At 45.3% G+C, this 144,179-nt stretch overlaps 7 protein-coding genes, 4 non-coding genes and 1 pseudogene across 11 annotated transcripts in view; 8 read left to right on the forward strand and 4 right to left on the reverse strand.

Annotated features, from left to right (window-relative positions):
- Positions 1-4,312: 4,312 nt before the first annotated feature.
- On the forward strand, positions 4,313-80,403 carry LOC128712306 (receptor-type tyrosine-protein phosphatase mu). Its single transcript, XM_053807202.1, has 15 exons — positions 4,313-4,359; positions 69,146-69,270; positions 69,951-69,974; positions 70,127-70,407; positions 70,529-70,663; positions 75,373-75,513; positions 76,399-76,565; positions 76,850-76,985; positions 78,054-78,303; positions 78,603-78,679; positions 78,872-79,003; positions 79,087-79,308; positions 79,417-79,511; positions 80,119-80,254; positions 80,323-80,403. Exons 1-15 carry the CDS (start codon positions 4,313-4,315, stop codon positions 80,401-80,403), a joined length of 2,049 nt encoding a protein of 682 aa, XP_053663177.1.
- A 444-nt stretch (positions 80,404-80,847) lies between these two features.
- On the forward strand, positions 80,848-84,828 carry LOC128711160 (uncharacterized). Its single transcript, XM_053806025.1, has one exon. It carries the CDS (start codon positions 80,848-80,850, stop codon positions 84,826-84,828), a length of 3,981 nt encoding a protein of 1,326 aa, XP_053662000.1.
- Positions 84,829-92,597: 7,769 nt separating this feature from the next.
- LOC128711615 (CCHC-type zinc finger nucleic acid binding protein-like) lies at positions 92,598-95,566 on the forward strand. The gene is made up of 2 exons (XM_053806495.1): positions 92,598-92,818; positions 95,222-95,566. The coding sequence occupies exons 1-2, from the start codon at positions 92,608-92,610 to the stop codon at positions 95,470-95,472; spliced, it is 462 nt and encodes a 153-aa protein (XP_053662470.1). The 5' UTR covers positions 92,598-92,607; the 3' UTR covers positions 95,473-95,566.
- Positions 95,567-95,667: 101 nt separating this feature from the next.
- Positions 95,668-96,216, forward strand: LOC128712308 (forkhead box protein B2-like). The gene has a single exon (XM_053807203.1). It carries the CDS (start codon positions 95,668-95,670, stop codon positions 96,214-96,216), a length of 549 nt encoding a protein of 182 aa, XP_053663178.1.
- Positions 96,217-102,023: 5,807 nt separating this feature from the next.
- Positions 102,024-103,780, reverse strand: LOC128713742 (phosphatidylinositol glycan anchor biosynthesis class U protein). The gene is made up of 5 exons (XM_053808608.1): positions 103,657-103,780; positions 102,925-103,579; positions 102,429-102,700; positions 102,206-102,348; positions 102,024-102,137 (listed from the first exon to the last, which is right to left on the reverse strand). Exons 1-5 carry the CDS (start codon positions 103,778-103,780, stop codon positions 102,024-102,026), a joined length of 1,308 nt encoding a protein of 435 aa, XP_053664583.1.
- A 506-nt stretch (positions 103,781-104,286) lies between these two features.
- On the forward strand, positions 104,287-104,649 carry LOC128713766 (uncharacterized). The gene has a single exon (XM_053808633.1). It carries the CDS (start codon positions 104,287-104,289, stop codon positions 104,647-104,649), a length of 363 nt encoding a protein of 120 aa, XP_053664608.1.
- Positions 104,650-105,332: 683 nt separating this feature from the next.
- LOC128716342 (uncharacterized) overlaps positions 105,333-144,179 on the reverse strand; it is a 64,651-nt gene continuing 25,804 nt past the window's right edge. The window contains exons 2-15 of the mRNA XM_053811261.1: positions 137,981-138,075; positions 123,902-124,013; positions 123,708-123,805; positions 117,802-117,922; positions 117,614-117,679; positions 117,410-117,494; positions 116,191-116,276; positions 110,077-110,201; positions 109,780-109,997; positions 109,430-109,618; positions 107,735-107,928; positions 107,443-107,564; positions 106,423-107,358; positions 105,333-106,341 (exon numbers count right to left, since the gene is read on the reverse strand). Of these exons, the coding sequence (XP_053667236.1) occupies positions 105,333-106,341; positions 106,423-107,358; positions 107,443-107,564; positions 107,735-107,928; positions 109,430-109,618; positions 109,780-109,997; positions 110,077-110,201; positions 116,191-116,276; positions 117,410-117,494; positions 117,614-117,679; positions 117,802-117,922; positions 123,708-123,805; positions 123,902-124,013; positions 137,981-138,075 (3,456 nt within the window). The remainder of the gene's footprint in view (positions 106,342-106,422; positions 107,359-107,442; positions 107,565-107,734; positions 107,929-109,429; positions 109,619-109,779; positions 109,998-110,076; positions 110,202-116,190; positions 116,277-117,409; positions 117,495-117,613; positions 117,680-117,801; positions 117,923-123,707; positions 123,806-123,901; positions 124,014-137,980; positions 138,076-144,179) is intronic.
- LOC128716556 (U2 spliceosomal RNA) lies at positions 111,948-112,142 on the forward strand. Its single transcript, XR_008410040.1, has one exon. It is a non-coding gene; the product is annotated as a U2 spliceosomal RNA (small nuclear RNA).
- Positions 113,107-113,301, forward strand: LOC128716554 (U2 spliceosomal RNA). The gene has a single exon (XR_008410038.1). It is a non-coding gene; the product is annotated as a U2 spliceosomal RNA (small nuclear RNA).
- LOC128716343 (carboxypeptidase B-like) lies at positions 125,089-126,208 on the reverse strand (annotated as a pseudogene).
- Positions 139,764-139,837, reverse strand: Trnat-agu (transfer RNA threonine (anticodon AGU)). Its single transcript has one exon. It is a non-coding gene; the product is annotated as a tRNA-Thr (tRNA).
- Trnat-cgu (transfer RNA threonine (anticodon CGU)) lies at positions 140,394-140,465 on the forward strand. The gene has a single exon. It is a non-coding gene; the product is annotated as a tRNA-Thr (tRNA).

Below are 144,179 nucleotides of genomic sequence, written 5' to 3' on the forward strand. Positions count from 1 at the left end.
GTGCTGTCACTATTGCTGTAGGTTGTACTGTTGTCAACGTGAAAACAGCGATGTAGGACGAAGACCAGTTACTGCTACTTCATCGCTTTCCAACCCACCCGGTCACGGAACATACGGATTGCCCTCGCGTCCCTCGTTCTCGTTTGCAGCTTCCTTTCGCTTCACCAGCATCGGCACCAGTTAGTGGTCGGAAGGTGTGAAAAAGGACTCCTAGCGGAACATGACCTCCCACCGCTTTCCCACAAGCCAACGGTTGGGCGCGGAAGCGAACCCGCCGGGATGCGTCGACGGGGCCTGCGGGTGGTGGGTAAATTGTTGTTTCCATCTCAGCATGACTTTGCCTGTAAGCTGGTGACCGGTTTTTGGATAAATTATGAGCACCGCAACAAACTATGTTACCCTGTTTGTTTTCGGTCGTAATCAGTTTGGGTGGGCGAGTGCTTTTATTTCGGGTGAGGAATTACACAAGAGATTTATGGGGTTGATGTAATTGTACCGCGCACCGTAACAGAAATCCAATTCCGAATCGATTGTTTCTACATTTAAATATGAAATAAATGCTTTCAGTCTAATAGGGTGAATGTTTTTAAGGTTAATTTTGCTAGTATAAACAATATCTTAATTTAAATCTGAGTCTTTTTTTCATTTAAAACCCAATTCTAAAGCTCTTTAGATGGAGATCCTTTTCTCTCACCCGCACATCCCGCAACTTAGATACGTCGACGAAGTTCATCCACTAATATTTCTTTTCGCAAGAAAAAAGGTACCCCAAGGGACATTTTAAAAGGAGTGAATAGCTCACGGCACGCGGAGACTTGCCATAAATTTTGCAATGCTGCAGCTCGAAAACAACCGAAGCAAAATCACGAAACATCGCTTACGTTCCGTTTAGTTTTATGTCGGCGAAATTTGGCGAACAGGGCTCGAGGTGCAGTGTGGTAGCAGCGTGAATGGCGATGCAATATTCAGGGGGTGGAAAGTTTTATTTATTTTTTGGTTTCGGCCGAATCCTGGCTGAAAACACTGTAGACAAATTAGCACCGGCATGTTTCGACTCGGCAAGCGTGGGACTCATTTCAATGATTTAGTGTGCATGGCAGCATGGCCGGTTCGTTGTAAGGAAACGGTTTCAATATTGAACGACTTTAGTAAGTAATGAGGGTTTTCCCTGTCTAGGATAATTTGGCGATATTTATTTATTGGAAAAGATGCTTAACGGCTACGATGAGCTGTTGAAGGGCAACTTTTTGCTGATGTGGGATTATTTCAAGGGAATATGGCTTAAAGATGAGCTGAAACGCTTTCGGAGAGTTCTTTACCAACAAGTTTGGAACCACTTCTGAATGCTTTTCAAGTTTAAGTGGCATTTGATAATAGAAGATCTCGAACCTTTACAACTTTCCGGAAAATTTACAAGCTGACATCAATTTTGTTTCTCTTTCTTACTTACTTATCTGACACTACAATCGCTTCGCGATCTTAGCCTGCTTAGCAGAAGTTCACTAAATCCACAACGTCATCGTTCCATATCAATGTGGGAATGCCACGCCTCCTCTGTCTATGTCCATGACGACCTAAAAGGATTTTACGGGTTGGGCTGTCCGGTGTCATTCTCATGACGTGACCAGCCTATTGTAGCGGCTCCTTCATAGTTATTCCACACATACGGAGTCAAAAATCCTTCAAAGCATCTTTCTCTCGCTCGCAACTCTACTCAACTCTTTCTGTTTTTTTTTGAGAAAGGCTTTGACCAGAATCTATTTAACCTTGCAAAAGCTCAACTTCAGCATCAATTCCAGATAAACTTGCAAAGATTCCGGAATTGCCCTTTAATTTTGTCATTTGAACTCTAAAACCTTCTAAATACATGCATATCTTTCCAAGTTATTTGGGAGACATTTTCATTCGCTTCCCATTACATAAACCTTGTTTCAAAACCCCTCGGGGAATGCTATGGATGACTAGATTTTCTGTTGTTAATAATTTTTAAACTTGTGCAAAGCTAACAAAACTTTTATTCAACATTTATACAACCATCGAGGGAAGGTTCCTACAAGCGGTGAAAGTTTTTAACCTGAACAGCCCAATGCTCACCGTAGGAGCACCATGCACGTTTGAGCACTATTTTTGAAGGGTCATTGTAGCAATTATAAACCAACACTTGGAAGCATACATAACTTTAGAGAGTTCAGCCGAAATTCGTTGAGCGAGAAGTGTAATGGATTTGAAATGCCTTACCTTAAATGCGGTAAAATGTAATGGTGTTTCAGGGGAAACCGAAAGTGCTTGTTTCAGGAACTGAATGTAGCCGTTGGCTGTTTATGTGTGGAATAAAAACAAATCTTAAAACAAGGGAAAACCCCATCCATTAAAAAATTCGGATCGGTGCACTGGTTACGGTATTCCGGTGACAGGAAAGTGGAAGGCATGAGTAATCACATGAGGCATATAATCGGATTAAGATTTGTCGTAAGTGTATTGAAAGCATTAAACGAATGAGGGCAACTTTAAAAGGATCATTTTCTTTGCTTCCAAAAGTTTCAATGTTAGATGAATGTTGATCTTAACGAAACGATCATGAATTATCATTCCATTGTTTTAAAAGAACACACACAACATGGGTGCATGAGTGAATGTGAGACTTGGCGCTACCAAGGCTAGCGCTACAGCAAATGCTGGCATGTTTATGTTCACTTTACGGTGCGGTGAGCAAGAATAAATTCAATAGAACTTGTATTTGCTCAATTTCACGATCCATTTCGTAAAAATAGCACAACCCATCCTGGCTAGCGTATCACCAGGCCACTCACCAGGGATGATTCACTTGACGCATGTGTACACCGGCACGCCGTATCGATTGTAGTTTCGTTTGAATGAAGATATGAATAGCAGATTACGACTCCCAAGGTGCCAAGTGAGCGGGGGGATGGGGGCGTTTTGGGGTACCGGGGAATGATGAGCGACTGAAGAATTGGCGAAGATTTTCAAGAACCACTGAGCGGTGAAAACGCTGCAAACGCTGTCTTTGCTCGTGATTTATTCGTACAGCACAACCGATTTGACTGTGTACTTACACACGCGCGAAAAAGCACATATAAAAAGCACACACGAAAAAGCACACAAGCAGGCACACTTATTGGCAAAACAAGCAAACGATCGAATGTGTATTGTTTTACCTCTGCTCATGTGGAAACCGTTTCCGGAGATTCTTTTTTTCCAGCATTCAAGTTTTATGGTCGTATTTGGTCGGTATCTTTCCCCTTTTCTTCTATTGCGCGTCTTTTCCTCTCGTATGTTCTCGTCGTTATCGTAAAAAGAAACAATTAGTCGAAAGGAATAGTTTTGGTTGAGCAATACTTTTGTTTCCTGCAAGCACAATAACAATTTAAATGTTGGTTAAATAAGGAAAACAAACTTCAAACAGCTCGTTTGCAGGCAAGGAGTAGTAGTATCTACTAGATATGTATTAATTGTTGCCGCTAACAAACGTTTTCGCTCGGTGTGGTAGTAGTATAACAATGTAGACGACTAGAACGACTGCGGAGAACCCGGTCCCGGTTGGCCGACGTTCAGGCTAGACCAGCGTCGTAATAGTGTTAGTAACGATAGTTATTAACCGATTGTCCTAATTTTTCGTCCCATTCTTCTCGTTCCCTCATCAACCATTAGCGCGCGCGTAACGAGCCAACCACGTGCGGCAGTGAGCGCAAATACCGGCACGGGACGAGTAGTGCAAACGATACGGCTAGGAGTTGACTCGTTGACCTCTTTGCCCCCAACACCCAACGAACGCACGTGGGGCAGGGATGAGGGGTGGTTATATCGTCATGCCAGCGCACTAACGGGCCACCGGGAAACGATTGCACAAACACGCAAGCACCAGGAATCGTATCCTTTCCCCCTTCGCGTTGCTGATAGTGGCAGCGGACAAAAGCATACCACTGCCTGACAGTAAACGTAACAGCAAGAAAACAAAACGAAATAATCCAATACCAATCGGTAATCTGTGTCTGTGCACTAGATGATATAGGCGACCGGAAAGCGAAAGAGAGAGAGAGAGAACGAAGAGGTGAGAGAAAGATAAAAGAACGAGGAAAAGCACATACATTGGATAACTTTTTGAAACAAAAGCTCTTTGATAGAATAAACGGCCCCCTTCGGAAGGGAGGTTGCAGTGATCCAACTTCACCCAGCGTGTGCACTCCGTTCGCTACAGCGCCACACACAATCGCACACATCCCCAAAACACACACCACACACACATATATAAGCGCCCGTGAACCTTCCCCACACATACCATCGCGGTTTCAAAATGTCCCGCTCGACGGCATCCAATCAACAGCGACGGCAAAGATCAAGGTAAAGGAATGATTCTTGTTACTACTCAGTCATATCGTTTGGTTGTATCTTTTTTCTTGTATATCTTTTCTAATTCTTTATTAACCTATTTCGAAGTCTTTGCTAACATTTCTTTTTCTATGTTTTTAACGTCTTTTTAAATGTTTCTTTTGTAATTTGATGTACGTTTTCTACTGTTTTAAAGATATTTCTGTATCGAAGTTGTCGCACTTTTGCACTTTCAACGTGTTGTGCACAGTTTTTTTTTAACATCTCTAACTACGCCGTCTCCTGGTGCCTTAATTAAACCTTTTAAAGACTACCGATTAGGATCGATTAGACGTGCAGCTCATGGTTGCGGGATAAAGATACGGATCTTGTTGCCGTTCCTCTACATACTCGGGTCGCTAATCGTTTTTTGTCCGCTCACCGGTTCCAGCCCTTCCGGAAGGCTATCGTGTTCGAGGTTGCGGAATGGTTCAACAATTTTCATCTCGCTCTTGGGCATGGTACTTCCACCAGTAAAAAAGCGGCACCATCAAACGAACGGTAGCGAAATCGAGAGCCACAACGATGAAAGCAAAGCGAAACATCATTAGACAAGTTTTGCTTTCCTTCCTGGTGTTTTTGGTTCCCAGGAATCAAACGAATCGCGCGGCTCGGGACCGATTGTATCATTTTTTTGTGTGTGGGGGGTATGGCGTTTAGTTCCGTGCGGTCAAGAAAGAGGGTGCTGATCGAATTTCTGCTTTATACGGATAACAGTTTTAGGGATTTTCCGTGGGCAGGCTGTAGGAACAGAAAAAAAAATCCTGGATACAAAACCCAGTCCCGGTTCGAATTGGATGAAAAAAGTTCACTTTTTACCCTCATGTAGATGAGGCTGAAAACGGCAAACATTCGCTTCGGAGGCAATCCGACCTCCGGAGGAGGTCGAGAGTAGTAGTAGGGAAGACGACTCCACTAAAACCATCGTACCGGTTTGCAAGCGGAACACAGAATTTTCACTCCACCGGATATCGATTTCGATCGATGCCTCTTCACGGGAGTTAAACTTTCACTTTAGCCTACCCTATCGTGCACGGCTGGGGCCGGTCTCCGTTGGCTCCGGTCGATCGATGCTTCGATGCTTTCGATGTCCGCTCATCCATCCGAGGACCATTTCCGGTTCGACGGACATTTTGCTAGAGCGCAACCGGCAAACCGACTGGCGAGTCGGGGGCGGCGGGTCAAGCCGTGCCAATCCCGTGCCCTCGAACAAGACACATCCGAACGGGGTCCGGTCACCAGGCAGACGGTAATGGGGCAGCATTTCACGGTAATAATATTATTGTATCATTTTTCAACTCAAACAGTGCAAAAGCGTACGGGGATGGGTGGCTACGTTGAAACACCGAGACCCCATCACGGGCATTCGAGTGGTGGCATATATCTATAAAGTCCTTCTGCTGTCCATGCCTTCTTTTATGGCGCTTCCTTGCGTCAACAAATTCTTCTTGGTATTTTTTTTTCGTCTTGTGTGTGTGTGTATGTTGCCTCTACTCATCGCCCGGTTTCCATTTCGCTTCGCTTAGTGGCGATTTTCCGAGGCATTTTTCTCCGCCAGCTTTAACCACACTGGACCGTTGTGACGGTGAACGTTAGCCGCTCGATAGTCGATAGTGGGACCGTGGTTTGTGTTGGAGTAAGGCAAAAACTGGCGTTTAGTAATGAATTGGCTTGGAATTGAAGCGATACAAGCGCCTGAAACTGGTGGGCTTTAGTTTGCTCAAGATAAATACTGGCAAATAGTGTTGCCAATACCAAAGTGAGCCAAATGCACAAAAGAACAACGCGTTCCGCGTTCGGCGTTGGGTGTATGTTTATATATTTTGTTTCGATTTTGTTAGTTCTCCATCCATACTGGGCGCAACACATTCAACAAGAAAATCAAACACTCAGCGAGAGAAGCTTGTGTTTGTCTGCATCCATCGCGATAAACATGATCGATGAAGCGATTGGCTAACGCACCTTGCACATCACATCACGTTGGGGAGCTCAGTGTATCGGTTTCATTGATTTTTTGTTCACCAAGAGGAAGTTTTTTTTTTATATGAGTTCATCTTTGGAGGCTTAGAATTCTCAAGCTAAAGCTTTAAGAACTATCGGTAACCTTTTTGTTAAGTATTGGCTTACATGACACCATTGGAGCTGCAGTTGAAGAATTCTTTTCCAGTTAATTTGGTACACGTTGAGGTAGATCTGGAATCTTTCCAACTTTAGTGAGCTTTTGTAAGGTATTTAACACAAGGGAACTGTCAGTTGAGTAAGGTCTTCTGCTTCTTCCTTTTTTTTTATGCGAGTATGAACAATATCCTCCAATGGCAGCCTGATCTCCGTATTAATCGTCCATATTCATAGACTAACCTCACTCTATTTTGCCGCTCGAATTCTACAAGTTATACTGGCGTATTTTGCGGATGGCTAAAGAACTTGTTAGTTTTTATAATGAATTAATGATTGGTGGCTTGGAATTCTCAACCGAGCGCTTTAAATCCGGTCAGAGGTTCTGAACTTGATTTCCAATTTGGAGAATTGATTTCAAGTCGAACTGGAATACGTAGAGGAAGATCCATGAGGGAGATGTAAGGTGCTCCCAACTCAGACACTTACAAAGCTTTTTGAGGTGAAGAAAGAGGCAGTTGCGAAAGGTCTTTTTAATTTTCTTGTCTCTAGGAGTAAGCACAATATTATCCTGAGGATTACCTCACTTTATTTCGGCTCTCGAATTCTTGGAGTCATATTGGCGAACCTTGCGAAAGGTTAAAGTGCAAAGAACAAATATAATCATTTGTTGTTTTTGAGAAGATCTTGAAAGTAGAAAGAATTCCACAACTGTTCTGATCCCACTTCAATAACTTCTGAAATGACTTCAACTTTACTACTTTCGTCTGTAAAATGTCATGCTATACCTTTACAAGTTTTAATCACAAGAAAGATCAATATCTATCACCGCAATAGTTACAGCACATCGTAAGCTTTTCGGTATTTATTGGCGTCTTTTCTAGTGTGAGTTCACCGTTCCGAAAATCCTGGTGATTGTGTAATCTGTTTACCGTACCTTGAAACTCGTCTAACCCATCCATCTCCTGCAAGTCAACGAGTCGAAAGTATCAGCGCTAGAATTAATTGATGGGTAGCTTTCCCATATGACCTCCGCCGATGCTCCGTCACACACATAACCCAACCGCCCGCCCGCGCAACCTGACCCATGGTTGGAACTTTATTTCCACGCTGGCTGACTGAGACGCACCTACGGAATTACGAAATTAAGCCGCCAACCGTCTACGTGCACGATCGTGAGCGGTGCGGTGAGTTTTACGGTTAAGGTTCGAAGGTACGAAGCGCAATTTCACTGCTTCGTGTGTTCTTCGCCGCATCTTAGCAGCGGGTTTTCGGTGACAAACATGGCTCGGGGAACCGCACGAACCACCGAACCGAAAGATGATGTCATATGGCGTCGTTTGCAGCTTCGCAGAGCTGCACCCACACCATCCTGCCGGTGTTCTGCTGACTTAAAACGAATCCCATCCACGGCCACACACTGCCACACTAACACACTTTTGCTCCAAATTATCATCTTTATCCGTCTTCATTATTCATAGCACGGGAACAATCCAGAGCGACGTTCCACCAGGTAACGCTTTGTCGGGCTTTGTCAGGGTTTTGCGCAACCACAACCGGTGCAGCAGCACAAGGTCGATCCGAACAGGAACCACCATCATTTCATATCGATCGTAATTTAATATTTTCACTTCTGAAGATTGGAAAAGTTTCCTTTCCCGTAGGATGGTGTCTGTGTGTTTTGTTTTTGTGAGTGTGCTTTCGCGTTATGCTTCCTCCAGCACCACTATCTTGTGCTCCGTTAAGCGCCGGTTTTGTTTTGCCGTTTTTGCGTCGCCGGAACTCCGGAACAGTGATCAAAACAGTTTTCCCTTTTTTCGCCCTTACTACGGGTTGTTGTTATGTTGCAGTACCTGCGACCAGTACAGTCCACCGAGAATGGTCTTTGTTTTTATACGACAATGTTTTTTTCCCCTCTTTTTGCTACCGGCCTCTTGACGCTGCCGCGGTATGGTTTGAGCCAGCGATCCTTGAGTGCGTGCCACGTACAAGTCTTAAGTGCTTCACGCAAACTGCAGATCGTGGCACCGTCTTAACGGTCCTGCCTTGGCACTGCCGACCAAAGACCCCACAATGTGTGTGTGTGTTGCCACGTAATGGAAAATTGCGTCCCCCGGTAGCCGGCGGCGATGAAACGAGCGTTACTTTACGAGCATCACCGACGCATTACCCAGGGTGAACTCGCCAAGCCAAGCTGTCGGCAGATAGGCTGTCGTTTACTTCCACCGCTGGGCCGTTGGGTATTGTAATCGGTACAGTGTGCGGCGGAACAAAGCGGAACAATTCATTCGCACCTGAGTGGTGCACCGTAGGGGGTGAGTTAGAATTCAAGTCTCAAGGCCTTGAAAGTGCAGAGCGTGCACAGATGGCTAAAGCACACCGAGCTTTTCGCCGTGTGCAGGTGTGGCACAAACCGTTCTGAGTGCTTCAGCCTGCAACGGCCTTTAAGTGGGCCCCGATGTAGTAAAGAATGATATTTTTATAGTTACTATTATCGCAAGGGGAAGCTCAAGAGAACGATATAAAAAGCCTGTCCTAAACCAGCCCACACCAGCGAGCGCTGCAAACTAGTGAACGTTTAAATCAAAACTGTTCAGTTGTAGAAGCAAAAGCTCCCCGGAGATATTCGGCTTTCCACTGAAACAACAAATCCCAATATCAATCAAAAGGTTTTCTTGGCCTGCAGTTGTTTTGCTCGCAGGACTTGAACTGCACTGGAACATTATGTGTTGTCTCTTAAAAGCTTGGATAGGCATCACATTGCAAACACCCTGTTGTGCTCGGAAACGTTGGAACCACACATAAGCAGCTCTCCGTGCGCTTCTGTTTGTGTGTGTTTCTTGGTCCAGAAGTTTCCTCACGGTGACATGGTGAGCATGCCATACCCCATTAGCATCGGTACGCAAAGACGATGGAAAACCACCCATCCCCCCCACGATGGTTTTAAAAGGAAGAGGACGAGGGTCGCCAGTGTCATATTCATATGTTGCGCCAACATATGGCCCCGTTTGATGCAAAACAACAACAAGCTCCTTTACCTCCTTCGTGCACGATAGCACTTGGGAAAATGTTTCTTATGGCATGGCGGGCCCGCACTAGTGGGAGCCTCGCATTGCGCCTTCAGCAAGCGACCGAGGGAAAATCAAAACAACTACTCGGCGGACCGAGACGTGGGCCTCAATTTGCATGGTGGCATTCGGGATCTGTACCTCCGGCGCACGATATCCATTGGATTGGATGGACCGATTTTAGTGGTAAGAAAATACATCAAAAGGCACCTTGACGATGGTGGTTTTCCCGGTGGATGCCAATACTATCGCGACCTCTGTTTGTGTCTCTCAAGTATCAAATAATATCGCATGGCATGGTTGGGTGCTTCATCCATTATTAAACAGATGTTTGTTGGGGTCGTTCTATTGTTGATCGTGGGCAACTTGTTTTGCGGCAGTACCGTAGAAGGAAGGGGTTTGTTTTTAAATTATTATTCCCGGAATGACACACAGTTCCATGTTTCTTGAGTTCAAAAAACACCAGCACAAGGGTTGGGTGAAATGTCCGAGTAAGCAATATCTGCATCATAAAGCCCCACTTCATGTACTTTGGACGATAACAATTTGAATGATCTATAAACAAAAAGGGGGAGGGAACGTTGTCGAGTTGTGAGTTTTATGGCTCAATTCTTCCCTTTCGCAGCCAAGGGAATGATGGCTGTAAAAATTTAAATGAGTTCTATTTTTCTATCACGCTCTCTAACAACCTTGTTGACGTTTTTGGGGCACAGATTTACTTCAAGCTATTCGTCCCACTCCGAAAAAAAAAACCAAGCTACACTGCTTTCTACTAGATTAAGGTGGCTCAATTTTCATGACGCATTACCTCACGCTCCCGGGCAGTGCAAGCGCCTGCCAGATGCTATCCGGCTTCATTTATATCGCACCATCCTCCATAGCCCAAAACCCACCCAAAAATTTGGTACGGCGCATCCCGGAGCTTTCTCGGGTCCCGGGTGTACTTTGTCATTTTCATCCCGCTCATCAGTGACAACGGTGCGAACATTACTCGACAAAAACCAACAGACGCCCCATTACCGAAGTCGCGATGTGTGCGAGCCGTGGTGTTTTTTTTTTTTGGCAACCGTAAATCATTGCCCTCCACCGGATGGAGGAAGTTGTCACCGGGTTTTGGGATAAAAAATAAGCGCCTCATTACCTGTTCCTTCTGGCGTTCGAGTAAATAGTGATATACTTTTCATACACATCCAGCGAGGTTGATAAAATGACACCCCGGGCCACTCGTTGTACACTTGGGAACAATCGAGAGAGATGTTGTGAGTTTTTGTGTGATGATAATCGGTTAGAATATGTTGATTAAGTCGATTAGCTCAAGAACAACTTCCTTCACTAATCGGGGGAGAAGAGAAAAAAAAAACATTCCCCCAAAAACTCTGTCACACTCCAACAAGTCACCAATGGAAAAGAATGCCCGCTCGTCAATTTGCTGGTTTGCCAACCAACCAAAAGTTGATTTAGTGCCCGTCAAGAAAACAATAATACAGTTCCCGGGTAGTTCTTGTTTGTGTGCGGCGCGAAACCAACGGTTCCCGAAGGGGTTCTCGAGTGGCAAACCGAACGCCGATTTAATCGACGCGTTGAGGTTGATAGCGTGGTACGTGTCGGTGGAGTAATCCACTTATTTAGAAAGATATTTCGGCACTCGAGACACCGGCCTGCCCGTGTTTGCGGTGCTTTTGCGTTGACTCGTGACATTCGTCGAGTATCGAAGATCTGCCCGCGGTGGCACGGGTAAAAGTATACTCCAACAAGCGAAAGCCACGCAGAAAAAGCTTTCGGCGCCCTCGCTTTACCCTTCAGCAATCCCCCGGGGGAAATATCAGCGCTGCGCTGAATCCAAATGTAGACAATCAATAACAAAACCGCCACCCAACACGCCATACCACACAGTGGTCCAGCTTGGGCTACCGAGCGGACATCGCTTATATAGACTCAGCATTTACTTTTCTCCGATGCAATATTAAACAGCATATGAAAACTCTTTACTTCATCATATTAATGTTCGTTGGCTATCTAGATAACGCTAGAACAGGAATATGTTATATTATGCGGTAGTAATATTCATGATGTAATACACAACATCAAGCTGTTCCGCATATGCAAAAATTAAAATAATTAAAGAAAAAATGTTCCTGTAGCATAAGATTGCTGCTATTAGCTTCCGCAACCCATTCCTTCCTGAAATTTTCTCTCAAGATACAAAAGAGTTAAACTTTAGTACAAACAAAATGGCTTATGTAGGAAATGCTTATGTCACAGGAAAAAATAAGGTGTGATCTCGAAACACAAAACATACAAAAATTGCATGGTTACTTTGAACAATTTTGGTAATAGCTGTAGTAATATCGATAGGAACGTTTACTCAAACATGGTCATGAATGTTGACCAACGAGGTGCTGTTGTTGATAAATTGTCAAATTTTCATAATACATGCTTGGTTTTAATCGAGACATATAAAATTTTCTGCTAAATGTCCGCCTCTGAACCATAGTGCGCACCATTTCTTTATCGGGTAGTCCGGGCTTTCGCCGCTCGGAATAGGGAGTTGTTTATCTTTTTCCCGATTTCTTGCGTTGCACGTGGAATGTCACGAACCACGGGTGACACACCGAAAACTCCTCGCCGACGCCTTCGCGAAGGATTAGACTAAAACCGTCCAAAACGTGCCCTCATTGACCGATCGGTATTCGGTGGGCCAGGATGGTGGGTGGTGGTGGTCCTGAGGGCTGATGGAATCCTACACCCGTTAAATCCTTCGAAGAAAGCATCAAGTACCCCGGGATCTATGTTTACACTTCCATCCCCGGAATCCCGGACTGTTCTATCGCTCTTGCTCTCTGTTTCTCTCCGGGGAAACGCCACCGGCTTAATAAAAGGTACGTTAATATAAGCACGTTACCGGGCGACGCTGTTTGGTTTCCGGACAAACGGACACAAAAGAAATTGGCACTGTTTTCTTCGATTCCTGCTATAAATCGGACGCCCCAATTCCCCGCACAGGGCAAAAGGAGCCCGAGTTGCCGTTTCACGTTGCCCGGATTTCGCTTGAGGTTTCACCTCACGTAACACATTTCGTTTCGTTTACTCTTCACTTTCGGTATCTCGGGGTGGTTTTTTTCGTGTGCTACGTCTGTGACAATGAAACGCCTCCTGTCGTCAGACCGGTTTTGCTCACCAAACTCGTTGGGCGTGTGCGGTGAGGTGCAGCCGGAGTAGTGTGGGAGGTTTTGAGAACTTTCCAGAATCCAACCGGATACCTCCGGACACGGCAACGAGCCTAACCTGTCGACCACGCGCAAAATGAATGTTACATTTGGGGCATCTATTTAGTGAAGAAGCATCAGTGAGGTGAGCGAACTAATATCCTGTGCAGGTTCTGGTCGCAAAGAGTACAATCCGCATACAAACCCTACCCGAATCGAATGATTTCGGCTTTGCGGCATGGTTTCCAGCAGTGGATAGGTCAGCACACACGTCCATCTGATGGGGGCGGGCTTTTGAAACCGATTTTCCGACCTGCGCCAAGCTCAATGTTTGCAGTACAGTACAGGGAAAAGCACAAAAAGAGAGTGAGGGATGGAGAGAAAACCACTCAACCAACCGGGGTGGTGAGGTTGTTCCATTTCCGCCTTCTCGAAAATGCTCTTAAACATTTAAACAGTCCAATAGACATGTGTGTGGACGCAATATGAAAACGTGTGGTTGATTGCTTTGTGGTTTGTTGAATTTCGGTTCGTCAATCATTCAGCGATGAAACTGTACCGTTTTCCATACCGATAGAAGCGAGGCAGGAAGGGCTAGAATCCATCAGTCCCAGGCATGAACCTCGATTAGGTTCGACATTAGCTTGACTAACACTCAGTGCCGATGCGTACTGAGCACTTCGTTTAACCACTTTCGATAAGAAATTGATCGTTTCGGTAGACATTATTTAGAATGGTACATTATTTAACATCGAATAGGCAATTTTCTTGCCCAGAAATGTACTTCCCACTTACGACCGTACCGTACCGTAGAAGCGCACTTCAATTGCAATTTATCTTCCGTAATGGAATCGTGAGAAATCACTGCAGCTGTACCGTGATTGCACGTTGCTTCATATTATAATTATTATAATACAACGTGTTTGATAGCTTCTGACTACCCATCCACCGGGGTCGGTGGGTGCTTTTGACGTCAGTATTATGGTCGGTTCTGCAGGGTTTCTGCTTCACAAACCCCGGCAAGCGTGAGGAAAGCCAAACCGTAGTTTACATCTTGTAACCCCACACTCTCTCGAGCTTTCTTAGAATGAACCATTGCCCCCCCCCCTTTTCGGCGGTAAGTAAGAAAAACATACCTTGTGAGAAAGGTGCCTTGATCAGCAAGCGGTGCGAGAGTACGTTGCGTTCTACCAGTGCTTTGAACTACGGTGTAATGAAAATTTATTATCTTTATCTCGGATGCTTTCCGTTGCTTCGGTCCCCGTAGCAACAACCGCTCACCGTGGAAGGCAGATTGCACTGCTTCAATCGCAGCGCTGCGGCAACATCCCTCGCAGCCACGCTCGCCTCAAAACCCCCCAGCCTGCAGCACGGTTCGTATGGGTGCAAAATAATAGAAAAAAAGGGCAACACAACGCATGTGAGCGAAATCGCATCGCACCGTACAGTCAGACCACGTGCAAGGTACGCAACGTAAACCCATCGGAACGGATTTCGTGTGCAATGGTAAGCACACTCATGCCCACGTGCACTACAGTGGCGCGGCTTTGGTTCGTTATACCGTCTTCGAACGCTTGCTGGCGGAAGACACAAATCTTGATACGCTGGTACCGGTACCATAAAGAAGCATGAAAAAATGATCCGAAAGCGGTGGTTATCGTTGAAACCGCAACGCGCGCTGGTATTTTTGCTGATGTAATAGCTTATGCAAACGATGGACAACCAATGGCTCGGGAACGGGAAGCTTCAACCGTTGAGCTTACGGAGTTGGAATATTGGGTAGTGATGGAACGATTCGATTCAAAGTCGAGATTAAAACTAGCAACATAGGCATCAGGGCATTCACCACATACCGATTTGTTTCAGTGAGTGATATTTTTGTCCAGGAAAGTTGCTCTTAGAAACTTACTTTTCAGGAATATCTTCCATAAAGCAACATCTTGTACCAGACTGCTTAACTAGACGTTATGCCCTAATATTAGCTATGCTTCTTCAGTGGACATGTTCCGCCCCATAAATTGCTACCGAGAAAAGAAAAGCTCCGGCAGAAATGGTTGTTACGCTACCGGACGTCCAACGAGTTGAAGGTTGTGGGTCAGATAAAATTGACCCCAATTGGATTACAGCAAGTGAAGCAGCCCAGTTCCGTACCCATTGTCGTCGCTAACCACATTAACTAACTCGTTTATTGTAATGCCGGTTTGCCCGGTTTGTGGTGGCCGCTCGAAAGATGTAGTTATTGTTATTAAGATCATACCGGGCCTGGCCCCAATTCTTTGTAACGACTAGCAGGCAACTGGCTAAGGTATAATTCCCCATCGTGGTAACGTTCTGTGAAGATTACATACGCTACGTAAGGGAACTCTTTTGCCAGAATGGAGCCCATCTTGAGATGTTGAATTTCTCGGTATCCAAACGCTTCTTGACATTCTACAGTGCGTTTCATTTAGCACAGCGATAGGTTGCCCAAAATGCAAACGCTAAAGGAATCATGGTTACGCCCGCTCGTGTACGGATGGATGGCTTCGGTAAGGATGTCATAACGTTGTCGGGTGTGATTTTGAAGCCACCGAAATGATGAGGTAATAGGCATTTACTGACGTACGACTGGCACACAATGTGATACTGGGTGACATTCCGACAGGGATTGAAGCGACCTCGTGCTCCAGAAACATTGGTGACAATGGAGCGACAGCCAGCAGCAGGCTAATGGCACGCAAAAGCATTCACTTTCTTTCGCAGTGAGCGACGTCTAACGTCGCTTCAAACATTGCGAAGATTTGCAGACAACAATTTGCAACCAACGCCAAAAAAGGTGTCCGTGAGCTGGGATAGCAGTAGTGACAGGACTCCCCGAAAATTAACCAACACGACATCCACGTGGACTAATGCCGGTTTCACATCCGTTGAGCCGAATCGTAAGGACATTCACACTCTGTCTTCTTCCGCTGTTATCTAGCTGTGCCTGCTGCACCATCCACGAAACCGTCCGGCAAACATTATTCTGTCCCAGCTTTCTTTACGGATGATGTCAACTGCTTTGCCGGCAGGATGTAGCAAAGACACACACACACACACCACTGGGAAACGTCACTTTCAGCGTTGTCTCCTGGGACGGCAGGGTGAGACAGAGATCTAGAAGTCAAGAACAAATCCTCACCCGAATCAACGGGGAACGGGAAGAGAGGGGACCAGATGGGACGCTTGACGGACCGGTGAAGGCTGGGTACTGAATCCGTGTCCAAATTTAGCCAGATGAATTTATTCATTCGCTGCCTGCCCCCTGTACATATGTGCAGCCACGGATAGGATTCGAACCGGCAAGAAGACTAAAAGCAAAAACGGCAGTGTTGTGGGTAAATATAAATAAAAAGGTTCTGGGTGGAACAAAGTGCCAGCATAAGGATAATCACACAAATGAGCTGTCCCCTGCTTACGGATGTACATTTGCTCATCATGTGGAACGGCTCCGGGGAAGTCATTCCGCCTGGAGGATGTTTCATAAGCCTTCGGTGCGATAAAACCGAACCAAGCAGCGCTTTGAAGCACATAAATAGTAATCACGAAAAGAGAACATATTCAACTATAATAGAAGTTCGGAGAAGAAATATTGGAATGCAAATAGACGAACGGTTTGGACATTCGCAAAATTCCAATAAGTTTCGCTTCATCTTTCCACGTACATATAAATCAACATCAATTAAAACGCTAGCAGCAAGGTAGAAGTCCTACTGCGTAGCGCACGTTACCACTTCAAACGAATGTACGACACCGCATACAGCTTTGTGGCCAACATCTGGTATCGGCCAAACGACGGTTTGAGGCATAGCGCCTTGCCGGCCCACACACCGTACGGTGCGCTCCGTTGCGAATGACAGATCTACTAATTAGCTTGCTCCCTGTTTACAGTGTCGGGTTGGTGGCTTTTCGGTAAGCTCTCGTTTGAACACACAATCAATATTGATGTGCAAGGTAAGGCTGGTGGACGGTTTCGGGATGGGCAAACTAATCTGTGCTGCAGCTGGAACGGTTGGAACGATGTAACCAACTGATATTTATCATATTTGTTGACAAACAAACCATTCGCGTTCACGAGAAGTGGCTGTAAATTGAGTCACAAATTTCATGTTTTGCGTAACAACCAAACTGGTTGACATTTGCGTAATAACCGAAATAGACGAAGCGGATGTTCGTGCTCGGCAAATAAGCTATGCAGTAATTAATGTTTACACAGTCGGGTTGCAGTATCGAGTTCACATTTACTAACCGCTCGACACTCGGGAAAAATATTTGAAAATTGCTTGAAAATATTAAATAATCACTACACGCCCTGCTTTCTAGTCCGCTTCCGTGCATCCGTCATTCGACAACTGATAATTATCGTTTTCATTGAATCATGACGTTCTGTTGGGGTGTTTTTTTTTCTTCTTCGGTCGCTATGAAATGGTACAAGTTGTTTCCATAGCAACTCTACTGCCTCGAGGAGGGGAGGGAGTAGCAATAAAGAAAACCTTAAACCGAAACCGAGCAAAACACTTCCTGTGCGTCATTATGGCATCATTAACCATTTTCAACGATACCATACGATCATCACCGTCATTAATGTCGTCTGCGCTTGATCGTAATCAACACAGCCTCATTGCTCCTTCAAGCGCAGTTGTCTGTCAACGAGCCGAACTGAAAACGAGGGACGATGTGGATGATAACTTTACCCAATTTCCCACTCGTCATGGTTGACAGAGCTTGTGGCATAGGGTGACACATAAAAATACACACCACACATACTACATCGCATGCTGTGGACATCCTGTGTGTTGTTGTATTTGTTTTGCCGGGAACACAAACGAAATGTCACAAGAAATACCACTTAGGAATTGCGGTGAAACAGTATGTTTCGCCATTTTGCATGGGTTTTCGTCCCCGGCACGGGGACAGCGGGGGATTCTTACGAGCGGGAAATGCGAAACGATCCCACATCCGCTGGTGAGTGATGAAGGTGCACGAAATGATCGATGGAAAACTGTACAGTGCAAGCACGGTTACGCTTCCGAGCCGATGTCCACCAAGCGCACAGGAAGACGTCAGCAAAACCACACGACGTAGGTAAAAAACATTCCCCCTCCCTCCCTTCCCAACCAGAACCACCCGCTTGGGGATCCCCGGTGGACCGGTTTTGAGTGATGGAGGCTTGACTTGCGTTTTGAGCGACAATGAACATTCCGATGCGAAGGAAACGGAAATGCAAAAAAAAGGACGACGGCCATACATTTGCGAACGTTCTCTCCATCGGCGTTCTGGTGGCGGTGGCTAATAATAGAGTCCGACTATTTTTAGCGCACCTTCTTAGTATCCTCGTTGGACGATTTTTCTTTTGCGTTTTCCCCGGATTGCGAATTGATACCGAGGTTACTGTGGGTGTGAATGTGAAGAAATGTGTGTCTATCAGCAGGCAGCGGAAGATCTCTCCAGCACTGTAATGATTGTAAGTTATTCCAGGAAAAATGATCCCCATCGTGGGGTAGGGGTAGGGGTAGTACACGAATATTTGCTAGACAAGGAAAGCTTTCGTATGAGCTTTGGGAGAAAAAAAACTATGAATGTTGGGGAGGGGAAAAAAGGGAAGCGAAAATTTCGATCAACCAAAAAAAACCGAAAGAATATTGGCAACATCGAAAGGTTAGGAACATAGGGTCAGAGTGGAGGCTGAGGGTGGCATTCAGAAAAGAGAGTTCGGAAAAGCTTAAGCATCTATTTTTAGATCACCAATTCAGTTTGGCGTTTGCTTACATGAGCAGATTATTTGCTTTCGTGTTTGAAAAGCGCGAGCTGCCGAGCGGTAGGCTTTTACTATTTATTTTTTATTTTGCTAAGGTCGAGCGCACATCACCGAAGCTTTTATGGGCATCTTTTTTTTTTTTGTTTTGCTCCCTTTCTCCAAAAACACTCGACCCGACGAACCATTAATGGGGCTTATTTTCGGCATCGATAAATCGCCAGCTCGAAATGAAGCACTTGCCGGTATTCTCCTTCACACCGAGCGTATCAATGTTTGTTTTCGAATGGTGCATGGGGGTTTTTTTTTCTCCCTCACGTCTGCTTCTTTGCATGGCCGTAATTGTGATTTTAAGAGGATATAAATAGCTCACAACGTGTTTTATTGAATTGGGATTGATTCCATTTGCACAGTTATTTAATTTTCCCTCTGCCACTCGCCCTTCCTTGCCGGTTCCATTTCCTCATCACGCGCCGGCAGTCATGAAATGACTTGTGTGGTTATTGCCTACCATGAAAGCGTATGCTAGGATTGTTGCTTATTTTCTATTTGCCACCCAGTTTTATGGTTTTGGGTTTTATTACCACACGCACGCTTCCTTTCCGTGGGCAGCTTACGTGTCTGAAATACTGGGGCGGGCATTCCAGCCGAGATGGAATTTGCTTTGTTGGGTGTACCGAAAAGTGCCCTTAAATTTGGTGTTAAACGAGGCAACTGCTGCACTGTTTAAGGCTATTTACCGTTATGATTGCAATGATGTAATGTGATTGATTGTTACGTTCTTAATTATAGAAAATTTTATATTTCAAGGAAGATAGCCTCCCTAATAAGATTAACTTGATATTGCTGGAAATAATTAATTCCCTTCCCCAACATCATAGTCCATCGGTCTCAGGGTCACTGGTGGAGCCTTTTGATATTGTTAGTCCCTCTTCGTCTATCTTTGCTCCCTTGAAGTAGCGATAACAAAAAAAAAGCTCAACCACCAACCTCCAACATGTTTCCCTTTTGTGGTTTTCAGTGAGGGCGCGTGTGTCTTACTACTCGCTTTGCGCTAACCAAACTTCACCGGCGGACGCTTGTTGCTTCCCCTTGTCAAAGGTGGTTACGCACGAGTGAAGTGGAGCAAAGTCATAGTCGAAATTATATACCTTCAAACCTATTTTTTCCTTCCATTTGCTAAGCCCGCAAGCTGCTCGTCACGAACATTAGCGGAAAAATGTCCGGAAAATTGGAAGCAAACCCACCTGTCGGACGGTAAAAATGTTTCCCAGTTCGTGTGCTTTTCTTTTTTGTTTTTGTTCACCTTACATTTGCTACGATTTCACGGTTTTACCCGATTATGCTGGCGAGGGCACGTCTCGCTCACCTCGATGAGTACGATGGGTAAAAATTCAAATTATACACAATTAATGCCACAAGACAGGAGCAGAAAGCGCAGGCTTGGGGCACAGATAAAACGAGGGATCGTTTGTTCGGTTCGGTTGAAAGGAAAAGAATCGAATTGCCGCAAGAATGACGCAGAAATCGAAATGAGGTGAGATCTTACCATTGTAAAAGGATGGAAAAGATAAGGAGAGTTATAGGGATTTTAAAGGATTGCGTTGGTGGTTCATGCATAAAATAGATCGAAATTTTGTGTAATTGAAGTACCATATTAACGTCAAATATTGCAATACATCTATGAAGATATATTTCTTTAAAGATTTTACTCGTTGAGAAATTATTTCTCTTTTTATAACAGACGTTTCACTTTTCAAGTTATAAAAGTTCTTATTGATTGATGTTCACACAACTCCTTGCCACTTAAACTTGTTGCACATTCTCAATTTGAGCTTCTCAAATTATTGAATCACCTAGCTGATATACATACTTAAAATTCCGACCATCCAATGACATCCCCCGGCCTTCCGCTACATTCCTTTCGGGAGAGAAAAGTTTCCGCATCCATGACACCTAACAAGGATACGTCGCCTAATTAATCATACGGTATGGCAACTTTAATACCCGTCGCTTTCAGCGCACGAGTAAATTAGGAAAGCTCTCATCACCGTGCCCATTCCCATGAACGCTTCACTTAGCTTTCCGCTTTACTGCGTTCTAAGAAAGTTCAGCAACACTGGGCGCCTCCACCGCTCGGAGCAAACATAACCTACCAGGCGGCTCCATCAGGCAGTCCGAACACAAGCTACCAGGCGACCCCACCGCAGAATGGTAGCGACGAAATAACCGTTTTTTTCCCCATGCAGTGACACAATGCATTGAGAGTGAAAGTATGAAATGGCTTCAAAAAAATTAACAAAACAACCCCTTGCCACGAGTGATGGTTTATCGTAAAGAAAAGCAAGCAGACATTAATCTGTGCCATTGTTTAACCTTTAACGATTGTTTTCTTTTTGTGCTCCGTTTTTGGTTTCCATTTTCAGGCTTTTTTGTCTACTGTTTATACCCACAGTATCCATCTCGTTTGATCCGGTGTGATAAAATCTCTGGTCCGAAATTACTTTAACACGACGCTAGGAACTTCATTTATATTCGGCGATGTGAAGTCTGAGTCTGTGTGTGTGTGTTTTTAATGCTTTAAAGCCAGCCAACCCGAATGTTTATTTTCACAACGGTGAGAGGTGAAATAGGACATCCTTAATCGTAGAGGCACGGTTCTTTGTTTGCTGGGAGCCAAAAAGGACAACCCTTTTTTTTTCTTTCTTTCATTCTTTGCTGTGGGAAATTGAAGCATAAAACGGACAATGTTCAACAAGGCGCAGTTTGGGAGGAGGACTATGATGTATCGAGCGTTGTTGGTGTAAAATAATGACAGACATCAATCGACTCAATTGGGTTGGAGGGACGAATAGATGGAAAGTGAATCTGTGCTACGTTTTGTCCCTTTCCTTTTATGTTTCATTGCACTTTCCAAAACCACTCAGATGAGATGATAACATTTCGTCAAAGAAATATGGCGTTGAGCGTATTCATGCATTGGTTCGGTTTTTTTTGAAGAGATTTCCATCAGCGCTGCTTTATTTTGTGTTGAGCTATGAAGTGTGTCAATTGTTCCTTTCCTCGATGTAACTTAAATTCACAACAGAACAGATTGTTGCTGTTTATCTCAATATTGGTTTCTTACCTTTCCTAAGATCTATTTGCCCAAAACGCCATGTTGTGTAGCTGATCCCATGTCAGAGATCAAATGAGAAACGATCCTAGGTCTAAATTAGTAACTTGAATCGAGTCAAAATTCATGAACAGCACAGTGCACATAGAACGCCAAGCGCCAAGGACAGCATAAACAAGTCCAACCCGTTCCATGTAAACTGAAAGGTGACAATCTTGACATTGGGTAAAATGAGCTCCACCGGGAGCGATAATGATTTTTTTTTTGTAACCGAACCTCATCTTTTATACCATTTCGAACCCAAAACTTTATCCCAGCGCGAAGGTAGAGAACTCAACTTCAAGCAACCTTCCCGTGCGTCATTCTGCCGGTGCCAGCGTTGCCATGTAGGGTGAACAATAAAATCGCTTCAAAATACCAAACAGAGGAACAAAATGGTGCGAAATGTTACGAGTGAGAAGAAAAGAGAGGGGAAAGCAAAAAGTGACCGTGCGTCACAAACCCCGTTTACGGTCTGCTTCATCAACGGAAAACGATCATTAGCCGTTATCGGGGTGGTTGCCATCGGGCGAACAAATGGGAGCGAAAGGTCGTTCGCGCCGTCCGCCCATCGATGATAGTGTGACAAAAAATAAATAAACACATGCCGTTAAAAAATAAACCCCTTTCGGTGAGACCGGGGGTTGCCGGGTGAAAAATAAAAAAAAAAAAACGGTCGAGCCAATAAAGAAAATTTGTTCCCCGACGCTTTTGTCGATCGAACATGACCTTCCGTTGGTGCAGGAAGGTTCTGTGCCATGGTAAGTGCACGCACGAACACCCACGACGCACGCACGATCAGTGTCGTCCGATATCGGTGGTGTAATTGAAAAGGAATTAGAGAGTAAAATAGGCGTCCCTGCCCTTATCTCTTTGTAGGCGGCAGGGCGTGAGGGTTTTTATTTTGTCTAGACCCGACTAGGGTGTCGATCGGATGTCTTAGGAAGCCTTTTATCGATTGATGGTTGGATTCCACAGGTGAAGCCCTAATGGATGTTATGAAATAATGTTTTATTGATTCTTACATCATTAAGCGAGTTATTTGTTCATAAAAGCAGCTCTGCAAAGTTCACCAGCTTCGGATTTCTCTCGTTCTTTCTCGGAATGTAACAACACATATGTTTAGTAATCTGTTCATGTTACCAGCTTTATTAAATTACAGTCAGAAATGAAGTTTAAAGCACTTCACTCAAATGATCTCCTGTTTAGCTTTATTTTTTTGAACATCTATTTTCTGAGATGAACATCATTTTTCCGACTTTTTTTCCTTACTTCAAACCCGAAAATGGAAACATCATCTGTTGCCCCATGTTTTCCTATAGCACGAAACAAAGTCGCAAACCCTCATGTTGGTGGGCGTGGGCACAGGGAATGGTGTTCCGTCCAGCACACGACCGGGCCGTTGATGTCGATAATGATGAAAACAACGACTACGTGTCATGCTACCAATAATGGAAAATCATCCATTAGGAGAGGGTCCGAGATCTCCAAGAATCCCCACCCCAAACAGGGATGATGTTGCGGATACGGATAGTGTGGCTGGATTTTCGGTTTGTCGTACCGGAATTGTATTCTGTTTTTTTTTTTTTCCACCACTTTTCGCCTAGACAAGACAATATCAAGCATGACCACAGTTAGTTGGAAGTGGTGTGTTTAACCTGTGGAATCTCGGATTTGATGTTTATGAACGCTGAACACGTTTCTGCTGGTGCTTCGCTCATATTCGTATTCAACATCTCCTCGCAAAAGTGTTCCACGGCTAAGCTGTGGGCTGCACACAGCTGGTTTGAGTAAATTGAGTTGTCTTTGTAATGGAACGAGTGTCATTATTTGAAAAGTTTAACATCAATGCACAATCAGAAGTTCGTTATACAAATGGCTCTCGAATGCTACTGTCATACTAAATCCGCTACCTCATTAAAATGCGGTTTCGATCAGTTCACGGGAGAAAAATAGTACGGCTTGAACAAAGGAAGTACGGAAGCTTAAGTCTAAGTTATGCAAATTGTAAGCTGCCAGCGACCGTCGAAGTCAACTGAATATCATCCAACTTCCTGACGTGCCTTGTCGGTGAAATTTTTCACCCATGTGCATAGCATGTATGAGCATTCTTCGCCGAAACCGACAAAGAAAGTATTTTACATAACTAGCACCAACACTGCAGGAAGATCGATGAATGATTTCAATCCTTCTCTGACAAAACCGCGAAATGCAACGAAAAAAAAAGCGGTCTAAAACTATTTCCGCTGTGGGGAAGATATGGAATGAATCGAAACCCTCGCGCTCGGGGAAACATTTCTTACAATAAAACACATCTTACACATCAACCGTACAAGCTCGCCCGACACGACATGCGGTAGCCGGAAAGACCTTCGTTAGTTTAGCTTTCCTTTTACCTTTTTCCAACTCGTTCAGAGTGCTCCGGTCTCGGTACGAAGACAGGCACAGTGGCTCCGAAATGCATCGTGCCCGAAGCGGGAGCATTAATTTCCTGTTTCGTAACGGTGTTTTTCCGCGTGTCACGCTTCACGGTTGGTGTTGGTTGTGTACGTACGCGACAAGCATTTGGAAGAAGCTTCCTACTTACGCGGGTGGCGAATATAAAACTCAGTGTGTAGGTGGCAGAGCGGCTATAAAACATGCTGTCATACCTTCAAGCTTCAAAGGCGTCGAGTGGGAATGAAGAAAAACTGGCCGGGAAATAGAAAACTAAGCTTAGCACGGCTGTACGGATGGAATTTCGATGGCGGGGAAGCAACACTATCTCCTTAGCAGTGGTTCGCAAGGAATCTTTCCGGTGTGGTTCATTGTAGCATAGCGAAGCGATAGCACAATGGATGTGTGGGAACGCAGGGAATATCAAGAACTAACAAAACGATTGCATGTGATATCGCAATGGGGACAATTCCCGAGAATTCCCAAATCTTTTGCATTTGCCATCGTTGCTATGTGACGAGTCTTAAGCAATTCTCAGTGAAAATACTTGCTCGATTGCACAATAACAATCGTATCGGTGGGACACACTCATTCTGTACGGCAAAAAAATAAAATCTGCGTTAGATTCTCCCGATAAGTGTCAAGATTTTTCCTTCTTACCCGCAAAACGAAACCATGAAACATTAACATCCAGCGGCGTGCTCCGTAGGAGATCGCCATCGTGAAGTTATCGTGCCCATTATCTTCATTATGTCGATTATTAGCCCCGATCCATTGGGTTCAGTTTTGGTGAAAGAGCGAAAGCAAAAAAAAAAAAGTCGACCGATGAGCACCTCATCGTAACAGCAGATTGACGTCATAAGATGGCGAATGTGGCGAAGGATAGCCAGTGGGGGCAGACCAGAGGGTGGGCCCTTTGTTTCGGAATGCCGGTGCGATAGTCAAGTATCAAATTAACGCAAAAATGTCTCACGCAAGCCACGCCGAGTGGAAGAAATCGTTTGAAATGTTGCGAACCTTATCGACTATTATCGGACAGAATCAACTCTGACATTTTGTGGGGGGGCTTGTCCATTCGAACTGGGCGGATGGCAGGCATGCCTGCGAGACAATATTAGCATGGTCAAATTTTATGAGCAGCTCACAACGAAACAGGAAAATATAATGATGGCACCCAGGAAGGCAGGTCGTACTGTTTGTCATGTTTGGCTGTGGCCCTTCCGCTGTGACGTGGGGTGTTTTTGTTTTTGAGGAGTTGAACGCAGAAGGGCCAATTAATTTCCGTTCAAAGTAAGAAGCTACCATTTCATGCTCGATCGATATCATGTTGCATTGGTTTACAGGACTTTTAATCAAAAATTCCGTCTGTGGAGATAAACCTATATATGCATATAAAAAATTGTCCAACGGATTAGATAATTATTTTACTTACCTTACCGTCTCAACTTCTTCAAGATGGTCGAACCTGGGATACCATAAAGCTTGAACAGTGTTACTGCTCACATACATCTCAGAGAGACAAAGACGTTGTTAAATAAAACGGGCAAAGACCCTGTCAGCCGCGATCGAAAGTAAATTGCTCAGAAGATTTTTTATCCAGTATGGTCTTGACGAACTTCATGAGTTGTACAATAAACTCACTATCCCCCAGCAAATAAGGTACTCCAAGATCCGGAGGGTCTCCTGGACTTAGTCCACAAAAACTATTTAGACCATCCAATTGGATGTGGTAGGTTCCAACTGAGGTATAGTGAAAGCGTTGGATTCATAAACCTCTGAAGATGCACGAATCTCTGAGGGTTCTTAAATCTCAGGTCACCCAACACTATTTCAATATGTAAATTGTATACGAAAAGAATTATATTGACATCTTTGAAGTCAACCTGCATTGAATCTATCAGTCCATGCCTTCATCTATCATTTGTCAATGTTTCCTCGTCGTTACAAAGCAAATTCTCTAGAATATTTATTCATCACACATAAACCTTTCGGATATGTTGAATTTGACAACCTTGTAGTAATATCCTGAAAAAAAAGACTCTATGTTGCAACACAAGCGATGTCACAGATGTGGTTCAATTGCACCAATAAAATCATGGATTGCCAATAAAGATGTTCCGAACACAAAACCTGATCGGTTGGCGAAGTTGAGCGAACGATCCTTCTGAGTAGGATCCCGCAACGCATGGGAAGGTCTTTTTGATGCTGATTTCATCAACCAGAAGGTGTACTAATTGCACATGGCGCAGCCTCGAAATAGCTTTTCACGCTTAAACGAAGCGCACCAGGTTTGCCAGCTTCTTGGAAAGAGCTCACACAACCGTTTGACTGTACATACTGCGTATTTGCCTGGCCCGAAAGCTTTGATCACATAGTGCGGACGTCGTACTAAGAACGTATTCCGTAGATAGTTGGAAAACGGTACGATTGATTAAACCTTAGCCGGGAGGCAAGTGCAGCTGCATACCTTTGCACCGTTCCGAAGCATGATGCCGATTTCATTCCGCTGTAAATTCAATTTTTAATCCATAAACATCAATCAACGGCAGTTGCAGCGTTCGGCTAAGGGAAAGATCACAGTGCGTCGGTTGGTGTTTCATAACTTCTAGGTACCCTGTGTTTCCAATGCACCCGGCCCAGTGGAATGCGAAATTTATGGAAGAGTTTCGAAACCACTAGAGAATAACGCTGCAGATGTTGTCGAAGACGTGCCACGGTTTTGCGCACTGCTAGTTGACTTGGTAGAGAGCGCGGTTTGTCTGTTTCCTTGGGAACGATGGATGCGAAACTGGCACTAGAGTTCTTTTTTGTTGCTCTTTATAACCTTCTGCTTTCATTGCGTTTCGTGTATTTATTATCATTCCTTGTGATTTATCTGTTTGCTCTCGCTTTTGATTAGCCTCAATCTTGAAGAAATTAATCTAAGTTTCTGTTTACTCTCTCTTTCTCGCTCTCGTTTCAGGTACGTTACAACTTACTTACATCCTTGTGCTTGGGTTGATACAAATTGCTGGAATGTGACTTCCCTCAAGTATGTTGTAGAATAACAAAGCGAATTGGTTGAAGATGAAAAACTATCATTCTTTTAGTAGTTTCTTTTAGTTTTTGATGAAGTCACTGTATATACCTTTAAAATACAACGAGAAGATTTCTTACATTCCTACTTTAAAACAGGGAGTGATTAAATCCACGCCATGTTCAATCACTCTCACGTCGCATTAAGCTTAGCACGCAAAAAAAAAACTTCAATTCAACGCTTCGACTTTCGATTTCGATAATGTCGAATCTATTTATCCACCTTTTGCCGGTGGGGTGAATGGTTTTTTGACAGCTACCAGCACCAGCATTCTCCTCATATCAATCATATATCCGTTTTGCGCACTTTTTTTTATTTCGCCCCAAGAAACATTTTTATCCTCGCCACCAAGAACCATGTTCTTTCAGGAGTGAATCAAATCGATCGCCCATCTCGGTGTGCCTTCTTGGAATCGGTTCAATGGTTGGGAGAACGCCTTTCGTACGGTGCCAACGCTGGAGCGCTTTCACCAACGCACACATAAAAGCAAAAACGGCATACCTCAAAAGGTACCTTTTCTGGCTCGTTTCACGTCCATTTAGCAGCAGTTTAGTTCATAGTCTAATCTGACAGCTAGAGTGCGTTCGATAGCGAGGATCGACATCCGTGCCGAGCCATGCTTATCAGCCCATCGCGCTGCTATCGGTGTGTCGGGTCGGGGGTGGAAAAAATGGCTCCCCCGTTTAAATGCCGCTTAGGAATCTTCGGTTCGGTTTCAAACTGTGATTCTTCAAAATATCACATTTGATTTTTCACACTACGCTTCCACTCTTCACTTCTTGTTTTTGGTTGAAAAATGGCTAACGAAGGAATTGAATTTTCTCGTTTCCCACCGACTGGCAGCCAGGAAACCTGCTGTCCCCTTGCACGCACGACATTGCCTAACCATTTCTTTCGCCCTCCGGTGCGAAAAGCAAAGGATGGGTGAATTTCCACTTTCCCAAATTGAATTGAGCTGAGAACGATGACGACGACGACGACACAAACCGGAGTCCGAAGGTAAAACGCCGAGGAGTACTTTCGATTTCGGCACTCCGATCGAAAAAAAGAAGAGAAAGAAAAAGGATCACCACAGGAAAGCTCGAAAGGGCCGAATGTATGTGTTACCGCGCTGCACAGTAGATTCTCGGTCGGATAACAAGGAATAATTAAATGAATTTTTAAACTGCGTCCCACGTACTACCTTTGGTACTACCGCATGCGGCAAAGCGCACCGAAACAACAACCAAAAAAAAAGAAAGGTTAAAGCAAATGATGGAAAAGGTCCGCAGGAAAACGATTTTATACACACAAACAGTGCCACATGTACATAAACAAACACGACAAAAGGAAGGCGCCCGTTTCCTTCCAGCGGTGGAACTATTGTAAATTGCGATTATCTTTCTCACTGTGCTGCACCCTGACCACGGTGAGTAAGAAATGAAATCCATTCGCGAAAGGTTTGTCATATTAAATTGGCCACCTTCAAGATGGAAGTGACCTACTTTATGCACGGTGGCACGGTCCAACTGTCGACCCGTCCACCCGTCCTCCCGTTCCATTCCTAGAAATGTAATTCTAAATTGCAACCGATTTTAATAATTGGATCGTAAAACAATTTCGCCCACCACCGACAAGAATGATGCGTCCCATTGCGGTGTGCACCTTCACACAGCCGTCCCTGCCGGGTGCTGACACTCGGCATTTGGTTGTGGTAGTGTCAGCATGGTTGTGTGTGGTGGCAAAGCATTACAAATTTCGGAAATTGCATTTATCGGTGTTAGAAATGGGAGCGTATTTGAGAATGGTTGATTTATGTCCTTTAAATGTGCAACCGCATCGTAATGGGTGGGTGAATTATGTTGCTGGTGGATTGTATGCAGTGATCTGCTATCTTGTTGCTCGCAAACCAAGACATTTCATTACGGAGGTGAGTTCTGAGGGAAGACTGACATAATCATGAGGGTGTAAGATGGATAGGTTCTCAGTAAAATGAAGATGATATTCTTGGGTTCTCAAGATCAAATCAAGATCAAAAGTTTCGAGTACATGCTCAACAGTATATAAACAAAATAGTTTTTAAAGTTGTTTAACTAAATTAGCTGTGGCCTGTCCTATAATTTGAGGAATTTGAAATAAACATTTTAGAAACGTTTGTTTACTAATAATTTATTTTGGATAATCAAAACTTGTAGTACTAAATATTGTATGTTACGATCTTTTAAAAAAATTAGATTAAATCACAAGCTTTGTGTAGAACATAATAAATGACGAGCTTAATATTTGATCGATTGTTTGACAGATGCCGTTTTAAAACTTTACACTTCTAACTGAAACCATCATAGAGCATAGAAATAGTTTTAAAACAATGGAGATGACCAAAATTAAATAAAGATTCGAAACGAATTGCAAAAATAATTTAATAATTTCCAAGTTATTCGCAAGATCAAAGCCTCGCCCAAGGAAGTATGCATGGGTGCAGTTTTAATTACATCTGATTTTGTTTGTCCAAAACTTAGGACGACTCCATCTCCTACGAACTTTATGTCGTGTTGAATTTGCAAATAAACGCTGAAAACTCACCCACTCATCGTGCGAACCGCACCATCAGCAATACGGAACACACGCTGATGCCACATGCTGTGCATTTCGTCAGGTTTTTAGCAAGCATAAAATGTCACTGCCAACACCACAATAAATGTTCACCCATAGTTTGTTGTGTGTGTGTGCGTCGTACGTGTGTCGAGGCCGGAAAACCAATCCGTCCTTACTATCGGTTTGTCGGGAGGCTGTTCGGTGAGGAGATGGGGGGCTTTTTTGTGACCCCGGCACAACGACCATGTCAACATTCTTGGATGTCCTTCGGGGATATCGTTTCTCGCCCGTCCGCTCGTGATCTGTCCGGTGTCGGGCGCCGGTTTTTGGGTTTGGAGTTCCGGGTGTCCGGGGTTGGCCAAACGGCATAAAACGCAACCCGGACCAGGCGGACGGGGAACGTGCGTGGGATGTCGGCACACGGGCACGGCAAGCCCCGAGATAACTTGTGTAAGCTTTTGCGTTATGTAAATTACATCGTTGGCCCATAAAAGGAATGTGTACGATACCCCGGTCCCGGTCACCGCGGCCCACCCCTTTGACGCTCTATCGACGCTTCGCCCAGGAAAAATCTTCGCGAAAATGCTTCGAAAGCAATGCCACGAATCGATCGGACGTCTTCGCCTTTATTTTTCCTCCCCGCCGTGGGGGAATTTCATTCAATAAATTATATTGATATTGGTGGTGGAACCGGGCCAGACCCTTTTGCTTTGTTGGCATTTGTGGGGTTGTGTATGTGTGAACGTTTGTTTTCTTCTTGTTCTGCTGTCAGGCTGTTAGTTTGCTGTTGCCGATATCTTCGCTAGTTTCTTTAGCAGTGTACGGTGCGAAGTAAAGATAGTGTGCGTGGAACGGTGGTGCGATTTCGAGCGATCGTAAGGTTTCTTTTCCACCTTCGCCTTGAGCCGTGGAGCTGATAAAAAGCGTTTTACTGTTGTGCGAAACCCCGTTGGGATACCCCGTTCGACATCTTGCAGTGGCAGAATTACAGACGATGCGATTTGCCTCGCTGGTTTTGCGAATAAATCAAACTTTTCCTTTGCATTTTATCGCTGTTTATTAGAAGCGTTATGTGTAATCAGAAGCAAATGAACCCATTTTTTTTCTCTTCGTTTCGCCTTCATCTAAAGTTTTAATTTAAAAGTACACTGTTCATTGCTCGAACTATTCAACTCGTATTATTATACGTTGAGTTTTAAATTTGCTGTAAAACTCTCAAAAGTTCTTTCGCTTTGCTACAAAGTTCTGAGAAATAAATCTCATTAAAGTGTTTATGCTAGCAGCATAAACTTGCTATCGGCTTCAACATGCGGCCGCAAGGCAGCTTCCCGGCCTGGGTATTGCATAACACCACTGCACCAGATGAAAAAAGGCGATGCAATTTCGTGCCCTTCCAACTACCCTACCAAACGCACTTTGGCAACACATTTCCACATCCACTGCAAAGCTGTGACCAAATTTGACTAAAGTTTAGCCTTCATCGCAAAGAAAAAAAATCCCCTGCAACTCTACCACCGCTTCACTTCTATCAATTTCTTCCATTGATCATTAGATTTATAACGGTCAAAATTGTGTCGTTTGCAACCAAGGCGATCCAAGCTTAGGATGTGCATGGCACGTGGGAACGAGCAGAGAAAAAAAAAAATAAATTAAATCGTTCGTCCTTGCCCTTTGGCCAAGGCAAACGCTGGCGGGCAGTTCGGAATGAATTGCGAAACGGCAACGTTGCCACCGTCGGCATTGGCATAGGGAAAGTAGAAGGAAGAGAAAAAAGAAACACCTCATTTTAAATGGGCAATATTTTTCCCTTTTTATATGTACCCCTTCCATTTGTTTACTGTCCGAAAGCCGAATGGATGCTTAAAGTTGGTGCAATTATGGGATTTTCCCGGATGGAAATAAATAGTTCCGATGGGAGATTAGCACCAATGCGAGGTCTAATCTTTTATCTGCTGTCATTGTGAAAAGGGGTTTGAAAATGGTAAATGGAAAATGAAATGTATAGTTGTCTTAAGAAAAACGGTAACTATTTACAGTGTATTTTCAAAATCTTGCCCATTGCAACCTCTGGAAGATCAATTACAAAGTAACAAAAAAAAGGAATATTTATACAATGAGATCAAACGCAGCCACATTTATAAACAGTTTACATTTCATTCTTAGCTGAAATTTGACGAGCAACAGTCAGCCGGATTCGACATTGTACACAGCCATTTATAAACATCCCCAACGCTCGTACACTCACAACTAGCACAGGCCCCAACATATTACGGTCAAAACCCCCTGAAAATAAGATGCCAACCTGATGTCCGAACCCGAACCCCGGCTGGGAGGTACCATTTTTCGACAGTTGCTTTTTTCTATCCCTGTGTTTTTTTTTTGTTCATGCGGTTGTGTGCAAAATCCCAAACCCAAGAAACAATACATCCGGGACGGTTACACACGGTCGCGGACCGCGAGCTCGCATCATTGTTGCTAAAGTGCTAAAGATGTCTTGTCTGCGTTAGAAATTCCCAGCCCCTCGGCAGCACATTATTTTAACCCTTGTTTGTAAACGGATCCGACCTTACACTCCCTGCCCGGACCCCGGGTTTTAACCCCTTTTTTTCCCCCCGAAACATCCGTTGTTGCTCCACGGGGGTAGCTGTTGGATGTAGGGGAACGAGTCGGGATGTGGAGCGTGGAGTGCACATGTTTTAGGGGTGTGTGCACGCGAACGATGAGATGAGTGAGGGCACTATTTTTAAACATTTTTCACACGCAAGCTGAGTCGGAGGTCAAACGGAGCGAGAGAGTCAAAATCGCACAGCAACCGCACAACACAAAAACTTGTTCGCCACTCTAGCAGCATCCACCATAACCTCAATGCGGAAGAAGCAAACCAGAGCGAAAAAAAAAAACCCCGGGTGGAACGAAATTCTAAACCTACAGCTGGTGGGTTAAGCGGGAACCTCAGTCCCTTTTAAAGACACCAAGACAAACTGGCGCACGTGCAGGGTAGCCGATAGCCAACCTCGTAATGAAGTTATGACGCGCATAAGCTACCTGACAGCACCAGCTTCAGCTCCATCATTAGTCAGCGCTGTGAACGTACGTCATTTCCCGTCCAACGGTTTGAGTCTTGGCGAATTTCGGCGAAGGAATGCCACATCCATTGACGCCAGTGCGCGCACAAAACGCGTGCAGTCGGTGAATGCAACCCTGCAACCACTAGCGGCAACCGGACGTGTAAGGAATTCTGGAATTTGTGTGAAATTTACGCCACATACGCCCCTAGTTCCCGGCGAGTGGGTAACGGCGGCTGGAAATGTTAGATTACACATGTTCCCGGGACCGGAAGTTTCAATGCACGTCACCGGAGGGGGGTGGTGTGATCATCCCCGGGTGGGGATGAAACACACCACATTGTCTTGTGGGTGAACAAGTGCAATCGATGCACCTACCCTGTGGTGGATGCAATTTTCCCTGGTACCCGTGCAGGTGTAAGCTCGCATCGTCTGGCTGGTGTTTCTTTTCCGGTGCACAATGTAATCGCTGATGACAGGCGCATCGTTGAAGTTGCTGCAAACGAGTCGCCGCGGTAACGATTCCTTTCCATTCCCAGGTCTTCACGGTGGGTTAATTATAGCCACATCGACCACAACGGGATGGGTGTGTGTGTGTGTGCGATTTGTGACGGTCATTGTGTTGACTAATTCCGTCCTTTCCTCTAATTTGTGTCTATTTTACCTGTCCCATTTAAAACCAGGCTCTAGTGCTTGTTTGCAAAATAGCGCTTGAAGCTATCCCTTTTGTTAAAGTATTTCTTTCTAAACTAGAGCTCTTCAAAAATGTTTATGTAATTGTTGCTTTATTTATATAAATACCTGCTCATCCATACAACATCCTGGACTGATTGGGTACAATCAAAGTTTTACAATCATTCACAGTCGGCTAGCCATTTTGATCGAATGTTTACCATCGAACCATCACTCATACCTTTCGGGACCAATTTGTACGCTATTAAATTGGATACTAAGACGCCAAAGGCCACATAATTAGTGCGTAACCCGCGTCGTTTCCCCTCCGTTCGAGGCGCATTCCGGTGAAGTCATCGAGCAGCATATTGCAGAAACTCATCATTATTTCTGTTTATCTCATTTATCAGCTCGAATGCTTCACTTCCACAGCCAGATTGCATAAAAAAGCAAACAAAACACTAGCGCGCAAACGGAACAAAACCTGCCTGTTCGTGGAGGTTTTCCGTTCGCTAATTAGTGCTCGTTGTTTGATTGATTGCTTTCGTAGCGTAACGAGAGGAGACACGGATTTTTATTGCTTTCGAGCAGCGGAGGGTTTTGCTGTTCGACTCCAAGCCGGCGCGGCGAAACGACGGGCAACGGCATCCTTTATGGGGTCGTAAATAATACGCATGAAAAGTGTTCGTAGCGTGCTAAGCGGGGTTTAAAATTCATTCGATCCCTTATTTTTTTCTTCCATTTTCTTACCGTCCACCGGCTCTGAGTGATAGTTCACCATTTTTCGTTCATTAGGAAAAGCGTTATGGATTGGGGTATTATGTTTTGCAATCTATTAAATCGGAACTGTTTTGTTTGTGATGGGTCTCGGAGAATAAAAAAAAAATACCACTCACATCATGCTCTGCATCACACCAAACGCAGTGTAATCGTTCCGAGCAATAAAACAATGCCTTCATTTTGGGTAAGAAGACGAAAAAAAGCCCACTTCCAGCGTGTGGAACGTTTCTGCCACCACATTACAAGATTTAGCACTTACTGCAAATGCCTCCCTAATGCCACCGAAAAACCCGCTTTGCGGGAAGATTATTTCGCGCCGCACCGGTGGTATCGCCGTGCACTGATTTAATAACCGAACGCTTACCGTGTGTAATCCTTTCTGCCCGAAACCGTTTTGCGTTACAGCCAAATTTGGTAGCACATCTTTTGCGCGTTGACGAAACGCGGAAAAGGAATGGCAGTGCGTTTGCTTGGAATAAAAGTTCCAAACGGAAGAGTATGGTGAAGGCTGACTGCTGAAAGCAGGTGCGGGTAAATTAATTTGTGCAAAAATTTGTCTCGTAACGCTGCAATGGTGCAAAATTCTTGGTAATATGGATACGGAGGAGCTTTTGTGTAAGTTTTGTGCAATACAATTATGACAAGACAAGATGACAATGGTTCTTTAGGCACCTTTTGCCGTTTTTTTGCATAACTTAAGGCGCTACCGGTAGCAATTGCGGGGGATGATATTGTTATTAGAATCGCGTTACAGCGCATCAAATACAACAATGTAAGAATGAAAAGACATTATAAGACGCAGTTGATGAATGCTAATTTAGAATGATAAGCTTTCCACTTTTCATTCGAGTTCGGAGAATATTTTGTATGTTCAATACATGAACCAACGTTGCCTTCCGTCCGTAAATGTATTCCAAGCCAAAAATATGATACCATTCTGATGTTGTCAGAGTGTCATAAGATTTTTCTTTGAATTTTGATTTCTACAACAAAAAAACGCACACACACAATTTTCCCAATCCCCTAGAACGAACACCTCCAAAACACCGTAGCACCTTGGTAACTACATTTTCTAACCTCATTGTAGCACCATTTTCAACGAGCGGAAAATGACATTTTTACTTTTACCTGAATGTGATTTACAGGTCCCCATGCTTTACGGTACACATTTTCGCCGAAACCACTCCACCGGAGTGGTGGGAACCGGGAAGCAAATATAATAAATACAACACGCACACACACACACACAGCGAACGGTGCAGGTATAAACGAATCTCTCGAATTCGACGAAAATCGTCCCGCTAGAGCAGGTGCAAAGAAAATATGAATGTTTAATCCCTGGAGGTGCTCCTGGGTCTCTCACCCACATGCCGGTACGCCACCCACGGCTCACCGATCGGCAGCCACTTGTTGCCAGCACCGGTGCGGAGGCTTTAGCGCCCACTCACTAACACCACCACTAACACACACACACACACACTCGTAGCGAGCGGTTGCCCTTTTTTGTTCCGGTTCAGATTTCGCTTTGTCACTCCGTACGCGTCCGAGAGCGTCTTTGCAGACGTAGCTCTCACGTTCGGGAAGCACAAGCCCAAAAAAAACATAAGCACTTGCTTGTTTGTGATCCGTTTCGGTGCTTTTGTTTATATTCCACCCCCTCTCCCTTCGGTTCGGTGCGGCACTGTGTGTGGTTGAAATAAAAATACGACAGTCATGCGTCACGCACACAGCTGCACACCACAAAGTACCGTGACGCACAGCACCGTGACTCCGCTCCGGGTGGCATACGTAATCCGGTACGGTTTGCGAAAGCATTCGGTTGTAGATGCGTATCTATCGGAAGGAAGAAAATCGCAAAACTTCTGAAAGCTACCGGGCGTCTCCATCGACTACCATTTGTCTCCATCGCGGTACCAGGCGTCTCCATGGGGATACAAGCACAACACCGGCACCGTCTGTGCGGTACAAAGTGGTCGGGTCGATGATGAAGGGTCGCTTCCAGCATGGTACTTACTTCGTTTTTTTTTTGCAACCATGCTGACCCCGTCTCCACCGACCTATTATTTAGCGTGTTTTTATTATTCCACTTCCAGCTAGCAACAACCTTTCGCCCCAAAGGTCCAACCTCACAAGACACATCTTGACCTTGGTGTGTGTGTTTGAAGCTTTGTTTTGTTCTATTTACTTCGTTTCACCACCGGCAATGCATTAAACATTAACACTTGCGTTGCGCCCAACTGGGGCCCTTTTAGTACACGGTCGCGCCACGGAAATTCGGAAAAGCACTTGCATACATATTTTAGTGTGTCGCTGAAGTTTTGTTTTTTTTTACTGCTGCCTTCCCGTCACACAACAGCCACCAGAGTTTGGGCGATTTGGGGGTGATCAATTTCATTTTTCCCCGTAGTTTTTTTTTTCTTTTTTGCATCCCTCCGATAGACGGGGCTGGTACCAAAATCCGGAAGTTCGGTACGGTCAAGTGCGTCGTTCGTTCCCGTTGAGTGAAAGTAGGTCTGGCTCTGGTACGCAACACTGGCAATATTTCACTCCTTGACAGGGCTCACATATCCGCTGGGACTGGCCCGGTTAGTGTCGGCTCGTAGCGTTGCCGTTTTTATGACAGCAACTGATTGAACGATGTGGCGTATCATATGGCGAGGCGCCCACCAATTGGTGGAAATGAACGACTAATCGATGCAATGCGTACCCGGAAACTGAATTAAACCGTTCTGCACGGGTATGCACTGGCGAGGGTTAGACACTTTTTTTTTCTGTAGACACAGCGTTGGAAAAAAAACACACCTGTCAAAACTAAACGAACATTGCATATTCATTTCTTTGTGCCAAATAGATAAACGCGCGTACAGTCGTTCGTAAAACACACCCAAAATAACACAACCATTTTCCCGTACGACACGTGCAATCGTATCATTATCCAGTGTGAGAACAGTGCATCGGGATCGTTGCCGGATGAGGCAATGCACTTACCGTTAATTGAATGTTTTAAAGGTATTTTCTAACCAATTAAATAAGAATCTACGATAGCCTGCACACACTCACACACCCTCACTGCCTATTTTATCCACGTCAAACGTGAGAATATCTGTGCCTGCACGTACCGCTGTCCCAGACCTTTCCCCAGCCCGGAACGACCCACATGCCGTACTGCACAAAAGCACTCGCTTTCCATTTATTTTCCCACCCTTCCGGATTTCCCCGGTGTGGGAAGGAAATTGAAATTTGTACGTGAGCAACCCCAACCGGGGCCAGTGTGCAAGACGGACTCGTACTGGGCCGGCAGGATGCATTCGAGCTTCCTGTGGTTGTGCGGGAAAATTGAGCGTGTGTACACTTGACAGCAATCATCTCGAGCGACGGTCGTGCAACACGGAGGAAGTGTGTTTCATCTAGCGCACTTCCTAATGGAACGAGTATGGTGAATGGAAAACGAATAAATACACAGCCACACACGGGCGAACCGAACGTGAAGTAGTTGAAATGGAAGAAAATTGCAATTTCCTCATTACCGACTAAGAACATGGCATCGTTTGTTTTTTTTTTTTACAACCACGGCTACCGTCGGACAGGATGTAAGTAAAGCGATCTCGAGAAGGAGTGCATTTTAGTTGCGACTGAACTTACGACACTGCGCAAGTGTGTCCATCCATTCGAATTGCAATTCAACTTTCAAAAGGATTTTGACACCCGTTCACCGCTTGCTTGCGACATAGACGGGAGAAACTCGGGACGTCCGGTCAGCATGGTTAGCGTAGGGAGCCCGTTAACAAGCCTGCTAACAGTATTAGCTCAATTTCCTGCCATTTGCCGTTCCAATTTCAAAACTTCAAACGCATCGACGCGATGGTGGGTTGAGGCGGTGACTGCTTCTTCCATGTGCCATACGGAACTGGACCGTAAGCTGCCAGGCGCTCGTGTGTAAGGGGTGAGTTTAGAAGCCGTTCCATCCTTCCGGTCGAAAGACAATTCCAATTGACAATCGTTCTTGTGTTACGTAGCTGGGGCTCCGTTGTCCAATGTCACAAAGCTCAACCGTACTCCGAAGAAGAACGGGGTGTGTGTGTGTGAGTGTTATCGAAGGATTGTCCTCGGTATTCACTTCTTGAAACCTTTGAACTCCGAACCCTTTCATGCACCCTCTATGGCTAGGATGGAGTGCAGCTACACTTCGGCACGAAACACTCGATTGGATCGATGATATTAATTAAATTGTGTGAAACTTTCTTTCACTTTGTCACCTTTGCGTCCGACGTCGGTGTGTCTTCGTGTGTTGAGAACGCGTGTGTGGCGAGCGACAGAACCAGATGCACCGGTTTTTGCTACCCGCACGAATGGGGTTGTGGGGTCCCACGTGGAAAATTGATTGATACCCAGAGCAACGAACCGTCATCAAATTCAGGCTATGGAATCAACTTTTTACCATCACAAGGGTTCTCGGACGGTGTCCTTGCTGTTGACTTTATCAACCACCGGCAAATGGACGATGGTTCGATAGTAGAAGCAACAACAGCAAAAAAATCGATCCGTCTAGCATTATTTATTCAACGAGACACTTTCTCCCCCTTTCCCGGCGCTGATAAAAGATGAAGCTTGTTCGGGATGATATTCGACCGAAAGACGAAACCATATTTCGATGACCCGACCAAAAAGACAATAACGAACGCCTCGCCCCTCATCGTCACCTCCATGTTGGGTTGGACAATGCTAACAAAAACATAACCCACTCACTCTCCCGTCGGAGTCAGCAGCGCAAAAAAAAAGCTTCCTGTTCGCCTGTACATCAAGTTTGCTTTAGACTCCAACTGAGTTCTCCACATACTGGTGACATTTTGTAGCGCACGAGCAACACAGATGCAAGTCGTGGGCAGGAAAGTTTTCCCGAGAACTGCACACAAATATGTTGTCGGGTGGGGAAGGGCCGGGCGAGCCGAGTGGATGAATCCTTTGACAGGATCATATTGTACTTCACCATGCAGGAACATCCATCCATATCCATTGCGGGAACCAAACGAACCAGACGGATCCATTCCGGTGATGACATATAAAATATGAATCTTAATTAAGTGTACTCCAATGGTTACCCATGCTTTCCAGGGTTGGCTACCATTATCTCTTCGCCAATCTCCACCATCGGTAACCCTTTTCTACAGAAAGAGCTTTTCCGAATGGTTTTTTGTTGGAAATAAGCTGAGTGTTTTTTTTTTTGTTGTCATCAACTCACTGCTGTCTCAATCACTCATTTTTCCAACACATCTCCACTCGTACAAACCCTTGAATCGCTCTGCGAAGGCATCTCAAGCTGTGTGTCGTGTTTCGCGATGTTCAACTCCGGGGGTCCTTGGGCAAAATGATACCTTCGAGAAACGGTGAACGTAAATGAGCTAGCAAAACGAAAATGGTTTCGGTGCAATACATCCACTTATGGAAGATCAAGGTGACGGTTTGCCATGAGTAATGCAGGCGAAGTGTGCACCGTGAGAAGTAATTTATTGGATCACCTTTAATTAATGAGAAAATGCGGTTCGCTCCAGAATGGGGATGAGATGTTTCTATCAGATATTGAGGTGTTTCAATAAATTTATCAGTTAATATGTTATTTATTGGATTATATTAAATTGGAGACACATTTCCAGTGTGTGGTCTTAATCTATATTGTGTATTTGTATGATGTACAGTAAGTGCCAAACACTAAGCCATACGTTTAGCTCGCTTTAATAAACGACTTCTTCCGAAAAATGTCTGCAACAAAGTGACATTTAAACAGTTTACAATCACTGTTCGAATGCTTTGTGGTCGTTTTTTTACAACACGCTCCAACCAATGCACAGGGGCTTGGGAAAATATGAAGCAAAGCATTTCCAATCATTCACAGCAAATGTCTTTTCGGGCCCACACACTCGCACACACACAACCGAAGCGTTCATCCAGCGCTGAATGCAACCGTGCCTCGGGTAAGCACGCAAACGGCTAACCTCACTGTTGCACTCAATCGATGTGTCAAATGCACCCAGACAGTATCATCATGCCTGCCTGCCGTTTCTAGCTGTCGTTGTACGTTTCAATTATCGTGCCACGATGTCTGCGTGTGCCCGTGGCGCTTGTCGTCAGGAACGATCGATTAAACGAGCACCGGTCCTTCGTCATCCAAAGGGGCTTAGCAGTGATACGTAGTGCGCTAGTTGCGATTTGTGATAACCCAAGGGAGAGTCAAGTCAAGTCAAGCTTTTAAAATAGCGGGTGTGCTAATGTATTTTTGCCTGACGTTTACAGTCAGTTGCCGCTAAATTTTGCCTCGAAGTCATCAATTTTTGACAGTTTACATTGATTGTTGTCTTGTCTTGTTGTCTTGTGTCTTGTAGACCCCATTTTGTAACATCTTTGTATCTACTGCATCATTTGTTGTCTCTAAGTCACCATAATTTCTATGGAATCTCTAAATCTCTAAAGGAAAAAAACTAAATTTGGTAACTTACCTTCAGTTATTGATGTACACGGTCAACATTTGGTGACTTCTAGACAAAAGTTGATGGACGCTGCCAAAATTTGGTGACTTGGAGACAATAATCCATGCGTGAGAGACAAATTTTAGCAGAAACTACTGTAAACACTAGGTCACGGATTATCCTGGCAGCTGTGGATCGGCCACAAGCTGGTTGATCGATTTACAAGGATATGCGAACTTAGTACATTGGTTACACAATGAAACAACTTTCGTCTCGATGCCTACTAATCGAGTGTTGGGTTATCCGTGTTTTTGACAGTTTTAAATGGGAAATGACATTTTGAATGAAACATTAACGACTCTTCCGACAAACGGTGATATTTACCAGCAAAATCAGAAATTCCTTATGTTCGTTTGCTCTACTTAATCGGTCAAGGTCAAATCCAGGAGCACTTTGGCGGCGTTCCACTATGCTTCAATAATGCATGGAGTTGCAGATGGAATGTGAGCAATAAAATTATACATTGGTATTTTTGTGTACGAAGCTTTTATTCGTCATTATCATTACTAATTAGAATTGTTGATCTTAAAAGCTTTTCGTTTTCTAACCCCTATCAACTTCTTTACAAATATTGAACACGGATTTGGTGTAGCAATTTATTTTTCTGCATCAGGCCCCGGATAATCGAAATTCAACCATGTTTTCGTTATTTTAATTATGTTTCAATCGCAATGAGAAAAAAGTTCATTCACAGTTCAATTAACCTTTTTTATTGTTGGAAAAAGCGGTGAAAAGTTTTACCTAATACGCCCAAGAAAACCACAGCGAAAGCCCGAAACGTCATCGAAAGACGTCTTTTTATATTACTCTTTCGTTCTGGTTTCGCTTTCTCTTTCTCCCGCAAGTTGGGTCAATGAATTATGGCCACACCACGGTTAGCTGTAGTGTGTGAAACCTTGTGCGCATAAAATCCACCCCAGGGGAAAGGCCACCATCGGCCCACACCGGCCGATTATGAGCTGCGGCAGGAACTTACTTTCCTGGCGTCGAACGTTCGTTCAATCGTTAAATCACCTCCACCCGGCATCACATCCCGTGGGGCCATCGACCGGCACGGGGCGCAAGTGGCAAAATTGGGTTTTCGGTGATAATAAATGGTTTATGAATAAACGCAATCCCGCTCCCGATGGCGGAGGCACCGGGCGTACTCCACACGTGAAGCATAAATCATTGGGCTCGAATTGGAGCCCTTTCCGATGCGGGCCACATGTCTTCGGCGGTGGTTGCGTACATACCACCGCTGGGATGCGTTTTTATTGCGCACCGGAGGATTCAATCCGACAGGCGTTTGGCAGTTCGCGGCCACACGGTTGAATGATGCATACGCATACCGGATTTGAGTGGGATTTGCCATCGGAAGCTAGTGTCAAAGTCAAACCGGCACACGCACTCATCGCCGGGACGAAAATTTATGATCCACCCTATCAACTTCGCTGCAGGAAATCCCGCTGGACGATGGTCGTTTATCATCGAAATCGAACCCTTTGCGGCGTATGTGTGTGTGAGGAGAAGATGAAACAAAACACCGCAATCAAAACCTTTCGGTGGGCGATGAACTGCGTTAAACGGTGTGTGGTTCGAAATGGAGTGTCAAGCCTGTACGAAAGAGTGATTTAATTCCATTTTTTATTTAATTAATATTTTTTTTACAAATCGAAAAAGAGCTAGGCATTTTTTTTTTGCATTGTGAAGCGTCAAATGGCACTGCGTGTGTCTATAAATCACACTGTAAATGAGGATGATATTCATCACCAATAGCGAACGGTTGAAAGCTTTCATGAACACAGTTTTACTTCATCCATTCGTTAGCATCAGGCCATATTTTATCTTTCGCGCATTGAACACAAATCAAAGAGCGTCAACGCACGTCACATAATGTCAAAATAATTTCTAAATATATCAATTTGCCACTCCCCACCCAACGATACAGGTTCTGGAATAATCTTCTAGCAATCAGAATCTCATCAGTTGGGCTTAAGCAAATCGTATTTCATTCCACTACCCTCCGCTTCGATACGCCGCAAACCCCGATGATAACTGCTTTATTGAACCAATTTGGCGTTAATTTATTGACAGTTGATTGTGTTGATTGAACAGCGTTGCGTCTAACGTTTCTCAGCGCTGCTCGAAGAAAGAGACTTTCCCATTGTGACAGACTTTTTAACTGTGCTCGAACGAAAGCTGACAGGGTGAAGACAGGACCGCCCGAAGGTACGGATCGTAATAATGGTTCCCTAAGAAATACGACACGAATCGATTGTCCTCTTTTGAAAATGGGAAGCTAATGAACTCTGCCTGGTGCCGGCCGTACTTGTTTCGCTGCTGAAACAGCGCTTTGTTGCTCCGAAATCCTGACCGTCTCCAATGACAGCGGTGGCGCGGCGCACGGATGTCGCTTTATGTGATGGCCTCGGGCGCATTTGAAAATTGCCACCTGCGACTTTCGGTCGGAATCATCTGGCACGCATCCACGTGCGGACTGGCGCATCCCGGGTGCTTCGTAGCCGGCAAGGAAGCCGAACCGGAGAACTCCGGAAGACTCGATAATGCTATCTGCTTTAGGTGAAGCCAACACGCTCGCCACCGTTGAAGGCTGTGGCTTCCAGGGCGAGGGACGGACGGTTTTGGGATACCGACGTCAATTCCGAATGTGGCCGGCAGCTATTTTGCGACTTCATCGACGATGGCAAACGACGAAGGATGCAACGTAATTGATGGCTTGATCGAAGGTGATAACTTGCCAAAGCCAAACCCGGCAGTGTTTTGGGGATACAAAAGCCTGACGGAGCACTACCTCAGTTTTGTCGTGGTTTTTTGCAACGCAAGAAAATATCTTCAAACGATTTCATCTCCCCCCACCCCCCTCCCCCATTCCCCCGAAACTTCCGAACCAAGTCGGACACAACCGATCGGGCACATAATGGCGGATAAGCTGCCCCGCTACTACGGCAGCACGGTAAATGCTGAAGATATGCGAACTTTCGGAACCCGCCTCGTGAACGTGTGCAGCGGAAATCATCAGTTATAGAGAGGCCAATTTTATGTTCCAGCAACGCATTTAACGTGAACATTCACTGCAATGCATCGCCACGCCAGGGCGCTGACGATGCGCACTCGTTAATTTATGCTAACTAATGCCGGTTCGGTTCTGTCGGTTCCCGCCGGTCCTGTTCGGTAGGCTCGGTTTTAGTTGCCGCAGCAGAGCGGAATGCGTACGGTGGCTATCCTTGGAATTATGGCGCAGTAAACGTGAATCAGGATCAGGACCCTGAAGCGTGTGGATTAAATTCAAAATGCAAGCGATACGCTTAAAGAGATGGAATAAACAATGAAAAATGCTATAAAATATCCAATGTCCGTGTTTGTCCATGTATCGATTTTTAGTCTTCAAAGCTTGAACACAAAAAAGAGAAACTTCCTGGAACAAGATGAAGTAATGAAAACATGGAAGAAGGATGGTAACATTTGAAATAAGGATTAATTTCATCCGATTCTCAAAATTACTTTTAGACTTAATTACTTCCAAGAAACTCCTCACATTCCGAAATTTTTAAAGTTCCCACGTCCAAAGAACTCTCCAAACGTGCATATTATCAAACATACAAGAAATGTTTGCCTTACTAAACGCTTCTGCATGGCCTCGCTCACTCACTTCACCGGTGACCGTACGGAAACACTTCAATAAAGACCGAAAGACAGCCGGGCGCTAGACATCACACCCGGCCAACGATTACTCACGCTGACTTCTGGAGTTCGCCTGGCTCCGGTTGCATAATTCGTTGGGCGTGACTTCCGTCTACGTTGCGCTGATCTCGCTGACGGATGCACCGGGAATGGTTTGCGCGTCGAGATGGACTTTGGTAAAGAAATTCACATTCTCAAGGCGCGCTTACGTGATCACACCGGGCACCGGCACGGGTGTTTGCAATGTTCGCACCCCGCCCTTCCATATCCCGACCATCCATTTTTCACCAGGATTGATAAGAATTGTCATCCAGAAGGTTGGAGGGTTGGAATTGAAACGGGAAGAGGTCTCCATTCGCTGGCACGAGCAGCATCAGTACATTCGCGTGACTTCTAGACGAAGTTTTATTTTCCCCCACGACATCGTACCGTACTTTCGCTCGGCACCCCAAAACGCTCATCATTGCACAGCCGGAACAGATCCCGAATGTACGCGACTAACTTCTGACCTACAAATCGCACCCGTGCTGGGTTACGTATTTTCTCGGTCATACTGGCTGCCATTCGTACCGTGCGTGGCGCCTCGGGCTAAAGTGTGCAAACATTTTCTCCCTTGTTTCCAACTGCATCATCGCGTCGCTTTGGCACACCGTAGGAAGGTTGCATCCTTCGGTTGCAATCGAGACGCGGGATTGGCAGGAGCGCTACCAATCGCCAAACGGGAAAAACACCCAAAAAAAAAATAAACACGACCGCCTTGGGAAGGAAGATGATTGTGGTGGGTAAAACAGAGCGAACTTGCTTCATAATTCAGCATCGGAAACTTTCAGCAACCGAACACAGACCATTGGAAACCTCAACAATTTCCACGTTGATGCACAGCTGGTGTGTCTGGGTTTGATGGGGGAGTGGAGCGGTAGCACGAAACTCGGTCGAAAGTTGCTCCAACCTTGGGTGAAAAATCGTCCCAGTGAGATGAAGAGTCGCGGAACTGTGAAACTTTCCCATCGTGAAGCGATGGAGTTTGCAATGTTTTGTTGGGTATTCTTTTTGCCTCCCTCTGCCGTTTATACTTTACACACAATGAAACACCAAGTCCCTCGCAGTTGGTTCGATGTCGTATAGGTGTACTCGTTCTGTAGAATCCATATCCGGGTTTGCAGGAATATTAAATTAATTTTAAAAAATAAACCTTGCTTGAGAACTAGATTAAATATTTATCTCACATGATGTAGTTGCCGGATAAATCTCATGCCTCAGTGGGAACAAATCCAGCATAATTTGCTGCAATTGTGGAAGCAAATTTAAGTTTGGTCTAAATGTCACTGCCCGCGTGTGTGTGTGTGTGTGTAAAGTGTGCAAATGAAGGACACATTTACGCTGACGCTGATAAAGGTAAAGCCAGCTTTTGTTACCGTCTGGCATTGGTGCGATATTTAAGCAGCGTAATACCTGCCGGGATCAAAAGCATTCTGTCCACGCTCACACACACACACACATAGGACGAGCTTCAGTAGGAAGTGGTGGGATAAACACTTGCTCAAGCGTAAAACTGTCAGCTACAGATTGGTAGCACGGATGGATGTGCGATTTAAAGGGGAGAGAGAAAGAGCGCACGACGAGACGCGACGCGAACGTTGCAAAAGTCGGTCTGGATGGTGCGGTTACGCAATAAAACACTGCACAAAATGATACACGATGCTTCGGGGTGGTTGGTTATGATACATACCCCGCTGGGATCGTCCACCCTAGCCCACGCCATCCACAGATTTGGTGGTGAATGAAGGAAAAACGAGCCATTTTCCATCATTGCAATTTAATGGTGGCAGAACGGGAGCGTGAAACAGTTTATCACAAGCAGCGACAAGGGCAGCAACAGCGAAAAAAAAAAAAGATGGAAGTTGATGTTATCCACCATTAGCAGCATAATATGCGATACGTGTCCTTCCCTAGCCGGGTTGGAAAAGCACCGGAAAAGTTAAGTGGTTCGAGCACATAGAAATGGTTGTTTATGTTAGTGAAATGACGTATGCGATGGATGCGAAAGGTCGGCCGAACAAAACAGGACAGTGAAAGCTTTTTAGTGAGAAATTTTGCACGATTTCAATCTAAAAACTATCATATACAGTTGATAAAACTTAAAAAAAAAAACAAACTAATTAAAGCACACGCTTCGAAAGCTCAACATCAACACAGGAACGTCACAAAGCTCTTCGTCATCGGAGGGATTAAACCATCTGTAACGCGGCGTAAAATGAAAGCACCATTATTTTCACGCATATTTAACCGATCGATCGTACTGCTGGGTTGCAAAAAGGTGCTAACCAATTTCCCACCGGATTACATCACATGCCACGGTCGGCCATTTGCATGATCTGGGGTGTTGCGAAGCGACAGCAAAAAAACCAACCCTTCACCGAATCCGATAAAATACTGTTCCGGCCATTGCAACCGTCGCATCGGGCCGATGGTTTTAATAGATGCCACGTGAAACAATGGCAGAAAGAAAGCAAGTAAAATAGTGCTGCACGATAAAATGCAATGGATCGGGTGATAGTGATCATTGTATGCCCGTTGTTTATGCTATTTTCCGGGTGGACAGTTTTTCAAAGCTTCCCCCCACCACACACGCATTCGTTTTGTGATGAAATTAATTAATTTTTGTTTGCCATTGTGCCGGTGTGATTTGGTTGTGACCGGGGTTTTTTTTCCTCCGTGCAGTAAGTAAATTTTAATGTTGCTCTTAAAGCTAATGCAGCTGAATTGATTTACAACAATGTACCGAGCTGTTTATAAATCCCGGACCCGTTCCATTATTGACCGGCCGGTTCGACACGGCTTTGAGCATGCTGATGAAATTCCAACATGTTCAATTTCGGTAAACAAAACTCTAATTCCCTTCGGTTGGGAACGGCAGGGCCATTCGGTGCGTTACACGCTGAGGTGATTCGAAGCACACTTTCAGCGCAAAATGCTGAATATTGAATCCATCGGCTTCGTCGGCCGCGTGTGCGCGAGCGATCTACCGCGTGGAACACAAAGACCTTGGGTGTGCACTTTCGCGCTGGTCGATGCTCGATTTACGGCCTTTCGCGAGGCCGATGAATCGATGGGATGGGAACTTTCCACTAGCTGTGAGGTGCGAGATGGGAATTACATTTTCATTTTACACAAAACACGTGTCGCGGGTAACAAACCCTCCGCTCGTACAGCGATCGTGTGTGCAAATGAGTAGTGAAAAATCTCGCCACTCTATACATTGCTCCCTTTTTTTTGTTCCAGGGAGTCTGCAGAACCGAGCTACGGCGTAGAAAGGAGTGCGAGGTGGAGTTTTTCCCATCGTCAAACGATAGCATGTAAACAACGCATGGACCCGGATCTGATTGCGTTCTAAATATGTTTCTGCAACCGTGTCGATTCATATTCTCCGTTCTAGCGCTTGACCGTTGGGCAGGGTCGTAATCCGCCTTCGGTGTAGGTCGCTGTACGTGTTATGACAGTGTGTCATGGTGAATCAAGGCAATGTTGGCAGGCAGATTTTCCGAGTCTTTTGGGCATCATAAAAACACGCACACCGTCGTACATCCTTGAGTCCACAGCTGTTAAGGGTTGTTTGTTATAGAGCGTAATGTTCGTTCGGATTTCATCACTTACAGGCTGTTGGATTCATTCATCGGAAAAAAATACATCTAGGTTATTGAAGAAATGAAACGCTTCTTTGAGGCCACTTGGAATGTGTAGAGAATTGATCTTCTTAAAAAAGAATCCCTACAATATTCACCAATAAACAAATATCAATCCGTGTAGTCCGAAGTGTTCTGGATATGATATTGAGAGCGAAAAGCGACGAACATCCGGCTGAGTGAGTGATGGATTTGCGTCATGTCTTGGGGGTCTATTTTTACCTACCCGCCGCATGGAAAATCGCATAAGAATAATTGTTTACGTCTGAATATTTTATATCGCTTTTGTACACTTAGCCAGCCCCAGATGGCGATCGGTTCGATCCGCCTTCTTACGCCGTTTCGCTTTGTTTTCTTGGGCAAATTCCTGTTTCCCGCTTTAAAGCAAACATTCCGCTCGTGTTGCGCACATGTTTGCTTTGTAATCGATACGTACATTCATGTGCAATAGTATCATTCAATGAGGCGCCCCTGCTGCTTCCGCTTAACCGCAATCGAGCCTTTTAAACGGGGCGTGGTGGTTTGTTTCATTGCTGAACAAATTTCATCCCAACACCCTACAAAACCACTCGACAACCAACCAACCGGACGGCGACCAGTTGTGACACCATCAATCATCGCTTGACAATAAAGAAGTCTGTCCAAAAGTTCCTCAACCAACATCAGGCAACCAACCAATCCAACCAACTAATGAATGGGGCAGTTGTTCCGTCGGTTATGTTGCGGCCCATGCCTTACCGATCGGCGAATCGACGCAAAAACACACGCAGCGGTGCGTGTCACTAATTTCTTTGCTAACTTGTCACCCACAAACTCTGTCACCCGTTGTGTCACCTCGTCTGCCCCGAATGCACTCAAAACAACCAATCAATAAGATAATAAATCATTCATTACATTTACGTCTCACCGAGCAGCGGGGCCGGTTGTGGGGGGAAATTTTGAGGGCCTAACGAAGCCGCAAACGAAACAGCAACATCCAGTGAGTTTTTTTTAAACAAGACGACCTACTTCCTAAGCACCTCTTTTACACAGGCTCTATTGTAACGGGGTTTGTTAATTTTTCGGGTGACATTTATGACAATCGATGCCTCTCCTTGTCGCATTAATTATTAGCCAAGAGAACTTCATCTCCGCTTTATAAACCCTCTACATCTGGAGCTCCATTTCACGAACCACCAAGAGCAGAAATTACTTGCTGTTAAAGCACATAAAGTGAGTAATTTGCTCGGTACCTACATTAATGAGGTGTCGGTGAACCGAATGCTGTAAATCTTTCTTTAACCCCTTGCAGACGACACGTTTTGGGGCGATGGTGACGGATGTCAAATGAATGTCCACCGGATGGACAGACCGATTCCGTGGGAACACGGCAGCATGCTCCAGTAGCACCTGGAATTCAATCATTCGAGACAGCTCGAAAAGCTCCACTTACATCTCCACTAGCTGGTTGGCTTGGTACGCCGGATACGTTGACGGAACATGAACGTCGTATCGAGCAGCACGGGAATGGGATCACCAGACAAAAGGATAACAATTGCCAGTCAAGTCAGCGAGCGTGCTGGTGTGCTGCATCGCATCAGAAGTAGGTCACCAACGGTCGAGTAGCGTCCACGGGGCGACGTTACGACGATGATGATGACATTCATCATGAGCGGAACGGGAACATAAACTTCAAACTGGACCGTGCACTGGACTCGCGCACGGATCAGCAGCAAAACTTGCTCGTTGCAGTCTTTCCTTTGATGCTGAAGCTATGGCGAAAAGTTTTTCCAACCGAGTTTTCTTTTTGCTCTCTTTGTTTAATATCATCACTCCGTCACTGGGCAGGGTTACCCTAGCAACGACGCCGGTGTCTATCGCCCGAACGCTGGAAGTGGATTATAGTTGAATGAATATTTTATTGACCGATTTCCCGTGCGAAGTACCACGGGTAGCAAAAAACGACCCCGTGTTCGGTCGGGTGTGATAGAACGGCCCAAACACGGTTGACATTGTTGTTTGCGTAACATTACTGCACCGTGAAGAAACCTCCGGTAAATAAATAAGTTTGTTTCGCACAAAACGCCCGACGTTGTGCAGCATTCTTCGTGGCGCTGGCTTCGTTTCGAGTTCACCGCGTCGTACTGTAAATCTGAAACGATGCCCAAGCTTTTGGCACTCGTTCAAACATTTCAGCAGTAGCCACCCTTTAAACACCTTTCGACTTTAGCCGGGGTGCCGGGTTCTCCAGCCTACAGCCTAATTGGTGCTGGTAATTGAATTTCATAAGGTATCTTTTTGGGGCGTTCGACATACCATTCCGATAACACACATTCAACACAACGTCCGGATGAGTCCAATTTGGATGAGTTTCAAGGTACCGGCTCATTCAACAAGGTGGACATAGCTTAAAAGGATATGGGTGTACGGGTGAAGTTTTCCACTCCCCATCCCTTGCGCAACGACTCAACATCTTCCCAAGGATTTGCCGGGATGTTGGTTAGGTGATGGTTTAATTCATTTATGAGACACTACGCTCGTACGTTAGCGTCCAACTAGGGGTGTGGATTTTGTGCTTAAATAGTTCCGGGAACTGTGCCTCTGCAGCAGCAGAATGTAGCTTAAAGATTATCAAAGCTTCCGTAATGCTCGAATGATTGTGTTGGGTTTTTATTAGGTTCATTACGACCGTTTCCGACCGTTCTTCCAATGCAAATCTGCTGCGGAATAGATATTTTGTACACACTGCAATGGGCCGCACCTTCTCTTACTTTCATTCCTTTCCCCATTTCCTGGGGCGTCTAGAATTTATGGAAGATCCACCACTAAACCGAACGCTCTAATGCGATCACTTTACGGCCAGCTGACCTTTGCCACTGTATTTGAGCACGGCTCGACGCTATCGTCAATCTCTTCCAGTGCAAACTTCCGCAACCATTGCTAAATGCACTGTCGTCGATGCATGGGGCGGGAAAAGATCAACGACAGCCATTGCAACGGCACACCGAGCCGGAATGGGGAAAACGTGCCTTAGCAGGCCACAAGCTTTAATCATCCTTTTGAACAACATCCCACGGCCACTTGGGACGTTCTTGCTAGTCGATATGACCATCGGCATCCAGTGTGCAGCAGTGATGCCACACATGCGACGCTCGCTTCCTTCTTTTCCGCTGCTTTCTTTCCTTTTCTCTGACACAAACACACACGCACGATCGATTTCCCCTTTTCCGCAGATGACACCGGACACGGACTTTCCATTTTGCAACTGCAGCCGGACAGGGGTTTTCAGTTTTCAATCGTGCCTTTATTATGCGAATATATATGCGAACGAAAAAAAAAAACAAAAAGACAGCCGGGAGTTGCAACCTCAACTACATGCACACAAGATTATCTCCTTAACCTACATTTTCAGCTGTGTGTCCATGTGTGTGTGTGTGTTTGTTCGCCCAGCCTTGGTAATCTTTCTGGCACATCCCACACCCTCCCGAGCGACCGGAAGGACGCGGCCACATTGCCTTTCAAGTTGGTTGCGTCGCGTTTCTTTTCTACCACCCCCTCTCAAGCAGATGTGACGCTGTTGTCAGATGTGTCTATTTTGCCGCTGATGATGTAACACAAAGTGGTTGCTCATACTCGAAATGACATTATGGATCACTGCTATTTTGCAGGCAGGTTTTGGGTTGCGGTTTGTTGTGAGAAGTTTTCCCCCTTGGTCGGAATTTTCCTTCGTGCAAAGGCGCACTTTAAAGTGTCTCGGACTTTGGTGGTGGTTGATTGTGGATGCACTGTAGGCGGGTAGTGCATGTGGATCATATTTCTTCGGATCCTTTCAAGTGCTCCTTTGTTCCTTTTTTTTCTCGATGCGTTCCTTTCATTCAACATGCACATTGTGATGTCTTTTCAGCAATGTTTGACATGCAGCTTCACTTTTACGTTTGTCTGTATCAGTTTTCTGGTGGAAAAGACCAAACCATCCACGTTTAAGTTTAATAATTACTGTTATTGTGCTGTAAGTATCTCTATTCACAGCCGTAGCGTGGTCTCCTAGCACCCTTGGCAAAGATTGTGTCTGATTGTGTCCAAAGAATCCTCCAATATCCAGTGTTACCGTATAAGGTTGTTAGCTTCCTCTGCGTATAAATCTTCCATGCAATTCTTAAACACTGTTAAACAATGTTTGAGCACTTCCAGTTCGTGGATGAGTTAAGTAGTTACTTACATTTTCATCGCCCTCAGCATTTTCTTCAGTAAATTCCATTTCATTGATGTAAGTTTCGTTCCGTAACGGTATGAAAAATTTTAGACCTCCTCTGGAAGACCATTGCCCAATAAAGCCGATAAGGTTATCGGGTTGGTTGTTATAATAACGCAAAGATAACCAGTTGTAATCAATGAGAAAAGATTCATTCTATAACAACCCTCAAAGTTGAGATTATGTGTAGATTATGCCACAAGTACAGCGAGCTCGTTAATTTCCAACAATTACGCTTGTTTTGGTCTCAATGGGCTATGCCAGGTCTCGGTATTGAGCTTAGCCTGGAAATTCAAGTTACTGTATCGGAGTTCGTTTTGGAATTTTTCAGCAAATCACTTTCTCTTGTGGCTTGTGTGAATGAAATCGAGAAAATGTTGTTAAATTTCAATATTTTCACCCAGAATATTCCGTTTCCGTGTACCTTATCACATAGACTTTTTTGTATTATTGGATATATAGAGTTATTTCTAGCACATAGCCGGATTGCAGTGCTTGGTAGGAGGGAACGATTCGGATGGGCTTTTCAACAGTTGAAGATTTCGGTGATCAAAAATGAATTGATCAGTAAGAATTGGATATATGTATAGTAAACATCCGGAAAGTCTTGTTAAACGCTATAAAAGGTTCATTATCCTTGCATTTGTATTATGACTTCTCCATCATTTGGTCTGGCGCCCTTGAACGGAGAACAAACTTTCTCCCTGTGGCCCTGTCTTTCATGCTTGAAGTGTCCTTTACATTTGATATACATTCACCGAAACGAATGAACACGCTGCATCGTGCTGCATTTTACTGATAACAGCGCATGAATCTCGAAGACAATTCCAGCATCATTGACAATTCCATGCTTGTCCGAGAGCCAGCGCGTGTGCGAATGAACTAAATTTCATGTCCACCAACAACCATCCGAATGTTCGCCACACACGGGGGAATCGTAAGTTTTCGCCGCTGTTAGACACGCGGGAGCAAAAACTGATGTACCACACACTCGTCGCACGCGCGTGCTCTCGTTTATCTTGCTTTCGAGTGTCTTCCCGCTGCGTCAGTACGGTCGTGTGAGGATCGGGCTTCCGTTTAAAGCGCTTCCGTTACGACACTAGCCCGCCAGCGAAAGTTTGCGCGAGTTATGCAAAAACCGAGCACGTGTCAATATTTTCCTCACCGTCACACCACCGGGACGATGCTGCACGTTCTGATTGCATATGGCATATGACGTTGGGTCGTTCCCAGCTGACTTGTGGGAGTCCGCATTTTCTGCACCGTGGGAAGTGCATTCCCATCCTCAAGCGAACGAGAATGTTCGCCACATTGGAATGTATGGTTTTTTTTCCTGGTTGACGAAAAGAACTTTTCAATAACAATTTTGTCATAGTTGTCGGTGTAAAGCGAATCTCTTGGTGAGCAGCCGGGCACGACGGTCTTCGGCTTCGGATGCTTCACGTACAGAGTTGGAAGACTGCGGCATTCACGAATTTTGAAAGCATTCCTAGCGACAATGTCAGTGCATAAATGTGTGTCAAATCGTTTCCACGGTTGATAGTGCCGTCTTCCAATTTAAGGAGTTTTCTTAAATAACACCATTTGACACTGTTAAAAAAAATTACATCCCATACCCATTGCTGGTGTAGCAGCAGATGGAGAAAAGTTCCAGCAAATGTTACCTCCTCGTCGCATTTCGCAAATCAATTTTATTCGCATTACAAGCACCATAATGGTGCAACTTGCTGCCGAAATGTGGATGGCACAAAAACGTACCTCCAAAAATCAATCCACCGCGTCGCGTTCGGAGTCCAATTGCCGTTTGGGGTTTTTCGGTGGTGTTTTGTGCCAAATTATAGCACGAAAAACTTTTCCCCACCGACTTTCGTTTGTATTGACAGTGATGGTGGAATGAAAGGAAAAAAAACGCCGCGCGAAAGCTCTCCTTCCTACACCGGACATCGTCGGTTAAGCCACGGAAATGAACTATACGCTGTAAGTAACAGAAGTAGAGGATAAACTTTTATTCCGTCTTCTCTCTCCCTCTCGAACTAAGTTGTCGAATAGCAGGAGCAATGATGGAGATTTTCTTTATTTATACGTTGCACATTCGCAAGCTGTCTAATCATGTGAAGGAATCAAACCTACTTGAATCAAACGCCGCCCAAATCATTATCTCTGGAAGATCGACTGGTGTACCGTCGACGTAAAGGGATATGGGTCGGTTGTGTAATCGCTGATTACTATTGTAACTGAAGCATCAGTAGCTTGTTTGGGTTCCCTTTTTGGGGTCATCTTACTTGCCCATTAATTTATGTTCCCTTCATTTGCTCTCGACGTGAGTGGTTCGATCGAATTGCCGCTCTTTCGTGGAGTTTATCCGGAATTCAATTAATACTCATTGGAAGAAATGTCCAACATCATCCCAAGCAACCCCCAGAAATTAACTAGAAAAAGTAACTGGTTTGTATAATATTTCTTTTTTTTTCTCCCCTGGAATCGTTCGTCTCATCCGTCACTCAACTCGTCCAATGCCGTCGCAAATCGTTTCACCGTACGGTGTGCATTGTTTGTCAGCATCCGTTTGACTCGGCGCGGAACAGCATTGTTTGCTTATTGTTCAGTACATTTAAACCAAGGCACAAAACAATATGGCGAATTGTTTGGTGCGTGTGTGTGTTTGTGTGGTGGGTCTCTGTAGAAGACACCAGCAAAAAAAACCCTCCCAGCTTTCCTTTGTCTGGGCATCTTTGTTGAAGTTCTAACTAAACAAAACGGCTACAACAATAGCCGAACCACTTCACCGCACCATCCAGCGTCCTTACGCTTCAACGGCAACCCGAAAACCCAGACGGACGGTAGACGAGAAGTGGGTTTGTCCTGGTTTTTTTCCAGTGGCTTCAGTACCACCCGCAGCAGACATCAGTCACTCGGAGAGAAGTCCACCAAACAAATCGGGTAGCTTTTCGGTACCACTCAACCGCTTGTCAACACAACGCGGGGTACGGGTAGGGATTACATCTTGGCCAAACTGTGACTTATGCGCCGGTATCACGTGGCACTTCAAGACGTCAGGATACCGTTCCACGGTTCCACGTGCCCTTGGATCATGTGGAACCGTGGGTATTGCTTGTGGCGCGAGGATTCGTGTGGCACATGCAAAACAAAACCAAAACGTCTCCTTACCAAACACGAAATTGTAGACAATATATCACAAGATTTTTAAACCATTCGTTTTATGCTTATCCTTATTGTTTTGAGAGTTTTTTTTTTCGTTTTCCAGTGACTTAACAGCAAATAATAATTCATGCTGTAAAAGTAATGACAATCGTTCAGTGGAAACCTCACAGAAACGAAGAGTGCCCAACAAATAACCATAATCATTTGACAACTCTCAGCGAAGTGGTAAAAAATCGCTTACCTCGCATTGATTTAGTGGAAGGAAAGCGCAAGATGAGTGTGCTCGGTCGCGTGTGTGTTGGGATGGTTTTGCGAAAAGCACTTTTCACGAGCCATTTTTATCACCCACCTTGAAGGGCATCCATCTACCAACCCGCGATTTAGCACGTTTACGCCATTCACACACAGGCGGACGAGAAACGAGTTCCGAGTCATCCCCCAAAATTGGTCTAAACCAGTGGTCGGCAAAGTATACGGGCCGTCCATTCGGTAATTTTATAGTGACTCTTCGTCGAAAATGATCCTTCGTATCCCGAGCTTCATACAGTTTTACTGTATTTGTTGCTGTATTGTTACTAATTCTTAAGAATATTCCAACAAATTCAAAACATTGTTGAAATTACCTAGAGTACTTCGGATCTTTCTTCTTCTTTTTCTTCTTTATCGACGCAACATCCTAAAGAAGTCTAGAACTGTCATTTTGGATTTTTTTGATTTTATTTACCGATTGCCGGATAGTCAGTCCTGCGAACGGGGGATTGCTCCGGATGGGATTTTTGACTGTTCGTCGTGACCAGTCGGTCGTGTGAAGACCGGCGCCGCTACCAATACACCAATAAAATTTATTAAAATACTGACTAAAAACAGCGAAAACTGATTGAAACAGGACGATTCAGTAAACAGGAGATCCTCATTACTTAAAAATAAAAGTTTATAGATACTTTCTGATCATTTTTTCGTATAGTGAAATAACAAGGACGGTCTGGTCGCGTATTATTAGCGATGCCAGTCTTCACACGAGAGGAAAGGTCTTCCGAAATCTCAAACGGAACAATGCTCTGTATGCAGGACTGTCTTTCCACCTACGGATAAATACATTCAAAGAAAGCTAGAAATGACACTCCCAGACCTTTCAAAGTAATTGTGGTAATAATGAAGAAGAGCTGAAGCCGTTTTTTTCCGATCTTGCCACATTGAAACTCACTGCTTGTTTATTTTCATGACATTTGGCTCTTTGCACCAAGAAGTTTGCCGACCACTGGTCTAAACACAAAATGCGTTAACGGCAAAAGGAGGTTTTTGCACTGCTTTCATTTTCCGCAGAGGTTTGGCACATGCGAAAAAAAAAAGATAAGTCAAGGCGGGCCCGTTCTCAATTCGCCCCATTCCACCCAAGGTTTAATTGCACCGAGTCGCTGGGTATGTGTGGGGGAAATTTAATCGCCACCCACCGGTACCCGGGAGGTGGGCGACGGAGAAAATTCGGTCACAATTTTCAAATCCGCTTTTTCGCAAGCACACCCAACCGGCACCGGGAGGGAGGGAGCTGGAGATCAAGAAACGGAGGAATTAATAAGATGAACGAAGGAGGCAAATGAGTCAGTCGTACGGGGGCGAAATTAAGACCACGAAGATAACTGCGTCTTGCATCGGGAAAGGGACTCGGACGGATGGATGGCTAGATTGCAGTGGTTGCAAGATTATTCTCAGCTTAATTACATCGCGTCCGTTCGCAATTTTCCTTGAATTTCACCTTAGCGCCTTTTGCCTAAATCCTAAATGCGGCCCCGTGGGCGAACACGGCCGACGTCGTCTGTGCCTTCATTTGGGAGGGTGGCATTTTAGCAAAGCCGTGTCGTACATGTACATGCCAGAGACAGGCTGCCAAACGGAACAATGGCAAACAAACCAAACGGGCAGCTTGGTTTGGTGTGCCGCGTTTTAAATGTGTTCTTTCATGGTCGATGTATTTAATAGCTAATTCTTCCCACCCCAAAAACCCCCAACCGAAAAAGGGGGGGTGGGGGTGGAAAGTTTTTTTTTCCTAGAAACACAACCACACTGTTGGGAGTGGGACACATCTGAAGAGTGAGAGTAATTAATTTCAACAGCTCGACAAGCGCTGAAGTGATCAGAAAACGTTGCACGGTCACTCAAACAGATCGTTCCATTTACTTGCTTTTTGCTTACAATCGTCCTTGCTTGTGCACATTTTTAATCGTCACTCGATCCGTTCGATGAGATAAACTTGCAGCGTAAACATTAAATACACACCACTTACTCTACGGAACGTTGGGTGCCTTGTTAGCTACGATCGGTTTGATTTTTCTGCTCTCATTCCTTCACTTCCTTCACTTTTGCACCATGATCCACAAGGATTTGCTGGATGGAAAGCTGATGCAAGACGATAGAAAAATAGCTCATTCCGATTTGCATCCATCCTCGGTGGCAGTTTTCTTGTTTATCAAGCGAATGAAAAACCTTCGCACGAAAACCACTCAGACATCGGATGTTTTTTTTCACCCAAGTGCAGGAAACCCTAACGGTTGCTCTACCAATTATGCGAACAGAAGACCTTCCCAGACATGATCTGAAAGAAATGTTAGCCGACAAAGGTACAACATAATACACACCCCAACCGTCCGGCTGACCGGAAGGACCCGAAACAGGAAAGCAAATAAAATAATTGCGCGCTTCAAAACGAAAACAGATCCACTCGGGCAAAAGAATTCGGGAGAGAAAAAAACGACGATGAGCGCAATAATAAAATCATTCAAACCGTAGAAAAACATTGGTGACGCCAACGAATGATGTTGCCACAGTGGACGCGGATTTTTATGATAAAAAAAATTGTTTTAATTTATGAGTTATAAGTGCTCTTAGCAACTTCGTTGTAAAGTATTGTACTAACTCGATAATATTGCGAAAAAACGAAGTCTTCAAGAGCGAGGTATGAAAGACTGTATTTCCTAAGGTACTGCTGTGACTTCAGTGCTTAGTCTTATTTCAGAAAGGTTATTATTAGCCTTTGAAATATTGTTTTTGTACTGGAAATGTCTACCAAAAATAAGGAAATTTATTTTATGTTGCAACGATGTTCTTTTGAGTTTTTTTTTTCAAATAACAATCCATCACTTTCCATCACAGCACTTTAATCAAGGATGAAACCAAAATATTGAATATGTTCATGTTTTTCGTTCAGTAAGCCATGCTATGGACTTGCTTTCGTTTAAAGTGTAGAATCGTGACGGATGGGTTAATACTGTGTTGTACAGTTCTATAGTTGACTCCGATAGTGACGAAGCCTCTTTCTCTTATCATGGTAGATGATATCTCTTCAAAGTGGACTTCCAGCAGCTTTCGAGGCTGCTGTTCTTCCGAAGCATAAGTTTGATGTTCCAGAGGAAGTAAGGAAGCAGAAACTTTCAAAGTTTGTCAATTAATACATGATTTGGCAAGCGATCTGCTCTTGTGGCAAACAGAGCCCCGACACTGTAAACGGGAGTGTATTCAGAAATGTGTGAAGGAATAGGGAATTTACGTACAGAAGATGTTGACACCTAATGACACCGAAGATGACAGCACCTAATGAGCAGAGTTAATCGTAACCTGTCACAGAAGTTTACACTTCATGGTCTGAAAGTTTGAAAAGGATCTGTTAACTAGGTACTTTTGACCTGAGAAACCCTTTATCTTAAGTAATTTGCATTGCTATTTATCCCTATTAGTACAGCGCTCAGTATGAAGAGGGACCATGTATATCTCGTCTTATTCTTTGGGATTCAGATCGTACGTGTTGTTTATGGTATATGTTAATTTTGTAATATTTTTCTGTTTGGTATGGAAGAGGTCTTATATCTTGTACAAAAAATCCCTTAATTTCTAACAGTCGAATTCCCAAACTATGAAGCCTTTAGATTGACTAACTGTAGCCTTCAATAAATAGCCATGAATATAACATAAGGACATTGTCCCTTTTGTGCACCATTAAAACGTTTTTAATTACGCCTAATTTAAACATTTCATGACAATTTATTTTTGTCCAAACTTCTGTACCGAGTGCGCCCACTGTGCGTAGTAATTCGATCAAGCGCACAATACAAGTGCACCTTTTCTCTTTGCGCCGCAACTCTCGGTGGGTTTAATTAACGAATCATTTGTAAGTTTATTTCCCAGTTGAAAGTTATACTTGTTTATTGAAGCACCAGCGTGCACCCGACAATTCAGCTACGAAACCGGAGAAAACTAGCAGAGTAGATGAAGCAAATGCAATGAAAGGAGAATTTCATAAACCCCTCCAAACCAAACAATAAGTCGCACAATACGCTTCAACAGACTCTTAAATAGCTATCGTTTCGCAGTTTTGGTGCGGTGAAACTATTTCCGTGCTGAAAAATAACATTCTAAATGAATGAATTTTGCGAACTCGCGGTAAGTCAGGGAAGCATTTAACAGTGAATCGAGACCCACCGACTATCAGAAGGATAATTTTGCAAACGCTTTTCTCGCATCCCGTCCGGTTGCGGCATTTCCATCTGCAATAGTTCCGGTTCGGTGTTTTGTTTTAAATTAATGCTTGGGAGATGAATTTCACGATTCTTTGACCTGGGTCCGGGCATCGCCGAGAAGGTATCTCCGGGGGCGAAATTATCAACGTCAGTCTCTAACGGGGGAGTGAGAGTGTATTTCCCCACGCCCCAGAATGTCGTTTGAAGTTTTTGACAGGCGAAATTGTGTCGGAACGGAAAACTTCACCGCAACCGTCTTTTGCATCCCGTCAAAGGACGATGACCATGTGCAAGGGCCGTCCAGCGAAAAGCTGTGATCTATCTCGTGCACCGACTGGAGGGTTGTTATGGTGGTGTTTTTTTCTTTTTGTTCTTTAGTTTCCTCTTTTCCCCAACACAACGCTAGCTTTTCGTCAAACTTTTTGTCCTTCATCTTTTCCCACTTCCATGTGCTCTCCCTCCCCGGTATACCCCCCAAATTGTATGATGGGCGTTTTTGGGTACACTCTTGGCACACGCCATTACGTTTTGCTCATCGTACGGCGAATAATGCTGATGGTGCAGGGAACAGCTTCCACGGCCGGTACAGGCCGTTGGAAAATTGCCAATCATATCTCATGACTAATAGGGTCGTCGCTCGTTACCGGCAACAGTACCAAGTACCGTGTGTGTTTCGTGCCGCAGCACTGATATCGAAACCCATATTGTTCGCCCTTTTTTGCCGGAAACCGACCGACCCGCTGAAGTTTCGTTCATTTTGGACGTGTTTTTTTCGCCAGTTTCACAACGCTTTTACACACATGTGCAGCACATATGTGTGTGTGTGTATAAGTGTACTTGTAAAGTGAGGGCTCAAGGAGGAAGGAGGAAGGGTTTGGGGAAGCGTAACCCACCCACTATCATCTACTTCCCTCACTGATTCAGCGTTTTGGTTCGCTTGTAATGATGATAAAATGTTTTCATTTCGAAAACTGATTCCCTCCAACACGGAACGGCAATTCCGCCCATCGAACCATCGCTTTAGGCAGGGACATGTAATTGAAAGCACACGTGCTGGTGGGGAGCGGGAAAAAGCTTTTTGAGTTATTGAATTATGGATTTGGCGTTTTGCGTGGCCAGAAGGGGAAGGCAAGCTTTAAAGTGGGAAAATAAGAACACCCAACAACAGGTGAACTTTGCCCATCATCCAAAGCACCGGGGTCACAATCATCAAGAGCCGAACCGTTAGAAATTGTCCTGTTAAAATCCATCAAGCTAATGCGTTGGTCAGCCCGGTACCATAGCTGTATGCCAATTCAACCGCAAAAGGTCACAAGGTTCGGTACGACGAGAGCTTCGGTGCAACGAAGCGTACCGCTTCCGTTTCCGGGAATAGATTCCGCATTCCAACCTTTAGCAGCTTTTCGGTGTGTGGGTGATTTTTTTGCTATGAGAAATTATCCACATTGCTTAAATGGGAACTGGTTCAAGTACGGGTGTGGACCGGAAATTGGGAAAATTAAATTTCCCCCACACTGTGCACTAGCCCGGTGTTCCGGTTGCTGCATAATAAACAGGAAACCGGTCGCATACGTACGTGTAAATCGTATGCAGCTTGTAGTTCTATCCCTTTTTTTTTCTTTTGGTTATCCTGCCACTACTACGACGCTACAACCGCTCACCGGCCGGAGGATGCTGGGAGTAAATTAAGTTCAGCAGCAACCACCACTACTCTACTTTGAATTCAGTGGTTCGCTTTCAAGCTCGCTGCTGGAAATCATTTCCGATTCCAGCCCGTAATTAAGTATTATCATCGTTCATATTTCATGAGCATCATAATCATTACTATCCAGCGCGTGTACTTCAGCGCGATGCTTTTACTGCATCACCATGGACCGGCGTTGTCTGTGCGCCTGCCAATGAACTATTACCAAGAAGTTTCACCCCCACCGTTCGCACTCTTCTTGCAAACCACTAGAACGTGCTGTGCACATACAGGGTGTTTCGGGTTAAATTTGACATTTTTACTTTCGTTTGTTTACCTTTAGTGATTAGTGGTATCAACGTGCTGTCTTCGATATTTTTATAGTTTTTTGGTGTTAATACATCGGATTAAAGATGTCAGAGAGGATAGACGAGTGGAAACCCTTTCGGAAATATGGAAAAGAATCACTAGCACCATGATGATCTGCACAGGTCATCAAAATAAAAAGATAATGAGTGCTGCCCAAAACAGTCTTAATAATCAGGAATGAACGGGAAACTTGCCATGGGGAGAATGAGATTGTACGATGGTTTCCAGATGTGCATTCTCGGTAGATGGCGGTGGTGTCTCCGCATTTTTTTAAAGAGGTTTACTTCGGATGGCTACTTGGATTTGCTGATCATCATAATAAAGTCTTTGGTAACGTCTTACGTGTTGCAACAAAATTCAACCGCTAGCCACATCATTGTTTAACTTTTTTCGTCAATTCATTAAGAACAAAGAAATTTTTTTTTCTTATGTAATTTTTCAATTTACTCCACAAACTGATGCAGGGTTGTATGAACTAAACCTGTAAAACTCGATCAGTTTTTTTAAGTGAACATTTTTAGTGAACTTCGTTCGTCAAATTATGCTTCTGCGTTACGATTTCTAACGCAGGTTGAACTGCTCGTAACGCGGATTGAACGGCCCGTAACGCAGGTTGAACGAAATGTAATGTAAGTAGAGTGAACTAGAACGGTAGGTTGAGCGAACTGTCCGTCGAACTTAGGAGCATTCAGAGACTTGGAACTGAAAGTTGAGCGAACGGTATGAACGAGATAAAGGATGAAATACACTTTTTTGATAAAAGATAAAAGAACGAAAGACTTTAACGCTCGTTCAGTTCGTTACAACAAACGAACCAGTTCGTTCGCATGATTTTTCCAACTCTACCGTACACCCTGTATGTAATATCGCATTGCATTCGCTGCGTACACCGTACACTGTCCTTGTTTATTCTCATTTATGACCCTACAGCTTAAATCCTGTGAGCGCAAGATACCGAGCCCGAGTACGAACAGCGGTAGAACGAAGCAGGAAAATAAACAAAAAAATGTATCACCAAACAAACAAAACAACAACATGGAGTGCTAGCTGTGAAATTAAAAATTAAAACGTGCAACCCCATCCATCTTGTCTCTGGCCCCATTGGCCACGGTGGACGTTTCCTGTCCCCTTTTTGCTACGTGATGTATGGTGATGCACAAAAGCCGCAAGGCGCACTCACTCTTTCACTCCTATCACTGCCCACGGAACCGGAAATGGGTGGCAACTACTGCTAATAACATGGCCCGAGGTAGAACGGGCCATGGAAGTATGGGTAAGCATAAAATTGACAGCGTACAGAGCACACATGTACGAACGGGGGATCGCTGTAAGGTTGCCACCATTTTGGGGCACATGCAACAAATCAGGCTTGCAACACACCAGGAGTAAACGCATCCCGCACCGGGAGAGAAATAAATTAACACAAATACAGGGACACGACCCTGGTGCAAATTATCCCGACACAAAGCGTCAATCGGGGAAGCAAGCAACGCTTCTGGGGGGATATCGGTGGAAAAATAAATAATCTAAAGTTGGCAAACGGAACCGAGAAAGAAGGACGGATCTCCGGGATGACGGATCATCCGGGAAGGATGGCGGCATCCTTCGGGTCATTGCATCCTTTTTTATTTTCCTGTGAGAGTGTTACGGTACGGCTGATTGAAGTAATGCGGACAATGCGTGCAGGTATATGCAATGATTGAAGAGCTCGTACTCTGGTACCTGCGAATCCGACCGTTCAAATGCATCGCTTTAATCGTAAGCCACCAGGCGCCTCCATTGAAACGTGCTTGAGTTTATTGCAGCCTTTTGTTTTCGCCATCGACATACAAAGTCGGATTATTAGCGTGTATTTCATAGAGAAAAAAGTATATTTTGTTTTCCAAAAGGTAAATAGGTTGATGTTGTAATACAATAGTAAATTAGGTTGCCATTTCTTTTTATTTACTTGTTTTAAATATTTTGGCTCTTTGTTCTTAATAATAGAAATAAGTTCGTGATGTTTTTAGACATGTTTATGAGCAAACACATCAACTATCATCGGTAGAACACCCCATTTGGTTATAGTAGCTCATAATCCGCCTGGACCCACGATCAATAGGAAGCATGATCTTCTGATCATAACATTATTAGAATTTATTTTGTATAAACGTCAGCGCAATAACAGATAATGCAGAAGAATGTTTAAAGATCACACTGAAAAACGACAGTGTTGCCCAATTACAAACAACAAACTAGTAGTGACATAAGATCTCAAATGGTTTTTCCACCTCAAATACATTATTTAAGCTTTGAAAAATCTTCAAAGCACCAACACGGTATAAAATCTTCATCCAGAACTTGTTCATTAAAGGATTTTATGCTGCTTACATCTTCGTAAACTCGTCGCTTCTAGCGAAGCGTGCAGTGAGCATGCACCGTAAGCAAACAAAGTGTTGAAGTAATTTTAAAGCACTGCTTAAGAAAACGTCGTCCGCATACTTGCTCCTGAAAGGAAGCCTGCTGCAGCTCAGCAGGATTTTCATTTCAAAGCATTCGACCCATTCCCGGCACCGTCCGTCGGTCGGTTCGCAAAAATGCCGAAACGGCAAAATGTCCTGCCGGCGTATGTTTGCAATCGAAATCAAGAGAACTAAACACCGAGAATCCTCCACTGCTCCAGATGTTCGTCCAGCTGGTTTCCATTCCCATGCAGAAAGCCACCCTTGAAAAGAAACCCGGGAAGGGTAGCAATCCCGTTGTAAAGATGCTGTGCTGTAAAGCATTAAAGCCTGCCATCCGAGGCTGCTGCCGGCACTGCAGAAGATATGGACCGTAAACAAGGCAATGCCATGGCATCGGGTTTTCGTTTTCATGCAACACCAAAGCAACACCCCAGCCAACAATGTGATCATCCACCGGGCATCTACCAGTCCGATGAGTGCGAGGGTGGTGGGCGTTCAAGTGCCTGTAAAACACTCCAGAGCAACGACATCATTAGTTTTAATGCGGTTAAATGCAGCATATAAAGCAGCATACAATCCACTGCTCAAGGCTGCGACCGTCGGGTAGTTGGCATTCGGTGGCTGCTAGATTTACGTGACAATGGGTTACGATTCGTGGTACGGTTAGAAGTTGAGCCATTAACTGCAGCCACTACAATATCATCAATCAAGTCCGGCAAAGGGCGCTTGTGTGGAACGGGTGTTATGTGCAAAGATACCGTGAGTTGCTGTGGCAATCATTTGCAAAATAAGATGAAGAAGGTGATATAAAGATAAATATTGATGTTCTACATAACAATTAGAGCTATTGATCTATCAGTGCAACAATTAGAGATATTTGAATCTGTTTTTTTTTTATTTGATATTTTAGGAGAGTGTCCTCAGGAAAGTTTTCCTTATTTAGAAGAATTTTATTTGATATACTAATAGCAAATAATAATAATGACTCAATAACTCTTTTCACTATTTTAACACATTTTAATTGCATCAATAAATCAAATACATCCTCCCCCACGTGTTGAATGTTTTATGCTCAATAACACAACGATTATCTTCTATTGATTCCACTTGTTTCATAAAAAAATACTGGAACATAAAACTTTCATTGATTTCAAAACAAAGAGCTGCTCCCGATTTCGCGTGCAGTCGCTCAATGCGCTTAAGCACGATAGCAATCAAAATCGAATCCCATTACCCGGTGTTTATTATGGTGCGGAAAAACACGGCGCTAAGGAGGCGATGAGCTTCTTCGGCAATTAATTCACTCCAATCCGATGCGGTCTCGTTCGGTGGTTCTGTGCGAGGGAGCGTGCCTGACGACGATTTGCACCCGCGCTAGGTCGGTTAGTGTTGGTGCTTTCCACGCATTCGCAGCTGCTTCGAAAGCATTAACCTTCTCGAGCTGCGGGATAATGGCCGGGTGAAGCTTCCAGATCCGATCCCTCGGGCGAATGGGGCATGTTTATTGAACCGCAACGCAAAAGCTAAAGCTGCACACGGACTGCTGCTGATTATTGTCGTGTAAGCAAAACCATTAACGTGAGAGGAAATGAGGTTTAAACGCTTACTGAGCTAATGCGATTTGGCTATCTTGTGACACAACATTTCAGAACAGTGTGTAATAATGAAGTTCACTAAGAATTGAAGTCCTTAGACCTTAGACGAAGGTTTCCCTTTTTCCAGAGCTCATCTGAGTCATCCTAAAAATAAACGACATCTTGTTTTAATATTTCATATAGAGTTTCGCTTGTACCAACCAAGAACCCGAGATACTCACGTTCCGATCTCACGTCTAAGGAATGATTATGGTTCACTGCAATTAGTAAGACCATTTTTAGCACTTTGTCACCTGGCGCTGCTCGATAGGACATTAGTGCAACGAGCAGCTGTTCCTGCGCTACCATAATCGATAATTTATCATCGTGATTCCATGGCTGACGGTTGCTACGGAACCATTCCCAACGACCCGAAAAACGATAATGGTGATGCAGACCGTACCGACTCCCAACCGACTGTCCGCTGGGAGTATTGAGTGTTTACAGACATATTTGTGGATGTTTTTGTTGTTGTTGTATTCTTCTCCCGGCAGGATCTTTTCGCGTTACATTTTATCCATTTCCGATCTTTTCTGCTGTGATGAGTGTTTGAGCTTTTGCTAAGTTTGCAGCTGAAAGGCTATTAATAATAATGAAGAAAGTCTTAAGCTCCACCGCTCCGTCACAGTGCCAGCAGGGTTGGGAAGCAAAACAATGCAACTCGAAAGCAAAAAAATACACAGAAACTCCGTCCGTAAGGGTGGAGGGTGTACGGCTAAGTTTACCCACTTACACCCACCCCCTATCTCTCTCTATCTCCGCGTGCGAAGGGTGAAGAAGTACTAAGAAATGTATTTGTTTTACAGTTTTCCGTTCGGTCCAGTGGGGTGCCAACGCGAACCATTTGGACGCACTCGAAATAAGCTTCTTAAAGATGGCGAATCATCACCCGGCCACTCATTTCCATTATCGGCTGCATGAGAAAATCATGCAAAGTCGTTGCTCATCATTGGAACACGGGCGCGGGCTTGTATTTTGTGAATTTTTCCCCCGTGTCCGGTCGCCGTGGTGGGGAACTTTGAATAAATTTTAGATATTCCATTCGAGCTTAATAGACTCGACTCGAACTGCTGGCGCGAGCCACGGGGGTGGGCAGTTGGAGTGGAATAAATAACAAGATTGAAGGAGTTAAATTTAACCGTCCTGCCAAAAAGGGGAAAAGTTCGGTTCGAAGTTTGTGTTGGCGTTTCCAATTGAAAAACTGCCCACGAAACAAGCGGACGCTAGCTTTATTATCATATTTGGTAGCAAACAATCGCCGCCTCCGAGGCACGGCAGTTTGCTAATTTTCAGCCCTCGTCGCCTGTCTGTGCCGTTGGCTAAAATAGTCTAAACACTTTTACCTGGACACGATCTACCGCTTTGAAAGTTGCAAAAAGAGTCTCTTTTCCTCCTCCGCTGGTTTATTTTTCCACCTGGTGTTATCAGGACATGCTCACCGAAACCGGATAGTCCGCTACGTGGCAAACCGCATGGAGACGCCCGGTATCCCGAGAAGTATCTCGTGCAAATGGCACCGCTAATTAATTGTCGCCCGAATTGGTACGTGTTGTGGCCGATCGGTCGTTGATCTATGTGGCACCTGAGATGGATGGGAAAATGTTTATGTATGAGAAAACTGACCAAAAAAGCTGGACGCTATCAGTTGAGTGCTGGAAAAATCGAACCTCAAACTTTCTTAACCAAATCACATTTCAAAGACGCTGAAGGAATGTCTAAAAACTTGAAGGAAATCACTAAAAACTCGCTAAACGGACGCTTGTGCATCTGATTTTTTATTAGAATTCGCGAAAACAGATACTTGCTTGCTGGAGTTCCGAAAGCGAGCGCTAATGGGAAGCCCAAAACTTGTGAAGCCCGTGATCGGTTCTCCAGTGTTTTGGCATACATTTGCATAAGTTGCGCACAAGGCGAATAATTTTATGCATACTTCTTACGTTCCACTACCGTCCTTCGTGACTTCGTATTTCACAGTCCATTCCGAGCGCGATGGGTGAGAAATTGTGAGCAATCGACCAGCGCAAAGTAAGACGTAGACGACTTTCAGTTCCACGACTATAAGCGATCGATGTGCTAGTGCGCCTTCCTGGGAATGTAATGTGTGTGTGTGTATGTGTTCGGTAAAATGTTAATTTCTATCCCAGTCAGTACGATGTCAGCTCCGTGCGATGCAGTCACGAGGGAAGCGGCAGTTTGAACCGTGCTTTATTGATTGCTGATATTACGTTATCCGGCGTTATCTGTTGCTTGTGTAGATCTAACCTGCCTCTACCCACCCATACCCAACAGGCAAGATTGTTTGGTAGTAATCAATCAAGCGTTTCAGATCCAAATCTCATCATCATCATCGGAACGCAAACCCCACCGTGCGCAACCACCCGGTGTCCGACCGGCTGCAACAGTGGCCGCAGCTCTGTATCTTTGTACCCCAGTCGAACTGCAACCGTTCCGGACACACCCGACACGGTGGACGAATATTTATTCAACGTCATGCTCGTAATGACTTCGGATAGAAATTTGTTTGCACAATTCGATCCGGGTGGCTGTGGCCCGGCCGAATGATGAAAGTTTGCACCCTCCCTCGTTCGTGACTTCAATTTGTTACGCCCGCACTGGATGGGAGTGGGGGGGACGCTTCTCATCCATCATCAGCGGCGAAAGGACAATGACGGGCAATTGACAAAATAATCATCCTCTGCAAAGGAATAATTTAAGACGCAGCGGCATGTTCAATCAATTGGTTTCGATCGTGCAAAAGCGTGTTACAGAAACGTGCCGGTTAATATCAATAAATTAGCTCCGGTTACTACGATTGATTTATTACATGCAGTTTCAAGCGGCCCCCCGACAAAGTCTGTTAAATGTTTGTTAATAACATTAACCTGTTTCTTTCTTGTTCTCTTTGTCTCCGTTTTCCCAGGTCTACCACACGCTATGCCGACCTAGAGAAACCCAAGAAGAAAAAGACACTCAGCTCGACGAGTTTAGTTTCGATACCCAACACCATAAAGTTAAGCATGTTAAATAGCGGTTTGCTGTCACTAGGTAAGCGCGATAGGATTTATTTTAATTTACCCTCTCAAAACCAAAAAAAAAACGACACATTCTCTCAAAAGGGCGAAGAGACCGAGTTGAGGATTAATTTCTCAAAATAAAAAAGCTGTACCATCTGTGCGCCAGAATGCCCTAACGCTAATGTAATGAAGGACGATCTCCCACCGATTCGCGATGGAAATGAAATACACTAACGATCACTATTTAGCCGTGGCAGCGAATGAAGAAGGGTTCATGAAAACGCTTCACAGTGTCTGCACTTCAAAAGTAATCTCAATCCAATTAATAACGGTCGCCTTACTTTATGAGCAACTTGCAAGCGGCCACCGAGCGCGCAGCCAACTCGCCAAGTTGCACGATTCTTTATGCAAGTTCTAGTCGGACGGTCGGAGGAAAAAAGGACACACACACACACACACACACACACACACACACACACACACACACACATAATCGCCACTTTTAACGTCGTACATTAACGATGCCATTCTTCAAGCACATTCTAATGGCGCACAGTTGGGCAGTAATGGACGAGACCCGGTACGGGGAGAATGTGTCGCAATGAGCTTCGCGATGAGGAAAAGTTCCGCAGTGGTGCGCAGTTGTTAGTAATCTAATTTCTTCACTCCATTTTAATTCCGGTTTGTTTTTTTTTCGCCCATTATTTGCAGATAAAGTAAAACTATCCGCACGAGGTAAGTGTTTCTAGTTGGCTTAATCCGTTTCCGCGTGCCCGAGGTTCGAACCGAAAAAAAAACCACCCGGGCACAATCATTAACGATACATCACCACTGAAACACTGTCCCCATTTTGTTTTCTTCTGTTGTTCTTGTTGCTGTTATTGCAGATGAAAAAAACCCACTATCGCAGACGATGCCCGACAAACCGACCGAACTGCGACACTTTGCGAAGCTGTGCGAACAGCGGCGCAAGTTTCCGATACTGTACAAGCTCGAATTCCAGACGGCTGTGAAGGTTGAAACCAACTCGTGCAAGCACGCCCTGCGCAAAGCCAATGCACTCAAGAACCAGAACCCCAAATGCATTCCATACGATTACAATAGGGTTGTTTTAGACAAGTACGACAACACACCGGACTCGGACTACATCAATGCGTCGTACGTGGATGTAAGCACGCACCGCTTTTGTGATTGAACTACGTCACATTGTTTCGCTTGTTTTTTTTTGTTTGGTCTAAGGAAGTTTCCTCATTAAGAGATATCCTTTCCCGTCTCTTCTCTTTCGGCAGAGTTTACTTAAGCCAAACGCGTATATCGTAACGCAGGGACCAACGGAGGATACGGTGCTAGATTTTTGGAGGATGGTTTGGCAAGAGAACTGTAGCGCTATTGTGATGCTCACGAAGACGTTCGACTTTACTAAGGTAAGTTGTTGGAGTTTCTCCAAGTAACGAAGGAGTTGGAGTTTCCAAATAGTCTTCCAAAGTAAACCTTCATAGGTACGAGTAGTAGCGACGCTGGTCCCATTCGACAGGACCGAGACAAAATCCCATCCAGATCGTTAATTACCCCGTTACTGATTATGAAATAAGTCTAACAAGCCAGAAATGACATGTTAGACATTCCAAGTAGTAGAATAGATATGATACGACGATACGACTATTTAAAAGATTATAAAGGTGTTTAAGGGAACTGTTAATCATATAAGACTAAACATATTTTCTTATAGACTTATATAGAAGTCCAGATCCTTCTAATATTTTATCAACCTTACATCCTGTTGAGAAGATCTTCTTCGATGTCTACCCTAGATTAACCAGCCTGATGTCACATAATGTACTTCTGTAATATCTTCATTCTAGAACATTCCACTTGATCTTCATTGCGAGACATGATCATTCTCTTCATTTCGTTGACAATTTCCGTTTGGTGTCGGTCCATGTCTACGTTAGATATCAGCACCATTTCCATATTTCAAAAAAAAAAATCATCGTATTACTCAAGTAATGTAAACCACTCACAAAATTTCACTTGACTCGAGATTCAAGATCTTCGCCCATGAATCATCTAAGCCCAAAAACTGAACTGCCTTCAGAGCTAATCGTAGAAATTGAGCTCTTAAAGGGAGATGCCTTAAAGGGGCTTTTTCTCCACAGTAATGTTATTAAAAGTTTTTAAGTAAATATAAGATATGTTAGGGAAGAGACTTAGAGCAAGGAATTATTATTCTCCAAATAAAATGCGAACCGCAGGTAGCAGGACTTGGAGTTTGAGTTCAGGGTTTCTTTAAATTGAGGATCCTCCACAACCATTCAATTGCCTTACAGAGAAGCTTCAACTCTGCAACTGACCGTCACACAGTGATGTCAAATATTTCCCCACACATAATCCCATCGTATGTCATCGTGCTACTCACAATCTTCGCCCATAAACGTAACACCTTATCGTCTTCACCTTCCACATCGAATAAAAAAAACTGACAATTCTGACTGTGATTTTGTACTAAAAATGCAAATATAAAACTTCCATCCCGATTACCATTCCCACTTGACCAACGCAACCAAACCGTACAACACACCCTCTTCACGCGATTTTATTGCCGCGCCGTTTGTAGAAGCGCTTCAGTAAACGTGAAAAAAAAACCTGCAGGAAGAAAAAATAAGCTTAATTCGATAAATTCACTCCACCCAAAACGCGGCAAACGATCCTCGCTCAAACAAATGGTGCCCGCAGCGCAACTTTTAAATTGCAATCCATCGTCAATCATTTCGTGGATTTAGTAGCAGAACGCTTCTGGTACTGTTTCGCGCGGTATTCCGTTTGCGCACTTCATTGTTCTGAGTATTGGAGTGATGGTGCTTTACGCCATGTTTCGTATTCCAAACCGGTCACATCGCTTTTTACCTCCAATATTCCTAGCAGCGGCATTTTTTTTTCGGGTGCGTTTTGTCTGCCATTTTTGTGTGTTTTCGGTGCTAAGAGGAGAAATGAACGTGCTTTTACAAAGTTTCTGCGATCGAAACCAAAGAAAGAAAAGAAGGAAAAGCGCAGTGGAAATTCATTCAACCACTGAAAATATTGTTCTTCCCACCTTCTTATAAACCGATTTTCCAAATGTGTATTTTATGTGCGCAAATCGTTCTCAGGTTGCGATTTTTTTTTTGCCTCTTTGGTGGCCACCTCTGGAGAGTAACTCGACTATCCCCACCCCCCGCGACTATCGATTTCATACACATCATCGCCATGATGGTGAGGCATAAATTTAAGCGAAATAAAAAGGAAAGCCACGCAGCCAACACTTCCTTGTGCTGCTTCCGTCCCAGGCGTTTACCATCCATCCAGCTATTATTTTATGTCCCCAGACATTCCTTTTCCATTACCGTGTCATCCGGGCGGATCCGAAAACGTTCCGTTTCGCCTTTGTTTCTACCACCGTTCGCTATCAATTCTGGCGTAAAAATGGGAATTCGCCGAAGGTATTTACACATGGCTCGCGTGTGGTTTGGTTTTTGCGGTAAAAGGCGCGATCGTTGAGGCGTTCAGCTCGTTGAGAGTAACAATCATCCGCCGAGCAGCTCAAAACTGCTCACATCAGCCCCATCGCCTAGCGTATTGATGATGGAGCTGATTTAGGGTGGAAAAAAAAAATTGCGCAGATTGCACCATTTTCTAAGCTTCGGTAGAATTACCGAAGAAATTGGAAAGCGAAACACCAGCTACGGGACGGTTTTGTACCGTTTCATGCTGACAAATCATTAAAGGATCAATAATGGATTGATAATACAACAACAAAAAACGCAGTAATGGAGTGCAAGCGAAGTACGTAAACAATCAAAAGTGAGTTAAGAGACTAGGAAAACATAATAGAGAGAACCTGATGGTGAAAACTCCGATGGTTTTATAGCGCAAAAAGCGCTTCCACACTTCAAACCGACATCGTAACTAGCGCACTCGCTTTAATGAACGTTTCACTCAAACACGCTTTCCGCGGCCATTAATTCCAGCTGTCTCCATTTTCGTGCCCCATTGCACGTCTCGCGACGTTACCCACTAATGCGATTGTTGTGTAAATTAATGTATTCATCTTCTATTTGTCCAACGGAGCCTCGAAATCGTTTTTCCATCGATCGCACTTTCTGCTCCGTTAGCGTTAGCCCCCCCGATTTCCCACCCACAACCACCCGAATGGTAATGATTGGCCGCTAACAAGTGCCTACTTTTATTTACTGATAAAAACCACCACCCACCCTTCACTGGTGCTGCTGAAGCACATCACCCACTACGCTGGGCGGGTTTGTCTCGTGCGGGAAAAATACAATTTTAGCCGGACAAAACTTTCCATTCCAATTTCCATTAAATCCACCATAACTCAGCTGCAACTGCGCGCGTCTGCCGTGAACAGTTTTTAGCGACGTAGCGCTGTTAACGATCGGGTGGGAAAGCTGGTCCTGCCCATGCTTTGGCTTTTCCCCCTTTTTCCTGCATTATTCGATTGCTAACTTCCCATTTTTATGTGTTCGTAACATATTTAGCTTGTTTGTCTTTAAACACTGTTATTCCATTTCATTTACAGCCATGTTATGTTTCCTTTGCGTTTCTGGACTGTCCCTCTGTGTTAGCGTGTTTATTTTAACTTTAAACACGGCTTTCCTATTTCCGGATTTCACCTTCGTGACTAGACACTATTTGTCGGCACAAAATGCACACGAGTTTGATTACTTGCATTAGAAGTTTTACCCCCCACTGTCCCCATCGTTTCTTTTGTGCACTTTCTTTTTTTTCCCCGTTTTATTCAAACTCCATTAAACCACCTTACATGACCGATCCCCATTTTGCTAAAGTTTATCTTTTTACCACTGCTTTGTTTCGTACCTTTCTGGTAGCCGCGTTCGCTAACGAGCTTCATCAGAATCACCCATAATCATCGTTATAATCAATGTTCAAACTTTTTCATACACTTTCTTATCCTGCTTCCTGGCAATAATGCGTTTTTTTTGGTTTACTTTCTGCTTAGAATCACTTCAATTTCGAAGTATGCTAACGCGGAAAAGTGGACGTAACAAAGTTTGGCGTGAAAAAGATCTGTTAAAGCATCACCATAAAGCATCGAGCGATGCGGAAGTATATAAAGACGTCTCGTATAAGTTGATAAATTGGTCGCCTTTCTTGTACATGAGTAAATAAAGGCAACTAACCATGCACCGAGTAGATGTGTTACGTCAAACAAAAATTGTTTTTCACACGATCAGCAGTAGTGATGGGTGGTTTTGAACGTATCCACGGTACCGGGTCGGATGCGAGCGAAGCAAAGCGTCTAATATAATTTTCGTTTATAATCGAATTAGAGTGCCAAAATATGAAAGTTAGTACTTACAACATATTAAAAAACTACATTATTGTGTGACGATACTTCAGAGTACATTGTAAAATACATACGAAGATATGCAACAAACCAATAACTGAGACAATCTTAGTATACAAGGGATATAGATGCATCTACATATAGATACATAAGTTATTATTGTTCTCAGGGAAAATTGTCAACAATATTGAGGTTGTGTTCTAAAGTTTTCGTGAAATGAGGTATTATTTGAGTTAAAATATTAGCTAGCTTTGAATACGATTGATCCTTTTTTGACGAAGAGTTACAATGAAAGTACCGAAGAGCTGTATTTCTTCGAACACTGGACTACTATGTTTCCAGTTTGAGCCTATTTGAGCCTACGATTCCAACGGTTCCAAACAATTCCATGCGTATGCAACAGTTCCGGACGGTTCCGGACGGTTCCAGCGGTTCCAACGGATCCGAAAGTTTAACAAGGTTCCGGATGGTTCCGAAGGTTCAGACTAATCCGACAGTTCCGAAAGTTCCGCGTGGGTCTGATGATTCTGGTTGGATCCAAAAAGTTCCAGAGAGTTTTTGGACGGTTTCAATCGTACTTACCCTCCGGTACTGGTTCCGAAATTTTCCGCTAGAATCCAGCATTAGTTTATGACTAATTTTAACCAATTGTAATCCCTAAAACAAATTAAATTTTAAAAAATCAATTACTGATCGTTTGGCTATATTTCTCTCTCTCTCTCTCTCTCTCTCTCTCTCTCTTTAATTCTCTGTTTCTTTTTCGTGTTCTAGGTTATGTGTGTTCAGTACTGGCCACCGAACAATGAGAAGGAAGAAATCTACGGCGATATGCACATCACGATACAGTCCGAGGAGGAGCTAGCCAATTTTCACATAAGAACGTTTAGGCTGTTTAAACTCAATAAAGATAACGTAAGTAGCTGGGTTTGCCGTACGCTTTGATCTTAATTAGGGTGTTACAATGGTACGGACTCGCCTCCCGCTTATATGCTGTATACTGCTAAGCAGAAGTAGTACAGTCTGGTTGATATCCAAAATGGTGTGTCTTTTTTCCCGGTTCTGTCCCCATGTATCCCCTCCCCCGTGGCGGAATGGGGCGGTGGCGAAACTTTTCCAAAGACACACAACATGAGGTTCGCTGCGGTCCCGACATAAAGCAAACGCGACGACATGTTTAAGCTGCACATGTACCGTCCATTCGTCGACTTTTCTGCCAGCCAACACTTCGGCTGTCTGCTGGTGTTTCGGGCAAATGTGGAAGCTTCCCTGCTGGCGTCGGCTCCTGCCGGCCCACTATAATGGATAACCTGCCGTGTACCGAACCGGGGGGAAACGAACGTTCCGGTACACGTGTTCCGATGGGGACGCGTCATGCCTCCGTGCTGCAGTTTGCGACCGACTCCCGGCATAGTGCACATTTTATTTTACACGTTTCGCTCATTAACCGTGAGATGAATGGGACAATTACACTAAGCAATGTTTACATTCCACTTCTACCCACGGGTTCTACCCGTCTGCCAAAAGTTTCTTCCCTATCTCCCGGCATGTTTAGCCCGCTGCGTACCGGCGGGTTTGGGGGTTTGGGGGACGAACCCATCCCAGGAAAAATGTGCATTTTCCAACAGCTTACCCAACCTGCTTTCGGCGGAGGGAAAAACCATCATGTACATGTGTTTTGTGTTTATGTGCCAGACGGAGGACGGCGGGCTAAACGGGGGAATGTGTTTTTTTTTTCAACCCCGAAGCTATTCTTTTACTCTACTCATTTTCTTTCCTTTCATACCGGCGCGCTTACAGGTAGTTGCGGAGGAGCGATTTTTACTACAGTTTCACTACACCGAATGGCATTCACATACCTGCCCTTTTTCCAATGCAATTCTCGAGTTCCGCCGGCGGGTGCGCGCCGTCGTCGGGACAATCATCAAAGCGAACAGCAGGATCGGTCCGATGCTGGTACACTGCAAGTAAGTAGAGCGAGAACCGGTTGGTTGAAAAGTTCCTTCAAATGGTGTACAATATTTATCGACCGGTTTCTCATGAAGAGACAATTCCACCTCACGATAAACAATTCAATCATCCTTAGCATTCATGCTGAGAACATGCCCAGGAAGAGAATATTTAGATTTGGGCTTGTTGTTCGGCTTGTTCTAGCCTGCAAGTTTGACAAGTACTTATTTTGCTTTCTTCTTCTTTGTTTCTTCACCATTTTTACCATTCTAATCTCTTCGCGATCGTGATCGAACGGCAGTGACGGTGGTGGTCGATCGGGCGTGTATTTAGCGATCGATGCCAACATGGAGCTGGCCGAGGAGGAAGACTCGTTTCACGTGTTCGGCTACCTGAAGAAGCTACGCCAGTCGAGGAAAGGCCTTATAGAAAACGTGGTAAGTACTTGCTGACGCGGTGTCCATCTTCTGGTCGCGCTGTTACGTAGCTGACCTCACCACAAATCATCCGAACATGATCCGCCGGTTCGCTACAGTTGAGCTTTCATTTCCGTCCTGGTTGTCTATTTCTGTTTCTCGAGCAAAAGATGCCACTGCGAAGAGGAAGCTCGCTCGAAACAGTAGAAGCATTTTGCATATGCTAATGAAAGTGCATACCATTTGCAACGCTTTTTTTTTGCATCGCACTACGCCGAAAACAAATCAATTTTGCTCTCGCTGCCGTTTGACATTTCAATATTGACCCAGCGGGTGTTACGCCGTCCGGATGCGGCGACATTTTGCAGCTGGTGTTTAAATATTTCATTTATCACTTTTCCGCTCGATTGCGTCCGGGCGCTCTTGGGCAATGGCACAATTCAATTACTGCAACAAACTGCAGTCAGGTTTTACTTTGTTTGTTTGTTTTGGTTGATTTTTTACTTTCCGCTCCGCGCTATTACTGAAATTTATTCCATTCCTCGTGCTACACAACTACTGACTGGTGATGGACCGGTGATGGTATTTTTGCTTCCGCTCCGTTAGACCCGGTGGCTGTGGCATTCATTTTCCGAATTGATTCGGACGCTCGGTTCGCCGAATGATCAATGGATGGGGAAATGGTTGATAACGTAATGCTGTCTTTCGGTTTGGCAAATTGATTGGCGAGGATAAATTAATGTGACCTTTATTGCATTTCTACGTAGAGACGAAGTATTTTGCTGATTGATAATAATGATTACGTCCGTTAAAAAGTTTATTAACATTAATTTACTATTGAAAGAATAAAAGAGTTAGGGAAGCATCAATTTATAACCAACCTTACTCTGCCAAAGAAAAACCGGAGAGAATTTATTTAAATAAATTCCACTTTAAACTCATTGAAATTCCGTAGTGCACACAGTAGTGCGGTCGTAGAAATCGTCCAAATTATCGTGAAACTTGTCACCCACCGTATGCAGATCTAAATGCTCCCTTGCGGTCGATAACCTCTTACCGGCGTCGCTGTATTCTTCACACTCTTTCCAGGACCAATACAAATTCGTATACGACACGCTGGAGGAGTTCATTATCTGCGGCAATTCGTGGTTTCCGGTGAAGGAGCTGTCGCAGCGATTGAAGGAGAAAAGCCTGAAGGATCCGCTCACCAAGATGAACTCGTACCAGCGGGAGTATGCCCAGATCTGCAAGCAGACGCCCCGCTTCACCATCGGCGACTGTGCCGGTGGCCACCGGGGTGACAATCGGGAAAAGAATCGCGACGTCCTTTGCGTACCACGTAAGTGTGCGGCCGGTGCCGGAACACGGCGGCACCGCTGAATGAAATGAAAGCAAAAAAAAAAGAAGCCTAATTCAATTATCAACAATGACACAAAACCTCGTAACAGAAGCGTTGATGCTAATGATTTTCCTTTTCGTGCGCATTTTCCTCTTTTGTCTTTCCGCGTGTGTCGTGCTGCTGCTGGTGCTTGGTCTCCGGTGGATATCTTGGGCGTGCCACGGCGTTCTTCACCGTCACCGTCTTGGCGGGCTGAAAAATAAAATGCAAACGAAAAATAACCCACCCCAACTAAACAGCTGACAACTTCCGTCCTTACCTTAGCTCGTTTCAGGGAAATTCATTTACCGACTACATTAACGCCGTGTTCGTTGACGTAAGTACAGTCCGCCGTACGGAACACAGCCGTGAAGGCGTAGAAATCTCGTGTCGTCGTCTGTTACCACCTTTCGACACGTTCAATTTCCTACCTTTTCTTTTTTTTTTTTGGGGGGTGGAGTGCGGACAAAACTGCTCTGCCTCGGTTGCCCAAATATATTACATACATTTATGCATCTTCCTACCACAGGGCTACACGAAACCGCGCGAGTACATCGTCACGGAATGGCCCCTCCAGAAGACGTGCGGTGAATTCTGGTCCCTCGTTTACGATCACGAATGTGCTGCCGTCGTCGTGCTTTGCCAGCCACCGCACAACTCGGTAAGCAGCTTTCTATCCACACAGACCGCATGGAAGCGAGGTTTTTCACAAGCAAACCGGCCCGCTTTTTTCCATTCCACCAGCAACAATATCCCGCCTTCTGGCCCGAGGGTCGCCACTCGAAAAAGTACGGACCGGTGTTTACCATCGATCACATCTCGCACCAGCACTATTCCAACATCAAGTCGTGGATCTTCCGGATCAACAAGAAGGTCATCTCGCTGACGGAGCTGATGGCGGGCGTAAAAGCACCCCCGAGAACGGTGCAACTCTTCCAGCTCACCTGTTGGCCGATGGGTCATAAGGTAGGGAAGTGGGGTGGGGGGCAACCATCCCACCATCCGCGTGCATTACAGTTCAGATAATAATCTCTTTTGCCGGACGCCATTCCGGCGCTTGTGCCACTATTGCAGGTACCGACGTCGACAAACTCGCTGGTCGAGCTGATGAATATGGTCGAACGTTGGAGGCAAAAAACGGACTACGGTCCCGTCTGTGTGGTGTCACCGTAAGTAACAGCTTTTATCAACCCCTAAACTTCAATGTGAACACCCCTCCCCCCGTACTCCCAACGGTCGATTGTATCATTGGGGATTCGTTTTTTTTTTTTTGCTTTTGGTTTATTGAACCTCTGTCCGCTTTGAAATGGGGTTTTAATTAAAACCTTTGGTTCTTTAAACCCATTCCGAACCAACAATAACCGAACAATCTATCGTTTTTTTGTCGCCATTTTGTATGTTTGTTGAGTTGCGTTTTCCCTGTACAGAGTTCTTGTAGCAGAGGTCCTGTTGGGTTGAGCTCCGTGTGTAGAGATGTGATAAGGGGCAAGTACCGAATTAATTGAAATCGATTGTGTCCATGTCGGTTGCTGGAATCCGTTCTCAAAAAGTGTTTTTTTTTAACACAGGAAACGCTCGCTGTAGTTGATTTGAAAGTTTGTTTTCTTTTTAGTATGTGTTTAAAATCTAGTTAATTAAGCAGAAGGCCTTTTTATGACTCCTGAGAGCATAGTTAATTTGAGGTTTTGAATTTGAATTTGCTCCACATTGTTTGGTAGGAATCGGGGTTTGGCAACACTGTTTACTACTCTTATCCACCTGTTCCTTTCCTTCTAGTGACGGCCGTAGCCGCGCAGGTGTGTACTGTGCGGCCAACGCCTGTATAGAGCAGGTCATCCAGCATGGGGAAGTGGACGTTTTTCAGGCTGTGAAAACTGTGCGAAGGCATCGACCGCAACTCGTCGATAACATGGTACCTTTCGTCTTATCTAATGTAGTGTTTCACATTATAAAATTTCCCTATTATTCCTTCCGTTACAGACTGAATACAAGTACTGCTATGATCTGGTGCTGCACTACGTGTTGCACTACCTGAATAAAGACTTGAAAGAAAAGAAGTGAGAAAGCGATTTACACGATGATCTGTGGTGAGTGGAACGTTTGGTATAGTGGCAACCACCATCCAGCGTCTAATGAACACTTCTTCTATTCGACTGTACTTGCAGGTTTATTGAATTTGGACGAGGGAAAAGCATCCCGCTTACGCCCGAGTACTCAAATTCCGAACTCTCCAAAGAACTATCGAACGCAGGTCGTGTAATCGTGGAAAAGAACATCAGAAAGCTACAGAAGGGAGAGTCCTACGACCATTGTCAATCGTTTGACGATAAAAAGTTTGTAATCGACAAGAACGGACGCATTTGTGAGCGAAAGAAGAAGGGCCGGCTGTACAGTTTGGGCGGTAACGATCCACCGAAACGGTGCAGCCGGGGCCGGCTCGACCGTCTCAAGACGGTCGGCACATTCGACATCACGAACGAGATCTCACGCCTCAGCCAGAAAACAATGAACCTAAACGAACGCATCATCAGCACGCAACTGTTCGCGCAAACGATCGACGAGACGGCCACCACGACCACGTCGGTGGGCAGCAGCGTCGGTTTGAGCGTTGGCTTCGTGCCGTTCGTTGCAGCAGCCACCGCCGGGTTGGCCGGTCCGAGCGGGACCACCGTCATGCTACCAACCGACACCGCATCCGGCCCATCGACGTCTTCCAGCCATGCGAAACAACCAAGCGCCGAAACGATCCACCTGTCATCGCCGCATCATCTGCATCTGCTGCATACGGGAGGCAGTGGGAGCAGCAGTAGTGTAGGCACAGTGGCGACCCTTGTACAGCAGCCACCACAACACTCAACACCACCATCTACCGGCAGAGCAACCGGGAAAAGTCGCAGCCTGAGTACGGGCTCATACATCACCAAGGACTCGAGTGCACACTCGAGCGCGGAACGGCTCACCAAATCCAACAGCCATACGGAGGTGCACAGCAACAGTGGGTCTGCTGGAGCATCCACTTCGAAAGACGTCGGAGGATCCATAATGCCCCAGAACAAATCCTTGGAGGAGGGCCGTTCAATGATTCCTTCCGTGAAAAGTTCCCCACCTGTGCGAAAGCCTATCCTGCGCAAATCGAAGAAGATCGTCCGTACCGATTCGGAGTTCCTGAAGGGTAACATCTATGAGAAGGAGTCGAGCGTGTCCAGCTCCCAATACACACCGACAAGAGACCGACGCAGGGAACAGTTCGCCGATTACCGCAGCAGCAATCCATCGTCCGAAACGCACAAATCCACCGACGAGAGCTCCAAAAACATATCGACCGACGAAATAGACACCGTGTTCTCGGACACGATGGATCTCGAGCAGATGGAGCAGGACTATCGGATGCATCTGAAGAACAATTTGCAGCGCGAGTACAAGAGCGACAGCGACACGCTGGACGAGGTGGGCAAGAAGCGCACGCCGGATTACAACGCGTGGAAGAACCAAAGCTACGAGAACACGTTCGATGTGTACGGGAAGGAAATCGGCGAACAGACGGCGAACGGTAGAAATCACGCCACAGGCGATCGTGCCACAGTCGATGCGTCGCCGAAAGGCGATGAACACCCCGAACGACCATCTACCTCGGCCGCACCGAAACCGGACCGACCAACGGAGCTCGAGCTTGGATCCACGTCCGACGGTGGCGGCAAGTCGTCCGCCTCCTCCACGAACGACGGTCCGTTTGGGCATCTGTTCGAGAAGAATTTGGGACGGTTTAAGCGTATGAACAAGTTGCTCAAGTGCAAGCGCTTCAGCACGTCGGCCCTGTACGAGAAGAAATCATCGGCGAGTGGAAGTGCGACCGCATCGGACGGCAAACCCTCGTTCACGTCACCTACCAAAAGCATACCGAACGCGGCACGATCGCCCGTCAAATCGATCCACTCCCAGTCGAAGGCATCGATCAGTTCGTCCAAATCGTCACTCTTCGGAAGCAAAAAGTCGGGCACCGGGTTTACGTTTAAGGGTAAGCGGTTTCTCTTCACCGGCAAGACGTCGCCCAACAAGTCCAAGTCGAACAACGAGATCAGCTACTACCGCACCAAATCGACCAAGAGCTCCAAGAAGGGTTCGGTGAAGAACAACAGTACGGCGTGCCTGAATCTCGAAACCACCTGTACATCGCCGCTGTCTGAGGCATTTTACAACACGACCGGCAGCGTGCGGTTGAGCGCGATGGAGCTGTACGAGAAGTTTTGCTCGCAGGACTTTAGCGGACTGTACAAACACGAAACGGTGCGTGCTGAGACGGACAGTCACGGTAGCGGGACGGACTCGAGCCACTACGAGTCGCATAGACATCTCGGCGCGATACGGAAGTATCGACGGCGCAACTTCAAGCTGCTGCGCCAGAAAAGTGAACCCAAGTTCTCGTTTCGCACCGATACACTGTACGAGGACAGCTACGACGGTGTGTGTTATCACGATGAGAAGGACGAGGAGGAAGAGTACGGCACGGAGGATTACAATCAGTTCCTGTACGATGAGCAGTACTATGAGGAAGACATTGAGCATTACAGTATCGAAAACATCTACTACCAGAGGAATGGGCTGATAGCGCTACCGGATGGAAGCTATGTGCAGCGGTACCCTTACCGTATGGAAGACGAGGAAGGTGACCAGGAGGAGGAAGACGAGGAGGAGGAGGAAGAAGAGGAAGAGGAGCTGGGTGAAGAGGAAGAGTGCGACTATCAGGGTGAGGAGGAAGAGGAGGAGGAGGAGGGAGAAGAAGAGGAGGAGGAAGTGGATGAGAATGAGTTCGACGAGGAGGATGAAGATGAGCTGGCCATGGAGGAGGAAGAGGAGGAGCGGAGACGTCTGCAGCGGCTACAACTACCCCCACCGATCGAGCTCGTCGCCTCGATGGATTCCGACTGTGACGAGATCTACCTGATGCCGCAGAACGAGTCCGACAGCAAGAAGTTGATCATACAGGACTTTCTGTTTCATCGCAGTAACGACTTTGACGCGAACGCCAGCGGGGACGACTACGACTTTGCCGAGGTGGACGAGGAGGCGGAAGAGGAGAGAGAGTTGGCTCACGCGGAACTGGAGTCGAAGCAGAGTGGCGTCGGGCAGCCGGAGGACGACTTCGAGCAAGACTTTCGGATGGAGCGATACGCGGCGACCGATAAGGAGACGCTTACGATCTACAAGATTTGTTCGAAGGAAAGCATACTGGAGTCGATGCGGGGCGAGACCCCGGAACGTGCTTCGGACAATCTGCCGCACAGTGCCTCGATGGAGCAGTACTTCCTCAAGTCGGACTGCGTGACGACGCTCGAACGGACGGCATCGTTGGATCTGCTGAGCAACTCCAGCGGCACGCTTAACAAATCCACCCTGACGGACTACGCCTTCGATACGGTGCGCAATATGAACCTGGACAGCTGCAGTACCTCCCGACTGAGCCTGTCGCTCAAGAGTGAAATCTTCGAGGACACCGCAAACGGTGGTGGTTCCGGTGGAGGTCCTTCACTGGCAGCGGAACCGGTCACAACCGGTGCGCTGCAGGATGCTGCCACCGGTAGCGTAGAATCTGCCGAAGCGAGTTCTGAAGTTCCGCGTATCAAGAGTTGGAACATTGAAGACTTTACCCTCACACCGGAAGAATCGTTCTCCGATGAGCAGTTGCCGCTGGATGGGCCGTGTGAGAGCGATGCGTCAAAGATTGCGGAGCTGATACAGGAGCGCTGCGCAGATAGTACCACCGCACAGGAACCGCCCGAACTCGATCAGCACAACGGTACGGCCGAGTACACGATCGTCGATCTGGACGAAGAACCGTACATGTTGGATCCGACAATTTCGGAATTTACGTCGGAAATCACGAAGGAGTTCGATTTACTGTTTTCCCGCGCAGAGACGGAATCTTTGCAAGCGGCCGCCGCCGTTGCCTCGACTACCACGGTGGAGCAACCGTCCCCGCCCCAGCCGGCACCACTCGAAGGGCCTTCGCAGCTCGGTGATGTGTTGAAGTTACTGAGCGACCTTCCGACGCGCTACTCCATGCAGATGCTGGAACACATCAATCTCGACTCGGACGACATATGTATTCCGGTGCGCGAGGAAGCGAACGGTACTGCTCCAGCGCCACCATCACCACCATCCACCTCGTCCGTACCCACAAAACCATCAGCATCACCGAACTCTTCCGTCCCCAACAGTCAACCGCCAGAAAGTGCCAAACCGCGTACACTCGAGCCGAGCGGAAGCGGACGATCGTTCGCGAAGATGAAGCTAAGGTCAACGCATTCGACCGGAGCGACCAAAACGGCTGCCACCACGCCAACGGCACCGGATATCACAGCATCGGTCGGTGGTGTACAGGATGCCGGCCCAGCCGCCAAACCTGGCGACAGTGGCGATCGGCTGAAGAAGGCGCGCAGCCAGTCGTTAGGTAACTTACGAAATAAAACCAAATGTTTTCCATTATAGAATTTAAGTAACACTGTAACAATAATCCTAACACTATGGGTGCTGCCAGTAGTAGTGTAAGGCAGCGCACGCGAGGTTACGCCAAGGTTCACACTGCGCGCACGGAGCCGGGTGGTGCCGGGTACTTTCAACCCGCTCCATTAAAGCCGCTCCCGTTGCGTTGCGATGCGTTTTATCCAGTTTGTAGGGTTTTGTTGTGCGAAGGTTGGTAGGTTGGTAGAACGTCTAGTAGTTCCGAGTGGGCGATATTTTTTATACGAACTCCCCTAGTCACCCTGTCCACTCTCCGCTCGACGTTCGTAGTGTACCATCAACCCCTTTCCCTTCAACGGTGGCTATGCAGTACCCACGGTAAACACGGTCGTATTTATACACCAGATCTAAGAAGATTAATCTAGAGTAACGAATTGTCTAGCCAAAGAAGAAACACTACGGTAAGCCGGATGAATGTCGACTTGAAAGGAAGGAAGGAACAGTCGACATAGCGGTCGAGGACCCTCAACGTTTAGCAGCAAGTCATCGTTTTTCCCCTTCGCAATTGGTCTACTGTTGTTGGTGGAACACAAGCTGTCTGCTCCACCTGCTATGTTTCCGTTGGCCAGATTTATATGGGCCAGCATTTTGGAATTGTTTGCAGGAAAAGGAGGTTTTTTTGATTATGCTTTTTGTTGTTTAAAATGTTGGATGGACGAGAAAACTAGCTAGTGGAAGTGGAAGTTGCAAGCAGTAGATAGACGTAACGGAATGGAGCATTGGAGAATCGCTAGCTCCACTGGCTAGGGTGATGCAGAGTTTTCTATTCCGATGGGACCACGATAAAGGAGGAGAGTTTGTTTTTGCTACTCGAGAGAAAAAAGAAAAACCAGAGAGAATATCGTTTATATTTCCACTGTAACGTTGTAACAAAGCTAAACCAAACAATACACTTACTGGATATACTTAATCGTACTACATCTATACCGTTAGGCGTCCATCGTGTAAGCGTTCGATCTTGTTTTGTAAACACACATTTGCCTTTGTTGTTGCTATAGACATACTACCGAGACGTGTCGTTATTCCGGAGATCTCCCGGTGATCTCTTGCTCCGGAAGGGAATTCAGTGAAGAGAGTGGATTGAATTTTATCTTCCTAAGGTATGCGCGTGTGTGTGTGTGTGTGACCCAGTTGCATGTTGTGTAAGTGATCGTACGCATTATGTGTAAGTGTATCGTTGTCGTAGATATAATCTAGTCTAATGGACTCTGTGTGAAGAGATCGAAAAATTGTTAAAAAAAAAAACAAACAAAACCAAAACTATATAGAAAAAAAACATCTCATCACAAGTCTTAAGCAAACCAAACCAAAATGTAGATAATATTAAACGAAAAAAAAAACGAAAAGAAAAAAAAACAATACCAAAAAAACACAAAACCTTGTAAATCGCAAACCGAGCAAAAAGATGAAACGTTCTAAAACTTCAATAGGCTTACATTCTAGTAACTGCAATCGGCACACCGGGGGTGGAGTAGCACCCGCACTCGGTGGCCATTGTAAGGCGAAATGGAAATGGATAAGCAAATTATTAAGTCAGCTAGGAGTAAGTTTTGTACAGGTAGAGAACATATTTAAACACAAAATCACACCCATGCCCATGCTATTGTTGTTGTTATCTCCTTACCATTCTTTCGTGCCCAATCCTGGGTCCTGGCGGAAGGGTTGATGGGTTTCTGTGTACGATTGTTAAAATTGAATTATAAAAAAAATGGTTAACATCGTCCTCCAAACAAAAAAAAAACACAGGAGTACGTTAGGTTTCGATTCATTCTTCAAGTGGAGTCTTTTTTCGCTCTCGTTGCCTCTTTTTTATTTTGTCTCACCCTGTAAATCATTGTTAGTAGAGAACTCTGCACATCAATGGGAGACTGTTTTTCGATTTTGTGGTGCAAAAAATCACTGTAAAAAAAAACATCAGTCTGTAAGGCTAGGGTATACTGATACTGAAATACTGATACAACTGAACCGTGATACAGTTTAAATGTTTGATGGTATGCATGTGAAACCTCACGTCGAAAACCGGAGGTCCTCTCGTTTATAGCATGGTACATGCACTAGCAACCGGATAGATGTATTGTTATAATGATAGTAATTTTTATGATGATCCCTTTAAAGTACCATTCGCATCAAGGTGGTGAGTGTGCGTGTGGCAGTGGTTGTAATTCTTTCTCCAGGCGTCGATCGGAACGATCAGTCACATAAGAGTATCGTAAAGAATTCAATTCTTGCGCACTGTACAGAATGTCTAGCCCGGGTATGTGGCACAGAGAGGCTCAGTTGTTTATAGACATGTTTTAGGGAATTTAAACTAGCCGAATTCACGCACACCCACGTACACAAATCATTGGTAACACTTCGACAGAAGGAGCTTCACTGCGAACGCGTTGGGTAAAATGGAAAATGAAAGTTAACTGAACCGAAACAAAGTAAGACAGCGGACAGATACAGCGCTAGTACATAGAGTAGTCGTACCGAAACCCTTGCCAATCGAAGCCGCCAAGCGAGAATCGTTGGTTTTGATAGTCTTTGCTTATTGTATATGCTGTTGGCTGCTTTCGTTCATTAATTCACTCAGACCCCTCCCCCGGAAAAGTGTCAGCTTCAAAGTCGGGTGCGGTCGCTTTTGGAAAGCTTTTCTCCTGATACTAAAGGGTCTCCGTTTGTTTGCCTCGTATTGGACATCTTTGATAGCTTTTTTAGAATAATTCGCGCACCGCGAACAACCGGTTTATTGCGACAGTACTCCAAACTATACACTCTTTCGAAACGATCTTACAAATCGCACCGCAAGCTCGTCTGCAAATGGCTGCTTTTTAAAAACACACAATATCGGAATCAACTCTTTTTGCACTTAAACAATCGAATGGCCTTACAATGGATGGGAGTGCGTTACGCGGGGGAAGCGAAAGATTTATTGCAGGTGATCAGGGATTAGGAAGTTGGTAAAAGCCAAGGTCTGCCAAGCGGACCCGCTCTCGATCATCACGATCGTGTAGGATTTGTGTTGTTTGTTGTTGATGTTTTCTTTCTCGGCCTTCGATGAAGAGTAGTCTTTAAGCAAACATGCCTCGTCTAAATGCTACCCCAGAAGGGAAGGGAGGAATTGAACCTGAGTTGAGGCGGGCTCCCAGCTGCAACTACCTTTTGTATCTCTATATTTGCTATAAGCTCAATGTGCGCATTATGTGTTCAGCAGTAACAACGGCATTTCGCGCGATCTTCAACCAGAACCAGCGTTCCGGAGATCTTGCTGAAGAAGTCAACTCGCCGCCTCCCCCTTGTTGATGTCGTTTAGTAGCACTCGTTTGCGTGTCGACGGTTCCAAATTGTGTGCGGTTGCGTTTTCGTTGTTTGATGGGAAAGATTTTAACAGGCACTGCACTTTCGATGATCGGTGATCAAGAACGGAACAGTGCATTAGATTAAGGTAAAGCTAGAGGCCACATAATAACTAAGGAAAGTATAAAGAAATGAACGTTTAAACTAAACAACTCCGAGGGGAATCTAAGCGTGTAACGCGTATAGCTGACCTCTCACAAATACACACACCGAATAAAAGGCAGTGGTTGGAAAGGAATTTAAAAGAAACCTAGCATAAAATATCATAACCATAACTAAAAACCAACAAACAAATCCAAACACTCGATAACTGTTAAGTATAAACGTGATAACACTCAAACAGACACGACATACGCCAAGCATTATTTGTTGTATTTAGTAGACACATATTATCGTGACCATGGCACACCCGGCTGTTGTGCTCATGTTCCACTGTTGCTGGAGGATGCAACTCACAGAAGATAGAAACAAAACAAACACACAGACAGACTTCTGCATACCAGTAATTCAAATTAAACTAAATGAAATTAGTATAGCCAAATCTATAACAAACCCGCGATCGGTTGATGTTGAACAGGTTATGTTTTGCTTGCGTTGAAGATGTTGAGCACATTTTTCGGTTACATTTGTACAGGCAATCGAAGCCAAAGAGTCACTATAAAACTCATCCTAAAGCGTATCGGGAAAGGGTGAAATAAAAGAGGGGAATAACTATAGCGAATATAGTATGTGTAGATGTCGTTGTTGAACCGTAGATAAATTAAACGTGAACATGATTAAACGGGGCAGAAGATAATAATATTGGTGGACGTCTGGTGAATTATAATGGAAGCAAAAACCACACCCACACAATCCATAACCCGCATGCAGACGTGATCTTTTGCGATCGTGACCGTCGCTGATCCGGTACGCGTATCTGTTCGTCCGGTTTGATCGTGCAGATATTCAGCAATGGAAAGGAAATAGTTAGTTTTTTTTATGTTAGAACAACATGGCACGGATTTGGTATGCAAAAACACAGGGAACTCGTAGCATCGTTCTGGAGCATGACTCCAGAGAACCGCCATGGAGGAGGAAGCAGAGAAACAATCTTACTAGCACAATTCACTAGACCGATCGGAATATATTTGTTAATAGTCAGAATTGTACAATACCATCTTCTGCGTTAGGAAAATAATTTACATGTTGTTATGTTACTTTTTATACTTTACCAAGATTCGAGATTCGTATTCAAGAGGATTACAGAGCATGGTGCGGATATGTAAAAGCAATAGAGCATGTACACTATCTCACAAACACACAATTATACACCCATCCACAATCCTGAATACCACACATTCTACAAAACGTTGAAAGGAGTTGATGATCGGGGAAAAACAAATCTTCGTAAAATATCAACACCTATGAGTTTGATAATGAAAATTGTATGTTGTGCGTCTATTTCGTTTCGTTATATCTCTTTGTATAATCCAGAGTATGAAATTATTTTTATATTTGTGGAAACCAAATACATCCAGCATCAGAATAAAACATCGTTGGAATATAAAAAAAGGATATCATTGTTTTAATAAAATAATTCGAACTGTATATTTACCAAGAGAAAGTGGATATCCAACTTGAAATGATACGCTTTGCATAGTAAAAGAAGAAATTACACAGTTGTTTTGAATGTTTTATTAATTTTAACTCTCAACAGCCGACAGCAACTGTCAATTTGAAGCTGTTGAAATATTTCACTTACGTTCTGAAAACTCACCACACTACGAAACCCATTTCGTTTCACAAAATCATGCAATTAGACGTGGGAAATTAATGGAAGATAGTTCAGATTACTCTACGGCTACAATAGCTCCACTAAAGTACCAGACCTTTACTTCACTGGAGTTTTTCGTCCAACCTGTGTGGAACATGAAATATTTGACTGGTGAAACATTTCAACAAGCGATAATGGTGAATGTGGTGAACGAAACCCATTGCTGTTAGCCTCAAATTCGCTTTTAATGTAGCATCTGATAAACAATGTACTTTTATAGGAGTCTTATTTGAAGCTCACGTTTAGAATTGCTGAAAAATGCTGCAAAATTGAGTAACTTTCGCCGGAGCAGTATATTAGCACAATAGGTGAAACGTGTGGTTTAGCATCCCTGACACGGTAGACAATTTCAACCGGCATTTGCGGTGGTTTCATTGTGCGATTTGACTACGAGAGTCAGTTAGAAACCTCACTTCAAGGCGGAAACAGAGATGTAGCTGTTACCGTCTCGCTTGCATTCGCACTAGAGGGAGTGAGAGCAAACGATATGAATCACCTCACCGACCGGTTCTTTCGCACCCGTCGCGTGTGTCGAACAACCCAACGACGACTAGGCTCAAAAGCGCTTCCGTGAAAATTTCTGCACACGCCGTCTACTGCGAGCCCGCTAGAGTGTGCTGCACGGGAAACGGTTGCGATCAAAGCGAGTGGAGCAGTCGTAGCAGTCGAGTCAAGTTGGTGTGGTTTCCGTGGGAAAGCAGTTAAGTTTTGCTGAAAGTGTGGTTTTTCCCAATCCTGGAGGAAGCGAAGTGCAAGTCCCGGTTTTGAGCGAGAGGAGCGAAGGTATGAATGAGGAGTGGGACGTGGTATTAATTCTGGGTGCAAGACCTCCGTGAACGAACGCGAAATAAAAAAAAAAACGAGATCTTACCAAAATCTTACCGATATCCCCGGCAACACGCAACGTCGTGGTTGGATGAGAGAGGGCGGCTTTGCTGTGTGAACGATGGAAAATCGATCATCGGGGAGCCATATTACAACTAATACACACGGATGCAGACGCAAGAGATAGGCCCACGCGTGAAAAAAACGATCCTGAAGTCTCTGCAATGGCGACAAGTAATGCAAACCCTTTGATAGAGTAATGGCCACCGCGAGGTTAGAAGTATTCGATTGGCTTGGCACGCACACACACACCGCGCGCGGCGTACATCCGGAAGTCGGTTTTCGATGGCACATTTCTTGCAACGGCGGCATGCAATTGCACTGCGCCCTCTATCTTCGAATGGTGGGCTGGTTGGCACAATGGCGACCCCCGGGGATGCAAGGAAGCCCCCAACGTAAAAGTGAAAATCGGCCACATCGCTATTACGCATTGTCTCGGTCGAGGAGGAAATTTGTTCAATTGACGATTGGATGTGGCCAAGAGAGAGGGAGAGAGAGAGAGAAAGGATGTAAGAGGAAGAAGAGTGTGTGAGGTTGAATGTAAGGAAGAGGGTGAAGGAAGAGAGATGGGAATGGGTGTAAAGGCATTGTGAGGAAGAGAGGGAGCGAGGGAGAGAGAAAGAGAAGGTGACATTGTTCTAATCGCAGTGTCGGAGGAAAAAGCAACTGTAATGGAGAGTTCCGTTGTGTGTGCGTGTGTGTGAAGGTCATGGGTTTCTTCGTTGCAAAACCTTCTAGCAGCAATAGCGAGTTAGCGGCCAGCAGCAGCTTTCGATTCCGAGCAACCAACGCCAACTCTGGGGTACTACCAACATTGGACACTGAAGAATTCTTCCGTACTATGGAAAACGAGGCAATGCGGTTACATTGTCCTATACCCAGAGACACGCACACATATCCGTGAGGTTTGCCGCGGCGGAATGTGCCAAAAAATGCATAATTTAGTCCATCCCGGAGGATATAATGCGACCAGGAAGATATAAAAATCGCTTATTTCATATTCGAGTTAACGCCTGAGATATGGATAGTAGAGAAGGGAGTTCTGTGTGGGAGAGAGAGATAGTGGGAGAAGGTAAAACGAAAGAGAAAGAGAGTGAAGGGCTACAGACGACATCTTGGAGTTTTCATCGAACCCAATTTTTGCTTCCTCGCGCGCGCTTGCTGCTGGCGAGAAAAACCCACACATCACAATGGCGATGGGGACTCCTGTGTAGATTTGCATCAAAAGGCAGAAAAAGCAGGCCTGGTTGCCGTCCGCCCTCCTCGTGTGTTCGGCTTTGTCTCCGCGTCCTGTGTTTTGTGTGCGTGTGTATGTGTGTGTATCGTAAGTCCCTCAATAATTCCGTCCAGAGCATCTCAAGGCCTTCCCCGGTTCCCGTGTTTCCTGAACTCTGAATCCGTCGGGCACGTTCCGGCTCATCCGTGACCAGAACAAAAAAAATCAACGCGCGCGCCATCAGCGAGCACAATATCATCCTTACAAAGCAACACAAAAAATGGTGTACCTAATTTTTATTCCGCAGAGTGTGCGAAAGAGTAAGAGAGAAGAGTGAGAGCCAGCCGGTTTCGCCAAAGATAGTTGGTTGGTTGGTGTGTCGAGATATCGAAGCAGGAAGGGAGAGAAATAGCGAGAAGCCCCGCGCGCGCTTACAGCCTACTGAATTTCTTTAGAAGAACTAAAGTCCCCAACACACCACAGAGCAGAAAAGATGATGTCGACTAACACTTGCTTCAAGTGCGATCGTCCCGGTCATTATGCCCGCGACTGCCAGAACGTTGGAGGCGGCGGTGGCCGTGGAGTCGGTGGACCGCGTGACCGTCGGGACTTCGGAAGACGGGAGAAGTGCTACAAGTGTAACCAGATGGGACACTTTGCCCGTGACTGCAAGGAGGACCTGGACCGGTGCTACCGGTGCAATGGTGAGTAGAGAGCCTATGATATCTTATATTCTTTAAAAAATGAAATTTCTTGTATGTCTGATGGTAGAAATATGCCTTAGAATTTTCAGAGCAAAGCACATTTTGTTGGGTTATGTTTGCCCTCAACGCGGTGTCGTTTGACGTTGGCAAGAAACCGGCGACAACCACCATGTTGTGTGCCGTCTGCGTGCGTGGCGACTGTTCAATTTTGTGTATTGGTGTGTTATGTCGTCACACCGCAAATCATCGTCCATTACGCGTTGCAATCGCAATCTTTTTCCCTCAACCTCATGGAGAAGATTTCCTCCATTACTGTATCGAATTCGGATTTTAGTTCACCTCATTTGAAGTAGGTAAAACTCCATTTCATAACTGGTTTCCATTATGAAGTGTAGTTAGAGCGGCAGCGAGAGTTGGCAGACGCACACACACCCTGGTTGCCGGTTACCGGCTCTCTGCGCTCGTACAAAACGCAAAACATACGCAGCCGGTGTGGTTGTGTGTGCGTGTATCAAAAACCTACCGCCAGATCGCGCTACCATTGACGACACGCACACAGCCAAAACCCCGGTGCATAAAACACGTAAACGGTGTGTGCTCTGTTCTTGTTGGAGAACGTGTGTTTGTGTGGGGCGATTGCTTCGATGGCCGGCGGCAGCTGCGACGGCGATCTCTTCACACTTTTGTGTGCCAAAACCCACCCCACGGGGAAAACGTGATTTTTTTTTTCTTGCCAAGCAAAAATTATATTGCGTCGTTTGCATTTCTTCTTCGCACGATTGCCGGCGGGTTTTGGTGGACGTTGAGTACGCAATTCTATTGCGTACATAATTCACTGTTGTGAACCTGAACCTGTCTTTGCTCATCAAGATGAATAACTAATTGTGCGATTTAATATGCTTTCCATTCTTATCTAATGTAGGGAAGTAAATGTTACCGTACTCTATTAGAACTTTTGATCGCGATGGTGGTGAATCGCATGTGTTCTTCGCAATTTCTACTTTCAGTTTTTTCAAGGTCTACCTAATTACACCAGCACATTTTATCCCCGCCGTTCTCATTGACTGGCCTGGCAACGTGTAACTACGTGTACCGCGCCACCACATAAGCAGGGGTTGGCAAACTTCCATCTATCGGCGGTTTTTTTTTTGGTTGCTGTTGCATGGTTTTCATCGCTTTCGAGCAGAAAATTGTAGCTACAGTAGATACTTGTTCCTTACCCATTAGTTCCTGCATCTCGTGCGCACTGGGCTGCGAAGTGGGATGATCAATGGCGTTGATTATGCATACATAAGCAAAACCTATGGATTTAAGCCGTGTTTACCTGTTTAAGCAGAATAATGGAAAGGGGAGACGTCTCGGTTTTAATTTTCCTCTAGCCGATTTTTCCCTTCCCATAAAACGGGGTGATTGTACTTGTGAGCTGTTGAAACCTGAAATTAATCGATGCAATTTAATCGATCATCAACACCGACGCGCGGCTATTGTGGTTTACTTTCCAGTGTCAACGGTTTTCTTTTATCGATTAATATGCATCTTGTTCGTTTTGTGCTGGAAACAGCTTTCTCTAAAAGACACACGTAGAGTAGGCCAGTGTGAAAAGTCCGTGGGTATATTTTTTTTCTCAAACACACCTCAATGGGGTAGATGAGGAGGGAGAATGGGTTGCCGACCGATTGTGGGCGGTAATGACGATGATGATGACGAAAGTGCCATAATGTGTGGTGGTGTGTGGTACATGCGCGCCATGCAAGAAGCGCTACATCACCAACATAACACGAAGGCGCGCGCGGTCCGCAGTCTCTCACTGCTGTCTTGTCCGTGTTTTGGTTGTGCGTGTGTGTGGGAATTTTTTCTTGTCTGTCCCTGTTGGCTGTTGAAAGAAAACTTTAGCCTTTTTTAACAGCGGAGAATTTTCCTGAATTGAAGAATTTCATCCGTTTCTTCGCCCATATCTCAGAAAACTTGAAATATTGATAAAGTTATTACACTGTGAAAATAGCTCTCATTTTGCTATACTTGTGTGCTTCGTAACTGTTAAAGATTTGAAATCGTTGAACTTCTGATATGGAACTTCTGATTGGGTTATCAGCGTTAGCATCAAACTAACAATTTGCGGTTTATTTCAACAATCATTAATATAGCTGGCTTGCGATAAGAAAAAGCATGGTCAGATAGACCACAAATCGATTATGTTCGCACAAGGAAATCGAGCCTACTTCTCGTGCCACCGATAAGAGATTGCTTAATGGCATTGTACCTAAGCCCCAATGTGAACCCCCGCGAAGAGAAACAGTAGAATGAAACATTAAACAGCCAGGATCTTCTATTGCTAGTAATATTAGCAAATAATCGTTTCTCTGTAGTACTAAATTATTCTTTTTTTTCATCCAATATTAACAGGCAGCGGTCATATCGCGCGCGATTGCAGTCTGTCCCCGGATGACTCGTGTTGCTACAACTGCAACCAGAGCGGCCATCTGGCCCGCAACTGCCCGGAGAAGAGTGACCGCGACATGAACGTGTCGTGTTACAACTGTAACAAGAGCGGCCACATCTCGCGTAACTGTCCGTCGGGCGACAAGTCGTGCTACAGCTGTGGCAAGATCGGCCACTTGAGTCGCGACTGCACAGAGAACAAGGGTCGCGATTAGAAGTCGGGTTACTCGTCGTGGTGTGGCAGTAACAACAACACTGCGGCGTATTTCCGCTTGCCACATCAGTCCTCCTCCTCCTCTTCTACGGCAGCAGCAGTAGCTGCGAATGCATCAACATCACCGCATCAGCAACAGCAGCAGCAGCAGCAACAGCAACATCATCATCATCACCAGCAGCAGCAGCCGCAGCACATGCAACAACAGCAACAGTCGCAGATGAACCACCATCAACAGCAGCCACCAACGGCGCCGCCACCCCACCATCATCATCATCATCATCATACGCATCATCCAGCGGCGGCGTCGGCCGGTCCACTGCACGGTATGCCTCACGGCGGACCGCCCCATCTGCATAACATTGCTGCACATCAGCAGAACCACCACCATCCGCAACAGCAGCCGCCCCCGCCACAACAGGGTCCTCCGCACCAGCATTATGCACACCCGCATACGCAGCAGCAACAGCAGCAGCAATTGACCTTTGCCGAGACGACCAAGTCGACCATTCTCAAGACGGCGACAGCGGCCGGTGGTGGTACTGGCGGAGCGGCTGGTGCGACAGGTTACGTTCTGCAGGAGAATTACTATAATTCAGCTACGGCGGCCTCATCGGCTGCGGCAGCTGCCGCACTGATCGGTCACTCACCGTACGGTGTTGGAACGGTTGTTCCACCGATCGGTGCCGGCACTGCTGGTGTTGGTGCCACAATATCGGCTAGCAAGCCTCGATTCAAACTCTAGGCGCGAGGACGAGAAGGGCACACATATACAGTTAGCTGTATAAACCCCTTTTATGACAGATGAAAAGTAGTAATGCTGATGCAAGCAGGGCTAGGTTGTTAGGAGGAGACCGGGATTGATGGGCAGTACAGTACGCGGGAAGAAAACAAGAAAGTACACGACCCGGAAGAGTAAAAAAAAACAGCAAAAAAACATGAAATGAAAACTTCATTTATTATAAACAAACACTATCCTTAAATATTATTGATTAAAAGAAGAAAAAGAAACAAAAAATGAATACAAACAACAAATCAACAAAATATGCATTATATTATACACACTCTCAAAACGAAACGAAGCAGTAGCAAGGAAGACACTCTAGTTGTGAAAGGAAACGGGAAATGATGGCAAACAACAAAACACAACCCCCTTTGAATTCGCTCTCACACCGCTTCATCTCGATGAAAGTCACGGAAGTTTTGAGGAACTTAAAACCACTCCGAGAATGTAGGCTTCAAATCCGAATGAGTGATGAGAGGACTATTAGCTAACTATTGTGGCAAGGTGTGTGACATCCGTGTGTCATCAGTACGTGTCAGATGCGCATCCACTTTTTTCAATGTTCCCCATCAAGGAACGGTGTACCGAAAGTAAACAACGATACACATTATATATTGCCTATGTTTTCAATGGGCACCGCATCTCAGTACGTGAAAAAGAGAGGCTTAAATTAAACAAACTTTCGCATAGGAAAAACATGTTCCAGGGGTGTGTTGTAGTACCACTTCTCTCAGCTGGTAACTGGGAAAATGAATCAAGGAGACACAGTGAAGGGGTCATTTGTCTGTTGTATTGCCACATTTTCTTTTTAAGCGAAACTGCAAAGTGTGTGGTAGGGATTCTTAGGGAAGTGACAAATCCTTCAAACACGGAACGCAGTTAATCTGTGCGAGATATGAATTTTTTTTTTTTAAAGAGAGAGTCCATTGATAATGTCTTTAAAAAAGCTCGATGCGGATGTAAACAGCAGCAGTAGTAGCAGCAACAGCACGCGTGTGTGTTCCGTTGCGTTGGTAGTTAAAGCGAAAGGCTATAGCGACGGCAAAGGACACACAAACAAACAGAATCGAGAGGAGGACAGATGTGGTTTGTTCTATCTGTGTGAAGCGAGAAGGAGGTGTAGTGGTGGGGCAGCGTATCGTTGTTATTGGGTTGCGGACGCGGGGAAAGTATGTCCTTTAAGCATACCGATTTGCAGGTGGAAAGGCAAAGACGCAAGCAAAACCAAGAGCATATTTGACGTGAGTGTGTGTAGTAAGCAGCAGTAGCAGCAGCAGCAGGAAGATTGGAGCACTAATGATGGTGAAAATTGAAGAATTTTGTAATAGTGGTTAATTTGAATTATTGTGCAGATGGCGTAAACAAAAAGAAAAGTAATCCTAACACGAAACAAACAAAAAAAAAACACACATCCTGTATCCTGTTGCTTTTGGTGTTTGGACGAAAGTCGATGATGTTTGCGAGCGTGTTATAATGTCCGATGGTATGGAGAAACGATGAAAGAGAAATCTGGCGACAATCCGGGTCGATAATGGATGATGGGTGAGTGTGGTTGGAAAGAAGCGAAGGAGAAGTCTGTCCGGTAGTGCAATTCGAGTGCGCAACTCTTCACATTTTAATTTTCCTCCCCCTTTATTTATAGTTGTGTAATGAGATACGTGTGTGTGTTGTTTGTGTTGTAATCGTGACATGAAACTAGCGCACAACTTGCTCCGTGTGTAATAAGTAGCAACGTCAACTGTATCAAGCAACAAAACATTAGTCCTTTTTGGGGGAGGGGAGTAGATCACATCACATGATTGAATAATGTACGTGTATGTGTATGCTTGCATTATCGTTTTAGGTTCCACGATTTATATTTGTTCGACGCACCCGAGGATGAGCCCCCCGAATATCGCTATTCGCACAAAGAACAATCTGTCGCGCCATTCATCCTGCGTGGGTGCGCAAGTGTGAAGGTGCATTCACCACCGGCAAAAACAAGCCTCCTCCCCCAAGCATTTAAATACAAATATCTCACATGGATATGGAGCGGAGTAGAGTCGATGTGGAGTCATTAAACCACAACCCCTTAAAGAAGACAAACCATGCGAAACGTAAATGAAACTCTGATGTTAAATCAGCCTTTTAGTGTCCGATGTACGTCTACAAAACACAGTTTAATACTCTAACGATACAGTCATATAACGAAAAAAAAAAATATTAAAAAACGTATAAAAATGTGAAGAAAGGCGAGAAAATATGAAGGAGGAACCAGTTAGAAGATGATTAGGACAGAGAAGCGAAGCAAGGGAGCCACAGCTAATAATCATCGGGTACAAAACTCAGCAAAAGGGAAGGAAGTTACGATACGTTGGAGTTAGATTGAACCGCCCAGTGTGCGGAAGAAGAATTTAAAGTAGTCGACCAACTTTTACCCCACACGTAGCAGAACCATTTAAAACCCTTAGAGAACGCAAACCGTGTTTATATCGTTTTCACCGAAACGTCCGTAATAATAGCAAAGAGAACGTGGGGAAGGTAATGCGAAACACACAAATGGAAGTAGATACTGGCGGGAATATGTTTGCTGCAACCTACCCCCCCAGTGTGCTTAAGAGTTAAATCTCTGTTCGTGTCACGGGGGGGAGTTGTTGGTTCAGTTGCTTGTGTTTGCATTATGATGCGGTTTTAGTTTTAGCGGGAGCTATAATACGCGAGAAATGGCAAACAAACAGCAGAGAAAAAAGAGTTATTTCGAAGACGACACACATCACAGTATGAGATAAAAATAAGAGGTGGAAAGGGGTTTTGGTTTTCACAACGATGCTAAGTGATTCTGTTTAGCAACTGTGATAAAACAGCACAAGAAAGAGAGGTTAAATTGTTGATAAAAGCTGGAAGTTTTTGGTTGCATTCCAAGGGTAGTACTAACGAACAAATGAAGCAGAACAGGTCAGCGTAGAATTAATCAAGCGGACAAAAGAGATGGTGTGGTGGAAGAATTTTAATGTGGGAAATGCCTCTTCCGATTGGGAAACTCATATTCGCTAGTTCGCTAGTGGATCCTCTCGTGGTGTAAGGATCATTCCGTACCTAGCATTCCGGTATATTGGAGAGTTTGTTTTATTTACGTCTATTCCTCTGTAACGTATTATAGCACCCGTCCGGAAAAAGAAAAAAAAATACCCCAAGAATGCGGCAGTAGTACAATTAGAAGCGCGTTGAAAGAATCACTTAAAAGGAGCAGTAAAGAGAGACGATCGTATTTAGGTAACGAATCCCTAGGTTCTCTTTAGTGTGAGGGTGGAAAAAGGCAACAGTAAAACATTATTCCGCTTTAAGAAGAACAAAACCGACGTACCTTGTAAGGTACGCGAATGTTTGGGAGCCTTTGTGTACTGGCCCAAGGAGAGGAAACACCGCACTTAGAAGAAGAGAGATACACCTAGCTCGTATATATTTTCGCACTGCATTGATGTGAACATGGTGATCTCCGAATGCGCGCGTCAGTCGATCGGGTTCGCGCAAGTGAGACCCCGTGGAAAGGACGAAAATAAGAGGAAGATTGCGCGCACACAAACCGTTGTTTTGGGTCCGGAACAAACAATGATGGGAGGTCGGCGTCGATGAAGCAGGGTACACTTGATTGAGGGAAGGAAAACAACAATATGAACCTGAATTAAAAACAAAACATACTAACCAGTCACTTTTACACGGAGGAGCAAGCAGACGTTTAAGGGCTTTCAACGCGCACAGGGTGGAATTCTAGCAGAAGGGAACTCATTCTATACACGCTGTGGGGAGACCACCGGTGCATTTATTGAAGATGACGACGATGATGGAAGGACATCCACGGGTCCGCCGTGTCCCGCGAAAGAGGTGGAGTTTATTATCCAAATAGGTGTAGCGCCTTTGGAGGGTGGAAAGCCATCCCGCGATAAATAGGGGATGGATTAGGTGGAGGAAATCACGTTAGGGGGTACTAAGAAGCGAGAGCCAGAGTCTTTTCGATGATTTCCTCACGTTTGTAAGACGAGGCAGCAAGGCAGACAGTAACCAGCCGAGCGTCCGAGTTATAAAGGAGCGTGGATTATCGTTTTATGATAATCTCGAATTATTTTTCATAATATTTACCGTAAGAAATGCCTGGAAGAGGAAGCGCGCGGTGTTGCGGGTGAAGTAATTGAAAACGTCTGCCGGCGGGGAGAATGTCTGAACACTCCAATTGAGCGGAAGTCGGATCAATGGACTGATGGTGATGAATTAGTTGATCCGCGTTAGGAGAGGGAAAAATGATCTCATTAGAACCGTGCCCACGTCACTTTGAAGGGAGAGCAAACACGGGGGAAAACCAGATGAGCTCTGGAAGAAAGAAGCCTCAGGCAAAACTTCTGCTGTGGGCAAAGCCAAATAAAACGCGAAGCAGGAATAGGTATTTGTTGAGTTTTCGTGCAGAACGGCCTTATTTTTGTGTATGGATTTCATGCCCGAGTCTCGAAGCTTTTCCATTCCCCTTGTTAGCTAATGTGATCACGTTCGAAACGATGGAACTATTGAGATATTGCCGGATTCGGTGTCTAACAAGGGATTTGGCGCGGTATACTGCCGAAGGGAGGGCGAGGAGTAGTGTTGAGGCGAACATTTTCGCTGATCGCTAGTAGTGATGGAGATTAGAAACTAAATTTGCGTTTTAAAATCTACACCCGTAACAAAAAACACATCTTCCTTCTACTCTTTATGTACAACCAGGACTTTTATTCCATGCGATAAAAAGGGTCGTTGGTGCCTCCTCCTGTGCGATATGATATTCTCCGTAACTTGTTCCACATGGCAATTAACCCTTTGATACGCTTAAAACAAAACTCTATCTGTAAAGAGCCACACGAGCGGAAGAAGCGAGAAAAACCTGTTGAAAAGCGGAAGAAACGGAATGGACCCCAAGTTTGGTAATTGGAACCTGAAACAAAGCTGCAGTAAGGGCAAACATTTCTACTTAACCTTCGTCGAAGCACACCAACAAATCTCAGTACAAGGCCAAGGTTTTTTATTCCCACACGTTGACGAGAGAAAGGCACATGATGATGTATTTTTTTGTGTTTTCAATTGTGCTTTGTCGAAGTATTAACAACAAAAAAAGTTAACCCGCATCTGCCGCATTTGAGTGCTCCGAAGAAAAAAAAAACAAACGGTTTACCAACGAGAAAAGGAGGAGTCACAAGACGCGGAAACCATAAATAGGGCGCGCGTTCTCACGCCTTCTCGTGTGTAATATGACTGGACTGGTGGGGTTTAACAGGTGGTGCAAAATAATTCGCTACGAGTGGCCGGATTACACTGGTAAACAGAAAAGAGGACTATTAACTTATTTATATATCGATTAAAATTATTGCAGTAAACGGATACGGGATTGTGGGATCGCGGAGAATGAAAGTGGATCGTGAAGAGCGAGAAAAAAGAAAACAAACGGAATAAGAAGAAGAAGAAAAAACAAGAGAACAATATCGAAGAAGGGACGACAAAAAAATGATAAAATTGTGCAAAATGCAAATGCTTTTTTATTGGACTCAATAAACAAGATTTGTGATCAAAAAAATGGGTTTGGTTGGTGAGGGTTGAATTGTGTGTGTGTGTGTGTGTGTGTGAGAGAGAGATCAACGCTGGACCAGACGTGTGTGATGTTCGAACATTTGTTTAGTTAAATCATTTATTCGTTTTTGTTCTAAGCTTTCTTTTACAGCTGCTTTACCACCGGTTACAGTTAACATCTCATCAGCCTGTGAAATGTTTTAATACTCCAACGTAATTCGGGCCTCCTTTCCATCCACCAACACTCGGATGCCGTGCTTTAGGCAGAACTCTCGCTTGATGTACCCAAAGAAGAGATCGGTAATGAGGAAAATCTACAAACAGAAGGAATTGAATTATGAAAGAATTCGTCTGCGAAATTGGAGAAGAATGCCATCATTACCTGGGCTGTGCAGAAAATGAGCGTCACACCAAAGTAAAAGTTGGCGTTCGCTGAATTGTTGTATATCCACAGGTGCCACACGGTCGGAGCGAGCACACTCGTCACCAGCATCGTTGCACCGACGATGAAATTGTTCTTCATGACTGGAAAGTAATGCAAAAAAGTACACGTTGAGTTCGAACTTTCCTCTCACACAACTTGGCAGCAAGAGCTTTTGACTCACACATGGAAATCGATTTCCACAGCGGAATGAGGGCAAGGTAGAAGCTAACATCGCCGACGCACGGATACGAGCGAAATACGGCCGCCAGCCCGATCAGCATCGTTGCCAGCATGATCGGTTCCTTGTGCAGCTTGAACGTGAGCGGAAACAGGTACAGCAGCGTGGCGTTGATCTGGAACGAGTACAGGAACAGCGTCCGGAAGTGATCGAACATTTCCGTGAAGAAGTACCAGAACAACCCAATATTTGGTTGTAAGCTGCGGCAGTTGATGCTACACGCGGGATGGAAGAGATCGTTTTTTGTTTAATGAAAATTATTATTGTTGGGTAAATCTTTTGAATGAATGCATCTGCATCTCTATTTGAATCTCTGCATCATTTGATTTGAATAACTCCATGCTAAAGTATCATATGAATGACTTTTCAAATGATTCATTAAGCACAACGCTACACAAATTACACACAGATTTTGTAAGAAAGGCTTTTCAGCACTCACATGAAGCCATACGTGGCATCTAGGAAACTCCAGTCTCCACCCATCAAAAAGCTGCCGAAGTAATTAACTCCTGTAAATAAGCCTGCAAATAAGAGGCAGCTGGTCGTTATGCTGCGAAATCTGCTCCCACTGGCGCCCGTCCCGGTTTGGTGATTGGCAATGTGCAGTGCGCCCGGTGCGAGTAACACAAATGGGTATAGATTAATCTGCGTTTCGAGTGCAAGCGCCAGAAAACAGACCAGCCGTTGACGACGCGATAGCCCGTACAGAAAAGTGGCCAGCAGGAAGTTACTCCACACGGTCGTCGTCTGTCCGACACAGTTTAGAATGGTGTACGGGTTGAACAGGTAAGCAAACCCGACAGACATCGGAACCGTGTGCAGATCCGCCTCGACAAGATGGAGCTCATCCGTGTCCTTCGCGTACGTATTCATTTCGTTTCGTTGTTTTTCATACATTTCGCGGATAAATACTCGTGCCGCTAGCAGCAGCAAGATCCCCGTCAGCACGTCCAGCAGGATGAACAGGGACGGAATGGCACTTGGGACATTATCTAGCAGCCAGCGAGAAGTGTGCAGAATAATTGGATTTTTATGATACACGTCTCCATCGTAGGGATTGATTCCGTTCGCATACAGATATGCACCTTCCTCAACTGTGGAATGGAAGATAGGGTCGGTGTCAAACAAAAGGACGGTGTTCATTGTCCAAGAAAGAATAGAATTCGCTTACCTCGTTTCCATGCATTTATCGGTGTAGATACTTCCACCCGGTTTTGTATCCCTTGCGAGTAGCGAGAATTCATCAGCAGGAAGCGCACTGCTGCGGCCACTCCTATACTTATCGCCAGCTTCATTCTGGATACACTGATATCACTGCACGGCCACAAGCCCAACGATTTGGCAGCAAGTTAATTATTAGTGGATGTGTTGCTTAACATAAACGGTTAGAATTGCAACTTGTAACACACTTTCATTATCCAAACTACCACATTTTTTCCCTTTCGCGTTGGTTGTTTTAAATCCCGGTCTTCATAGATAAAAGGGGGGCGAGTGAAGAATTTGTTTATCTACTGTTGGTGTTGTTGTTGTTTGTTTCGCTTTGTTAAATTGACAGTTCGCGTAAGCATGTGACGCACGTTCATGAACCCAAGTTTGTTTCTTCGCCTGACGTTATGCAGGTATGCTGTCAAATTATCTAACACGGTGTTTATTTACATTTGTTCCGGCACGGAAGTTGCCGAGTATTGCTCGCTTTACTTATCAGGTTTGTAGTACGTAAAACCTTCGGAACGTCCCAATTTTAATACACTTTTTAATCCCGTTCAGCTCGTCGATATCGTACAACTTCCACAACCGCAAGATGCGTATGGCCAGTGCGCTGTTGCGATCTCGCAAACCACAGAACGAGACGGACGTACCATTTCAGGAGGTGTTGCCACTGCGCCTTAAAAACAATGTGAGTGGTAAAACAGACAAAACGAGCGATGTGGCTTGCCTGCAGGAGATGGCAGTGCTGTTTTCCTGCCTGAAAACGCACGATTTCAATGAGAGTTTGTGCGCAAAGGAGGTGGGTACCTTTCAGCGCTGCTACAAGGTGTTCCTGGATAAGAAAATGGTCAAAAAGGAAACGTCCAGCAAGGGTATGCTAGTGGCAGGGAAGGACCTCAACTATAAGCAATTAAACAAGGTGCTGAAAAAGTATCCTACGTCGGCACAGAATTAAGGATAAGATCCTTGTTCGGGGCTGCTGCTGGCAAGGTGCTTATGCTGATACATATTGTAGTGTAATAAATCCATAATTTAATAACGAAACTCGTTTGTGTCCCGAACTTATTCGAAATCAGGTAAGTAGCTTCATTTTAACCATTTATTGAATTCGTTTTATTCATATTTACATTATTCTGCAGTGGCTAAACTGTGCAACCTAACAAAAGTTCCAGACTGCTAGCGCCATCTGTTGTTCAGTACTGAAACTCATTCGAAATGTTTTTGAATTGTTTTAGTTGGCCAACGCAGCTGATTCGGATTTCACCTCGACAGCCTTAATAAATCCCATTAAAGTTAGCTTCGTTCATGCCTTGTGGCTTTATTGATTATCTATGCTAGTACAATAAATATAGCTGGGTGTCTTATGACGAACCTAGAATGTTGGCAGTGTTGTTCGTAAATTGTGCACATTTACATGACTAAAAAAGATTTTAATTTTTTGCGGAACGACTTTGCTATTATGCGCGTCCCGTGAATAAATTACCGCTCTTAATGAGCAAGAACGATTGTCCGTCGCGAACGAACGCTCGACGGAAAGAACACATTAAATAAAACGATCAATTAAATAATATTCGCAACAAAAGAAAACACATGCATCGATAGTAACGATGAAAGGTGTACGATAAAATAGATAACAATTCAGAACACTTCCTTGCGGAACTGGAAGCCAAACTGGTCGCACTTGTAGCGCAGGGTTTTGGCAAGCTGCGGCGGTCCACAGTAAAACACCGTCACTTTACCCTTTTTCTGATCCTGAATTTGTTTGAACACTTTGTCCCAGTTTGGACGACCGGCGTTGGTGCGCGTCTTAAGCCCGGTGATCAGATCGCGCTTCTCTTTCTCGTGTAGCAGATCCAGGGCGAGCTGCAAACCGACCGCCTTCATGTCCGTCTTTTGCAACGCACTGGTGATGTACATATGCATCTCGAGGAACCGTTCCATTGCTCCGCCCAGTTCCGCCTGTTCGATCTCGAGCTGGGACAGTAGATTAACGAACCACTCGAACGATCGCTGATCACGATTGATCCAGAAGAAGTCCACCTTGCGCAGGTTCATGATCGTCGGTGGAATTTCGCTGGACCATTCGTACGAACAGCGCGGACAGCAGTGTCGAGCCTTCCAGTACCGGTGCATGATGGATTGCAGGATGGAGGCGAACGGTGTTACACCGATACCGGTCGCAATCAGCACGGCATGCTGCGCTTGGAAGATATGACTCGAGGGTGCACCGTACGGTCCGTCGATGTAGATTTCTAGCGGTTTACCAACGGGATAGTTTACCGGCCGGGTCCCCGGAGCTACACCGGCTGTAACGATCGCATCTTGCGATGATCCTGACCCGACCGCAACCACGGACGTGCCGGTCGATGGTACGGATCCTGCTGTGCGACCTTCTTCCGCATCCTTTTGCGTGAAGACACCGGGCGAAACGACGATCGAATTGGTAGAGTCACGCGGCTCACAGTTCTCCAGGCTTGGAGTCTTAAAGGCAATGATCGTGGGTTTGTTGCGCATATAGCGGAAGCTCTGCGCAAGCGATTTATTCTGTGGACTCAGATAGGCCAATCCGAGCGATTGAAGCCGTGCCTTGCGGATTTGAACCTCATCGAACGAGCGTTCCGATTCCGAGCGCATGTACTCCCGCAGTCTAGTTAGTGGAAAAAATGATAAGGGGTAGACATTGTTCAATATGCAGAATGAGGTAGAAATCGAAAGTTGCACTACTTACACCATCATACGCTCCCGCTTCTTGAACTTGTTCTGCATGTCCGGCATTGAGAGTGACTTCTCCAGTGGGACCTTCTGCTGGAAGATCAGCTTATGCAGGCTCTGTTCCGGTGTGACCTTGCGCTTCGCATCTTTCATGTCGGATCCTGCCGTCCCGTCCGGACCACCATCGACTCCATCACCGGCGAATCCTTCATTCGATATTCCGCCCACTCCACCAACTCCACTCGATCGTGGGATGAGCTGATCGCGCCTAGAAAAAGTTCGCTGTAGCGTAGCCTGTATCTTCTTCAGCGCTCGATTCTCCGACATTTGTCGTTCGAATTTGGGCTGTGGACCCGTGGACGTTGTGTTAGGCGACGGTGCACTGTAGCCTTCCATCGCAAGCTTCGAAGTCCCCGGTGGATGTCGCTGCTTCATAATACTAGCCGGAGTGGTTGCATCACCCGTACGAGGTATAGCTCCACCGGGTACAGCTTTCGCTTTGTTGAGCGCCGATTCAAAGCTCGAACTTTTGTGAATTGTCCCGGTTGGTGTGGGTTTTAGCTTCTCCTGCACCACATCAACCGTACCGCCGGTGGCTGTGGCAGCCACCGCTGGTACCGATGCCGCACCAGAACTTCCGGCCACCAGTGCCGGTATTTCGCCATTGTGCAAGCGTTCCTGCTCTCGCTCGAAGAAGTTGTGCAGCCGGTTGGTCCATTCGCCAACGCCGCGAATATGCAGCCAGATGTAGTCCTCCTGTTCCGGCGCACTGCTCAGCGTGAATGGGTGCCACTCGTACTGGGCGATCGCGGGAATGTTGACGAAAACGTAATCTCCCGGCCGGAAGCAAAAGTGAAGCGGACGTTTGATCACGAGATGCGTCACCTTGGACGGGAGCAGCAGTCCGGACGAGATGTACGTCTTGCCGTGTTCGGTGCGCATCCAGACTAATCTTTGGGAACGGTGTTGGAAGTCGTTAGGCAAGTAGCAGGACAATCACCAGAGCTCAAACTGAGACATCTCCCCTCGGACCTACCTTATGGTGCGTTCGATCAGATAGATGAGACCGGGTACGATGAACCACTTCCAAAAGTTGGGCCCATGGAATAGCACCAGTATCCAGAACGGGACGTACAGCAGATGCGTCCAGTAGAATACCTACAGCAGTCACAGCAGTTGTTAAGGAAGGAAGAATTATAAAAGAAAAATGGATCAAACATCAGAATCCGGTGCACTATTGCGGCGAGATCACGACTAGTACTATCTCATTCTAACAAATTCTACAACAACGCTAAGGAACTAATGAATGCTTTGTGTGTTCAATATACTTCGAAGCTGCCACCACGTCGCACGAACGGCTGCGAGCAGATGAACATGATCAGCAGGATCAGCACCAGGACGATACCGGTCGGATTGGCACAGCCTTTGATCGATCCGAACAGACCGGGCCGGGCCGTAAACAGCCACTCGGCCGTGGTGTAGTTGTTGGCGTTGAGTACCGGATCGTACACGACGATCGTGGCTATATTTACATAGGCCGTACGAAGGAGCCAGGGAGCAATGGGGACGGAAGGATTGTGCGGTTGTGGTTTGCGATAGTAGTTTGATCGGAATGGAAAGATAAATACAGAAGAAGAAAGATTAGGGATTAGGGTTAATGCGCAAGTGTGTTACAAGTGCCGGTGGTCGGTGATTCGCTTCTTTTTCGTATTAGTAAAGGTCGACTGAGTGGTTGTCGGATCAATACGGAGTGTCGAACGATACAATGTAAGCGGGCGCAATGTACTGGACGGTTTTGCGGTCACCCCGAGTAGTTAGTGCGGGTAAATTAATTTTTAACGAGATCAATTCTACCACACACTCAACGTCGTCCGGAGTCGGGCCGGTGTGCGTGCGATCGGCGGCGGCTTACAGCACAGGCAATTACAGTGCCGTCCCATTCGGGTGCTACCCTCGATCGAGGATGTCGGTGGCTGATATTTCATCGATTATCGACAGGTGAACAGGCTTCGGTGCCGGTTTTTAACCGGAGCTGCTTTGTGATAAGGAAAAATGCTTTCAGGCCAAGATAAGATTATACCGGTGGTTGAGAGATTAAGTACATAGCCTACAATGTAGCGCGATAAGTGAAAACAGGATATTGAACAGAAGGGGTATTGAAACAGTAGCATGCCGTAATATCTACGAGAAGTACAGGGCTTAACGTTTGTACAAATGTTACTTAAGGTGTTGGAATCTATCTACAAACCGAAGTTTAGAGTTATTTATTAAAGTAAGAGGCAGAAAAAAACACAATCTACAAATATACAAATAATATAAACTTTAATTAAACAACAACATGGCATCAGATATGCAAGCGTAAACAATCACTGTTTTGCAAATAAAAGAATAAAAGAAACGATCAAAAAACGAGCTTCTCCTGAAGAAGAAACGATAAAAACCTCCATTCAGCAAAAAAAAAAACTCCCCGAACTCACTAAATTGAGTTATAAAAGTATAATTTATGATATCGCTCGATCGCTTTTTTTTCGCAGTTTTCTTTTTTAAAATTCATCCCACCACAGTCGGTGCGGAGCGTGTGCATATAAAAGTGCATTCAAGCCTCTTCCATCCTCACACCTCATACCGTTTCAGATATGCGAGGAACATTTGGCACTGGTGGCGCATTTTACGACTTCCTCCCGATGGAAGGAAATGAGCGATTTGGGCGCTTCGTGCGCGTTGGCAAGGTTCGGGGCAGGTTGGTTGTGCGTTTGCGTAAAATAAAGCCATAAAGCCGTGATTACGATTCCGCCCTGAAGGAACAAAAACCTAATGGTAAGGGCAATAAAAAAAAATCAAAATAATATCTTCACGAAACTGCGATGCAAGCGATGGGAATGTAACGCTTTCCACCGCCATTCCTGTTCACGGTAGTTTGTGTGAGTCGAATGGTTTCTCGTCTGGAGGGTTCTCGTCTGGTAGAAGTGTTCGGCGTTTCGTTACGGACAGTTCGGCACACCGTACCGTGCCGTGCTACTTACTGAAGTTAAACAGGTGCATGATGGTGTGGACAAGGCTAAAGACGGCCACCAGGACGCCGGTCAGTTTGTGCAGATAGATGTGCTGATCGAGCGGCAGAAAGGCCGTAAAGCCGCGCGTCCTCAGAAAGGTGATGCACTGGCGCAACATCAGCACCAGTATGAAGGCACAGTTAAAGTTGAGACACTGCCCTGAAACGTGAAGATGGACCGAAGCCGTCGGATGTAGTAAATGCTTAATCCTTTAAGTGCAGAGCTGTGTAAGGTTTCTTGCGGATAGCGATCAGGCTCTGAAGTACTGCTCTGATAAGATTAACTCATTACGCAATGGAGGATGCTTCCCGTCCACTTACCACAGGCTCGTGCCATTATGACGAATCCGTTGCTGTGTCGGTATTGGATGGCACGCGATATAAACAGGCCCACGTTGATCAGCGTAAAGATTGTCAGAAATGACAGATACACGTAGTTGTTCTTGATGTACGGCGCCGTCAGCTGATGGGGCAAGGGTTTTTTCTTGCGCTTCTTCTTCGTGTCGTCCTGTGGCAGTGGCACCAACCATCGATCGATACTGTACACGGTCAAAAGGTCACGCGAGAGTTAGCTTGGAGGATACGGGATGGAACGTCACAAGTGGAAATCGAAATCACCTGATGCTCAGATTCTCCAACAAACCGCCGTGCTTTTCGAGCTGATTTTTGAGCGCCTCGTACGTAATGGCACCACGATTAAACTTGTCCGCATCCTCAAACATCGCCATGGTAAGATCTTCGATCTGTGGGGAAGAGCATTTACCTCGCATTAATGTCACTTATGGCAAACATGTGTCCCGGGGAACTCTCGCCGCTTCACGTTCGAAATGATGAGCAAAATAATTAGCAATAATTAAAGGTAATTTATGAAGATCCACATCCAACTGTTGGAACTGCTGTGGTGCTATTTGGAGGTGCCACTGACGACTTCACCGATGATTCGAAGGTGTGGTAGAACACAACGTGTACACGGACAGGTTCCTCCTTCCGCCGGGGCGAATGCTCCCCTCATCACAGTTACGCTGGCTGCCACTGTGGATGCCAGAACTGGGAGAGATGCGTAACCCTTCATCACCCAGCTGCGGCTTTTTCCTAGCTGCTAATGAGTCTTATACCCCGGACGCTCACATGCACGCGCACAGATTCACGGCGTAAATTAATCTTCAACGCTGACTAATGGCTTTCCCCGGCCAGCCACCACCCAGAGCACCAGACATCCGGACAGTGTGATGACCGGTTTCCACCCGTCCACCGAACCTGACCCGCACCAACATTCCGAACCACCGGCACCATTTACTGCCCGGCAGTTGCGATTTGTTAGCAATAGTACTTTTAATGATAATTTATTCCATTACAAAATTATGAAACAAATTAGAGCGCGATTGTCCGCGACCGTTCGCCGCGTCAACACACGGCCAGCGTCCGGGGGGATTGGACCCGCCGGTTTCTGGTTTGTGCGCACCCGGCGTGCGTGTGTGTTTGTCGTAGCAGTTTGCAGCTAGGTGCGAACTACGCAAAACCATTTCGCATTCGTCGATAACCGACCGGAATGACGGATTGAACGGGGGTTCGGGCCCTAAATCCTCGAGCGCTGGAAAAATTTGCAAACCTTTTTGCTTTTCTGCACACTCATCCGGAAGAGGGGATGGCAAACTGACCGCTCCTCTCGGTCGGGCTCGCTACTAACCGAATTAACCTGCGCTTCAACAGGTGATGGTGCGTATTCACTGACTCCGGGTGATTTCGGGTGATGGGTCCGAAGGGAGACGGGGGGGGAGGGGGGGGGGGGGGGGTTTGCGTGTGTGTGTGTGTGTTTGTGACTGGCATTGTACGCCGAGAGACAACCCCAAAAATGGTCTGACAGTGTATTAAGAGAAAATCATTAATCATGCCGAACTGAACCTACTACTGGACGGTGCAGATCAACCGCTACCACCGATGAGATGAGGTTTTGGCTCGGGAGATAGGAACGATCGCGAATGATTTATTTTATGCACACCTTTTATTAAACTAAGCATAATTACTAGTTCTTACAGATGGATGAAATTTTACGTGTCCGATTGTTATGTTTGCTTATATTTATACAAAGCGAACGAAAATGTATAAGTGATTGTAAGCTATTTATAGTTGTGATTGTTTTACGAAAAAGAAAGTGTCATAAATCTTTTGATGGAAGTTCAATTTAAGTAAAGTAAAAAGGTTTTAAATTCAAATATTGTATACACTCGTCGACGCTCGGTGCCGCACAAATGTTGCACCGTACTGTAAAAAAAAATATACCTGTGAAGATGTGAGCGCGTGTACGGCGTACACTGTACGCTACCTGTGGATGAGGAGAATTAGCATACGGATGCTGCACACCTTTCCATGCACAAAGCAAAGTAATCTTTCCCATTCTATCCCATGTGTGAAGGGAATCATGCGTTAAACATCGCTAGAGCAGCAGAGCGTCGGGCAGGATATAGGCCAGGATAAATGAATCCACCGGTATCGCTTCTCGGCCTAAAGGCTAAGATCAAAGTGTAGTATCTGTTCTTATCAGCTTAACATCTGATAGCTCTTCCATTAGAAGACAACAAATGTTAAACTGATTTTTGGAAGGCGGAGGCCAGTTACGGAGCTTGCTCCACTGCCTCCACGGGTTGGCCCGGTATTGCAGTACCGCCGGGTCTGGCCCACATTCAATTAAAATAAAACGTTGGAATTAGATTGGAAAATACCTCAAGAAGTTTGGTTTATGTCTGTTACTATTGAGGTGATCTTCGATCATACTGAGGCATCGAGTTCCAGCGACAAACGTTATGATTTTTCTACAAATATGTTCGAGAATAGTTCAGTCCTCGCAGAAATCCTGAAAACAACCTAGCAACGTACCTAGGAAATGTTAAATTAAAACATGTCCCTAAAACAGAAAGGACAAGTCAGAGAAAAAATGTTTCATCTATATTTCTCGTGTACCAGCAGACATGTCGTTGTACCAACTGTATCAAAATGTAATGTACGATAGTCTACCAAACATTAAAGTCCGTCATGTGTAAGAAGAGTATCATAAGTTGATTAAATAAATTTTTATGCTTCACCGTTTTTAAAGTGCAGGGAAAAGACATTTTGAAAGATTTTCTAATTTAACACTTCTATTTAGGTTTCGGTGGATGTTTAATATTTTATCTTCGTTGTTTGTGGAACTCCAACGGCTTCTTTGATTTTATTTACACGTTGCTGGGATTGTCTGTCCTGCATACTGGGATACAGTCCGGGTAAGATTTAGAACAGGTCATGACGCATAAGAAACTTGTGACGTTACTAATGGCACCACTGCAATGCCCTGAGAAAGTTAATGTTCAAATTTACAACTAACCAAAATAACATTTAAGTTAAGTAACAATTGTTCATGCACTCGGTGACACTCGGTGCCGCACAAATATTGCACCTCACTGTAGAAATCTATACCTGAGAAGATGCGAGCGCGTGTACGCTACCTGTGGATGAGGGGAATTAGCATGCGGATGCTGCACACCTTTCCAACCACAAAGCAAAGTAATCTTTCCCATTCTATCCCATGTGTGAAGGGAATCAGACATCGTTAGACATCGCTAGAGCAGCAGAGCGTCGGGCAGGATATAGGCCCGGGAAAATGACTCCACCGGTATCGCTTCTCGGCCTAAAGGCTAAGATCAAAGTGTAGTATCTGTTCTTATCAGCTTAACATCTGATAGCTCTTCCATTGGAAGACAACAAATGTTAAACTGATTTTTGGAAGGCGGAGGCCAGTTACGGAGCTTGCTCCACTGCCTCCACGGGTTGGCCCGGTATTGCAGTACCGCCGGGACTGGCCCACATTCACTCAAAACAAAACTTGTAAAGCTTATAAGATTTCTCAAGTGGGTTGAATCTGTTCGTCGCTATTGCGATGATCATTGAGGCATCGAGTTCCGGCGGCAAATATAAACATGAAAAACATGTTTGCTCACTGAAATCCTTTGCTCCCGCACTTTCAAAGTTCAAGGAGATACCATTCTAGTTAGTGCTTCAATCAAACCACACAAAATCCTTCCCAACGTTAGGACACTTCAGACGAGAAGCCGTACAAGACAAAAAAAAACGTCACGCGACAACGTTTGCACCGGATATCGTCCGTTAATAGTTTGACAGCTTGGTGCTGGGAACTGCTGGTCCACACAGTTCGCCTGCGTGAGTGCAGTTCCATTATGTATTTTTTTGTCATTACAAATCGGAAAAGAAAAGAAACCGAAGCTTTTTATCTAGCTTTATAATTAAATTAAAAAGGTACAATAGCAGAAGCAAGCTCTGCTCTTTGCCGCCCGCCAGCGGTTGAAACTGGTTCCCGGCGACGATTTTTTTTCCTTTTGGTGGTGATGGCCCTGAGGGCTTTGCTACGCTACATCGAAGGCATCGAATAGGAATTGGGTGAAGTAAGTTAGCCACGGAAGGTAGTATCGGCGTCTGGAACCGATTGGTTATCTGCAGGATGTGAGAGGTGAATAAAAAGTCTACTCGTATGTTTTAATGCAACGAGATGCAGTAGCTTTGTGGTGTAAGAAAAACGGTGACCATAAAAAAAAAATGCTTCTACCCGTGGAAATTAGATTAAGTACGGTAATGAAGAAAAATAAATAATTTATCATTGCCCGTCAGTACACATTTCCGTTCCGAATGGTTTGAAGAAACTTATGTTTAAACGACAAACGTTCCTGCTGAAGGGATCACTTCTTCCCGACAATGTTTCGTGTGGCGACGACGTGTGGCTTATGGACGACAAGGGACTCAAACGCAACGCTGTTAATTGTATCTAATTTAGCACGGTGAGCGAATTAATATTCACCGGGCGCACACCAGATTACTCAAATAATCATCAAATGCTAATGAAGCCAATGAATTCAATCGTTCTCCAGATCGATCGACAATTGAGATCGATCAATTAAATCGTACGATCGGTGAAAAGCACCACACACAGCATCCTGCTATGCGACGGCACCCAACTGGGCAGTCTGGCCGGGTACGATTTAAGCCGGGCTTCACTAACGGCCGCAACATTGGTACGAACCTTGCGGAACGGTCACCGGGACACCCGGGAATGGAAAAAGGGATAATTAATTAGGTTTGAAAAATTGAAAGCATAATTTATGCGTGGCCACGATTCGAAGGGCCAAGGAGGAGAGTACGCCATCGGTAGATTGGTTCGAGTGATACGGAACGGGGAAAAAACCGTTTACGGGCACCATTAGCGGAGGGGGTCTCTCTCCGTACGAGGGAGGACTAGAAAGGGACAAATTGTCCATACGTCTTAAGTAGAAGCACAGCGGGAGAGATTGGAACCCGATTGAGAATGGCCCCCACGGGAAGTGGCATTAGGGTAAATTACTTCATCAGAGAAAGTGTGTGTCCCGTGGAAGTCACGAAGCAAGTGAAGAGTATTTCAGTTTTTAAAGCCTTAAGTTTAACGAATAAAAACGTCCATGTTTAAAATTGTTTTCAAACCTTTCAGGCCAAACATCAATAGCTAAACAGACTACCTCAAGATCTAAGAGATGACTCTCATGAATCATGAATTTGAAGATTCATTATCCTGGAAACTTCAAAGACTCACGAATCCTGAAATATTCAAGGAAGGTTGATAAATTCTTCATAGTAAATCTTTTAGAAATCGCCTCTTGATTTGAGAGACTCCTCACTAAAGATATAGACTTACTCATGAATGACTCTTCTCAAAAGATTAATTAACCACAACATTAGTTATCTCTGTTCTAAAAACCCAAATCTCTGTATTAAAAACATTATATTACCTTTATCACTAAAGATATAGACTCACTCATGAATGACTCTTCTCAAAAGATGAATTAAGCACAACATTAGTTATCTCTGTTCTAAAAACCCAAATCACTGTACTAAAAACATTATATTACCTTTTTAGTACAAAAAACTTACTTATCTTCATAACATGACTGAAATTTAAACTGGAATGTTTTGTCTAACTTTGTAGATACACTGTCCACACACAAACACAAAGTCCGCGCCCAGAAGATATCACGCCAAGCAAAATATGACAGCAATCTACTGCCCCACGATCGGCACACGGTACAAAACCGTACAAAGTAATAAGTCGCATGCGGACCACATTTTAATGAAATGCGCATTCATCTCGCCGTGTGTATTTCTTTTCCAATTCGCCCACTTTTTGCTGGAAGATTGATAAACACAAACAACAGCGTATTCCCGATGGATGAAGTGACGAGGGTGAAACGAGACACAAACGACCCAAGAAAATGTACGACACAGAAAAAAAACGCACCAAGATATCTCCGGATCTCTCTGGTCGCTTATGATGAATGTACTGTTCTGAGGCGAGTTCAAGCGAAACGGGTTGGGAGGGAACCGGTGGAACGTCCAACCTGCTTGATAAACATGCGCGACTTTGATGCTGTGGCCGTTGCATTTGATTTTGAAGTCCTGCCATGTGATACATGTTCGCTGCGACCGCTATAAATTACTGTCCGTCTCGTGTTGGCTTACCGGTCGGAGGCTTCACCTGCTCCGATAGCTCTCCGTAGTAAACATTGCACAACCCGGCCGGGTTCTGTTGCGGGCGGGTGGACACTGCCTCCTAAGCCCGTTCTTACTGACGTGGGGCGAAACATAAACCTAGAGGCCCGCGAGAGTTCCCAGCGTGCGCGGGCAAGAAGAAACCGAAGGGTGCATAGAAGCAGTACCAACCTGATCCTCGGAGAAACGCATTCCGTTTTCCTCCATGCACGCCCGCATCACATGCTGCAGCTCACGGTGTTGAATCAGTCCGTCACCTGGTGGTGTGTTGTTTTTCCCGCCCCGGGGAAGTTGTTCGGTTCGGTTCGGGTTTTCACATGCAAATCGAGCAAAAAAAAAAACGGAAAGGAGAAAAGAAAAATATACCAGATGTATGGGAGTTGGTGCTTTTGGGTGGATTATGACGATGGGAAAACGACTCGGTGGAAGTTCCTGAGCTTCAGGTTGTGACTTGGAATCAAGTCACCATTAATTTGTGTCGCTGGCCAGCGTGGTGCACCAGTAATGTAGCCATAAAGCAGATAATGAGACCACCGATTAGATGCTTATCGATGCTATGGCGCTCGTACGTGATCCTCGTGTTTCTGTCACGACTCGACGGTTCGCTGTTGGTTCTGGACGTCGGGTTGAATTCTTCGGGCAGCTTTACATCCAAAGGTGTGCTGTGGTCGACATACACACTCACACCAAATAGTGTGTCTTTAACGTTTAGTTAGCTTGACAAATGCTTTCATTCATGCTCTAAGCTGCTTTTGGAACCGGGGAGGGTAGAAGTAGATGGAGAGGATTATTGCATGAATATTTGACACAAGATTGACAGTTGCTCGTGTGAAACATTCCGCTTGGATGGAAATCGGGCTGTTAGTTAGTAGACGACCACAAGCGAATAGTTCGATTGTTCCACGAGTGTCGTGTAGTATGTTGACCGCGAGCGTCGTTTCATGCGATGATAGATGTACGCACGGAAGCTCGTGTGCGGTTACACGGTTGTACCGAGCAATCGACGCAGCGAACAGCAAACGATGACGTGAGCTGTCAGGGTCCCGTGTCGTGAGGTCCGTGGTCAAACGAGCACAAAAGCCTCGGGAAGCTTTCGTCTGTTCGGGGCGCTAAAGAAGCAAGTGGCACCAATTTTAAGCCTCCGGCAATGGTGCGCTTACGGATGGAAAGGGATTGATGGTGGCGGCTCAAAATGTAGCTCACATTCTTCCACACAAACACACACAGCATTCTTCTCGAGGAAATCAACCGTTTCACATTTCCTGTGGCAATCGTTTAAATCGATGCTCATAATTTCTGCGACCGAACTGTGGAACTCCAAGATGTGCTATTAATTATTGATACCCCAATTAGGGGGGAATAAATCAATCCGAATGTGTGTTTCCCGTACCGTCTAAATCATACACTTTGAAGAGGAACTTAATTTTGTCCTCTGGCGACTGTCCGGCAAACTGGTGGATGGCATCGATGAATTCCTGCCGATGGGAAAGAAAAGAGCCGACCCCAATCGGATTGAGTTAAACGCAGCAAATGAGCGGTTGCGGAACCGAAACTGTCACTGTGAGGGGTAGAGTCAATCATCGCGAAACCTTACCTGCAGCGAGATGGAACCGGAGTTGTCCTTGTCGAAGATTTGGAACACACGCTCGGTGAAGAATGGCTGTGCGAATTGCAAGATTGAAAATGGTAGCTCGCGTTACGGCAAACTCGGTCGATTGATAGTTGAGATTTCCTAGCGCGAAAGGCATGCGCCTTGATTGCGGTGGCCTAGCCGGTACTTACGTTTTTGGAGGTAACAATTTTCTTAAACTCCTCCCGCCGGATCTCCTTCTCATTGCCGACGGTTTTAATGAACAGTTGCTCCAGCCGCTCCAGTGATGATTTGTCGAAGCCTGTTCTTGGGCTGGGAAGGTGAAAAGAAACATTTGGTGAAACTCTCTGGTGCTACCGGCAACATGTGTCAACGGTTACTCTTTCTCGCCTCTTGCAGGGCACCGCGTAACCTTTGACTCTGCATTAACCAGACTGGCAATTAATGACACCAACAATGTGTGTGTGTGTGTTAAAGTGCATCAATTAAGCGTAAAACCTCTAAGTCTTCTTCAGCTTTGCGCGTGATCGGTCATGTGGTCCCAAAAGATCCACAAGCAATGTTGACAATCTAAAGCCCCACAGCACTGTCCAACATGGAAAATGGTCCCATCCTACCTGTGTCATTGAAGAAAGGTTATGAGACCCAATTTTGGTACTGTTCGTGACTCGTCACTTCGTGATCGGAGGTGTTTTTTAATATCCTGTCCACTGTAGACAGAGCCACATTTAGGATCGGTAGCTTTTCTTTTAAACACAATCAATTAATACGATGAAACCACAACCGATAACAGCGATATTGATTATGTCGTCAGTAATTAATTGACATCTGTTGTCTCGTGGCAACGTTTGACTTGAGTAGGTTTCATCTTAAAACCCCTTTTTTTCGGGGTTCATCGCATTCACACTTCGCCATGCGGGCCCGCAGTGTCTATTGTTTGTTCCGTTCAAAGTTTTCATTTATCAACCGAAGGGAAACATGAAAGGAGAAAGACCGAAAGCCTTCAACACGATGCACGCTCGAAGCCTCGCGGTGGCCATTGGGCAAGTAGAGCAAGTTGCTCAGTTCCAGTACCAAACATGGCAAACCCATCCGAACTGTTCAGATAATCGATCTCACCGTGAGCAGTCGCGGGAATGGCGTCACCTTGAGAAGCGCACATGTGATAACCTTAAATCGCGGTGCGATTCATTTCGTTTGCAGAGGAGTTCCAATGAAACACCACCAAAAAAAGCGAGCCCGTCCCGTACCTGGTTAATTGGCTTTCTTTGGGCGCGAAACGAGATTACACCGCCGAGAATTGGGGTGACAGGCGGTATTTCCTCAAAACAAAGCAAGGGTACCGTTGATGGCTTCGGGGCAAATGACGTCCAGATAGGGAACCTACACGCATCTGAATCGGGTAGCTCAAAATCGTAACAGTCACGATTGGCCAAGGACAGGTGTGTTGGAAGCCAGGTGAGTAAAGCTAGTGAAGGAGCTCTTATTATCGTGAGTATGGAGCTTTGTTTTGCTGGAGAATTATGTGACTTAAAGAAGACACATGAGCCTTGATCGTGTAATGTTCGAGTGTATAACTTTATTTGCAAGAAATGGATGTTACACCTTCTGAAGAAGTGGAAAGCGATCGTTTACCGTTGACAAATCGCATAACGTATTCCCCGTGGCGTGCATCGTTCCCTAGCAGGCAGACCGAGTTGGACAGACCGTGCCGGACATCTATCACGTGCCTCGTCCACCGCAACCGCACGCTCCACGACATATCCCATAAATTATCTTGATTAGCCCGTATGTAAGCTGAGCGCACTTCACGAATATTCGCGGTTGCGCTGGTTTTTTCTTTTGCTGCATCTCATCCATCCAGCAACTAGTACGAGCACGATCAAATAAGGATCCTCCACGCAGATGGAGAGAAATAAATCATTCCATCTGCTACTGCGAAGACCTCCGTCTCCGTCCAGACGCGTTCCAGGCAGACCAGCCGTCACGGGGTGACCGATTTATCGCAAAACGGATTCCTCGCGCAGGGCGCAGGTCACGCGATACGGTCCTCGATCAACCAGCCCGATTGACACCAGTTCGTGCCAAATGTGAGCTCCTCAAAAGCCACAAGGAAGAAATTCGTCGCGAAATCTAATCCATCCCCCACCAAACCCCGCTTCAAAACGATCCACGCGACCACGCGAACGTGTTCAATGTTTGTGTTTATTGTGGATGATGATGATGATCGCGACGCTTTCCGCGATTCGTGACTTGGCACTCCGCCTATTCGCTTTGCGCCCTGTCGTGTCGCCACGAAAAAAAGGAAGGAAAGCTGGCACACTGGCCGCCCAATGCTACCATCGGTTCTTCGCGTTTGACCTGGGTGCTCTTTTTTTTTTTGGGCCATGTTTGTTGCCAAAGGTACAGACAATGTAACAATTGGAAGTTTGTTGTGCCGGTGTGATGGAGTGTTTTGCAGTTTGTCAAAGTTGGTCACGAATTTCTTGGGGGTGAGAGAGAGAGAGCGGTTTGGCTTGTGGGTTCCAAACACGAAGCGGGAAGTTTTGTTGTCCAAACGATCGACACTTGAAGTTTTATCGGCAAACCCTTCAGTTGGGCATGTGGACGACTATCTGTCGCATATACGTTGGGATCATTCAATTAGGACAACACGAAAAAGAAGGTGAAACTCCGAACTTTGCTCCCGTTTGTGCACTTTCCAAAACAGAATGACATAAGGTGCCTCGCCGGACAGTTCCACAAGATCTCACAGAGCACAAAAAGCGGTAGCTCCATCTGGCGGAATAAAGTCAATACATATTAATTATGCACCATAATCACGCATCATCATGAAACCATCCAATTCCCACGGCGCAGCATCCCGGGTGCAAACAGCAATAAACATTTTTATGTGAATGCAGCACGAAGCGTACACCGGTCGAAGAATGCACGCATAGCAAACACCATTTCCGAACGGTGAAGATCGTTGCGCATGAGCTTGCTGTATGAAGCTATTTTTCGCATTGACCAGAAATTACGACCTGACCCATTATAGCGGGGTTCAGCGCTGGCTGTGGGTAAGCTGATGAATCATTTGCGTTGAGGCATTGCTTCTGGGTTTGCATCTTTCGGTACGGATATCTTCCCATACCTCGTAGCGGTTTGTGCACCGGTCGTCTAATTCCTGCTCATTGCGTTTGCCACCGTGTTGTCCATCTGTCTGCAACCATTTCAACTGTCCGGGTTTCACGGCCCGTAAATTATGGTCCCCCATCCCTCTGTTTTTGCGCATTGCTCGATGCTCCCTTTCTAAGCCGCGTCATCGATCGATTATGGGAGAGCGCGTAAAAGAAAACGCTACGCTAGCCTTTTATTTTTTCTAATATACTTGTTAACATTCACGCAACCGCTGCGATCGATAAATCATGCACTCGCGCACTATTTATCAAGCCCAGGGCAAACGGAAGAAGATTGTGTGCGTGAAATTCTTGCGCGCGCGGAAAAAATGGTTGCCCACCCCAGGGACGGGTGCAGGAAGCAGTCGGTGGCCACGGGCAGCCACCGAAACCGTGGCAGCCAGTAAGCGATCAGTTGCTGATTAGCTGTACGCGTTGCGATCACGGGGCCCTGACCGTTCGGGACCCGCGGAGCTTCATCTGGTTTTCCATTCCATTTATTTTATTACATTTCGCGACATAATTTATGAACCCTGCACTGCTGGTTGCGGGCACACCAACTCGCGAACCGCGGGTGCATGATTTACGATTTGTCAATCGGTAAAATGTATCCATTTGCGCTAGCCTCGTCCAATACCCACCGGTTCGCAGGTGAGTACGCGTGGCCGTGGTATGCAAGCAGGCGTTGCTTTGGCGCATTGTGGGCAATGCGGGTTCGGTGAATGGCCAGGCAACAGCTGAAACGATCGTGTCGAAAGCATCTGAATGAGCTCGCACTGCGTCTGTTTTCCACGTACCCTTTCAATAGCGTTTGCAAAGTACCCCTACAATGGTGCATGTATGGGTGAAAAGAACATCGCTGTAGTGTTGGGGAATGGGATCTTTGGGATCGGATTCTGGAATTTGAACCTTGATTGGATAAATACCAATTCTTGAACCAACCGTCTAAATCCCGAGTCTAGATTTGGAGTTAGGAATTAGAGTCCAGATTCGTCAAGATTCTGCAGGATCCTTGAGGATCTGGATTAGTCATGATCAGATACTGGAGCATGGATCCGAAACTAGAATTCATATGCAAAACTGTCTAGATCTCAAGTCTGGATTTAGAGTTAGGATATGCTAGACTAGAACTCTAGAATTCTAGAGTTAAGATCCGTCAAGATCCTTAGGAATCCTTCAGGATATGGATTTGTCTTGATCAGAATACGGAGTAAGGATTTGAAACAATAATTCATATGCAGCTCTTTTGAGATACGAATCTGGAAAGGGGATCCACAATCTTTATTATTTGAGTGGAACTCAGAATCCTTGAGGATCTGGATTTTTCTAGATCAGATGGAATTCTTAAACAAACCTTTAATGAACTATTCTTTTTTGAGAGTACACGCTTAATTGTTATGTCTCCAAAACGGCATTCGGATCGGATTTTAGTCTATATTTGATATAGCTTTACCTTTCCTCAAAATTCTTCCAATTTCAACCCTTGCTGTCACCTACTTTGTTGACCGACCACTGATTGTAGTGTGTCCAAAAATGGCGCGCCTGATTGAACACCTGGCATCATGTCCAAAGTCGCATCTAGGCTTTCATTCTAGTTTGACGTCGGTGATCAATAGTCCATCAAACCCGGCTCGATGTATGGTGTTAGGTGGTGCTAGTGGCACGTTACTGTCACTTTAATTGGTTCTCGCCAGCATTGTGCGTAACGGTACATTGCGGCATGAAGAGATGTTCTTCTCGTACGAACTACACGAACCAGTTAACGTTACTTGGTGATCGGAACCGTGTTCAAGTAGTGTCCGCAGGACCGCTCGAAGTGTTCCGTGCGCGTCTGATGTTTTGCAGTGTGTATTTAATTTATGCAGTGTAACATCGCTACCACTTTCGGTTCCCGAGCCTGGAGAGATTTTGCAGCGTAATGGGGCACACTTCACCTCACGTCGGTAAGTTTCTGCTCGAGTGTGATAGCTGGTACTCTAACCACTCTTCACTTGTGCCGCGTACGATCGGTGCTACCGTAATTTTGCTGTCCATCAAATCGAAAGATCTACCGTGATTCGCCGGCGGATGCGATGGACCGGTATCGATCGGTTGATCTTATCGCAAACGATCAAACACGATCGCAGCACCGAGCTACGGGAGGACGTGATCGTCGCTTTTCACCACAAACCGGATCGGTGCCTTAGATATATGCGGCACTAGACGAGACGACAGAAAAAGAATCGATTACGGTTGCTGATGAAGGTAGGAATGGTTCTCTTTACAGAATGATTTGGACGATGAATTTGCTATCTTTTGCCCCAGTCTGGAGCTACGGGCAGGTGTCAAACACGCCAGAAGCCATGACGAACTGCAATACTTCCTCACAAAAAAACACATTGTAACGTCAGCCACTGTGTGCCTCAACGGATGATGGATAGAGCGGTCATGACTTCAACTAATGTTTTTTTTTTCTACAACGTACTGTACGAAGTAGCCAAGATGGGCTAACCACGAGGCTCTAGTACCCAGGGCGATTAAGATCTACCTTTTCGCCTGATTCCAATACCCGTAAATGGTTGCCGAAGAAAGTGAGCAAAACATCGTTTATTTACCCAAACCGTCTCGGAGTCCGTTCGACGCTGGTGGTACTGGACACGGCGTCGGGTGACTTGTTCCCGTTCAACCTTTCGACGCAGGCTACCCGGGTGCGCCTCATTTGGGAAAAACTAATCACGGTGTCGTGATTGAAACCGATCCACTTTTCATATGCGCGCAGGTGTCGGAATAGTTGTGACGGATTTAATTATCCATCGGTGTCGGTCGTTCATGTTTGTGACGTTTCGCGCACTAGCGGGCCCTTTTTCGTGCCCTCCCCGGGACGGGAGTTATAATTATTCGATCGAAATGCCGTTTGGAATGTTTTCCGTTACCGCGGGTTTGCCGTGACCGTTACTTACCGTGCGTTGGTGAGGTTCGAGATGAACTCCATTATTTGATTGGTCGATATAAGGTTGGTGGAATCAACGTCGATTAGTCGGTAGAGCTTATCAAGAATCTGGTTTCGAGAAAAATGAAGTTTCGAGAAAGTAGTATTTATCTTGGGAAGTGTTGATTGAACAGAAGGATAGTACAGTCAAGGTGATCTACTTACCCCTTTGGCATGCCATATTTGGCAGAACTTATCATATGTCACCGTTCCATCTCCGCACAGCACGTACGCTACCGATTCCAGCTGCTCAGCAAAGTCGATTTGTTTCTCGTCGCTATAAGATGGAGAAAAGAAAATAAAAAGAAAATTATTATTAAATTTAAATTAAATTTATTATTTAAATTAAATTATTAAATAGTATTCTACATTACTCTAATTGTACACTTAGGCGGTTGAAACTAATAGAAGGAAATTTTAAAATTTGAAATATTGAAGAATTTGATGGTAAAGTTCATTGTTGAATATTTAACAAGATCTTTTATACTAGACAATTATCTTTTATACGAGATTCAAAATAACATTAAATGTAAATTATTTCCGATATTTTTTAAGCTACACGTTGTTAACAAGCTGTTGTGGGTGGTTGACTAGTCACACAGAACTCCCAACCGTAGCTTTAGTCCTAAACAGCATCTCTTTGAATGGAGTCCATGCCTCATTTCCGTTCCGTACAATTTTATTCGGTTTAAATAGCTCTCCCTTATTGACGATCTTTGAGAGTCTATCAGCAGGTGTTTGTCTTCCAAGAAAGACAGTATTAAAGATGGGTTTCATAAAGTGTTGCTACAAGGTATCTATTGGAAAATTTCAACTAAATGCGCCACTAGCTTCAGCTTCTGTGTACTAAACTATGAGTGCATCTATGTAGAGTCGTGCAATGGTCCTCCTCAGATCTACAAGCTTACTACTCTTACCCCACATTTGAGCAAAGTTTGCATTTAGATTGACACCGAATGTTCCACCGATTTGTGGAGATCGATTCTTGTTCCAATAGTACTTGTACCCAGTAGAACTTACTAGTGTTGGTTGTCTCAAACTACAGATTATTTTATAGACGAAATTCGGAGCCTATAATTCGTGAGTATATTACTAAGAACTACTTCGGTTTACTATTTATTCTATTATTATCTCCAAGCAACGAAAATCCAGAATAACCAGACTCCTCCGGGATAAACTGAAATGGGTTCACTGTATGATTGCACACTAATAGCCCTGAAGGTAAATTCATTCTTCAATCGTCTATCGAACACAAATTGATGGAACATGAAACAGCTAAGATAAAGTTGCAATAAATGTTTATTGGTACTTAGAACATATTTCCTTGGAAGCGTCTATTAACCGTCGATATTTTAACTCCATTGTTGCCATTCGGATTCGATAGCCATCGCCAGAATGGCCGCGAATGCTTCCTGACCGAGCGGTATGATTTGATCCGTCATTATCTCGTACGTGGCCACGAGTTGCTTCAAGATGAGACACACCTTGATTCCGATGCCGGTACAATAATCAACACAGCTACCGAATCCAAACGGACCATAGTCGGATACAACGGCTACGTCAAACTCTTGGTTCGACTGCTCAAGGATTGCTCTCTGTCCGGCAAACGCAACCGCATGCACCAGGTCTATGTCCGGTACCGGATCGTCCGAGTATGACCACGAGGTGAAGATGTACGGTCCGTTCGATTGCAAATCGACCACCAGCAGCGCGTCCGTATTGCTCTCGAGCAGATCTTTAATCGCTCTTGTTTCCGGTTCGGAAAACGGTGCCGGTCCACGGTAAAATGCTCCATCGGGTTTTATGTTCCTATCCGCAGTAGCAGCTCCCCACTGAATGTCAAAATTATTGTCCAAGCTAACGCCAATGTTTCCACCCTGTTGGCGTGACCGATTCTTCAACCATTTGCGATCGTGCTCTTTGGTGTACTGGTACCCATCCGGGTTCGACATCGGAACAATTACCCATTGAAAGTCCGTCGATAGCCGATAGCCGATAGCTGGCGGCGTTATGGACCAGCTCATGGATTATGTAGATGGTGGAGGTCATACCGACCCACTGCCGGGCATACAAGTTACCGATCAGAATGATCTTATTCGTTTGGTGGGGATAGATGGAGATGGCGGTAATATCTCGATCCTCCGCTGATTTTCCTAGGCTCTGCAATTGACAGATTTCGGGAAATTCAGCCGCCAGTGTCGTCAACCATTCTTGGGTTTCGTCGTACGTTAGAAAGAAATCGAAAATATTGAAGTCTTTCGACGTTTTCGTTTCATTCAAACACCTGTTTTGAGTTGGAGATCGTTTGCAGATTAATGTGTATTCTCTTACGCACCACAAGCCAGCCAGAACTTACTCGATTGGAATATCGTTATGTTTAGCTTCAAACACCGGTAAACGAATGATTGCGTTAAGTAAGGTCAACACTGATATGAGTGAAGAAATGGTACGCAAATTGTTGCACTGAACCATGGTTGAAGTGCATAAATGTTTCAAAACACAACTGTGCAAACTACTGGTCTGCAACAGGGTTTATATATCGTCAAATAAATTCAAATAAATTATTTGGAACGAATCAACTAGAGTAGCGTCAATTGAGTTAATTGCATTCGAATATAAACAATCAATACAAGTAATTGATTGGTTAATTGAATAGTTGTTGTTGTTAGATGTGACAAACAACCAACCAAAACGACAAATACAGAGTACCATCGAATGCTATTTATAGTTTATTACAAATGCTATAATTACTAATTTTTTTATTACATGAACACCACTCTCGGGCTGCGTGAAAATGTAGATGAAATGTAAAATGGAATGTAGGAAAATGTAGGTCCTACACCCAGAATTGAAAACAAACTAACAAATATCTTAATTAAATTGAATTAAAATCTCGATCCGTATCAAACAATATGTTGATATTGGATTAATATGCCTCAGATAACAATATTCAGCTCCTGGCAACCTTTTCTTGGTAATATTCATTTAAAACTTCGATATGACGGAACTTTTGTAGGTTAGAAGCCATAGAGTTAAAGAGAGCTTAATGCTGATCGAGCGACCATAGTCCATGCTCGATCCGGACACTTTGTTCCTGAGTTCTCCTGATGTACTGATCCGCTGTCCGTTGGCATGATAATCAACGTGTAAGTAAGCATCCTTAATTTTCCGTACCAAATTTCTTAAAACCTGACATTCTGTTACGGAAAAGGAATGCATACCGTGGTTGACTCCAGCCACATGTATTTAAAGTTGTAGTTGACCTACCACATGTATCTAAAGTTGTGATTCAGATCTCCTCCATCTTCTTTGCTTATTAGTGGGTTCTTTTTTTTATTATCGTAGTGATCCTCAGTTATTGTGTACTTGTACTCTTCCGGATTCGACATCGGCATAATGATCCTTCTTTCGAGTAGCTGTCAGAATTGCGGATCAGCTCATTGATTATAGAGATGAGCTGAGCAGCAAAGATCTTTCAACGACGCATTCTTAGTATTCGAATACGAAGTGATTCGTAAAATTAAAGCAATCTTGCTTTCTAGTCTTGTAGAACAACTTAAATCTTAATTATTCCGAGGAGACATTTAAATTGGCTTAGATTCCCAGTAAGCATGAAATTTGGTCTAAAACTCACAGTTGCTAACGCCTAAAGTCGATAGTATACTAAGGACTACTTAAGGTGTCGTTATCGCAATCTAAACCTTTGACTTAACAGATAAATTCTTAACAGGTTAGGTTAGTTCCCTGAATGATATCCAATTAAAATCTTCCATTTGTTTACCAACAAACGCCACAACATGCGTGTTTGTTCAGCATCTCCAGGGAATGTGCAATTCCACCCGCAGGGACACAAACAACTGTGCGAATCCAAGGGGTCTGAAGCGTGATATTGTGCGAACCGGCGTGAATTGGAGACCGCTCCCACCGTCAGGTGTATCTTGATGGGCCGAGTCAGGCACAGGCGCCCGCGGCCTACTTCGTTTGTCCATTTCGATCAGCAGCCAACCACGCACAGTGTGGACACGCTTTGAGGAAGAATTAATCGGTTCACATTCCTTTCCGATCGATATTTTCCGCTTCGCATCACAAGCGAGCGTTGAAAGAGAGTGAAAAGGACGCGAGTAAAAGCATCGCACGTGAGCAAAGGAAATATGTAGCATACGCATAGACGATCTGTTTTTCCCCCGGTCCGATCATAAGTTTCTGCACCTAATTGGACCACAGTCCCGTTTGCTTAATTGCCGTGCCTGGCGGAGCTACGCACCGTCAAACTTGCGGCAGAAACACAACCCAATTACGACGGATGCTAATTAAGCGAATCCGCGCCACGATCTTAACAGCGGATGAGGACACATCAGCGTGATTTCCTGCGTCCACCTGTACGCCCACACGCACACACTTCCCGAACTGCAAAATTTTAAGCACTGTGCAATCCGCGGTTGGGCCACCAAAACGAGTGATTTCTGATTGCTTCGATTTCGGGTAATGGTTAATAATTTTCGGTGTTAAGTCGTAAGCTTATGACACGTTTGTCCCGGTGAGGGGGCGGGGGTCAAGCTTGGTGGGAGAAGGTAGTCTGCCGGTGGTTGGAAAGTGAACCTGACCTCGCCATTCGCACAAAGCAGATGAATAAGAACTCAATTTGTGTGCAGTGCGTCCAATGTAACCCCTACGTAAGATTAACACATTATTTTGGGCCCGATTAAGGTCCCGACCCCACGGGTGTGCCCCCGGTTGGGTAAGCCTAAGTTAGTGGCACGGAATGCAAACGCCGCCGATGCGGGTGACTGCACAAATTTGCACTCCGATTAAACATTTTGTTCCACTTTAGCGTACAAGTTGCGCAAAAAAGGATTCGAACCGTAAATTAGCCGCCAGTAGGGTGGAAACAGTTTGAGTGAGCAAAGCGTTTCTCTTTACGGCGCGAGGAAGACTCCAAATTGGGACGACACACCATTCGCTGATATGAAGGTACGGTACACAAAGTAACGCTGAAACACATCGTGTACGATACGTGGGAACGTTAACGTGTGACTCATTAAGACATCTGGGCGGCAAGATAAGTCTTGTCCTAGAAGATTATCAGCGCATCAGATATCGCGCCATGGACATTTATCCGTTCCCGTCCTAACTTATCGCCGTCAAACAGCCTTTAAACACAACAAAACATGACACTAATTTAAGATCGTTCGTAACAAATTTCATGCCTCGCCCTACACTTCATTTTGAACCAGAGCTCCCCGACTCCCCATACACGGTACGAGCGACCACCCATAACAGCATGCGTCAAGACCACCCAAAATGCGATAACGATTAACACTCTATCGACCGTCGGGTGATCATTTGTTCGCCCGACACCGAAGCGCAATTTTCCACCCCAGGTGCCGCATCACCATAAACGCCACGCTGGACGCACCGATTGCTCCACCTGCAGTAGAAATAGAATTGAATTCCTAGATGAAAAAAAAAACACAGACAGCCATCCACCATCAACTCGAACGCCATAATGCGTCAATTTAGTGGTGTGCTCACCAACGGAACGTTGAACGAAGCACGAATGGTACTGCTCAACCGAAGGACCAACGCCAAAGCCAGCGCGCTAAAGCACCGCGCCTAATCAACGGCCCCTGGATCGGGCAAACTTATTAATTCAAATATAAAAGGTGTTAAATAGTAGTAATTGATTTAAAGAATCGAAAACAAGGAAAGCAAACGTCCACAGGCAGCCGAGCTCGTTAGTTTTCAACATATAAAGCAAAATCGCACGGGCACGGCTGGCCGTCACGCGGCACTCGGACGCTGCGCCAAAAGGAATTCCCCCACCAAGGGTAAGGTACGGGACGGGTGATGGGAGCGGATGGTGCGAATCCGAATAGAGGAGAGTACTACTTCCATACGCGAGCAGCGCGGCGTGTGGAAAGTCATGACGATTAGTTTTATTGCCACCGGTAACAGCAAAACCGGTGATAATTAACGTCCACAAGCCTTAACACCCAAGCAACAGGGCCGCGTTGTGGTGCGGGGAAACCACGGTACGGTAAAATTTTCAGTTGAGGTAGGTCCGGATCTACCTGTTGGCTTCCATCACCGTTGATTGGAAGCACCGTACGGGAGAGCATTATTATCATAATCGACGCGATGTCGTTGGTAGGAAGCTATCAACTACATCATCCAGCCAGGCCGGGCCTGGATCTGCATAGTGTGTCCCCGGCAACAGGAGTACAAGGAGGGTTTTTCGCTTGGTGTCACTCTTTGGTATGGGGTTGTGTGCAGCTTGTTTACAGACATTTCTACCAAAGGCCGCATCATAAGTACGTGTCCAAAGCAGGTCCGAGGATTTTATCGCATCACCGGTTGCCGGTGCGTGAAGCAGGAAACGGGAAGCGCATCCCGATAAGGTAAAAGCTACCAGCAGCAACGAAGTCCTCCCCAGCAGGGTGTACCATTTCGGGCATCTGCGGAAGCACCGCGGTGCACGATGGAAATGCAGTTCTGGATTCATAAATTCGCATCTGTTTGGTGCGCGCTGATCAGCATCGAGTTTTGGTGTTTGCCAGGGTGTCGCTACCGGTATGGACGGGTTGTGGAGCAAACATATTTTTGCACCACTTTAACTTCGTACTTTAACAGCAACGGTACACCGGCGGAGAAAGGTGTGCTTAGTAACGGGGACGGTTACAATAGCTGCAATTCGGTAGCCGGAGTGTGTGTTGGAGATCAATTTCAGCAAATACTTTCGCAAGGTACGTTCCGTTGTGAGCCAACAACCCGGGCACCATTTGAGGACAATTTATGAGATGCGATTATGAGCAATGGCTCTCAATGGTGTCGAGTGGCAGTTCGAGGTTGAGTTCGGGTTGAAACGGAGAACGGGAGTGCCTGTATCGTCCTGTATCGCGTCAACACTGGAACGCTGTTTCACCAGAAAAACCAAGCCGGTGGGCCGGGTCCCTGGTCATCATGAAAAAAATTCGCTCGTCTCTTGACTAGAGATGGGTAAAAAAAAAACGGAGCTGGTTCTGAACGAATTCAAAATTTTTCGGAACCAGCTCTGGATGTTGGTCGCAATTAGAAGAGACCGTCCGGAAGCACCCGGAACCGTCCGGAACCGTTCAGCACCGTTTGCATCCATCGAAATCTTTTGGAACCGTTCGGAACTCTCGGAATTGTTCGGAATCGTTAGAAATCGTCTGGAAATGTGCATCTTTTTCTACAGATTGTTTTGGACGCCTAGTCACGATGCTGATCGTCCCGCCGGTTCCAATGATTCCAGACGATTCTGATGATTTCTACGATTCTAGACGATTGCAACGATTCAAGAACGTTTCCGACGGTTCCGGATGATTCCGACCATTCCGAACGGGTCCGACGTTTCTGGATGGGTTCGACGGTTTCATTCCAAAGGGTTCCGGACAGAACTAGTGTTTCTTTTCTCCGAAATCGGAACCAGAGTTACGCGAACTGGAACCGAATCGGTCCGGTGGGTTCGCTCTAGAGAACCCATCACTACTCTAGACTCTAAATCGTACCGACGGGTCTTGTTCGATTGAAATAATGTGAACATATTTCTTCGCACCGGATGGCCATATCGTGTGAATTCCCGAGCTCGGTAGATAAAAATGAAAGCCCGTGTGCCCGGATTCTACACCTTGGCGGTGTGTTGTATCTTCCACCCCTCATTACCACGGAACATGTCTGGCGATTGAATAAATCCATAAAACATCAACCCCCCGAAACCGTGTTGGGGACACCCTCATCCAAACTGCCAAAAAGGCAAAGAGATTGTAGATTCACGCTTGTTTTTTTTTGTTTTCGCTTGTGCTCCGTTTCATCTCCGCCATGTGTGCCGTGTGTGGTATCAAATTTCGAACAATTAACTCATCCATTAGTCGCCACGCCATGCATTGTCGAAGGTGAGTTCTCTTGTTATTTTCACCTCGAAACAATTACATGGTTCCGGATGAAGTAGGGGGGCAGGATCTGTAATCTGGTTTCCTTGTCCTGGATGCTCATTTTTAATCAACGAAGAACAACATTTTAGCATTCCACAGCAAGCGCCTTAACGAGTAACGAGCGCTTTTTTAATTGTCGAAAAAGGCCAGCTGCCGTTAACGAGTGCCTGTGTGCGCTTTCGAATCCGTGGCGTTGAAACGTGATCATGTTTGGGGTGATCTGTTTTTTTGTGCAGGAGTTGTTCTTCGATCTGTTCTGTTGCTTGTCGCGAAACCGAATCGTGCGCAATGTTAATGAAGTGTTGAAGTGGTGAGTGCATTTAATAAACATGAAGTCATATTTCATTGCAGGTATGAACCACGGGCAAGGCTCAAGGGAGTCTTGCTGAGGGGGGAAATTGCTGAGTTACAAAGTATTCTTTATGGGATTTTCGACGTCGGGAATTCGAGATTTGTAAGATAATTTTTGAAATCTGTACGTATAAACAAGTCTAGAGTGAACTCTTATTCATTGGAATTATTCCTCTGAAAGATACGTTTGATACTGCAGGATTGATGATACAATTCCTGGGATGCACCTCTCGGGAGGAACACTGGAATATTCATCATGCTGTCAGACAAAAAACCGGGCCCTCGCCATCGTGAGAAAGTACACCCGACGTCGTGTTTAAAGCGCACGCATAAATAATCCAATTTTAGTGTCGCAGCTCCACGATCAAAGCTGGAAGCCGCATTCGGGGTCCTTCTTCGGTAGGCGTGCACGGAACCCACTGTACCTGGGAATAGAATCGTGCTCCCATGCATCCCGGCGGCGGATCAACCTGTCGGGAGGCATCAGGGTACGAGATACGGAGATTTGGTCCGAGAGTGATCCAGCGCACCATTCACCGTTCGTCGTACAGCCCTCGTGAGCCCTGTCGTCGAAATCGTTCATCGGGATCAAATTCCAAAAAAAAAACCCTCCCGGTTTGGCGCATTGCAAATCTCGCATTCGCCCGTACAGCTGTACCAACACGGGCACGCAGTCAAAACAGTCAAAACGCACATAAAATAGTTCAGCCCCAACATGGGTTAACGATAAATTTGATAACCTTCTCTACCCGGTTCTTGCGGTGTCAGGTGTCTCTACCCGGCCGAGGACGCACGCAAGTTGGCGAAATGATTGAGCAAATGCTCACCAGCTGCCCATGTCTGTGCCTATGTGACCTCGGGTTTGAAGAAATGTATCAATTTTCGTACCGCGGCACAGTGTTTGGACGAGCAAAGTCGAAGCATCTCGTGCTCTGGAAGGCTCTTGGGGAAGGTGATGAGTGTTCCTTAGAGCGATCGATGAAGACTGCCTGTGGAACTATCAGACGGTTTGCTTCGCGTCCTGTTCGTCAGTTTCAACCGCCAGCACGGATCCGTTTGAACCAGTTCTGCCATATTTGGTTCGAAAACCGTGAAGCTGTAAATGGATTTTTATAATAATTTAATTCAATTTAAGTCGTTTTTTCCCGTGTGCAACTCTACTGCCCATCTACCGGAATCGGGTGATCAGGGACCATTTTTTGCTGTTGTATTTCTTCTTCATGCGATCCAGAAGATTGAAATTTGAGATTTATCGCAGCCTCAAACACTCTTTTTCTGGAGCACTTCTTGTTTTTGGCCGTTTCCTGCCCACTGCGAGAGTGCAAGCAATGGGCGCACGTGCGACCCGGGATCAAGATCCCGTCATGTCTGGACCGCTGGAGTGGATTATGCTTTTAGCCGGTGAGATTTCGACCGTGCGATAAATGCGAATCGTGATCGAATTTGATCGACACAAATCGACGGCAGGCGCAGATATCGGAGCACCACATCGCAATATCAGCGCGACTTCTTGCCCATGTTCGGGCAGATACTTAAGCGTATCTCGTACATCAACTGTTAACTCCCGAAAATGGGAAGCCTTGGCTGGTGGACGCTTCTATCCATTGCACAACCCCCCCCCTGCACGCAGCACTAATTAACGCCGATTTCGATACCCATAAACACTCAGTTCCAAGTACTGCTGTGTCCACCTGGGAACGGACGGGTTCGGTAAGAAAATATGAAATATGTATTGCAACGATAAGGCCACGGGTGGTCATGCCCGGGTCTAAATTGTTGCTTCTCTCGAAAATATCCTAAAGGAGGACCAGAATCTTGCAGTGAAATGGGCGCAGAGGACAGTTATTTAAAGCAAAGTTTATGCCGTCTGTGAATTTATGTGTTCAGGACAGGAAGGGGCGCATAAGAATGGGTAGATTATTAAGCGAGGCAAACTGTCGTTCGCCGGGAGAATGTGACGCACATAAACAGCATCATTAAAAACGACCAATATCTCAATCTGTACCAATATTTACCGATTGCTATCGAGTGTCGTAAACATTCGGAAACCCACTGTACCACACTACAAAAAGGTTGCTTTCGCACAATGCGTGCGTCATTGATCACCCCATTCATATTGGTAGCTTGACACAATGCACAATGATTCCTTTATGCGTAGTTCGTTCTTTTCGAGTCAAGTGCAGTTCTGCTACGCACTCTAGCCGTAGTCACGCAACTATCGCGACTCCACCACGCTGAGCAATCAATCAAAATGGGCAGACCCACCCTTTTGATTATTGATACCTCCAGAGTGCGTATGGAGCGATCGTGTGTGGATCGTTGTCTGGTTGGTCTGGCAGATAGAAAGGACGCCCCACTGCTAGCGTGCGGACCACTGTAAAACATTTCAACAATTAAGCCTCAATAGTTTCGGACCGATCGGACGTGTCTTCGCTCATTGACCATTAGCGTGGCGCGGAGTTACGGAGTGCCTCGGGAGTGGTGGTTAAATGAATTATCAACTGTTACGACCCGTGAGCATTGTAGGGTGTCTTTTGTACATTTATTATTACTTCATCAACACCCCCCTCCCCCGTCCCGAAAGGGCTCGGTCTCGGTGTGCTTCGTGGGTTCGGTCTGCCTCTGGGGGATCGATGGTGCCTAAAGGGAGTTTCGTTGCAGAGGGAGATTTTCTAACGGCTCAGCGGCGTTTCATTGTGAAAACGGCTTCATCTCCACGTGCGTCCGAATGATTGGCGCACACCCTAAACACATGCTGTTCGCAGCCGGTCTCTCTGAAGACCTGGACGAGGGCTTTTGTCCCTTGACAGTTTTCCCTTGAAAGCCACCGCAGGTATGAGCGGTGGAGTGGAACGGCGTGCGAGAGAACCCTTTCCATCATGCAGGAGAGGTGTCTGTTGGACGTCTTGTCCGGAGGCAGTTACAAGACAGGTCTCGCCGGTGATCGAATCTGGCGTTAACGGGTTCCCGCAGTTCCGCAGATCGACACGATCGATAGATTGATGGTGGGGGCATATTTTCTTTCTCACATATGCCTTGCGCCGACTCATCGTCAGGTATGGGTATCAGCCTGTAGAAGCACACTTTTTTCTTAATACAATTTTGTATCTTTGCAGCTCTTCACGTTGCTGAAGATTCCGTGTACCGGAGGAGTTTCGATGACTTGATTGGGACCACCGGGAAACAGGATTGTTGAGTTCAGCTTGCGGAATGCCACCACACAGGACAGACGAGCGCTTCCGTGCGCAAAAGAGCACCATTATCAGCGGCTGTGATCTGCACCAGAATGGAAATCACGAGATCGGAGACGATCGATTTCGTTGCTCCCTTGAAGGCATGGTTTGAACGTTTTGCCGCACGGAATGAAGATCAGCGGTAGCTGGATGGCATACGATGTGCTTCGGTTTCATCCGCATAATGAGCGCATCTGGAGGTGGAAAACTCACCAGCTATCTCCAGGCAACAAGTGTGTGATTTGGTGAAGATTGTTGGGTGCGTTTATCGATGTTGAATGTAACCTTCAGAGATGCAAGACTAACCGCATCTAGCATGCATGGAATTTTACTGTAAGGTTTAGGATCAAAACGACAACAAAACACCGGTGAAGGGTGCGATTGTTTCGGTGTGTCCTGCAAATGAAAAATGGACGAATTTATTAAGAGCGCTGTCTTACCGCTTGTGGTACCGCGGTAAATGTAGCGCATTTGTCTGCCCTCGGGCCACTGCTGGGCGTTACAAATGGAGCCGTTCAATAGAGTGCAATCGGTGCACATTTGTCAAAACCGAATGCCAAGCGGCTATACTACATTTTTTTTTTGGCTTCACCCACGCACGTTTGGAGGGCGTGTTTGAGCCTTATTGCACGCGTAACTGCATTACCGTGTCGGATTGCTTGTGCATCACAGTGTCGATGGTTAGGTGCGGATGTGCGTCCGTCCGAACCGGGGGAAAAAAGGGTCTCCGGAACACACGGGATTACACGACTGTTTCCCATGTTAGCTTGTTTGGTGGGTACGTGGGGGGTTCCGAAAGCCGAAAGCCTCCAAAAGTAACACTAATCTGCGTGTGAAGGTGATAAATCTTCTCCCTCGCGAATGGGAGCAGCGGCGTGATTAATCTCGTTTAAAGCATTCTTTCCACATTGCATGCCGCTGTGTATCGACCCCCGCACTACACAACGCGAAAAGTCCTTCGGACGAAAAATGTGCCTTTACAGGGTTTTACAATAGATAGGGTATGGCGTGTCCAGCTTATTGAATCGTGCAAACCAGTAACACAAACGGGAAGATTTATAATGAAACACAAACATAATTGACTGAATCGCCAAAATTGGATATTTTGGGGGCACAATTTAGTGAATCCTGTATCTGTCAGGCTGTTTACGTACACACCTGGGTTCAAGAGTTGAGTTATAAACTACACATTTTTAATGAAATTGTAAACAAATGATGAAAATGACAGGAATTCAACATTATGCTTAACAATAACGAATAGTTTTAATTAGCTCAAAAACTAGTTTAATCCTCAAAAATGTAATTTTATATGTTAATGCTTGAAACCACCGACATATAAACCGACGGCTGATGTTTCATTCACTAAGTTGTGCACGCAATTCAGTAAAGGTTTTTGGTTTTCATTATTAAATTCTTCATTTATCTTATTCGCTCACGCGATACAGTAAGCAGGGCTCCCCATATCCCATCTGTTGTAAACCCCTGTAACACATCCGTGCCACTGGAGGTAAGAATCGATCGATCGATACTGAAATGGGACCCACACGGCAAAAGCGAATTATGGTCGAGTATATTAATACTCACGATCAAATTAAACATGAAACCGAACACATCACAGTAAATCATAAGCGTGCACACACCTTCATCCGGTCAGCAAAACGTAAGGCACCGCACCATTACCTCAGCAACTGACCAAGACACGCCTTTCGAACGATGTGCTTCACGTGTGTCCGTGAGATGGTATGGCGTATGGGGGAGGTAGAGGGGGGGATACTACGCATGGGTTAAATGTCGTGCATTAATTTTAATATTATCTCACACGGGGCTGCCGATCGGGCATGGAGCCTGGAGTGATCGGATTTTCCGAGTCGATCCGCAAACCGGGACGGTACACAATCAATGCTGACAAATTGAATTGCGTGCAACCGAAATTGCGCGCTTTCTTCTTGTTTCCTCGTGGTTGAACGTGTTCGGTGTAAAAAAAGAACATACGTTACACGACACTCTCGCTGTTGTTCGTCGAAGATATGGTCAATCTTCCAAAGCAACTTGTAATACATAAGACGTACAGACTCCAGCGTACAGCGCGGGGGCAAGAATTTGAGATTCAATTTGGTCAAAACTACTCGTGTTACTACTGGGCTGCGGTATATGCTATCATACAGTTTAATCTACACAATGGAGTGCCGTCGGGCAGGGGTTTTTTTTTGGTACAAGCCACGATGTACCCCACAACCGATGGGCCACACCCGCGGCAAAATCGATCGAACGGGCCACGAAAGCGGATGAAAAACGAGCTACGGAATGGGTGATTTTGGTGTGGCAGATAATTCATAACCGTTTTGCTGCACCATTTATTCATTGCTTATCCACCGATGCGCTACCGACCGCTGGTTCGAACTGCAAAAGGGCGGAACTCGGGGTGTGTACGGGGAATTGATTTCTTTTTGTTTGGTGGAGATGCGAAATAAGGTTAATGTGAATTGATTTGCGTTGCGCCGAAACAGTTTGCAGTACCGTCATCATTGTGGGAGGTATGGACGACCTGGGGGGGGGAAAAAAGGTCACCGGATTATCGGTGCAGTGCGTAATTTCTGCGCGATTGAAAATTGATTTAAATTTGTGATCACGATCGACCATTTTTTTTCGTACAATGGGTTAACGAGAAAGTGGATGAAACATAACACGGGGGGGGGGGGAGCACTTACGTCAGACGACCTTTGAGGTGTTCAATCCATTTATCCTGCACCAAGAAGTTTTCGTTGTCCATGTCAAACAGCCGGAACAGATTTTGCAGAAATGTCTGTAACGAGATGGCAAAGAAATGGGAGAGAACGTTAATAACAGCACACCCATACTTTATTTGCTACTGATGAAGATGTCGCGTAGCCTAGGCCACTGTTTGTGGTGTCTTTATTAGAATTGTCACATGGTGCGTGATTGAACGCCGTCCTAGCGGCACGCGGACACCAAAGATAGGGCCGTCAACGCGTCGCCTACCCAGCATCAAAAATGGTTCGAATGTAACACCGCGCACCAGAAATTTCCACCAACCATTTAGCGTGTTGCGGCCCTTTTCCTTAAAGGTCTTCGACGAATGTTACCCTCTGCGGGATGCGAACGCGGGGACCACCACCTTTGCAATGGGCCGAACACTTCATTTCATCTTTTTAGCACATGGTGGAGAGCTCAATTACGCCTTTGGCGTTGTCGATCGTGTAGCGGTCTCCGACCATAAAGAACACCGGCCCGTTGCCCGCAATGGGTCGCTTCCCGAGTGCGTGTTGTATAAGGTGTGGGTTCTCGGCGCGAAAGGGAACGGACAGCTGAAACTTCGCTTGAAAGTAGTGCATTATCAGCGGAGAATAGCTTCCCGAGCATCCGGAGCATTTCCTTTTTGTGTTGGACCGCGTCGCTCTATGTAAGGGTAAATCACGCAAGTCGGGTCGGTGTGGTTAATTATCGTCGCGTACATCACGCGGTGGAACCAACCATGCCATTCCCAATCCCTTGGAGACAAAACCCACCCCTGGCGGTAGCTAATCGTGCACACCACCACGGGCAACATTGCCGGGAGAATTGAAGTTATTCCGCAAACAGCATTCATCGGCCCATGTTAACAACTTTATTTAATTGCCCTTCAGCTCGGTCCTTAGACGAGCGACGCCGGGAAGATAATTTCCGCGAAGAAACAAAGCCTCCCCCCTCCCTCCAATGTGGATGGTTTTGGAGGTGTGGAATGTTCCGTGCGATCGGGGCAGGTTTTAGCCAAATGGTGGCGGAGTGTTAATTATGCTGCAGCTTAATTGCATTTATTTATCTTCCATCGACGGTTGGGGATAGCATTGCGCGGTTTCCGTTTCAAGTCAACGACCGCAGTCCGGTCGCAGTTGAAGTAAAACATTCGCAACCCTCACAGGAGATGTGGGACTTGTTGGGTGCGCGGGGGGGGGGGGGGGGGGGGCGGGGGTGCAGCAAATCCCATCCCGGCATGAAATCCCAAACACGCGCCAGGAATCCCGCTAAAAGGGATTAAATTGGAGCTTGAAATGAGTTAATCAACCGTGCGGTGGTAATGAGTGTAAAATCATGGGCACACAAACGGGTTTTTGTCATACGGAATGGGATGTATTTTTTTGTTGTTAACGTGCGCTGGAGTACGTGTGTGCGGAATTAAGGCAGAGATCTGATTTAAAATATGTGGGGAGATGAAGATATTAACTTAGCAACGGTGTCAGAATTAATAGGATTAAAATTGTATAATGGGAGGTAGAGGTAGATGATGTAGTACCAGCAGGTGATAATATGTGTAAAGAAGGTTGAGAAACGCTATACAAATCAACACAAGACGTTTTACTCCTCTGATACAGAACTGTTGTTTTGCAAAAATATCCCTTCGTTCACTTATCTCTTTCTTACCTTCGCTTATCAATTCAACAAGCCACTAAGGATTTGAAAATTGAATACGAAGAGTAGGTTGAGAGAGAGAGCAGGCTCCGGCGAGATTCGAACTCACGATCTCCTGTTTACTAGACAGGCGCTTTAACCAACTAAGCCACGGCGCCGTTAAGATGCTGGGAATAAAGCTAAAAATAAAAGATCTCCCTCACGCACTCAGAAACGGGTATAAAACAACGCTTCTGAATCGATTTCATTATTCTCAATACATTTGCATCAAAATGGTTCGGGCTCGTGTTGGGCTACTGTTTGATGAGCAGCTGGAGTTTATTTCTAGCGATGGAGATATGAAACTCCACTAACCCAAACGTGAAACAACTACACCCAAATAGGTATAGATAGAACCAAACACGAATTGCGCCATAGATTTGTAATATTGCATTGGATTAGCGAAATAAGGTAGCAGCCAAAGCAAACAAAACCACATGTACGGATCAGTTGCGCACACTTCCTTATCATGTTTCTGTACAGCGAATGAAGATTACAGGCTTTTGCGCGAACCGCACGACGAAAACACATGATAAGAAGATGCGTGAATTTGAACTAGTATCGTTTGCAATGAATGATTATATAAGTGCAACGTTTGGCTTCTATTCTAAATGATAAGATCGCTTTCAACGGGCAATTGGATTTGGAACTTTCTAGCTGCCCGCCGTTCAAGGCGCCTCTTTAGCTCAGTGGTAGAGCGCTGGTCTCGTAAACCAGCGGTCGTGAGTTCAATCCTCACAGGAGGCAGGTCACTCATACAATCTTAAACAGTTTTTTACTCTATTTTTCTCTTTGCATTCGATTGATAAACTCTAACAAATGATCGTGTACACGTTTTATTGCCGGAATGTTTAATAGATTAAAATCAATCAGGTTAATGATGCAATGTTATTAGCTTCGTTTTGATGAATTCCAACCTATCCCTGACCTTAATTAGAGCAAATTTTAGTGCAAATGATCGCGACATTTGTCGCAAGCGCGCCAAAAATTAGTTCAGGCGAATAAAATCAAGACAAACATCACCGAAAAATGCAGAGCAAAATTTTGTACCTTCACACGCTGCAAGAAAACATTCACAATTAATGTCGTCCCTAGCGGCCGGCAGGCAGACAGGAATATTTAATGCATGCCTACACGCCGTTAAACGAATCGAACTCTGCGATAATTAATTAACGACCAATCACCTTTACCTGACCCCGCTCGTACGATTCCCAACCCGACTGCTGCCTGTATTTGATGTTCGGGGCGCCATTTTCGAAACCGGGCGGCTCTTTATAAGGCTTTTTAAAAGCGTCCAGGTAAAATCAGTCCGAACTCGATCGCGTCACATTTAATTACCAGCCATCTGTTTGGTTGTTTTATTTGCAACTCAGCATTCAGCATTACCAGGCATTCTCAACCGTTTGCGAGGCGCTTTGAAATTCCCCACACCGCGACCAGCTGGTTCGCGACCCATTGACCCCTCGGGGTGGAAGCAAATTAATAGTATGTGGTGGCGGCTTACAAGCCGATCGCAACCGGGTAGCGGATCATTTGTCACAGCGAAGCGATAATTTCGCTGCATTGTACTAATCGTGACCACCGGAATCTTAAAGAGACAGAGAGCTGTGCGAATAAATTAGATTAGCGTGTGCAGTGTCGCGATGGTTTTGCCCATAAACTACGGCTCGTATTTCTCTCGCCACAGCCACCGGACACACGGATGCTCTGGCGTCTTCGGGTGTTTATCTCATCGCATTGTCACATAAACAACACAGTTTCAATCTTGTTCAAGGGACGAGCTTGACTGTACGGGGTGGAAAACCGGACAAAAGTAATGAACCGCAATTGATGACGGCCTCCGCAAGCGACACGAGGTTTTATTTTTTCCACCCGTGGGGGGTTCAATTCAATTACGATAAAAACGTTTCAACGTGCAGCAGCACGGGAGCTCTCGCACTGTTTGGCCGTCCCGAACGGAGGAGGTAGGTCGAAAAGTGCACCAGAAGAAAACTGTGTCATCTATTAGCCAAATTGATGGCGACGGTTTTCAATTAACTTTGCATTAGCATTCGCGAGGTCTGGATTGTGGGGTCTGATTTGTCGGGTGCATTTGCTGGAGGGAGTTTGTACGAGGTTTTGCTCTTGCTGTTGTTCCATTCGCGAGTGTCAAGTGTTTTGCGAAAACGGCGATTCGTACGGCCCACACTTGTCAAGAAGCTTTACGATCTGGTTGGACCACCGGCCATGGCGTGTGTATCACCACGCATGAAGACAATAGTAAATGCAGGGAATATAGCGATTCGGTTTTATTAAAAATGTTTTGAAGTAATCTTAAGATGTTTTGTGTAAAATATGTGTACCGGTGATGTGAATAATGCGAACGGTTTAGGTTGTCTAAACATTTGCTTTTCTCTCTTTCTCATACCCTCGTCATCGTCATCACTTCCGCCCGTGCAAAAACACCTTATCGCTTTCACCTCTGGTTCACGCTAATGGGATTTTGTTCGTTGTCAATTTATTTCAATTATGGAGCTCTTATTCAAATTGCCCTATCGCCGTTGGAAGTAGATAACGCCCGTTGCTCCTAGACGCGCGTTGCATTAGCTGCTGTCGCGAAATGCAAGCCCCCTGTGCGAAAACGGGTCCGTACGCCCCCCTGTGGCTGCAACAAATGGGGCCTGTGTCCGGGTGTGGGGGTTCCACCTGTGCGTGAAGTTGCGAACCCCAACACCGACATGCAAACCGATAAGCACATAATGACGCGCATGATTAAGGCGAACCTTCTCCGGGCCCGGGTTACCCGGACGGTTCGTCGTCGTTGTCGCACGGCCATTGTCCGCAGCCGTTCATACATATTCCTGGCGTCTAATCAATTTAATTGCGGGCTCGTTAGATAAATCGATCAACTCAGGTGCAACAAAATGGCATAATTGATCATCTCTCGCCAACGAACGACGGTTGATGTCCACACAGCGATCTTTGGACGGGGATTGGTGACTGTCGAATGTGTTCCACATGCTGACCAGGAAACCAAGGGTAACCAGAGCTCTCAGATTGTTTTTTGAAGAGCAGTTGTCCGTTTATTGTGTCTGTGACTGTGTCTCGTCTTATATTTTTTCCAGTGATGTTTATTTATCATTAAAAAAGTGTCTAAAGGACTTCAACACTTTTTTGTTACAAAGAGCACTTTAGTAGAGACAATTCTTGAGGCCCTGAAGTACCTTTACTTATATTTTTATATGTCGCATAGCAAACTGTTACATTTTTTTTTCGTTAGAACGGCCTGGCCGTATCGACAGCAAACTGTTACAATTTTATTAGAATATGTTCCAAAGCAGGTCCTGATACCTGAGTTGAGTTCGCTCACGCTGATAATAGATGTAGAAGGAACTTTCGAATCTAATTCTTCTTATTCTTCTTCTTCTTACTCTCCTCTTCCCCATCCTCTTTTATTCTTTTTCTTTTTCTTCTTCCACTTCTTCTTCTTCTTTTTATCTTTTTTTATCTTCTTCCTTTTTTTTTCTTCTTCTATTTCTCTTTAACTTTCTCTTCTCATCCTTATTCTCTTTTTTTTTCTTCATCGTCTTCTTCTTATTCTTCTTGTAGTTACAATCGAATAGGTCATGTCTGCCATTTCTGGTCTACTAAACTTATTTTATCACGACGCCGGATAAAAAGCTACGGGAGAATGTTCCAGAATGGGACTTTGTACCGGTCCCGCCGTGTGGAATCAATGCCACTTCCAACTCTTGGATAAAGAATACTCCAGAAAAGATCTCATTTTACATTGATACCGCCCAAGTACGGCAACGAAATACGGAAGAACATCTTCTTGGGCTTGCTGTGCTTTATTTACTTTCACCTATCTTCAGTGGGACTTATTGGTAAATACAATTCATAAAAGCAACATGACATGCCTTTCCTCACACAACTTTTGTCAGTGGCACCACTGGAGCCAGAGACACTCCACGGTCCCCGCTGCAACAATCCAACAGAAACTAATAATGCGAGATTAAAATCGTAGTGTTTTTAATTGCAAAAACTCGTTGCACCAGTTTTGGCCAGTCCACCGACGGTGAATGCCGAGATGAGGGAAGGTTTTGCATTAACGGCCGAAGCGAAGCCGATCGACACCTGCTGTTCAGGTGCACTGGACGAAGAACGTTCGGTGTGTGCAGGATTTGCGGTGTGCTTGCTTTGGATGCTGGTGGAACGTTCTTCGAGATGGGACCGTTCTCTTTCACCCGGGCAGTGGTGGCACAGTCTGTTTGTGATCTTCCGCAAGAACTTCACCGATAGACCGCTTGGGAGGACGTAAATGAACTGTTTTAACCTTCAAATAATCTTTTAACCTAATCGCTCGTTTCGATCGGTCCGATGTGGCTACGGGGTGATAGCGGTCCCGGTAAGAAATGAGTCAAAATTTTCACCCTTTCCTCTTCCCCTCGCAACCTTCCGGCCCTTTACCTGCCGAGATCT

This window comes from Anopheles marshallii, chromosome 3 (assembly GCF_943734725.1).
Source record: "Anopheles marshallii chromosome 3, idAnoMarsDA_429_01, whole genome shotgun sequence".
In the NCBI taxonomy this organism is placed as follows: domain Eukaryota; kingdom Metazoa; phylum Arthropoda; class Insecta; order Diptera; family Culicidae; genus Anopheles; species Anopheles marshallii.

Excerpts from the sequence above, each read along its gene's own strand:
- LOC128712306 (XM_053807202.1), top strand. The coding sequence starts at position 4,313 with ATGTCCCGCTCGACGGCATCCAATCAACAGCGACGGCAAAGATCAAG. Across the intron at positions 4,360-69,145 it reads CAGCGACGGCAAAGATCAAG|GTCTACCACACGCTATGCCG; the intron begins GTAAAGGAATGA and ends CCGTTTTCCCAG. Across the intron at positions 79,004-79,086 it reads GCCAGCCACCGCACAACTCG|CAACAATATCCCGCCTTCTG; the intron begins GTAAGCAGCTTT and ends CCATTCCACCAG.
- LOC128711160 (XM_053806025.1), top strand. The coding sequence starts at position 80,848 with ATGAACCTAAACGAACGCATCATCAGCACGCAACTGTTCGCGCAAACG.
- LOC128711615 (XM_053806495.1), top strand. The coding sequence starts at position 92,608 with ATGATGTCGACTAACACTTGCTTCAAGTGCGATCGTCCCGGTCATTAT. Across the intron at positions 92,819-95,221 it reads CCGGTGCTACCGGTGCAATG|GCAGCGGTCATATCGCGCGC; the intron begins GTGAGTAGAGAG and ends CAATATTAACAG.
- LOC128712308 (XM_053807203.1), top strand. The coding sequence starts at position 95,668 with ATGCAACAACAGCAACAGTCGCAGATGAACCACCATCAACAGCAGCCA.
- LOC128713742 (XM_053808608.1), bottom strand. The coding sequence starts at position 103,780 with ATGAAGCTGGCGATAAGTATAGGAGTGGCCGCAGCAGTGCGCTTCCTG. Across the intron at positions 103,580-103,656 it reads GATAAATGCATGGAAACGAG|TTGAGGAAGGTGCATATCTG; the intron begins GTAAGCGAATTC and ends TCCATTCCACAG. Across the intron at positions 102,138-102,205 it reads TCATTTTCTGCACAGCCCAG|ATTTTCCTCATTACCGATCT; the intron begins GTAATGATGGCA and ends TTCTGTTTGTAG.
- LOC128713766 (XM_053808633.1), top strand. The coding sequence starts at position 104,287 with ATGCGTATGGCCAGTGCGCTGTTGCGATCTCGCAAACCACAGAACGAG.